This window comes from Eschscholzia californica, unplaced genomic scaffold, assembly GCF_041429995.1.
Source record: "Eschscholzia californica isolate CP2 unplaced genomic scaffold, dmEscCali1.0.p SCAF_3, whole genome shotgun sequence".
NCBI lineage: Eukaryota > Viridiplantae > Streptophyta > Magnoliopsida > Ranunculales > Papaveraceae > Eschscholzia > Eschscholzia californica.
In genome coordinates, this window is record NW_028238420.1 from 34,663,315 (window position 1) to 34,806,645 (window position 143,331).

At 36.4% G+C, this 143,331-nt stretch overlaps 9 protein-coding genes, 3 long non-coding RNA genes and 1 pseudogene across 22 annotated transcripts in view; 7 read left to right on the top strand and 6 right to left on the bottom strand.

Annotated features, from left to right (window-relative positions):
* Positions 1-420, top strand: part of LOC147549775 (uncharacterized) — a 4,316-nt gene extending 3,896 nt beyond the window's left edge. For both annotated transcript variants that reach the window (XM_086670405.1, XM_086670406.1), the window contains one exon: positions 1-420. This exon is cut by the window's left edge and continues 13 nt beyond it. In XM_086670405.1, coding sequence (XP_086526531.1) covers positions 1-178 — 178 coding nt within the window. In that variant the 3' untranslated portion in view covers positions 179-420.
* An 846-nt stretch (positions 421-1,266) lies between these two features.
* On the top strand, positions 1,267-4,871 carry LOC147549776 (peptide chain release factor PrfB3, chloroplastic-like). The gene is made up of 4 exons (XM_086671145.1): positions 1,267-1,572; positions 2,669-2,881; positions 3,531-3,714; positions 4,497-4,871. The coding sequence occupies exons 1-4, from the start codon at positions 1,489-1,491 to the stop codon at positions 4,784-4,786; spliced, it is 771 nt and encodes a 256-aa protein (XP_086527271.1). The 5' UTR covers positions 1,267-1,488; the 3' UTR covers positions 4,787-4,871.
* A 1,997-nt stretch (positions 4,872-6,868) lies between these two features.
* On the top strand, positions 6,869-11,842 carry LOC147549777 (glycosyltransferase-like KOBITO 1; annotated as a pseudogene). The gene is made up of 11 exons (XR_015237422.1): positions 6,869-6,889; positions 6,943-7,092; positions 7,240-7,292; positions 7,846-7,954; positions 8,055-8,189; positions 8,315-8,359; positions 9,208-9,395; positions 9,569-9,710; positions 10,178-10,224; positions 10,668-10,755; positions 11,160-11,842. The product of XR_015237422.1 is annotated as a glycosyltransferase-like KOBITO 1 (transcript).
* A 1,485-nt stretch (positions 11,843-13,327) lies between these two features.
* LOC147549778 (uncharacterized) lies at positions 13,328-22,745 on the top strand. 8 transcript variants are annotated; one of them, XM_086669026.1, is made up of 12 exons: positions 13,328-13,596; positions 13,805-13,844; positions 13,996-14,073; positions 18,943-18,975; positions 19,445-19,549; positions 19,620-19,689; positions 19,778-19,868; positions 19,969-20,030; positions 21,165-21,424; positions 21,518-21,551; positions 21,640-21,759; positions 22,332-22,745. In XM_086669026.1, the coding sequence occupies exons 5-12, from the start codon at positions 19,502-19,504 to the stop codon at positions 22,520-22,522; spliced, it is 876 nt and encodes a 291-aa protein (XP_086525152.1). In that variant the 5' UTR covers positions 13,328-13,596; positions 13,805-13,844; positions 13,996-14,073; positions 18,943-18,975; positions 19,445-19,501; the 3' UTR covers positions 22,523-22,745. The 8 variants fall into 8 exon arrangements, with proteins under 8 accessions (XP_086525152.1, XP_086525149.1, XP_086525155.1 ...); XM_086669023.1 differs by having other exon boundaries at positions 13,417-13,596; positions 19,457-19,549; XM_086669029.1 differs by lacking the exons at positions 13,328-13,596; positions 13,805-13,844; positions 13,996-14,073 and adding an exon at positions 16,745-17,664 and having other exon boundaries at positions 18,738-18,975.
* Positions 22,746-29,514: 6,769 nt separating this feature from the next.
* LOC147549779 (uncharacterized) lies at positions 29,515-76,752 on the top strand. The gene is made up of 5 exons (XR_015238876.1): positions 29,515-30,100; positions 70,269-75,426; positions 75,578-75,647; positions 75,817-75,911; positions 76,001-76,752. It is a non-coding gene; the product is annotated as an uncharacterized LOC147549779 (long non-coding RNA).
* On the bottom strand, positions 42,738-43,209 carry LOC147549780 (uncharacterized). Its single transcript, XR_015238859.1, has 3 exons — positions 43,101-43,209; positions 42,907-42,946; positions 42,738-42,790 (listed from the first exon to the last, which is right to left on the bottom strand). It is a non-coding gene; the product is annotated as an uncharacterized LOC147549780 (long non-coding RNA).
* Positions 76,753-85,073: 8,321 nt separating the features above from the next.
* LOC147549781 (uncharacterized) lies at positions 85,074-88,331 on the bottom strand. The gene is made up of 2 exons (XR_015238877.1): positions 87,967-88,331; positions 85,074-85,436 (listed from the first exon to the last, which is right to left on the bottom strand). It is a non-coding gene; the product is annotated as an uncharacterized LOC147549781 (long non-coding RNA).
* A 5,905-nt stretch (positions 88,332-94,236) lies between these two features.
* LOC147549782 (uncharacterized) lies at positions 94,237-95,818 on the bottom strand. Its single transcript, XM_086672472.1, has 4 exons — positions 95,685-95,818; positions 95,356-95,527; positions 94,909-95,276; positions 94,237-94,671 (listed from the first exon to the last, which is right to left on the bottom strand). The coding sequence occupies exons 2-4, from the start codon at positions 95,470-95,472 to the stop codon at positions 94,488-94,490; spliced, it is 669 nt and encodes a 222-aa protein (XP_086528598.1). The 5' UTR covers positions 95,473-95,527; positions 95,685-95,818; the 3' UTR covers positions 94,237-94,487.
* A 340-nt stretch (positions 95,819-96,158) lies between these two features.
* Positions 96,159-98,265, bottom strand: LOC147549783 (uncharacterized). The gene is made up of 5 exons (XM_086672471.1): positions 97,966-98,265; positions 97,776-97,815; positions 97,622-97,663; positions 97,228-97,277; positions 96,159-97,132 (listed from the first exon to the last, which is right to left on the bottom strand). Exons 1-5 carry the CDS (start codon positions 98,020-98,022, stop codon positions 96,731-96,733), a joined length of 591 nt encoding a protein of 196 aa, XP_086528597.1. The 5' UTR covers positions 98,023-98,265; the 3' UTR covers positions 96,159-96,730.
* Positions 98,266-110,520: 12,255 nt separating this feature from the next.
* LOC147549784 (uncharacterized) lies at positions 110,521-115,223 on the bottom strand. The gene is made up of 7 exons (XM_086668731.1): positions 115,095-115,223; positions 113,483-113,565; positions 113,259-113,399; positions 112,108-113,027; positions 111,862-112,030; positions 110,924-111,039; positions 110,521-110,838 (listed from the first exon to the last, which is right to left on the bottom strand). The coding sequence occupies exons 2-7, from the start codon at positions 113,543-113,545 to the stop codon at positions 110,694-110,696; spliced, it is 1,554 nt and encodes a 517-aa protein (XP_086524857.1). The 5' UTR covers positions 113,546-113,565; positions 115,095-115,223; the 3' UTR covers positions 110,521-110,693.
* A 1,932-nt stretch (positions 115,224-117,155) lies between these two features.
* Positions 117,156-119,746, top strand: LOC147549785 (uncharacterized). Its single transcript, XM_086668732.1, has 3 exons — positions 117,156-117,610; positions 118,597-118,704; positions 119,222-119,746. The coding sequence occupies exons 1-3, from the start codon at positions 117,299-117,301 to the stop codon at positions 119,531-119,533; spliced, it is 732 nt and encodes a 243-aa protein (XP_086524858.1). The 5' UTR covers positions 117,156-117,298; the 3' UTR covers positions 119,534-119,746.
* Positions 119,747-122,345: 2,599 nt separating this feature from the next.
* Positions 122,346-126,950, top strand: LOC147549786 (GTPase LSG1-1-like). Its single transcript, XM_086666650.1, has 7 exons — positions 122,346-122,921; positions 123,014-123,115; positions 123,236-123,322; positions 123,575-123,668; positions 124,434-124,490; positions 125,392-125,471; positions 125,571-126,950. Exons 1-7 carry the CDS (start codon positions 122,701-122,703, stop codon positions 126,697-126,699), a joined length of 1,770 nt encoding a protein of 589 aa, XP_086522776.1. The 5' UTR covers positions 122,346-122,700; the 3' UTR covers positions 126,700-126,950.
* Positions 126,951-127,922: 972 nt separating this feature from the next.
* Positions 127,923-132,431, bottom strand: LOC147549787 (TatD related DNase). 2 transcript variants are annotated; one of them, XM_086666651.1, is made up of 12 exons: positions 132,289-132,385; positions 132,130-132,150; positions 131,925-132,025; positions 131,791-131,848; positions 131,667-131,710; positions 131,511-131,591; positions 131,057-131,127; positions 130,862-130,972; positions 130,477-130,559; positions 129,673-129,889; positions 128,779-128,862; positions 127,923-128,240 (listed from the first exon to the last, which is right to left on the bottom strand). In XM_086666651.1, the coding sequence occupies exons 1-12, from the start codon at positions 132,308-132,310 to the stop codon at positions 128,177-128,179; spliced, it is 957 nt and encodes a 318-aa protein (XP_086522777.1). In that variant the 5' UTR covers positions 132,311-132,385; the 3' UTR covers positions 127,923-128,176. The 2 variants fall into 2 exon arrangements, with proteins under 2 accessions (XP_086522777.1, XP_086522778.1); XM_086666652.1 differs by lacking the exon at positions 132,130-132,150 and having other exon boundaries at positions 132,272-132,431.
* Positions 132,432-143,331: the final 10,900 nt, after the last annotated feature.

Below are 143,331 nucleotides of genomic sequence, written 5' to 3' on the forward strand. Positions count from 1 at the left end.
TCTAACATGGCTTAGTAAAGCAGACAAGGAACCAACAGAGCTACTTTACCATGTACTAACCCTAGGGACTTTTGAAAGAATTGCTCCAAATTGGATGAGGGAAGATCTGGTTTTCAGCACTAGTATGTGCCCTATCTTCTTCAAGAGGTTATCGCTAGTTATCGGATTGCATTTCTAATGCTTTTATGTCTATGTGTATTGGTTTCCTTCTATTATTTTTTTATGTAGCTAGAAGATTCGGAAAAAAGAAAAACATAGTGTTTTGTGTGTTGATTAGTTCTACCTAAGAACTCGAATGCTGAATTCTTCATTTGGGTGTTGGAATGTAATACTCGTTAGCGTCTGAAACATGTGTTCGTTGGGAACGTAATAATGTAACCACCTAAGTTACCCTTCGTAAGATTTAAATCATTTCATGTATTTACACTTTCAGTTTTGATCAATTGGCCCTCAAAACTAACTGTCCCCCAGCGGCCCAGTGTGTTTGACGCTAAGGTAATGGATATCTCTCTCACGAAAGTATGGAGATATAACGTTTTAATGACCGCCATTCAGAGAAGGGATGAGTGAAGATAAAGTACACGAAGAGAGGGGGTCGACTTCCATGTCTGCACATGAATTCCAACAAGGGGTCGATCAATCTCTGCCGATGATCACATCACATCACATCTCGGTGGTGCTTCAAAATTGAGGAATGAGTGACGGAAAGGGTAAAATAGAGGAAAAACTAACATGAAGTCACTGACGGGATTATTAGTTGGGTTTTCTGACTTCACCGATTACCGCTCTTCATAATTAATGATTGAGCCATAATGAGTTTACCACTTTCATTACTATATTTGGCAAATTTGTAAGGTCACGCCTGCGGTAAAAAAAAATTAAAATCACAAATTGTTAATATGCGGAAAAAATAAGTTTGTACGAGTTATATTTTCTTACTAAACCCAACACTAAGTAAGGTATTACAACTACTAAAATCACATTTTTCGATATTTATTCTTGGTAGTCATTTTTTTTTTCTACACATCAAACATTGTTTTAGTGTTCTTAACCAATTTAGTACGCCCAACTTTCCAAGGGAATAAAATCAATCAACAATTAGAACTGAGGGGGTAAACTAAAAAAACCTTTGTTAGTTTTGAGGGTGTAATTCTCTATTGGACAAATCTGGGGGTAAAAAGAGTCAACTTGGTCAGTTGTTGGGTGTAAAAAACCTTTGTTAGTTTTGAGGGTGTAATTCCCAGTGAGGAGGTTTAAGATATTTACAAGCCTGTGATAATCTTAGTTTTGCCGATTCCAACTCTTATTGTTTCTTTTTGAGATAAATTTTAGGATGAGATATCATAATAATCTCCTTGAATATATCTGCAGGCTGAAGAAGCTAAACTGATTACCCAATTAGCAGAGGTAGATGCTATAAACTACAGGCTTTTCAAGCAGGCATATAGAGCGTCTGTAGATGTAAGCAAGTTCTTGGATCGATATGAGATGACTAAGCTTCTTAACGGGCCATACGATATGGAGGGTGCTTGTGTGATTATAGGAGCTCGATCTGAAGGTGTTCATTCTGAGGTTTGAAAATCTTAGCTGCCTTTCAACTTTAATTTTTCACAGAGAAGATTGAATTGAACAAATCTTGCAAGAAATCACATGGGCATCTGTTGTTACTCCAATCTGACATCCTCTCTTAGTTCAACTGTTCACTATAGTTCATATCACCCATCTCTTTCCTGTCACCAGTGAAGGAACCAAAACCAGTGTAGCCCGAGCTATAGCACGAACTAGATTCTTTAAATATGTTTATATCAGATCTTTGTTAGTAAGTTTACCTGATCTGGAAGTTTTCAAAGAATTTCCTTAGGTCTATGTCAGTGTGTGGCGTGAACCTATCCTCCTGTCCCTTGAATTGATCCATGTAACAACAGACAGAAAGTAAGTGTTTCATTCTCTTTAGGTTTGATCTTACAACCAATATCAAATACAGCTAAATGCACTACACACAACCATTAGAGCTTGGGAGGAAGTGTCAATGTTCAAATAACAGATAAATAATTTGTATTATATCTCCCGCTATTTGAAAAAATCGACAATGTTAGTTTCTTCTGTTTCATCTTTCTGTGCAATGCGTAAATATGTATACCTTTTGTTTCATTTTGAAGTTTATGGATTTTTTAGGATATTATTTTTGTGTGAGCAAGGTCTTGAAAACGTAAATATGTATACCTTTTTCAGGCTAAATTTCTTTTTGGCCTCCTTTTTGGTCAAGTGCGAATATTTCTTGATTTAATACAAAGCCTTCAAATTAAGCTCCGACAACTAAAGTTTCAAACAAACTACTAAGTTGGGGTTTTGGCCTAGGGTGTACTCGGGCTACTTGCGATCCTGATCAGATCAGATGGATCGACAGATTACTTAGAGTCAGGAACTAGGTAGTCGTTGTAAGTTAAGCGGACATTGTTTGTGACCAATACTGTATATTTATGTTGGGGTTTGTTACGGTCAATTTCGTTGAGTGACACACGCTAAGAGTAAAAGAAAATTTATTTACGTAAGACCTATATTTAGTATTTACTTTTGATCAATGTGTTTCTCTATCTCCGTTCATCCAACTACCCATTTGTTTTTTTCTCTGTTGATATTATTCTTTCTAATGTACTTTCTATTACAGGTATGGGTAGAACAGATTTTGAACATGTATCTGAAATGGGGTGCAAAGCAAGGTTATAAAGGGCGGATAGTCGACAAATATCGTTCTGAGAATGGTGTGTTCAAGTCGGTAACTCTTGAGTTTGAATCTAAATATGCGTTTGGTTATCTTTCTGGAGAAAGAGGTGTACATAGCATGATTAGAAGTTCACATGATGAATCGATTCTCCGTGAGGTTTGTAGTAGTTCCTCATTCTTTAACCATTGATTTTCCGAATATTTGTTTTCTCTAGCTGCAAACCCAAGAGCCCAATTATAGTCTCTCTATTAATCGTGAAAAAGCATTCTCATTTTCAAATTGCTTGTACCCGTTTTGACTGATCGACTATCAATTTCAAAATGAAAAAAATTCCTTTCAAAGATGTTAAGTTTATAGGGACTCCATATTTTATATAAACGAAGAACTCACGCTATTCAGTAAGTACTAAGAATTTAGGATTGTAATCTTCAATTATATTAGCTTTGCTTGTAAAGAAAATTATATTTCACATTCTGTGGTTTATATTTGCTACATATTATATAAACACAGAATTTAGGATTGTAATCTTCAATTGTCCAGCCTCCGAGATTAAAGCCTTAAACATGTTAGCCCTAGTTTCTGCTTTTCTCGTTTCTTTCGGTTTTAAGTTTGTTTAACGGACCTTCAGTTGTCTCCTTATAATAGGTTTAATTTTTGTGTCAGGTTGTTTCATAATAATTGATTGGGCGGGTCATTTGGCTTATTGTGAATCATTCAATAACTTTTAAGAATCGAAATATTTGAAGTCGAGAATTTAAGAAATCTCTAGTGTATTCCTGTTCTTGCTAACACTACAATCTTGCAGATTAGCTTGGCAACCGTGGACGTTATTCCTCTATTCCTTGAAACAACTACAGATGTACAGATAGACGAAAAAGATATTGTGTGTTCATCATTATCACCAGAGGGAGAAGATCAACCACTTAGCCGAACTAAACCTGCAGTTAGCGTCCGACATATTCCTACTGGCATCAGAGTCTTGTCATCAGGTATTCTTTGTACCCAATTTTTTTTTGATTTATAAACAAGCGAACAATTACTTTAGACTACAGCACATCCAATACTTAAAATACCTATCAAAACCTTTTGGTAGAAGATGCTTCTAAGGCTGATAAATTTTGAAAAAGTACTATTTAGTGGATTGGAGGTTTGTAAGAGATGAAAGAACAAATTCAAGTGCTCTGTCTAATAGGGTCTCCATGAGCAAAAAGTGGCCACTGTGACCCAGTCAGATCAAGCTCGCAGAGAATAATTTCCGCACACGTTAAGAAATAGAATTTTGGGGGATTTCTTCGAGTCTTTCACGCAACACCAACTTGGGGTAGTTCCCAAACTCGCAACCATGTCAAGACTTGACCCTCTTTACTCTGTGTGGCTTCGGTTTGGACCAAGACGTTCATATATGATATATGCACATATATTATATGTATCTACACAGACACCAAACACTCAAACTCACACTCAGACATATATCTTTGAAATTTCGGTAACGAAGAATAGGAAAAGAGCCAAGTGGAGAGACAACAAAAATAAGATAGAACGACTAGAATAGGCTGTCGATAGACTCCGAATTGGGAGTCTTGATGCTCTCACCCTTCTCGACACCGTCTCTCAAAAGTAGAAGAATTTAATTCGACCACATACGTTTTTTCTTTTCCCTTTTTTCGTTTCCTTTTAAATTATTCCTTTATGTAATTCATACTTTTCGTCCATTCCATGCTCTTAATATACCAAACTATAAAATGTAAATAACAAATATTCTTATGTGCAGATGAAAGAAGTCATTTTGCGAATAAGATCAAAGCACTTAATCGTTTGAAAGCGAAGCTTCTCGTCATTGTAGCAGAGCGAGGTCTTGACAACGTCAAGGATATCAAGAAAAGCGATACGAGTAATATATGGAAGCAAGAAACAAGAAGGTATTTTTTTCACCCATACAAACTAATTCAAGATCTAAAAACTGGAATTCAATTGCCTGATTTAATTTCTATTTTAGATGGTAATATTGAACCTCTTATTGGTGCCAATATTAGTCTTAGACAGACAAATGATACTATCTAATTCACATTCCTTGCTTTTTATGTACTTGTAATTGAATGAAATATTTCTTTAACTTATATATATTAAAACCGAAATCATTCTTTCACTTATATATCAAAATCGAAAACATTCTGGTTTGATGCTTACATTATTCGCGTGGGGGCATTTTTATGGGCTCCAAACAATTTCAAAACTCAAAGAATTTCCCATACCATCTCTATACATGTCTCAGTTTTGCTACCTCTAATTGTGTGAATCCTGTGCGCTCAATCGACCTTCTGAAAATAAAATTGTAGATCTCAAACCGTTAGACTAAATGGCAAGAAATCAAGCAGTATATTGGTTCCAAATTATATGGCTAACCTGCACCCAGTGATCCACAGGCTCGTTCCGGATACTATGTCTTTGTGATGTATGTGAAAGGAAAAGAAAAGAACTGTCTGATTGCAAGCCACATATTATTTCAGCCTATTTCGTACATGAAGCTCGGCGTAATTGTTGCTGCATGTGTAAATGAGAAAGAAAATAAATATATGTTCTCGTTGTAAAGGGTGAGAGGGGTGTGATGCCTAAAACGTCCTTACCCTAGTTACCTAGTATCACATTTTAAGCCACCAGACTCTCAAATGCTAATACATACAATATTATTAGCAGTCAAGAAGGCCGACCCTCGGTAAAGAGTGGTCTTAAAAGGATGTGTTGTGAATCAAATATTACATCGAGTTGGAGAGTAGATACAAATGAATAAACACCCTTTCCTCATGATCTTCGAAGCATGAAATTTTGAACAACTTCTAGGTTGTCTATGCCAAGAAATATTGGTCGGAGTGGTAAGAAGTTTGGTTTTCCATTTAAGTGATCAAGGATGACAATTCAAAAAAAGTAAAAAAACTAGGTTGAGTTTCTATGGTGAAATCACCAGCCTTGCAACCCTAGCGTGAAAGGCACGTGACTTTATCGTTCTGCCCCAGACTTTGCAGTCTAGGCAGCACATAATTTGGCCTCTTCAAGTTTGATCGGTTAAAAATAGCTTTTGCTATTTTGATCCCTTTACGGCTACTTTTGTTACGATTTAGTCCTCGGTTTTTAACTTCGTTATACCTGTCATGAGGTATGAACAATGTAACTCTTATTGTTAATGTTAGGCTGTTTCCCTAAAAAAAAAACAAGAGGGGAGAGATAGATTTGAGGGCGTGACACTACGGTAGTTTCATATTTTTGTATGTTCTTTTGTTTATTACGTACGATCAAGTAGGAAATCAAGTAGACAAAAAATCTAGTATTTTGAATCCATAAATTCCTAAACAAGAATCCTTGGTTACTTGCCTCCTACTTCCTTAACCCCCTCTGTGTTAATAGGACAAAATATAACAGATGAATTTAGGGTCGAGTAGTGACATTCTATTTTTTAGTTTCGAATTCTGAAATACCAAAACAATCATATATTTTCATTTCGAGTCGTGAAATGTCGAAATAGACAATCTATCTTTTAATTTTGAATTGTGAAATGCCAAAACAAACCATTTATCTTTTAGTTTTGAATCCTAAAATGCCAAAACTACAATCTATCTTTTAGATTCGAAATCTTAAGTGCCAAAATAGTCAATTATTTTTTACTTTTGAATCCTCAAATGCCAACACAGACAATATCCCAATCCTATGGGCTTATATCTTGGAGTACATTGATGTCTCTCTTACCCAATCAACCCAAAATGAGTTAATAGCTTAATTCAACACAGTAATGGCACCTTATATAACTGAAAAGTGAAAACCTCTCTCTCTCTCTCTCTCTAGACCTTCTTAACATTCATTCTTCACTTTTTAAGTTTCCTTTTTGATTTTTCAACAACATCCGTTTTTCAAATCCAATAGATTTTGGTCTTACCCTTATTAACTTCTCTACCCATTTTTCTTCATAGAACCACCATTAATAATAGAATCAGTGAAGTTCTTTAAGCAGATTTTGCTTGGGATTGGCGATATGATTAGAATCAGTATAGTGCTTTTGTCTTTGGTCTGTTTAGATTTAATCCAGCTGCTTTCTTTCAACCTTATGATGTGGTTTTGATTTTGCCCATTTGAGCTGCAACTGAATTTGGAATAATGTGTATAGATCAATCAATAGTATGTATGGACTTGTCCATTGACCATATTAATCGGGTTTTTATATATGCCAGATTTGTATTACCACAAGCACTTCAGCTGGCCTAGAACAGATTTTGCCATGGATTTTTTATCATAAACATCTTGGAGTTACAACCTTCTTCCTTTTTGTGGAAGGGAAAGCTGCATCTCCGACAGTCTCTACCATCCTAGAATCCATTTCGGTGAGTACGTAAATTATAACGCTCCTGTTCTCGTGCTGAGATTACATGCGAGTTTCTGTTAACTTACGTATTCTTTCATTTCAGTTAGTTTTCTAAATTTCTAAATCCTAGTTGTTGGTCTTATGGGTGTGAAATACTCTATGCGAGGGAGTCAAAGTCATATACAGAACAAGGGAGCTAGAGGAGCAACAGGCTAGAAGGTTGGTTAACTTTATTACTTAAAATGATATCTTAATGTTATAAGTTAAGTTGAAAGCATTTCTTTCATTACAAGCTTACTCAACTAGCATGAATTGTAATATTGAATAGAGGATCTAGTAGAATATCTTTTTGAAGGTTAACACGTAGTCTTTTTCCTCATTTTGTTAGAGACATTTCGTAGTAGGACGAAAAAATCGGATGGCCTCTTAATAACATAAAAGATTCTTATTATGTTCATGCTTTTTTAAAGAAGGATAACACCATTAACGAGGGATCTTCTTCGGTTCTTAAGGGGAGCATAGCCATCTAACATGTTTTCGATTAGTAATTAGAGTTTATACCGATGCATTCATCATCTTCACTTTCGGTTGAGAAGTTGACCGCTCGCCTGTTCTTGGTTGACCATCATGGATTTACTGGTTGGTGACTGATAAAAAGTAAAAACTAGGTGTATGTCATGTGACTCTTTTGAACTCGTTTTTTATATCCTGAACGCGCATGGAAATTCCAAAGATGCATGGCTTTTAACTATATTCCTTTTTGGACATTTAGCCGGATCTGGAATGAGACTTGGTTGGCGAGCTTCTTTTACAAACCATGCAATTATGAGCTGTTCGTAAAGCAATCTCTTAACATGGAGATGGCCATTGTCATGGCAAGGGTAAGAAATTCCTCTCTCATTTTACTATATATAAAATTGATGCAATTATGAGCTGTTCGTAATGGTTTTACCCTTTTTTTGCTATTTGTTTTAATCTTAGGAAGGTGGAATGGAATGGATCATCCATCTCGATACCGATGAGTTAATACATCCAGCAGGTGCCCAGGAGTACTCTTTGAGGCAATTGCTGTTAGATGTGCCTGGGAATGTAGATACAGTTGTTTTTCCAAATTATGTGAGTGAAACAACTCGACTTTTGTCGTTACTTCGATGAATTTCATTTATGATTGACCCTTTATATTTTTTCTCTTTTTAGCTCATGCGAGAGTATATATTCTAATGATCTCTTTGTCTTTTCAGGAAAGTAGTGTTGAACGAGGTGATATCAGGGAACCTTTCAGTGAAGTAAATTTTCTCACTTGGTTTTCTCTTTAACATGCTTTTTTCTGAAGTTGTTAATCAGCTGTTTTAGAGCTCAGTATATATAAATATATATATTCTATATATATATATATATATATTATATAATGAACAGTTGAACACAGACTTTTTTGGGTTAAGAAACAACTTTTGTAAGACTTCCTCTTCCTTCAGGCTTCAACATGTAATGACATATTGAAATCAAGTTAATTATACTTTATATCACCACTTATTAACGAACCGAAGAAACTGTTTGAAAATTCCCTTGTAACATGGAGTTGATCTAGTAAACCTAGAGCAACAGTAGTCTTGAGCCTTCCAAGTTCCAAGTATTTGATGAATTGATGCAGATTAATATGAGAAGCGTCCAAGTCTTTAAGATTGCCTGTTCCTTTTGTTCTTGAGGCTTATGACCCACTACAATAAAAGTTAAAATAAAAAGAAAGCTTTTGTTGTAGTAAGGTCTAAGGCGGTATCCTGGTCGGCTGAAGTCGTACCTCAAAAGTCTTAGCTCCTCCAGTCTGTAACAGTTAATACTGTAAATTGAATTATATTTCAAAAAATGCCAATGGTAATTACTCCTTTCCTGAGAAACTAAAATATCACCTAGGTGAAGAAGTCCTGGAAAATAAAAGAAATCTGGTAGGGATTTCGAGTTCAACTGCTTTAAAAACTAACCCACGTCTTAGTAAACATAGCTGGGTCTTCCACTACTTGCTTGATGAGAATGGTAATATATCGTTATGTGGCTTGTCCTCTTTTCAGTAATAGAGAACTGCTATAGAACTATTTTTTGCTTGACTCGCGGTTATACATTTCTGTTTGGTAAACAGGTTTCTATGTTCAAGAAAAATTATGACCATCTTCCAAAAGACACATACTTTGGCATGTATAGAGAAGCAACACGTGGTAATCCAAACTACTTTCTTACTTATGGAAATGGAAAGTCAGCTGCTCGAGTTCAAGATCATCTCCGCCCTAATGGCGCACACAGATGGCACAACTATATGAAGTCCCCAAAGTAAGATCATTTGGTCTCTTAGACTGTTATGCTTATATGTTGGAATACATATCACTTGTGTATTTTTAGCATATCCTTTTCACCATTTTTATGTGTATATACATATTACTGTATTAGTACATCTGCTGCCTGTTCATGATCTGGATATTCCTAAATTACAAAAATCTTGGCAGTGAGATCAAATTCGACGAGGCTGCGGTTCTGCACTATACATATACGAAATTCTCGGACTTGACTTCTAGACGTGATCGGTGTGGCTGCAAGCCTACAAAGGAGGATGTCAAAAGATGTTTTATGCTGGAATTTGACAGAGCTGTAAGATTTATTTGTTTTATTCATGAGCAGAATCACATCAGTTATTTTTGTTAGAAGAAAGTGCTTATGGTATTTAGTGATTCATATAATCATGGTGCTAGGGTCATGGCCTTCATTGATAGCCAAGCCACAAGTTAGGTCGCCTCGTGAACATTCCCTCTTGACGAATCCGTATCGGATTAGGATTTAATAGCTAGTTTCTATTGTTATTAGGATTTCTAATACTGAGATGCAGTCGGACTAGGAGGTCCGCCCATCCCGGCTTTCCTTGATATCTGTCTTTCTTTCTTCATTTGCCTGTACGTTTTGTATAGCACGTCCGGGTCCGTTCTAAAATTCTTTGAGTATATATATATATATATATATATATATATATATATGATTTAATAACACTTCTTTAGGGGTAAGGGTGTCTAGGTTGCTATACTGAATATTTTATTTTCTAAACAATAATATTTCTTTTGCAGGCTTTCATTATAGCTTCGACTGCGACAGAGGAGGAAATGCGACACTGGTATGATTTTGGGCTACATATTTATATTGGCGGCTTTCATTGCTCTAAACAATTGTATCATCTAGCATTCTAGCTTACATATTGTCTTCATAATTTATCATCTTACTTGATTTAAGCCTTCCAAACTTTCTTTCCTTTTTGCATTACTTACCATTATAAACTTGGAAGTTACAGTTATGCTGAACTTTACTACAAGTCGATAAATCTCTAAAAGTACACATAGTAGTTACAAAGCTCTTAATGTAAACATAGCATCCTAAACCCATTTGGGAAAATTGGCCAAAAGTTTCGGCTTAAGTTTAGACACAAACTGCTACCATTGCTTTGGAAAAGATTCTAATAAATGTTACTAAAGTTTTATTTCAATCGTAAAATGTTGATTTGTATTAAAAGTGTAAAACAGAAGTTGTATATTCGCTTACAGATTGTATTCATTTTTTAAGGTACCGTGAGCACATTGTATGGTCTGATAAGGCATTGAACTTGAAGCTTCTCAGAAAGGGCATTTTGACCCGCATATATGCTCCCATGGTAAGCTTATCCTTGATGATTCCTTCACAAAAGATTTTAATTTTTCTCTATTGAATTCTCCCGCAACGAATCTATATCTGTATATTATTGATGATATTTATGTACTAAAATTACTGGAGTTACATAGCATCCTAAACCCATTTGGGAAAATTGGCCAAAAGTTTGTAGGACCATTTTGTCAAAACCATCAATTTCTTAGGCATCGGCTCTCAAAGTAAGGTTTGCACGGAGTAGTTTGCACATATTGTATAGGATTTGCACATAATTTGCACGGGGAGCTGCAAGCCTAAAAAATATTGGCACGTCTTATAAACCAAGACCAATAGGAAAATGGGTCTTTGGCACAATTTCCCGAATCGATATCCATTTTCCATTTCATAAACTTATTTTCTTCCTTCGGACAGAATATAATTCAAGGATTGAGGGAGTCCGGTGTGTTCAATTCCGTGATAGCTTCTGCGTAGAAATCTCTCACAAAGGATAAGTTGTTATCTTCGAACAGTAGCACCAACTCTTCTAGAGATCACCTTGGATCATCTGAAACTACATTTGGAACAAGGAAGATGGGCAAAATCAAAGTATCTACCGGAACACAAAGAAGAGTTTTAGAAGTTGCAGATGATACTGCTGCTGCTTCATCTTATGCGGAAGCAATACCACCGTTATCTCCTCCTACCATGGACGACAATGTTGATTTGGAGAGAGAAAAAGCTTGATGATATAGGTCTTCTAACATTTTTTTTAGATTGACAGTCTGGGTCTGAAAAATCGGTATAAGCTTCGCCGATTATGATGGTAAGCCTCATTTGTGATCATTATCCAAATTCTGGTGGGTCTGTTGGTGTACATTTTCAGGATTGCTAGGTACAAAACATAGAGAGAGAGGCGTCACTGCGGCAACACATACAATAGGAAGGTTTGGTGCATTTATTGATTGAGATTGAGTCGATAGCTTGTAGGACTCACATTCTATGTATAGAAACCCTATATATTGTTACTTGTATTTGTTGATGATTCATTTCTCAAGACATCGATGTGTTTTTAACTCATCATTCTAATATAACTCTAAACTCAACCATTCCTTTTAGACGTGTTTAATCTTTTTCCCTTTTCACCATTGGTTTCTTTCTTAATCAATAAGGGCAAGTTGTCATAACCTTCCATTATTTTTGAAAGGTTTAGTTGGACTCTAGTTTTTTTATCAATAAAGCCCAAGGTACGAGTATTCAGCAGGATACCACTCTATAAGTGTTTTTGTTTTACATGGACTGCAAGAGTCATTACAACATTACTAAAAAAAAGTATAATACACGGAGATAAATCATAACAGATATAAAGATCCTTAAGGTCATTCTATAGGACTTAAATTCTATTTCAGTTGTATCCTATCCTAATCTATAAAATAAGGGAAGAAGGTGTTTTTTAGAATATACCCTCCCCTTAAATTTATCTCAAAGGATTGACATTACATCTCACAAACTTATCTCGTTAAAATTTTACTTCCCAAACATATCTTTAATGATTAAGATCACATCTCTCAAATTTATTTCGAAGGTTGAGTTTATACTTTCCAAACTCATTCTCATTAACTAACATTACACTTCTCAAATTTAACTCTAGCGGTTGAGATTACAGAACTGATATCTGTGCCTACCACATAGATGGTTTGAAATTTGAAAACGTCTACATAGTCTATAGGGCATTCAATATTCAAATCTAAGTGAGAAATCTTGGAGAGAGAGGAGAAGAAGAAGATTTGAAAAAACAAAATTTGAGGCATCTAAACATTTCCACCCTAAACATGTTTTGTAGCTATTACACTAAGTAAATCTATTCAGGTTCTAACTTCCTGTCATGATTTGGAGGCCGACTTTAGTCTTAAGGTTATCTCTCAAAATAATAACGACACATTTGGAATAAAATTTTCATCAAAACTTTTCTTTTTTGTTCAAAGTTTTTCATCATTACTAGTCCCAGTACATATATGTATGTGACTAGGGTGCATCTATGGTGACTTCCAAAAATTATTATAGGGGCCTGCGTCTATAAGTACACCGAGGTTGAGTGAACTTTTTCCCTTACGTGCCCCAACGCCCCCTTGAATCTTCTATGTTTCTCCTCCTCCTCCTCCTTTCTACAACAAAAGAGTCAAAGACTTTGTTGAGAGAACTTGAAGATCCGAGTTTGAAGATCTATAATCTAGGGTGTCAAACGAAGAAGAGAAGATTAGAAGATTCGATCGGCAACTCTAGATTTTGAGTTAGAAGAATTCGACACCTCAAGGGAGGTCACACATTGGTCCAGTCAAAGACCTTAAGGAAGGTCTTGGATTGACCAAAAATTGATCCAACTGGACAGTCCAACTTCTCTCGCACTGGTCCAGTCTACGACAATGCTTTGGGCCTTCGACTGGTCAGCCGAACGAGAGGGCCCTACAAGTAGGGGTGAACATTCTGTATCCGAACCGACCAATCCAAACCGATCCAAACGGTTTTGGCCGGTTCGGGCACCGATCCAAAAGCATTATGGATTGGCTCGGCTACTTAAAGCCCAAAACCGAAGGCTTCGGATCGGTGTATGGATGAGGCCCCAGGATAACCGAGAGACCGAACCGACCCGTTACCAAACAAATAAACAACCCAAAACCTAACTTCCCAAATTCTTCCCAAACAGGCAAACACTCGAAGTTCCACCATCATCTCTCGAAACAGACTACCATCTCTCGAAATCCACCGCCGGACGTCCGATCAAGCACTCGAAATCCACCACCGAACTCAAGCTACCATATCTCTTCCATTTGAAACAACCATCTTTAGTATTCTCTCTCTCTCTCTAGCTAAGGTAATGACTAATGAACCAAAATTTTTTCTTAGGGTTTGTTTTTTCTTAGGGTTTGTTTAATCTCAGGGTTTGTTTTTTCTTAGGGTTTGTTTAATCTTAGGGTTTGTTTTTTCTTTTTTGAAGTTCTTAGGTGATGATTGGTTGTAGTTGATTACTAAATCTAGGGTTCATTTAAGTGTTTATTAGGGTTTTTTTTCTTCTATTTCAGGTGATTAAACTCTCTCTCTCTCTCTCTACAAAATCAGAAGGTAACACAACTCTCTCTCTCTAGATGATGATTAGTTGATTACTAAATCTAGGGTTCATTTAAATTCAGTTCAAGTTCAAGCTTATTCTCAAAATTGAGTAAAGAATATATTGAAAAGTTTATTCACTTAAATTGATTACCAAAATTTTCAGGATCACCAAACTTAAATTCAGTTCAAGGTTATTCTCACATGGGTTTCATCTAAAAACATCAACTAAAGCTATAACAAGGTTTGCTTTCTTCTCCTATTGTTTTTTTTTTGTTTGAATTGATGATTTGGTATGAAGTATGATTCTCTGGGGTTTGATTCTTTTGTACATAGTGGGGTTTATAAGTAAATGATATAACAGTGAACAAGTTTCGGTACAACTTTAGTAAATGATATAGTGGGGTTTGTTTTATTTTACACTAAAATTTCAATATCTTCATAACCCTTGGTAAAGAACACAGTCCAAGAGAGAAGAGAAAGTGAGTTTATAGAGAAAGATGAGAGGAAGTAATACTTTGATTGGTGTGATAAACTTTGTGACTTTCTTATTATCAATCCCAATATTATTATTAGGAGGTGGAATAGGTCAAGTAGCCAAGCAAATAACATAGATTGTATGAAATTTTTACAGTGGCCATTAATCATATTTGCTTTTGCTGTCACTGCTAAAGGTTCATTTAGAACTGTCTTGAACAAAGCTTATCTTGTTAAATTAAATTGATTTGGAGTGTTTATGTCGGAAAATGAAAATTTGGTGTATTAAAATTGCAGCAGGTGTATGCCAGAAAATGGAAATTAGGGGTTTTTAAATTACAACAGGTGGTTCGGTTATCCAACCGAACCAACCCGCTCATATAGTGTTCGGTTGGATAACCGAACCGAACCGAACCGCTACTTCCGGTTCGGTCTTTGGATGGCCTGAAAATTTCGGTTATCCAACCGATGAACAGCCCTACCTACAAGTGTCTCTCTCGGAAGGCCCCTACCATTGAACCACCCCCCAAAAGGGATAAAGTTTATTGTTTGCGTTGCCTAGAGCCCTAGACGAACAAAACCAACAAACGGGGCAACGACCGACCTTAATTACCCCCACCATTCTCATTCCCCCTCTCTTTTTTCTAGAGAGAGAGAGAGAAAATTGAAAATCGAAGGAATCAGATAGAGAAAGGCTTTCATTGGTTTAGAGAGAGAAAGAGAATAACGAAGAAAAGGAACGAGACCTAATTAATAGATCTGATTTTTTCAGGTTAGTTCTTCTTTCTTGTTTTTGATGAAAATTAGTTTTCAGGTTAGTTTATTTCTCTCTTTCTTCTTTCTTTGTTGTGTTTTTCATCAATCCATCTTCTTCTTCTTCTTCTTCCTATATATTTTGGAAACCCCCAATTTCTTCAATTTTATGTGTTCCATGTAAATAGGGAAAAAAGGTTTCTTTTTGTTGTTGTAATTGTGTTAATTTTTCTTTTAATTATCAGGGTTTTGATCAGATTATTTTGTTATGATATGATCTAATTGCTTCGTTTTTGGGGTTACTTTGCAATTGATGTTAGGTTAAAAATTTGATTTTGATCCTCTTTGGTTAAGCCTAATAGCTCAATCAATAATTTGCCTTCAAAATTAGTATCATTTTTCCTGTGTTATTAGTCTGTCATCGGGTTGTTTAGTGGCAGACTAGCAGTTATGATCATGAGTTCTTACCAGTAGGAGATGAGGGGGTTCACTGTTGTAGTTATGTTAATTTTATACAGTTCGTTTTAATTGTCTGGGTTTTGATTATGGATGCGTCTATAGGCGCCTCCCAAAACTACTGTAGGGGCCTCCCCTCTGTAGGCGCCTCCCTAACCGACTATAGGGGCCTCCCGAGCACCTCCCTCTTCTCCTCCTCTTCTTTGTTTTTCTCGTCATCTCTCTCTACTTTCAATCTGAAAATTAATCCCAAATTTGAAAATCAACCAACTAAAACTCATTCATCTTCAAAAAGATTTAACACAAAAGATTAAACACAAAACGATAATCCATTTTCTATCTCCTTTGGTTTCTTTCTCTCTCTACTTCCTCTCTCTATCTAAAACCATCTTAAACACAAAACTGAACCCTAGATTGACCATCCAATTTCGAAAATTTGGTGAAAAAAACCCTAGATATGTTGTCCAATTTCAAAAATGTGAAGATTTAAAACAAAATTTAAAAATAAATCCATTAATCTATAAAAAAGATCAAACCAACAATAAGAAATAACCAAATCTCTATATTTGAAAGTGTAAAAAAAAATGTGGATTTTGATTGATCTTAACCTAAACTGATTGGTGATGAATCAAAATGCTTTTTGATATTAGAAACAAGTTTTTGAAAGTTGACGACTGTCGGACTCTCCAGTCCGATTTGTTTCGGGCTGGGCCAGTCCGAGACAAAGTTGTGGGCCTCGGACTGGTCTGCCCGAATGGGGGGCGCCTATAGGTGTCGGGTGTTGACTGCTGGTCAAACAGCTACCGGAGGCCCCTATAGCAATTCGGGGAGGCGCCTATAGAGGCGCCCTTACAAAATTTAAAATCTGTCTACTACCAAGTGTACTGGTTCTTGTAACAAAAAAAAAAGTGTATTGGTTGGATGCTCCAAACTATTGAAAAATTCCAAGTTCCATTCTCATTTGTAACAAAAAAAAAAAAATCGTTCTCCTAAGAAATTTAGTAGGATCAGGGTCATCTCCTAAGGAATTGTTCTGAAAAAAAATTATAGTATGATAACAGAGAAGTTGATTTTGACTGTGTGTTTGCGTCTCTCTCTTGTAACTGAATTTTTTCTTATCTTTGCCTCTTTACTTAACAAAATCTCTTTCTTTTTCTCATTCTCATTGTTCCGACGAACGAGCGAATCCCTTTAAACATAGTTCTCTTCGTCTTCAATGAAGGGGATAGGACTGCATGTGTGCGTGATCGAGTTCAACGAAATTGAGCATGGCTTACTTCGTAGAAATTGACCACTAGTTGTTTCATGGCCACTTCATAAACTAGCCTGTGATCAATCGATCACAAAGTATCTCGTGGTTAGCCAAGCAAACCTTCCTCAACAATTCTGATCAAAGAAGAATGGGCTTTCCCGTTGCGGACAGTAAGACTAAGAGGAGATGGTGAGGAGATATAAAGAGAGAGAGAAAAAATGGTGGTAGTGAAGATGAATTGCAGTTAATTTTTTTAGGTGAAAAAAGTGTAGCCTTCGCCATCTGAATTGGCTAACTTCAGTTGATAAAGTCTTTACGCCCCGATGGAAAATGGATTCCCAAATCACCCACCATTTGTTAAAGGAGTCAAATCCATTACACATCATTTTGAGGGGGTAAACTAAAAACATAAATTAGACACAGGGGGTAAAGTAAAGTCTTTATGCCCCGATCAAAATTGGATTCCCTAAATCATCTACCATTAGTTAAAGGGGTGAACTTTATTACACATCATTTTGAGGGGGTAAAGTAAAAATAGAAATTAGACACAATGGGTATAAGTAAAATCCCCCCTCACTCTCATTCTCCCTCTGTTTTTTTTGAACACTCCCTCTCACTCTCTTGAATAGCTCGCAGGTTCGTTCTCTTTCCTCTCTTTTTCTGCTTTTCTCTTCTCCATTAGGGGTAGGGCTTCAAATTCGTTTTAGGGTTTCGATTTGGACAACTGAGTTTTATTTATCATTTCCGGTTCTCATTGGCATCCATGGGAAATGTACAAGTTCCCCAATCTGAACTGAGTTCTCAATTTAGGGTTTAACACCCATGGACCCCAATGAAACTTAGAAGTTTTTTTTTTTTTTGAAGTTTCTCACTTTTAGTTTTATCACTCCAACAAGGGCGGAGGCACATGGAGACTGCCCCTGGCTGCAGCCAGGGGCAGTTTCGTCAATATCTCATATAGATAGGGTTAATTTGTAAAAGCAGCCCGGGGTCTCTATTTTTTTTTTCATCTTTTTCACTTTTCTTGTTTGAACGAAGAACTAGTGAGAGAAAGTCCCAAACACAACTGCTGAATCTGATATAGAGAGAGAGAAGAACTACGAATCCGGATGTTTATCAAATTTTCCTTTCCAGTTCTCACTTTCTCTAACATCATCATCATCATCTCTCTCTAATGCTTCTATGAATTTAAGAGTTAAAGTAAAATCTAGGGTTCTTTTTTTATTCTGGAAGTAAAATCTAGGGTTCTTGAGTTCTTCATCTTCTATTTTTTTTTTAACAACTAATCAAGGGATCGAAGGCTCTGTTATCTAATCTATGTAAGTAATGTTTATACCCGATTATTTTTTGTTCTTATTAAAGCTTCTAATACTTCAATTTTACTCTAGAAATTGCTTGATGAAAGAACTCATTTTATTTCTATATTTTTCGTTTTTTTTTTTAATTTGGGTTTTTTTTTGCTACACTCAAGAAATATAAATTAGGGTTTTTATGGGCTGCTCCGGATCTCTCACGGTCATTGATGGAAATTTATTTTAATTGGAAATAAAAGCAAAACAATATGCTCATAATGTTTTGAAGGAACTGCATTTGTATATGGGCAGACTAGTAGTGGAAAACCTACTCCATGAATGGTTTAATATTCAGAATGTATTTTTTTCCTTTCATGAAACTTCAATTTCAAATGATGTTAAAATTTTCAAAAGTTAGTCTTTAATTTCATGGTATTTTGATTTCTTAGATGACAAATCGGAAGTTTTTGATTCGTGTTTCTTACATGGATTTTTTTTAAGAGGTAAATGAAAATTTATAATGAGTTGATGCAAAATTTCAGTTTGACACCAACAATGATCTTTACTCGTTTGTTTAGCGATCATATATCTAGCATACGAAGAAATTTGGTTTATGGAAATTTTAGGCTAGTCCGGTAGAGATTCAAATCCTGGCTCCGCCCTTGCACTCCAACCAAGGGTTGTTGGCAAATTTAAAAGTTTCTCACTTTTAGGTTTATCATTTCTGATTTTGTGATTAATTTTGAGTATTTGGTGATGAATCTGTTAAGATTCTATATTATTAAGTTAAATCAGATATCCCGCTAAGGGTTTCGACACATCTTTCATAAACCATTAAACCCCTCTGATATCGACTGAAAGGAAAGTTTTCAAAATTTTGCAGGGTTCATGCCATTGGCTCACCACATTCTTTTAGGTAAGACCTCTTATTTGTGAAGTCTCTTATGTTTTCTGCATTTAGCAAACAATTTTCTCTATAGACTGCAGTTTGCATAAAGAATAAAGGAACGCCATCGTATAAATATTGAAGTTTCTCCATAATTTTGTTAGTGAAGGCAAAAATGAATTAAGTAATTGAGACAGTCGAGCGTATAGTTTGTGGTGGTTTTGCGCAAGAAGAAATGAAAAATTTCGAGAAAACCAAGTTTAAAGCAATTATGAATTCTTTTTCGTAATGAAAACTTTATTTTTTCCTATTTCTAATCTTGGATTTAGAATGTTATTAATAGTTTATGGTGTTTTCAGTTATTACCTGCAACAAAACATTATTTTTTGATTAGTTAAGCTTAGGGCTCAAACACTTTCACAAATCACAGATACAAGACCATCTTTTAGCCCTAGGGTTAACATCTCTCTCACTCTTGAAACCCTAATCAGTTATTCAGTTTCATTTTTAGGGTTCCCGTGTCGGATACGCTCATTCTGAAAAATTCTGATATAAAATGGAAGTACTCTACTCCAAACTATACGAGAAGTACACTAAATTGAAGGTATTTTACAAATTTACTCTATTACTACTTTTTCGCTTAATTTCTGACTAATTTTTGTTTTTGAGTTTAGACGAGAAAGAATACAGAGTCAGATGGATTCAATCATGATCAAGAAGAGAAATTTATTAATTACGTCTCAAGTACGTTCTTTTGATATTCTTTTCTATTAGGGTTATGAATTTTTTAATTACACTAGCACTAAATGTCGTACTGGATGCATCATTGCAGCTGCGGAAGAGTTGATTGAACATTTGAAAAGTGAAAATGATGAGCTTCATGGGAAGATACATGATTTAACAGACGAAGTGGCTTCAATTAGGCATGTTGTTACTTCATCTTCATTTTCCATTAATTAGGGTTCTTAAGATTTTAAAGTACTAATTATTAACTAATTTTTATCATATTTTATCTGGTTGTAGATCTGAGAAGGAGGGAATATTGATTCAGTACGAAAAACTTTTGAATGAAGAGACTGAAAAGAGTAAGAAATTATTGCATTTTCTGTAAGACTGTGAATATGGTAGGCGTAGTATCGAAATTTCTTTTACCCAATTGTCAATTACGACATTAGATTACACTTCATGTAATATTATGTAGTTTATGATGGCATATAGCTGTTACTATGCCTAGGAGGAACGAAATTGTATTGTCGTTTATGATTTATGAATGTAAGAATTGAAACTCGAGCCATTGCAACTCGCCGTCACCATAAGAAAATATATACAATGCACACATTCAATATGAAGAGCACTAGAGAAGACTTTTTTTTGAGGGGTCAAAGCCTTCGGGACTGAATTCCATTTCCACACGTTTTCTTACATCTGTTGAGGCGTAAATCTCCAACTTTACTAAATCTTGGCAATTAAATATGTTGGATCTCTAGTATGTTAGTGATGTATTTATGCAAACAAGGTGCTTTTAATAAACCTATTTGCCTTTCTGAATTCTGATTTTATGAATGAGTTGGTTCTCTTTTGTTGTATTAATATATAAGAGTATTACTACTTATGGGAGTATTCTTCTAGTTTACACTAGCATCTGCAATGACGTCTGTTTGTGCCTTAAATTTAACATATCATGTGAGCTTACTTAGTTGAGGAATGTGGGAAAACTTTAAGAGTTAGATGTCTGAGAAAATATTGCCTTCTATATTACACATGGAGGTAACATAGATACTCGTTCTAAGAGAGATGTATTAGTTGTGGAGAAGAAAGGAGAAATAGATAGGATGAGGGTATATTGTAGTTACGGGGTCTTACATTTTGCCACGCCACATGTTGATGGGACTTGAGAGAATAGAAAATGGTTACACCTTGTGCTTTGATATAGATACGATAGTATCAAGTTGATAAAGTTGGTGAATATTGATACCATAGACTATTCGATTGCCTGCTTTCAAGCTTGTAATTCTGGGTCCACCCGGAGTAATTTATAATTAGGAGAAGGAGCGAGGTTAGGCGGTGGAGTGGAGCGGGCCATTGAGTAATTGTCATTTCTTTTGAAGCTAATGCTTCATGCAGCACATGCTGGATTCTAGAAGGCTAAAATCTACTATTTTTTTTTTCATTTAACTAATTTCTTCTTCTATGTCTAATGTGGCTCAAATATTTTGCAGCAAAAGAGCTTACCGAAGAAGTTGAGAGGCTTCGTAAACTTCAAGAAGAAAAGATTTCTTACAACAGCGCAGATGGAAGTAATGAGAATGCACAACTAAACTCCAGAAGAAAACGGCGGATTAGTCAAGCTGAAGCTCAAATAGATGAAGAAAGACCTACTTCATCTGCAAGTGTTCCGGTGGAGCATTCTAAAGTACCAGAAACCGAAAGAGATTTGTGCAGATCTCCATTGACTAACATTGATCAAAACAATCAGAAGGTACATTCAATAAGATCTAATCTGGTTATCGGTTCTAGCACAGTTTCATTTGTTATTACTATCTATTTAAACCTTAGAGATGTAATTTTTCAGGGAAACTGTTGTGCCAGAAACATCCCCAGTTCAGGTAATATATTTGATTTAGGAATATCAAATTGCTATCATCCTAAACAACACCAACTCTTTTAACATGTTTGTCTGATCGCATTTTCTAGGAAACTCGACGAATCCAAACTGTGTGTTTCAAACTCTAGTGGAGTTTCTAGTTGGCATGAAATTCGGCGTAGTTACTAAAACTGAAGGATTATGTCTTTCAGTGTTTCATCAATCAAGTGGTAATTGCAGAACCCTACTTTAGTCTTATTTTGAATTATGACATTTTTTCTTAAGAGGACCAATATCTTGGTCCTCACAAATGGTGAGAACTACAGGTATTACCTTAATGTAACCAATCAACAACAGGTTCTGTAGTTTGTACAACAAGCACCAACCGAGTACACATTTTTTATTCGGTTTGTACAACAAGCACCAACCAGTTTAAATGTTGCAGCTATTGTATCCCGAAAACCATGGAAACTTTGGCTAAAATATTTGTCAAGTTCCCAAGCTGTGAGAGGGATTGGTTAATATTCCCTGCTTCTTTCAAACGTTCTCCTGCAGCACCTGAAAACTTCTGTCTTTCCGATCCCGCAAGATCAACGAGATTCGTTCTGCTGGTCTTGAAACTGCTTAAACTCTCTGCCGTACTCTTACACCGCGACTCTCTTTGAATTTTTGCCATAATCTCAATTTTACTTACGCAATTCGACCTTATATAAATCCAATTTTTACAACTTTGGTGTACTTCTCTTGAAACTTCTGTGTTCTAAAGAACTAAGATCTAAATCTACCATATGGGTAAATGCAGGTTATTCATTCAGTCTAACATGGCTTAGTAAAGCAGACAAGGAACCAACAGAGCTACTTTACCATGTACTAACCCTAGGGACTTTTGAAAGAATTGCTCCAAATTGGATGAGGGAAGATCTGGTTTTCAGCACTAGTATGTGCCCTATCTTCTTCAAGAGGTTATCGCTAGTTATCGGATTGCATTTCTAATGCTTTTATGTCTATGTGTATTGGTTTCCTTCTATTATTTTTTTATGTAGCTAGAAGATTCGGAAAAAAGAAAAACATAGTGTTTTGTGTGTTGATTAGTTCTACCTAAGAACTCGAATGCTGAATTCTTCATTTGGGTGTTGGAATGTAATACTCGTTAGCGTCTGAAACATGTGTTCGTTGGGAACGTAATAATGTAACCACCTAAGTTACCCGTCGTAAGTCCCCCAGCGGCCCAGTGTGTTTGACGCTAAGGTAATGGATATCTCTCTCACGAAAGTATGGAGATATAACGTTTTAATGACCGCCATTCAGAGAAGGGATGAGTAAAGATAAAGTACACGAAGAGAGGGGGTCGACTTCCATGTCTGCACATGAATTCCAACAAAGGGTCGATCAATCTCTGCCGATGATCACATCACATCACATCTCGGTGGTGCTTCAAAATTGAGGAATGAGTGACGGAAAGGGTAAAATAGAGGAAAAACTAACATGAAGTCACTGACGGGATTATTAGTTGGGTTTTCTGACTTCACCGATTACCGCTCTTCATAATTAATGATTGAGCCATAATGAGTTTACCACTTTCATTACTATATTTGGCAAATTTGTAAGGTCACGCCTGCGGTAAAAAAAAATTAAAATCACAAATTGTTAATATGCGGAAAAAATAAGTTTGTACGAGTTATATTTTCTTACTAATCCCAACACTAAGTAAGGTATTACAACTACTAAAATCACATTTTTCGATATTTATTCTTGGTAGTCATTTTTTTTTTCTAAAGTTGCCGGAAAAATCCGATCAAAGAAACTAGGGTTCCGGCCAAAAATCATAAAATCCGGCCAAAGTTGCTCAAATCCGTCCAAAGGGAGCTTCAATCCAACCCACGGCTGCTGTCCCGCGTACCGTCCGAGCAGGTTGCGACCATCCAAGGCTGCTGTCCTGTGAAGAACAGCAGCAGCTCCAGTGAAGAAGCTACCGTTCGGAACTATAATGGTTGCGGCTGGAGCAGCTGTGCGCGTGAGGAAGCGACCATCCGAGATGCTACCTCGTGCTGGCCGTGCTGCTCACCCGAGCTAGTGTCCCGTGCAGCTTGCTGCCGTTCTTCCTTCGTGTTCCGACCGAGCACTTGTGGTGCCGGCCACCATGGCCGGCACCCTCCTCTCTCTTTCCTCTAACTCAAACCCCCTTGCCTTTGGTGGTGAAGAAGATGATAAACCCTAGGAAACCCAAGCTTTCTCTCTCCTCCTCCCAAGTTCGTGTATTCTCTCTAATATGTTGTATGATGAAGATGGAAGAAGATGAATAGTGTATTTGACTCAAACCCTAGACTTAGTCAACCTTGACTTTGACTCAAACTTGAGTCCATTGGGTGCCTCCAAAATCTCTTCCTTCTTTCATCTTCTTTGGGCTTGGGTTTTAGACTTGGGTTTTAATCTTCACTTGAAAGTCAAGAGGGTGCCTTCTGGAATTATAACCAAAGGAGGGTGCCTTCATAGAATCCTTGCTTTAAGACCGAACCTCGACTTCTTTCTTTCACAACTTCCCCGTCCGAACTCGGAATTGACTTCCGTTTTCACCGTTGGGCTCGTCTTTGACTCCTCTTCTCATATGGTTTGCTTGAAGTCTTTTTCTCTCATTTTGGACACATGAAATGATAGTGATAATTCGCCCCCTTTATTCCGAATTCCATGTTTAGCTCCAAATATGGTACCTAAACAAGAAAAACACATAAAATATTATTCATAACACTCGAAAAGGACTAATTAGTCTAAGTTAGGCGCCTCAAATGTGACATTTTCGTGTCACATCAAATTGTATATTGTGTTAGAAAAATGAATAATAGTTTATCATTATAATGCTGAACTTTGTCGTACAGTATGCATAATGTTTTTGAGCGCATGTGATGTTTATGTAGAAATATGAAGATGAAAAATAAAGTATGTAACAAATGCAACAATTACATGTAATTTTGATATGACTAATAGAATTTCAGGAATTTCAGGGTTTACCATTGCTTTCATTTTTAGCAACAGCAGCGAGAATGCAACCGTTAAAACGAGATATCCAAAAAGTCCCATCCACATATATAATAGGTCGAGAATATTGAAATCCAACTATACAAGCATGTGGTGCAATGAAAATTCTTTGGAATCTCTGAGTTACCTCGTCAACTTCTAGTTGAACAATGCTATTTGGATTTGTACGAGAGAAGGCATCCGCATACCATTTAAATTTTGCATATGAATCTCCTTCTTGGCCAAATGCTTCGTCCGTTGCAACTTTCTTACCCTCATAAGTATAGTAATACGGAAGTTGGACACTGTAGTGTAACATCCCATGTTTTTCGGTCAAATACGTAGAAAATTAAGGGTAGACGAAGAACTATATAGTTTCTTTATGATTGGTTGCAGGAGCAATAGAAAAGAAAAAGGTTAAAGTGGGAGTTATATTGGTAATTAATGGAGGTTGAATTATTAAGTTATATTTTTGTTTGGACTTGTTGTAAAGTATATATAAATTATGGACTAAGAATTAATTTAAAAGAAAAATAAAGAAATAAAAAATGGTGTTGCGGTGGCTTTGCATCCAAACGTGGAGAATGGGGATTAATTTGGTTTCTTTTATTATTTTGAGTGGACCCCAGTGAAGTAGACCCCAGTGAGCATGCAAGACTTAAAAAAAAAACCATTTCCCTTTGTTTTCAAACACACATTCCATACAACAGAACCGTGAGAAGCTAGTTGAGTTTTTTGACCGTGAAGTGGTGGAGAGTTTCTTTCGTCGATTTCTCAGCGTCTCGTGGTCGGAATTCAATGAAACTTGTTCCAGATAAATCTATTCGATTCGTTCTACATATTTAGTGGTTCCGAATTTTCAATTTCGTCCGAATTTGGTGGTTTTATGATAACTATTTCGTATACTGTATAGTTGTACTAATTTCGTTTGGGATCAAAATTTGGAGCTATTGAGACGATTATTATTCTATTTCTTCGAATGGTTTGTGTTCAGAAACATGTTTAGGAGATTGTAGACTATTTCGGGGTGTCCAAATATAGACGGGGTGTTGCCGAATTATTTTAGTGCTCGAAATTCATATTTGGACCAGTTTTAGAATGAATTGGAATATAAAGAATTCCCCGAATTTTGTCGTATTTCATATGAATGAACAACTTCAGTTACAGATTTATATTATGAGGTTCATTATATGATTCGTCAGCTTATGAAGACTCTAACATGTAAAATAGAGTTTATGAGAAGTTGGTTGATTGGTTAGTAGGCATTTCCGATATTCAGGAGACATAGTTACGAAGTTAGAGATCGATTTGATAGATACTTGAAGTCTTCTGAAGTTAGCGAATTTGCTTTTAAGTTTTCATGATTTTGTTTTAATGTTTCTTTTTATTTACGAAGGTTCTTAGTATAAGAACTTAATGTTTTTATTCGATGTTTTTGGTTATTCTTCTTTATCCCAGAGTATGCGAATGAGGTGGAATTAGGTCGTCTGGTAGGCGGGAGGTCTTTGGTGATGCAGGGACTGAGGTAGGGGTTCTGAATCCTTTATCCAGCATGGTTTTATAGATAATGAATATGCTAGATTATACAATTATATATGCGCCATTATAACTAGAGTTTAGGTAGCATGAAACTCGATTTATGTGATGAACTGAAATATGCTTGAAATGTTTTGATGCGATATGAGAAATGTTTTCGAACTGATTTTACGATAATTGTGAACTACTGCGATTTTCTTGTATGTACCCGACTGCGGATTATGTCAACCTATGGGCACGTAGCCATTGAGGGTAGGATGACATGTGGACACGGTTGTGATCCGTGTGAGACCGGTGAGGTGGGTGACACTAGTCATGAGACCTGTGGGAGTAGAGTGCTTCACTTGCTGGCCATTGGTGCTCGTGCCTCCAGTTCGAGGCTCAGGGACGTACTCCTGACCGCTCGTCTGGGAGGTGACATTGATTGGGAATCCCTCTGCTTTGTGGCGATATGACTCTTGGTTGTTCCACTTCCGTGTTTGATAAGATAATGAATTGAATATGAATATTGGTTTTCATAAATGGATGAAACTGATTTTGAAAGATTGCATTAGATGCATGACAGGGTACCGAAGAGAATGAGGTTCAGGTCCTTCCATAAGTATTGGGGGACGGCTCTCTTATTCGAACTCGGTGATCTAAAACGTATTTAGATACTTAAGGTATATATGTATAATGAGGTAAACTCTTCAATAATTGCGGAGTCCCTTAGTGGGAGAGGGACTTACCGGCTAGTGCCATAAATGGGCTGGTACTATCTAACGCACTCTAGGTTCTCCTGAGGAACTCTCCTCTTATTGGGAGCGCACCATGGGTGGGCAGCTAATCACTGCTATTGCTTGTTAGATTAAGGAAAATGGTTTTGTATATAGTATATATGGGAACTGGTTTGATAACTCGTTTTGTCATGATGTTTACGACTTATTAAATGAACTTTTGAAAACGTGATGGGTTTTGGATTGGTCTTCTACCAGAATAACTCGTGTCGGTGAGTATTCTGACCCCCTACCAGTTGTTAGTGTGCAGGTTCTTGGTTGTAGCCTCGAGGCGGAGTGTGTATTCTAGCCGGTGATCTTGTCTGACGAGGCTAGCAGGGTTATGTCGTTGTCTTTGGTTTTGTTTATTGGTTTTTCGTTATTTTAAAGTTATGTATTTATTACAGAAACGAAACTCTAATATGTATATACGTAACACTTAGAGGTGTTTATAAGTTGTATCGGCGTTTTATGAGGCGTTTGTATTTTTTTGTGGTTTGGGTTTCGACCCGAAACTGAGTTGAGTTTGTTTAGCTTCCGCTTTATAGTTTATTCTTGTATATGCGAATGTATGGTTTGCATGACAGGTTTACAGGTGCGACCGGTTCGATTTACAGAGGAGACTCTGTCGGATTTTTGTCTCGTTTGTGAGTTGCCGGGGCGTGGTCGTGTCTATTTTGGGACACGGGGCGTCACAGTTGGTATTCGAGCACTTGTTCTGGTGGCCGATAAGTCGTGTATAGTGTAAAGCATTGACTGCTCTAGACTTTAGGAAAAGATAAATGACAAGACTAGGTGTCTAAAAGCTTCAAGATTAAAAGCGACCAAGAATAAAAGATGCTATTTATGTATTTTTTTTCTTTTAATTTTTGTTACTTGTTTCGTTTTACTCGCGAAAGGAAGACTTGGTGGATAGTTTAAGATGATTGTATATGTCCTTCATTATTGTACAAGGTGGTATTAGAGGATAACCAATAGTTAAGAGGTTTTGGTGGTAAATTTTGGGTAGGTCGACATATTGAAGATGTTGAGTATCGAAGACAGAAGAGTATGAGAAGGTTAAATGTGGTGGGTAATTGCCAGTACAGAAGTTTACAACGATTGACGACAACGAACTATTCAGAAACTTTACAAGATACTTATATATATGAGCTCATGTGGGAAGGATGTTATATGTGGTCAACTTGTTTGAGATATGTATGGACTAGTGGTAAAATTTGTGAGCCTAAGTCACTCGAGCAGGTGATTCTCATATGAAGGCATTGCCAGGAGTAGCTACCCTAGGTGAACCGAAATGTGAGAAATGCCATCGTGTAACGAAGAAGCTACTCATTGAACCACTTAAGAAGTATTGTGACCACAACGGAGTGACCGTAACATTAGGAAGGAACCGAAGATGAGGATTTGTAAAGAGGTTTAAAGATTCAGATGCATGAAGAATGTAGGAATGGTGAACAATATGATTCTATCTGAGCAAGGTCATAAGTTACTAGAACAAGAGGAACTTTTAAAGAATCGATCAATGATGTCAGAAGTTCACCATTACAGTGTGAGATGATAAAGTACAGTTGTGCTATAATTTGGTTTAAAAGTCGTTTAAGGAAAACGAGTAGATGCAAGTGATTCATTTGGAGAAAGAAATGAGTTGATCCAAATTTCGGGGACGAAATTTATTTAAGGGGGGAGGATTGTAACATCCCATGTTTTTCGGTCAAATACGTAGAAAATTAAGCGTAGACGAGGAACTATATAGTTTCTTTATGATTGGTTGCGGGAGCAATAGAAAAGAAAAAGGTTAAAGTGGGGGTTATATTGGTAATTAATGGAGGTTGAATTATTAAGTTATATTTTTGTTTGGACTTGTTGTAAAGTATATATAAATTATGGACTAAGAATTAATTTAAAAGAAAAATAAAGAAATAAAAACTGGTGTTGTGGTGGCTTTGCATCCAAACGTGGAGAATGGGGATTAATTTGGTTTCTTTTATTATTTTGAGTGGACCCCAGTGAGCATGCAAGACTTAAAAAAAAACCATTTCCCTTTGTTTTCAAACACATATTCCATACAACAGAACCGTGAGAAGCTAGTTGGGTTTTTTGACCGTGAAGTGGTGGAGAGTTTATTGTCGATTTCTCAGCGTCCCGTGGTCGGAATTCAATGAAACTTGTTCCAGATAAATCTATTCGATTCGTTCTACATATTTAGTGGTTCCGAATTTTCAATTTCGTCCGAATTTGGTAGTTTTATGATAACTATTTCGTATACTGTATAGTTGTACTAATTTCGTTTGGGATCAAAATTTGGAGCTATTGAGACGATTATTATTCTATTTCTTCGAATGGTTTGTGTTCAGAAACATGTTTAGGAGATTGTAGACTATTTCGGGGTGTCCAAATATAGACGGGGTGTTGCCGAATTATTTTAGTGCTCGAATTTCATATTTGGACCAGTTTTAGAATGAATTGGAATATAAAGAATTCCCCGAATTTTGTCGTATTTCATATGAATGAACAACTTCAGTTACAGATTTATATTATGAGGTTCATTATATGATTCATCAGCTTATGAAGACTCTAACATGTAAAATAGAGTTTATGAGAAGTTGGTTGATTGGTTCGTAGGCATTTCCGATATTCAGGAGACATAGTTACGAAATTAGAGATCGATTTGATAGATACTTGAAGTCTTCTGAAGTTAGCGAATTTGCTTTTAAGTTTTCATGATTTTGTTTTAATGGTTCTTTTTATTTACGAAGGTTCTTAGTATAAGAACTTAATGTTTTTATTCGATGTTTTTGGTTATTCTTCTTTATCCCAGAGTATGCGAATGAGGAGGAATTAGGTCGTCTGGTAGGCGGGAGGTCTTTGGTGATGCAGGGACTGAGGTAGGGGTTCTGAATCCTTTATCCAGCATGGTTTTATAGATAATGAATATGCTAGATTATACAATTATATATGCGCCATTATAACTAGAGTTTAGGTAGCATGAAACTCGATTTATGTGATGAACTGAAATATGCTTGAAATGTTTTGATGCGATATTAGAAATGTTTTCGAACTGATTTTACGATAATTGTGAACTACTGGGATTTTCTTGTATGTACCCGACTGCGGATTATGTCAACCTATGGGCACGTAGCCATTGAGGGTAGGATGACATGTGGACACGGTTGTGATCCGTGTGAGACCGGTGAGGTGGGCGACACTAGTCATGAGACCTGTGGGAGTAGAGTGCTTCACTTGCTGGCCATTGGTGCTCGTGCCTCCAGTTCGAGGCTCAGGGACGTACTCCTGACCGCTCGTCTGGGAGGTGACATTGATTGGGAATCCCTCTGCTTTGTGGCGATATGGCTCTTGGTTGTTCCTCTTCCGTGTTTGATAAGATAATGAATTGAATATGAATATTGGTTTTCATAAATGGATGAAACTGATTTTGAAAGATTGCATTAGATGCATGGCAGGGTACCGAAGAGAATGAGGTTCAGGTCCTTCCATGGGTATTGGGGGACGGCTCTCTTATTCTAACTCGGTGATCTAAAACTTATTTAGATACTTAAGATATATATGTATAATGAGGTAAACTCTTCAATGATTGCGGAGTCCCTTAGTGGGAGAGGGACTTACCGGCTAGGGGTAAGTCTCTTTCTCGAGGAGACGTAGTGCATTAGCTAGTGCCATAAATGGGCTGGTACTATCTAACGCACTCTAGGTTCTCCTGAGGAACTCTCCTCTTATTGGGAGCGCACCATGGGTGGGCAGCTAATCACTGCTATTGCTTACTAGATTAAGGAAAATGGTTTTGTATATAGTATATATGGAAACTGGTTTGATAACTCGTTTTGTCATGATGTTTACGACTTATTAAATGAACTTTTGAAAACGTGATGGGTTTTGGATTGGTCTTCTACCAGAATAACTCGTGTCGGTGAGTATTCTGACCCCCTACCAGTTGTTAGTGTGCAGGTTCTTGGTTGTAGCCTCGAGGCGGAGTGTGTATTCTAGCCGGTGATCTTGTCTAACGAGGCTAGCAGGGTTATGTCGTTGTCTTTGGTTTTGTTTATTGGCTTTTCGTTATTTTAAAGTTATGTATTTATTACAGAAACCAAACTCTAATATGTATATACGTAACACTTAGAGTTGTTTATAATTTGTATCGGCGTTTTATGAGGCGTTTATATTTTTTTGTGGTTCGGGTTTCGACCCGAAACTGAGTTGAGTTTGTTTAGCTTCCGCTTTATAGTTTATTCTTGTATATGCGAATGTATGGTTTGCATGACAGGTTTACAGGTGCGACCGGTTCGATTTACAGAGGAGACTCTGTCGGATTTTTATCTCGTCTGTGAGTTGCCGGGGCGTGGTCGTGTCTATTTTGGGACACTGGGCGTCAGTCTTTCAAGAAATCCTTTTTCAAACTTGTTGTGGAACGATCGGGATTTCTGGTAACATCACCGAGAATAAGCTTACCAACAAAAGAATTGTTAATTTTTGGTTTCTTGCTCTTTTTAATGAAATCAGCACAGTCATGTTTCATTTCCATTTCTTTCAAGATGAACATTGATTCGCATTTTAATGGTGCCTATCCATGTACTCTCCATTTGCAGTCTTGAACATGACAAACAACAGTTACACATTTTGAATCATTTTTGATGAATTTGAAATAATGCCCTATGTTTATACTATATTGTCGAAGAGCATATCGAAATGCTTTTGCCCCACCAGGAAACAACTGACTAGTTTCAGTAAATATTTTATCTCAACCATTAGATTTTAGTTTTCGTAGTCTTACTTAGATTTGATGATTTTATAGGAAATTCCATATGTAAAATCAAATCTACACACAAAAATACATATACAGTGGTCAACAAAACTTATAATATACTATAAATGACATGTACAATATCGTATATTATGTATAATGTTTGTCAAAATTCATTGGGTTTTGGACACTAACAGATCTTTAGTTTGAATAACAAGGGCCCTGTTTGTGAAAAAATATGCGTAATGTTCCATAAATTATATATAATGTTCGAACAATTACATGATGTTTATATTGTGTTACAGAAAAACTAATGAAATCTTCACAGATTTATGATGTTAATGTTAAAGTACATATAATTGTTCACAAAATACACATTGTTTACATTCTGTTACAAAAACATTGCACGGAAGATAATACGGTTCAAATGAGTCATGTACGAGAAAGTATGCAAAATTTATTATAAATTACAAATAATGTACACTGTTATGAAAAAACGTACGGAATCTTATGTGGTTCATAAATGGTATGGATACAGAGATCTGATATGAACAAATATCAGAAAATCAACATCGTTAACCTAAATCTAATGAAAAATCAAATGATAATTAAATACAAACATAACACAATCGAATATGATGAATTAGTAAACAATGATTAAACATTAAGATTATAAACCGGTAATGAAGATCTTAGAGAGAGATAATGATGAATGAGGATGAATTTTTGAAAAGATGATACAGAGATGAAAAACATTTATAATGAAAATCAGAAATATCTTTAAAGATAATGATGAAAAACAGTAAATAGAATGATTTAGGTTATTTCTTAACCTCGGATGCAACTTTTGATCGTAAATAAGAGTACGAACTGAAGAAATAGAAATGGAAATGGAGATTGCAGCTGGTGTATTGGATTGGAATGAGATCTCAAGCTTCTTCAAAACGAGATTGAATATAGGTTTCGGTTTTAGGAAGATCAATAAACTGGTTTTCGTTTTGAAGAAGAATGAAGATAATAGTTTCTGTTATTAGGATCGTGATTGGAGAGAGAAAGTTGGAGATAAAAATAGAAACCGGATATGGGAATTTGATGCAAAAGGAGTGTTTAATTATATATAAGGTTAGTTTAGGTATTATGATTTAATAAAAATTCTAGGGATTTGTGTTTTCTCTCGAGATGGATACAAATGGATTAGATATCCATTTTTGTTAATATTTTGGTTTATAAAACCATTTTAAGTTTAGAGTGGACTAAGAGTCCATGGTATATAGAGCAAAATAATGTTGAATAAAGGTATATGATCCAATCATCCCAAAATATGAACATTTAGTCCTTTTACATTATGGACAGAAATAACGCATACTTTATGAATTAATACCTTCCATGTCCCTCCTAAAAAATATCGGGTTTTTTTAAAATTCCGAGTGAATCCGGAAAGTTTCCAAGTCGAGGGAGCGTGATTTGGGGATTTATAGCTGGTAAATAGACGCATCCTAAACATTGAATTTTCTCTTTCTTCTAAACCGTTTGGAAAGCAATTATTTTCCCAAATCGATTGAAATCAAACCCTAACCAAATCGTAACAACTGAGAAGGTAGCATCCTTTCTTCTTCTCAACTTTTCTTTTTCATTGTTATCAGGTGAAAAGATAAGCTTGTTCATTAACACCATTTCGTTTTCAAATCTGTTAAAAAACGAACCGTCATTATCACCATGTGAAATCTTTATAAATCTGTTGTTGCATGTTGATTTCACTCTGTAATGAAGAGTATTTCATCATTTTGGTAAAAATTTCTGTAGAATTATTAAGGTTTTTCTTCAGCTTGTTTTCAGTTTAGAGGGTTTAAGGTTTATTTGTTACATCATTTTTGTGATATTATACATAAAGTATGAGTTTTGATTGATGAATAATAGTTTTATGGTTTTGTAGATCGATAATCTCATCTTATTCATTCTTTTTTTAGCTAAAACTCCTAAATTTTATTTTGAAACTCTTACTTATGTCTGACGTTTAGACCAATTTACACTAAAAGTGTCTAATGAAATAACAACAGTTAGAAGGAGTCCATTGAAAAGAAAAGTTGTTGTTGAAGAATTAGTTGGAAAGAAGAAGACTAAAAGTAAAGAAACATCAATATCTGAGGTAATGTGTTTGAAAATTGTTATAATTTATAAATACTGTACACAAAGAGTGATAAATTATGTTTCATTTACATATCAGTGTACAATATTTTTTATAGATTTGCATTTCTGATATATAGTAAATAATTTATATATGTTATATTCTGCATTTTGCTTATTACTAATTAAATAATGTATTATAAATTATGCATACTTTACATAGTTTATGGTTGCATGTACAATTCTGATTCATATTTTATTGTACAGGTTGGTTTGAGTTCTAAAACTTCAAAATTGAAGGATAAAGGAAGTGAGAGTAAAATGGTTAATATTGTAGGGGAACAAAGGCTAATTCCTGATCAAAAGTCATCTGCTTTATTCAGATACATTCTTAGTAAACCAATAGAGTTGATAAATAGCACCCGTAGCTATATGACTGAAGAAATGAAGGAAGAGATAAGCAAAACTCCTTTTAGCAAACTCTTTGATGCTATGGCAGATGGTACGATATTGAGGGAGAATTATACTACTCGTCCAACTAGTGCCATATTGGATGTTCTTTGTCGATATAAAAAATTGACAAAGAAATTTGTTATTGGGAGAATTGAGATCGAATTCAAACCTAAAGATGTTTCTCTGTTGTTGGGAATGCCAATGGAGGGTTTCGAATATGAGGTTTTCCATAAAAAAAAGCGACATAGATCCTTTGAAGTGTGCTTTCTCAACCAAGTATTTCAAGGAAACACTTGATGCATCCAGGAACAAGAATATGGGTCTTTCTAGTGCTGTTGTCGGAGATGCACTTCAGAAATGTGTGAGGAATGGTGAACCAGCAATATAATTTGTTGGTCTTCCAATCATGTTTTTATCAGCAAGCTTCCTGTTTGCAACTTTGGCGGGTTTCACTATATTGCCAAGCATTTATAAGAACATCCAGTCGAGAAGGGCTATCAACAGGGTATAATGGCCAAGAGCCATACACTCATATATGATGGACATGATCGACAAGCATTCAGAAGATCCAACCAAAACATATGGATACTTGTTACTTTTGCCAGTGAGTTACAACCTAAAACTCATCTTTTTTACTAAATTACAAAATATTTCCAATAAATAATGAGTTATTTACAAATTTGTTTTTTGTAGTTCTGGGTGTGCATGCACACAAATCTGTACCCGAAAAATGCACTGAATGCAACAAGATACCCAAGGTTCTTGAGATGGTCTGTGGATGAATTTAGTAATGGGATGGAGAAAGATCTAGCTAGAATGGTACCTGAGAAGGTAGAAATGTTTGTGGATGTGTTTTTCATGAGTGAACATTATTCTTGTTTATAATTAATATTGATAAATTAGTTATTCTTTAATGTAAACGATGTGTAATTTATATGAAATTATGAGACTGTGAGACTTGGTTGTATTCAATTACAGATATTGATACAAATTTTGTAACTTGGGATGCAGATTTTTGAGAATGTTGTGGAAGATATTAGTGAAGAAGAGAAGGAAATGTTAAAGTTTACAGAAAAGGTAGTATTGGAAATACCTTTTGATGATCAGTTGAATAACATGGAGATGATAGAATATCTGAATAGAGAAGTGAATAGACAAAGAGAAGAGTTGAAGAAAAAAGACAATGAAATTGAAAGTTTGAGGAATGAAGTAATAGAACTGAGAAAACTTCTAAATTTGGAAGAGAGAGATGATGAAGTTATCAATTAGGAAGACAAAGAAGGAAATGGTGGAGATAATGGAGATCAAAATGAAGAAGAAAATAATTCTGGGGAGAGGGAGAATGACAATGATGAGAAGATTGATGGTGGTGAACAAGAAGATAAGGTTGAGGATCAATATATTGTTGATGAACGGCAACAGGAAGGTTAGTACATTATGTTCTGTTTTTTTTTTGAAATCTAGTATCCTTCACTATAAAATATTCATACTTTATAGTAAACATTTTACTATTCATGAAAATAATATATACTTTGACAGTGTTTATGAAAATATTATATTTAATGACAGTGTTTTTTTGTATTATGTGAATATTATTAAACTAAACATACATGAAATCATGATTGCAGACCATGATGGAAATGTACCATGCACAGCCATTCTGTTAGTGCATAATGAGGAAGAGAAGAAGTATAGTTCCACTCCAAATTTTTCTTTGGGAATTGATTATACAAGTCCACATGACTTCTCCGACGTTCTTCAAGTTGCAAAATCCTATACTGATAATGCAGAAACAGAAGCAAAAGATGATGACTTTGTGGAGACTACTCCAAGAACAGTGAAGAAGAAAAGAACAAAATCAAAAGCTGTGAAAGGTAAATCGGAGAAACCCGATGATCCTGTTTAAACACCAAAACAAAATTCTCTAATTAAGAGGATCAAGCAAGTTCCAAGAACCAGGAAACTCACTGAAAAAGCCGAGCCAAAAGAAATGGCTGACAAAGACAAAAAGAAAAAGGATGAAAATGCGAAAAAAGATGTCGCAAATGTTGAAGATGTGGATAAAAAGGGAAATGAAGCAGTAATTGAGGATGATGAGAAACTTAGCAACTGGAAGAAAAGCAAAGTGTGGAAAAAAGTTAAAGATAATGAGAAAGGGCTGCTTGAGGAATTTAACCAAGGAGTGAAGATGAAGTAATGAAATATAAGTTTCTTTTGTTGTTTACTATTTTATGAAATGTTTGTTGTTTGTGAAAGATTATGATGTTTGTAACAGACTTTATGTGTTATTTCTAATATAATATAACTATTAATCTATAAATTCACTTCTACGAACTAACAAAGATTGATATGCAGAACAATTGTACGGGAATCCAATCTGACAAGTGATATTAAAGAGAGAGGTGGATTGGCTTATGATGAACTGCGAAATAGATGCTCAAATTATCAATTGGTGGGCAAGACATCTATCTTCCCAAGTTATGTTTGGAGCTGGACAAGTCTTTGTTCTCGCATCTGAGTTATGGGTTAGTAATTGTTAAAGTATGATATAATTTTATGATGAACTGTTTTATTTGTCATACAATACGATTTGAACTTGAATAAATTATGGGGTGCTGACAATAAAGTATGTGTCATTTATACTTATATGTATATATTTTATGTACTCGTAGAATAATTTTATTGTAAAGTATGCATACTTATATGTACAATATATATATATATATATATATTTTCTCTCGCAGACATTGATAAAATGCAAAGCTACTCAAGCAAACATAGACCACCACCTAACAGATCGGATTAGGAATGAGGCTGAAAGAGGCTAATATCTTATATAGTAGCTCTAATGTGTCATGCGATGTTTACAGATGTTAGTAGGGGTATTCATTGGACTTTGTTAGTATTTAATTACTATGATCAATCTTGGACACATTACGATTCATTATTCTTCGACATAAAGCTACGTAAAAATTGCAAAGAAAATGCTGTCAAGTATGGGCAAAACATACTAGATGTGCTTCACAAGTACAAATATGTGAGTCCTGAATTTAGAAAAAAAAATGTAAGGTTTCGAAGACGCCGTATGATCATCAACAAGAAGAAAAGTAAGTAACAAACATTTAATATTATTTCATTATTATAAGATATCAACATGGTTTAATGTTAATTATTTCGTGGTTTCATGATTATTATTTCATCAATGATGGACAGTGCAGATTGTGGTCCATTTGTTATGCTACATATGAAGTTACTAGTCATTAAAAATTTACAAATGGGGGTACCAAAAGAATTTCTTTCCGACGATTGGAAAGAATTAACACAGCGAAAAAGGGCGGAGGTGACATACGAGCTACTGTATGAAACAAGAGATCAGTGGAAAAAGAATTTAATATAGTTTTCTTTTAATATGTTTAAGTGGTAGATTTGAAATTGTTTGTAATGACTCGTTATTTGAATGTTTGAAATTTAAGCTACTGGTGAATATGTGTTTTTCATTACTAAATGTCATATTTGTCGAAAAACTTATGGTAATTTCTAAAGATTTTGATATATATAATAAGTGAAAAATATATTCTACACTGACAGACAATAAGTATTTTTTTGAGATAATTATTATAATGTACAAAAAAAGTATGTGAAATGTAAGACATCGTATGCATTTGATGGGTTATAGAGTTATTCTGTACAAACGACATTATGTGAAATGTATGATAAATTATGAAAATTTTACCAAACATAACAAGAAATTTATTACACAAAATGTAAATTTTAAACATTTGTAATCTGTTATTTATTTCAATCGAATGTACATATTACATAACGATAACCATGAGAAAACCTCAAATATTAACCCTACATGTGGTGCGGTTGTGGTTAGAAGGTTGCTTACACCTACCACAAATCCTCAATTTCCTTGGTTTGTTCCCCGAGCTCTCGATCCATACTGTTCTTGGCCTACCAGGTCTACGCCGAATCAACAGTGGGAGTATTTTGGACTCTTCATTAAATTTACGTGGTTCATCATAATTAGGGACAGACATTATATGTTCCTGGTAAGTCTTCACATAAGATTCAGTTGTCCAAATAGGATCATAGAAACAATCTTGTTGATCGTCAGACAAGCTTTTAATGTACAACATTGCATGCTCACAAGGAACACCATCAACCTGCCACCTTCTACATGTACAAGAAATAAGAAGAAGATCAACACAATGAGATGAATCAGAATAAACCTCAAATATGAATGCGGCAGCCTGTGCAAAATTTCAAGTTGCGGCACTATCATATTTTGCTTTCAACAGATCAGTGATGGTTGGGCACAAGAACGTCGTCCATTTTTTAGACAATTCGCGTGCTACATTCATCGTGCATCCAACATTGCTGTAATTGGGAGTCCACGAGCATGTCGAATCTGGTTGTTAAAGGACTCTGATAGTTGAGAAGATATAGTTGTGTACCTATATAAACAACAACACTATATGGTTATTTCATCATTAAAAAAACCTAAAACATGTGTATAAAATATAAATGAAGTTTCATAAACTATGATCATGCATGCAAAAATACACTTAGGTTATGTTTGATAGCAATTTGGGGAAAGGAAAAAAAGTAGAGAAAATTTTATTCAAGGAAACTTTTTCTCAGAGAATCATTTTCTCTATCGATATTTCCCACCGTTTGGTTCAGTATGGAAAAAAATAATTGATCATTTGTTTAGAGAGAGAAGACATGTGTAGAGAAGGTCTTCTTTGATGCCATTGATGATTTTGGAACTTTAAATGGTATAGAAAACAGGAATATCTAATTAACCCAGTGAGATTTTGAGAAAGAAGAGGCACATCCATTTAAGGGTATAAAAAATTGTGACTTCTCATCAGTGGTTCACTTTCTAACAGTTCTCTTCATGTAACGGAGAAAGCAAAAAATCTTACTTCAGTTGTTCTTCTCCATGTTCACTACTTGGTGTTATTATTCATCTTCAACAATTTGAGCTAAAAACTAGAATTATTAGAAGGTTATTGAACCCTTGTTCCTTTTCATCATCTTCTCTATCGACAAAAGCTCATGAAGACTTTCCCACTCTATTAAACTGTGATGATCGTAGTTTTGAGGGGAGCCATGAAGATCTAATATGGTATATTATCTATTACAAGTTCACTGTAAATGGGTTGGATAGTAACAAGTCAGTGAGTGAGATAGGGAAAGATAGAAAGAGAACCTCATAAACTTGTAGAGAGAGAGAGAGGACATCCCAAACTTCTTTTGTGCAACAGAGGGGACTGTATTTGTGGGTATACATGGGAACCATCGTGTATTACCCGCGGATACACTTTTAAGAGAAAAAAAATCTCCACTAATAGTTGGGTAAAAAATTCCCTCTGTTTCGGGAAATAATTGGAAAAAAACATCACGTGAGCACTAATTTTCCTTTCTCAAAATTGTCAACCAAACATTTGGAAAATGTATATTTAAGAGAAACTTTTTCTCTTTTCCCTGAGAAAATTGGTTATCAAACATAACCTTAATGTATAGTTAATAATGGATTATTCCATGTAAATTACGTATACTTCATGAGATAAATATAAATGTTTATCGATAGGATTTCATAGTTTATGATAAATAACGCAAAACAGATAATGAAAAGTAAAAAATATTGTGTGTTCATACCTTATATCGGGAAAGAAAGAATCTGCCCATGATGCAGGGTCTAAGGATTGAAAGAATGCAACAACTTTAGAACCACCCATCTGTATCATCCGGTTAATAGTAGCATGATACTCAGATTCGGGGAGAGCTCTAGCAACCTTGAAAATCAAGGTTTTGAAGAACTTCGATTTTCGAGCTCCATTAGCCAATCTTAAATTCAGATTGTTCCATAGATGCCAAACACAAAAGGAATGGTGTGTTATTGGGAAAATATTTTTAACACCGTTGATTATACCATTGTGACGGTCTGAAATAAAGATATGTCTTTTCTATATTCACAGCATTGCGCAAATGCCTTAGAAACCAGTCCCAATTAAGGTCATTCTCCACATCAACAACTGCATAAGCAAATGGAAATAGACCTGAAATTGTATGTGGTGTTAGTGAAAGGATCCATATTTTATGCTTTAATACGTGAACTTTGTCATACTGTATGTCTAATTTTCCAGTAAGTTTTGTAATTTTATGATAAAGTATGAATCTGGACTAGAGAAGTACGTAATAACATAATAACAGTTGCTATACTGTTGATACGAGTAATGGAATTTCAGGTAGTTCAGGCTTTACCATTGTTTCAGTCTTTAGCAACAGCAGCGAGTATGCACCCGTTAAAACGAATTTTGCAAAATGTCCCATCCACATATATAACTGGTCGACAATATTGAAATCCAACTATACAAGCATGTAGTGCAATGAAAATTCTTTGAAATCTCCGAGTTACATCGTCAACTTCCAGTTGTACTATGCTGTTTGGATTTGTACGTGAAAATGCATCAGCATACCATTTAAGCTTTGCATAGGATTCTCCTTCCTGGCCAAATGCTTCATTCATTGCAACTTTCTTCCCCTCATAAGTGTAGTAATATGGAAGTTGGACAGCATAATCTTGCAAGAAATCTTTCTTCAAACTTGTTGTGGAACGATCTGGACTTCTAGTAACCTCATCGAGAATAGGTTTACCAACAAAAGAACTGTTCATTTTGGGTTTTCTTGCTGTTTTTAATGAAATCAACACAGTCATGTTTCATTTCCATATCTTTCAAAATGAGCATAGATTCGCATTTCAATGGTGCCCATCTATGTACTCTCCATTTGCAATCATGCCCTTTGAGTCATTTTTTATGAATTTGAAATCATGCCCAGTGTTTATACTATATTGTCGAAGAGCATATCAAAAGGCTTTTGCACCACCAGGAAATAATTGACCAGGTTCGGTAAATAACTTATCCCAACCATCTGATTTTAGTTCCGTCTTCTTACTCTGATTTGATGATTCTGTATGAAACTCCATCTGTAATATCAAATGTACATACATTAATAAAGAAACATTTAATGGAAAAAAATATTGTATTATAAATGACATGTACAGTTCAGTAAATTAGATATAATGTATGGCAAAGTACAATTGTTTATTAGGTCAAGAGAAGTTTTATATGGTTGTCATGGCAACTGTTCTGGGAAAAAAATGACGAGAAATGTTGGATAAATTTTTCATACTGTATGAACTTTTGGCAAAATGTTTTTGATATCATTGATAAAGTACGTATAATTTGTATGATAAATACACATATATATCATTCAGTAATAATAACAATTTATTGGAGATTTTGCGTAATGTACTGTAAAGTATGGGAATGTATCGTACATTACCTATATTGAATATTCTGTTATGAGAAACTGTACGGATAATCACCAGGTTCCAAAGTTGTACGGATGGATAAATCTGATCTGAAGAAATATCATAAACCACAGAAGATTAATAAATTAGTAAACAGATCTTATAGAATTAGATCATAAATCTGATATGATTAACATGAGAAACAATATTAGATCTTAACAATGGTGATTATAATGAATTTCACAGTGTCAAACGTGATAAATGATGAATGTTTGCACAACAATCTAATGAAGATGAAACAAGATTTCTAAGTTTAATGGAGATTTATTAAGTGAATCGGTTTTAGTGAGAGAAAATAAATTGTTTCCGTTACTGACGATATCCATTTACAATATTATTTTGGTTTTCAAACCCTTAATAGGATTAGAGTGGACTAAATGTCATATTAGGCCTCGTTTTTTGGGCTATAAGTTCAAAAATTAATGGATTAAATGTGTGTTTAAGAGTAGATTTTTTTACATGAAGCCCAAAAATTATAAAATATAAGTCAAGAGACTGATAAATAAACTGTTATTTATAAATCAAAATGAAAATCATGGAACAAAATGTGTTTTGGTATATACAAAACACGACATGTTAACATTCAAAAATGGTTAGTAACTCTGACATCCAAAAATATGTTAACAGAACGTAATGTGTTTTGATCTACACAAAACAAGTCATGTATAATACATATGTTAATATTCGAAATTTGTTAGTACGTAATACATCCCAAAAATTATCTTAACAGAGATGAGAATTTGGAGTAAGATGATGGAGAGGTTAAGAAGATAAACTGATAATAAAGATGGCAACGAACATGGAGATTAATGAGAGATTTTATTCAGAAAAAGTTAAGCTTTATGTGAGAAGATGATGAAAATAAGATTAATAAGAGTAATAATGAAAAAGAATTCTGAAAATTTACCTGATTGGTTTAGAAGATGATAAAAATGGTGATGTTATACAAACTGTTACATGATAATAGAGAGAGAAAGTATTCGAATTCCTGATAAACTTGTTTTTAAAGACCGGTATTTCATCAGGATGATGAAGGAAGAAGTATATTTGATGAAGATGATGAAGATGCTGAAGGAAGAAGATGACGATGATGCTGAGTGTTCTTTACTCGACTGGGTTCGGTCTGGAGAGAGGGTGAATAATGGAGCAAGTTTCTAATTAATATAAAAAGAAAAAATGAACATTACCACTTACTTGTGTTTTATTTTGAGAGGGCAAGTCATCATGATTGGTTATTCCTATAAAAGAAAATAAACACAACAACACTAAATCAAAACCTCATATAACAAGAACTCAGAGAAACTTAAAAAAAATGCAGGAAAGAAAATATGTAGTATTAGAAAGAATATCATACTTAGTGATGAGCAACACACAGGAACATCTCCATGCCAATCCTATTAGAAGAGAGACAATTAATTAGAAGAATTATTATTAATAGATCAAAAAAGAAAGGAAGTTGTTGAAGTAAAACTCAGAATTATTATGAAAAAAAATCTAATTTACTTCCAAAAAATAAAAGAAAAAGAAGAAAAGCTAGTTCATGACTACCTGATCTTTTATGTTATTGATGATCTTGAAAGTTGGGGAAAATTTAAGGTATAACATTTGAGGTTTAGGTGGAAGGAAAATGTTTTAGATTTAGGTTTAGGGAAGGAGTTTATTGGAGAAAATTAGGGTTTCAATGGAGCAGCTGGTGCCGAGTTTGAGAAACGGTTTGTAGGGGGACATTTAGGTTAAATGGTCAAGTAGAGAGAGAAATGGAGAGGAGTGAATTTTCTAGAGGCGCCCCTTCCACTCCCTCCTTCCTTTTACCAATCAAGGCAATGAATAAGCGTGGTAAAGAAGTCTCTCAAATGGTCAAGAAGTCTCTTTTTCATAAATCCAAGGCCCACTCCTAAAGACCAATAAGTATTTAATCTAGAGGTGAGCAACGGTCGGCCAAACTGACCTGAACGAACTCGGTTGAACCGAACAATGTTCGGTTCGGCTGAAAAAACAATCAACAGGTTATTGTTTGGTTCAGCTTCCGTTTGGATTTTTGAAAACCGACATAACTGGACCGACCGAGCTATACATATATATATATATATATATATATATATATAATTTATGTATATCTAATAATATATACATTATATAACACTATAAGTGACTTACCATTACTCAATATGGATCGTAAACTAACAAATAGAATTTTAGGTATTCGAATCGATAATAGTTTAAAGAGTGAAATTAAATTTTAACTTTTATTTTTCTTACTTAAGTTCACTTTGTTTCCTCATGTTTTATTTGGTTATGTGAGTTCGGTCCGACCGACCAACCGAACTTAGTCGCGTCGAACCGAACCGGGTCGAAGTCGGTTGACGATTTGATCGGCTGGGCTTCTGCCGATGATTTAACCAAACCGCTATTGATTGGTTCAGTTCCGGCCTGATCCTAAATGGTCGGCAACCGACCGCTGCTCACCCCTAATTTAATTCTTTGTGTAAAGTGCCCAAAATAGCCTCACTTCAAAGAATTTATGTCAAATACATACCCCTCCTATTTTCTATCCAAAGGTCTTGTCAAAACTCTCTATCTTCATCCCAGAATTTGTTATATTTCCAAGAAAAATAAAATATCTTTCTATTATACTTATTTCATTATCTCTCTCTACTGAACACCGTTGCTCATTTCTCTATCAACCAAAGTTGTATGCTCCTTTGTCTATCGTTCTCTTTCTCTCTTTCAGTAAATAAAAGCTTTGAATCGGTGTCTTTCAGCGACTCTCTTCACGTGTAAAGGTAAAAGTAAGGGTGGTTAGAGGGTTGGCAAACATATCTGACTGTTTGCTTAGAGTTTCATCGGTCAGAAAGGTATAATGTAACATCCCGTGTTTTAAAAGGTTGGTTTAGGGACTATTTGACATTTAGGTCAAATCAAAAGAGGGACTAAATCAGCAAAGAGTTCAATTTAGGGGTTATTTTGCAATCCAGCCAAATTCAGGGACCAAACAAGAATTTCGTGAAATTGGATAAGAATTTCGTGACTGGGAGTCCGAGACGGAAGCTGATGATGCATAAAAAGTCCAGACGTTGACTAACGTCTGAAGAGTCAAGATCAGACCTGAAGTCCATCGGGTCAACCAGGCTTAAGGCAACAGGTCAGCTGAACCCTTTATGATCCATCACATACTCCCCTAACTGGGAGGTCGCCTAGAGGAAACCAGCCTTGTAACGCCCTTGGCATGGATAGATCAGCCCTGGGGTTTCTAAAGGAATGAGGGGGGTCCACGTAGATTCGGTCGATGTCTTACGCCCAGAACTGAGAAGGCAAAAGTGCACTAGAAATCTACCGACTTAATCCCAGAATATCTACAGAGATCTCAGTCGGTTACAGATCTCTAAGTGTTTAAGCAAGTTTAGACTTCACGCGTCTAAGTGAGGAAACTTTTCCCAAAAGATCTATCACATCGGCAGGATATCTATGAAAGATCCTTGACCTTAGGAACTTTCATCTATCTTGGATACAAGATAAACACAAAGGAAACGCTTCCCTCCACGGCAATCACCGCCGCCTCTTAAGCCTATAAAAGGCCCCCAAATCGTCCTTCAAAGGACACGATCTCTAAATCCTAAAAGGATAGAAGAAACTCTGAGTTCTCACAACTCGCCCCCAAAAGGATCGATCAATATTCATTCTTTTATTGCAAAGAGCACCCTGACAGGCTTGAGCGTCGGAACGATTTTCGAACCCTTTGTAGGTTTTCCCCTTTTGGGGAACAGAAGAACATGAGCTGGAACTGAAGCAAGGAGCAGGAGCCAGGAGCAAGGAGCAGGAACAAGGAGCAGGAGTAAAGAAGCAAAGAATCAGAGTTGGAAGCGGGAACACTCTGCGGAATCTAACTTAACTTACCATAATATTCGACCATAAGGGAGACTATCATGCATCAACTCCCTATTTCGTGCTGATATAACGGAAGACCATTTTTTGACATCAGCATTTGGCGCTAGAAGGAGGGGGTCTCTCCAGCAAAATCATCAGTTCGGTAACCCGAACTCTTTTCATTACCTTTTCGAAACTAACCGCTTCTTCAAAATCCACCAGGCAGACATGTCGTTAGGAGATTACACACCTAGCGGGGCCCTGTGTATGTTTCTTAACCAGACTGTATTCGTAGTAGCTCTTGAGCGACTTAAAGTCGAACGCGGGTAATAAGAAAGGGAGATTGCGCGGCTACGAGAAGACCTCCGCATAGCTGAGGAAACAAAAAGGAAGGTGGCACTAGAAACCCATCAGTCTCCTCTTGGGCCAGAGGTACCGGAATCTGGAAGCTCTGAAGGTTCCCTGTCTAGAAGAGTACCATGGACATGAGGACCCAGAAAGATTCCTCAGAAACTACGTTGCGGTAATGAGCCTCTACACGACTAATCAAGACATTTGGCGCGTAGCCTTCACGACCACCTTGAGAGGACCAGCACAGACGTGGTATCAGTCGCTGGCACCCGGGTCTGTGGAATCCTTCGAAGACCTTACCCAAGCCTTTCCCGAGGCTTTCATGGATATACATATCGAAGGACGAATAAACACCCCTAACAGGGGACTAGAGCTGGAAGCAGAAACACTATGCAGAGTCCAACTTAACCTAACAGAATATTCGACCGTAACGGAGGCTGTCATGCATCAACTCCCTGTTTCATGTTTGTGACATCCCGTGTCCCAAAATAGACACGACCACTCCTCGGCAACTCACAGACGAGACAAAAATCCGGCATAGTCTCCTCTGTAAATCGAACCGGTCGCACTTGTAAAACCTGTCATGCAAACCATACATTCGCATACACAAAGAGATAAACTATTGAGCGGAAGCTAAACAAACTCAACTCATTTTCGGGTCGAAACCTGAACCACAAAAATACAAACGCCTCATAAAACGTCGATATAACTTATAAACAACTCTAAGTGTTTTACGTATATACATATTAGAGTTTGGTTTCTGCAATAAATACATAACTTGGAAATAACGAAAACCCATATAAAACGACAAAACTCCACTAGCCTCGTCAGACAAGATCACCGGCTGGAATACACACTCTGCCTCTAGGCTACAATCAAGAACCTGCACACTGACAACTGGTAGGGGGTCAGAATACTCACCAACACGAGTTATTCTGGTAGAAGACCAATCCAAAACCCATACGTTTTCAAAAGTTCTTTTAATAAGTTATAAACATCATGACAAAACGAGTTATCAAACCAGTTACTGTATATACTATATACAAAACGTTTTCCTTAATCTAGCAAGCAATAGTAGTGATTAGCTGCCCACCCATGGTGCGCTCCCAATAAGAGGAGAGTTCATCAGGAGAGCCTAGAGTGCGTTAGATAGTACCAGCCCATTTAGGCACTAGCTAATGCACTACGTCTCCTCGAGAAAGAGACTTACCCCTAGCCGGTAAGCCCCCCTCTCACTAAGGGACTCCGCAATCATTGAAGAGTTTACCTCATGATACATATATACCTTAAGTATCTAAATACGTTTTTGATCACCGAGTTCGAATAAGAGAGCCGTCCCCCAATTACCATGGAAGGACCTGAACCTCATTCTCTTCGGTACCTATCATGCATCTAATGCGATCTTTCAAAATCAATTTCATTCGTATATCAAAACCACATTCTCATATTCGATTTAAATCAGTTTCATTCGTATATCAAAACCAATATTCTCATTCGATTCATTATCTTATCAAACAGGAAGTGGAACAACCAAGAGTCATATCGCCACAAAGCAGAGGGATCCCAATCAATGTCACCTCCCAGGCGAGCGATCAGGGTGTACGGCCCTGAGCCACGAGCTAGAGGCACGAGCACTAATGGCCAGCAAGTGAAGCACTCTACTCCCACAGGTCTCATGACTAGTGTCGCCCACCTCACCGGTCTCACACGGATCACAACCGTGTCCACATGTCATCCTACCCTCAATGGCTACATGCCCGTAGGTTGACATAATCCACAGTTGGGTACATACAAGAAAATCCCAGTAGTTCACAATAATCGTAAAATCAGTTCGAAAACATTTCTTATATCACATCAACACATTTCAAGCATATTTCAATTCATCACATAAATCGAGTTGCATGCTACCTAAACTCTAGTTATAATGGCGCATATATAACTATAGAATCTAGCATATTCGTTATCTATAAAACCATGCTGGATAAAGGATTCAGAACCCCTACCTCAGTCCTTGCATAACAAAAGACCTCCCGCCTACCAGACGACCCAATTCCTCCTCATTCGCAAACTTTGGGATAAGGAAGAATAACCAAAACCGAATAAAAACATTAGGTTCTTATACTAAGAACCTTCGCACAACAAAGCAATAACGTAAAGAAAACTTAAAACATAAAAACAATCCGTAACGCTGAAGACTTCGAATACCGAATTTGGATCGATCCTAACTTTCATAGCCAGGTCCACTGAATAACCGAGCATACAAACTAACTAACCAACTTCTCATAAACTCTATTTTACATTTCAGAGTCTTCATAAGTTGACAAGTCATATAATGAACCTCATAATATAAATCTATAACTGGAATTGTCCATTCATATGAAATACGACAAAATTCTGGTAACCATCTTTATCCCAATTCATTTCCAAACTATTCCAAATATGAAATTCGAGCACTAAAACAATTCGGCAGCACCCCGTCTATATTTGGACACCCCGAAATAGTCAAAAATCTCCTAAACATGTTTCTGAACATAAACCATTCGAAGAATTTGAATAACAATCGTCTAAATAGCTCCAAATTTTGATCCCAAATGAAATTAGTATAACTATACAGTTATCGAAATAACCATCAAATAACCACCAAATTTGGACGAAATTGAAAATTCTGAACGGATAGATATGTAGAATAAGTCGAGTGGGATTACCTGGAAGAAGTTTCATTAAATTCCGACGGCCGAACGCGAAGAAATCGACGAAACAAATCCAACCATTAAAACAACCCAATACTCACAACTCAGTTATTTTGTTTCTAACCTCCACTGTTAAAGAATGAGCTTAAGAGAATGGAAGTAGGGTTATGTATATATAAGGTGGCAAAGGGTGGGTAACGTGTAAAGCTCCTGGCAGTAAGAATTGGGTTTGGTTTCCTTTTAAACCAAACAAAATTGCTTTTGGGTGCCACGTGTCACTCCATAAGATGCCCATGTGAATTAATTAGTTTTAAGTCCATAACTTCAAAATACATAATAAACAAGTCTCACATATTTATAATCTACTCATTCAACCTCCATTAATTATCATTTAACCCCTAACTTCACTTGTTCTAAATGCCAAATAATCCCTCTTCCAACCGTAGTCGTCTTTCGTTTCTTTAACCGAAAACATGGGATGTTACAATGTTGATATAACGAAAGTCATTTTTTGACATCAGCAGAGACAAGGCTTCTAGGTCTGCTTCCGTCATTGCAAACTACAACTACTCCCTAAGTCAGCCATTCGCTAACTCATGGAGTTGGGGACAAACTGTATTGGGAAAAAATAGCATGTGGGCCTAGCACAAGCGAAAATAGCATTGGGCCTTCCTTAGGAACCCACCTTCGCACAACATGAGAGGTGTGCCTTCAGTAGCCTTGCAGGTCTAGCAAGGAAGTCTAGCGGAAGCCCTTCACCTAGCAATCCCAACACGCCTCGTAAAGCCCAGAAAGCCTTGCGTGCTTGCTCAAGCCTATACTTATGGCATGCCAAGACATGGTCTGCCATGATAGCCCACTCACAGTCCAGCTAGTTATGTGCCTACATGGCTAGATTGTTAGAGATTGAGTCAGTCCAATCCTAGCATTTCGCTACGCGGCTAACTTCAACCTGATCCTACATCGAGTGACACAAAAGAATGTCTATTTGATCGGATGATATGCTTAGTGGAATGAGACATATAATCATGGGAGAGCCCCATAAACATGTCTTGTAGGCCTAAACGAAGTTTAGGCAAAGTTAGCACGAAAGGCCCGAAAGCAGGGATATTGGGTCGGGGCTTAAAAGTGAAGTTTTAGGGGCCGGATTGAGGCCGGTCTTGGCTGGGCGGTTCCCCTAATGGGGCCGGTCAGATTTGCCCACTTAGGCTTTATTTGAACGGCGCCAACTAAAGGGACTTCTAGGAAATCTTATTAGAGTTGGACTCTAACTTAGGACTCTATATAAGGTCTTTTAGGAATTTGAATATGGTGTGGAATTTCTCAAGAAGCTCTCTTATTTTACAACATCAAGTAGAGAAAGAAAGAGAGCTAATTCCTAAGCTATCTAACTAGTCATAAAGAAGAAGGAATTCTTCTAATCAAACCACCATTAGAGTTCTAGATAGCTACAAGGTGGGAGATCAAATTGATCTTTTGGGTGTCTTGAGTAGAGGAGCAACACTTGGAGATGTTGGTCTTCACATTCGATTGGAAAGGTTCGAGGAAAAATTTAGGGATTAAGGTAATCCTAAAACTCTTAGTTAATTATTAGCTTATGCATGATGATCTTAGGACCTACTAGTGTTAGACATGAGATGTTTGAGATTCTGCTTAGAATACTAGAAGACACCACAACCCTATAGTGGTATCAGAGCCTCTTGCAAATAGCTAATTTTTGCTAAGTTTCGGACTAATCCATGATTGATTAGATAGATAGTTATGTTTAAAAGTGTTTGAGGCATCAATTTGATGATTTTGAATGTGATTTAAAAGTTTTCAAATTGGTTTTCGAAGTTGATGATTGGAAAGAGTTTCAAAAGATTCGTTTTGATTGATTTCGGTATTGAAAAGTGGTTTCAAAAGAATTGGTTCTCATTGATTTTTAAAATCGTTTGAAATCAAATTTTAGGTTTTTAGAAGTTACTAAAAAGTTGGGACAGCAACTTTGGAAGCAAAAGAACAAAAAAATAGGAAATCGCGTGCAAGTCTCGGTCGTGTTGGCCGAGACCGTTCCAGACTCCTAGTCTGGAACGTGCAAACGCGGTTCCTAGTCGCGTCTGGGACGTGACCGGGTACCCCGAGACGGCGGGCACGCGTCCAGAAGCAACCAACAGACGCGTCTAGGATGCGTCTGGGTGCTTCTGGTAGCCCGGGTGTGTCTCGGACTCGGTCCGAGACACCTAAACACTTCCACCAAACGCATAAGGATGCGTCTGGGACGTTGTAGGCATCTCGGTCTAGGACCACGATGGCCTAGCAGCTTCGGCCAAGGGCCAGACGCATCTAGGATGCATCTGGGGTGGCCTAGGGAGTCTCGGACTTGGTCTGAGACATCCCAAAGGCTCGGCCTGTAGCCAGACGCGTCTAGGAGGCGTCTGAGCCATAGGCTAACATCCTGGTCTTGGGCCAGAACGCGTCCAATGCCCAGGCAAAGATCGAGATGCGTCTAGACGCGTCTGGTCTCGGCCAGAACGTGCTAGACACGACCCAAAGCTCTCGGCCTTGAGCTGAACCGTGCATAAGCCGGACATATGCACCTAAGCCTTCTTTAGACCGGACCACCTTGTTAGGCCTTGACCTTAGGCTCGTAAGCCTTGACCTATTGTTGTCCCGGGCTATACTGAGTTTAACTTAGGTCCATGGGCCTAAGTTTTACGGGTCTTGACCCGAGTGGGAGTTTTTCTGACGAAAGTCTAACTTTTCTCCCGGTCCCACCCAAATAGTACCGAAAAGGTTTTGGGCCACCCGAAGGCCTGAAACGGAGTTTTCTTAAAATTGACTTTGGAAATCATTAAGAGTCAACCTATAATTGACCTGGTCTCTTCAAAAGCCCAAACAGAGTTTTTCTTGAACTTGATTTTAGAAATCATAAAATATAAAACCAGAACGCACCATTAGTCGAATTCTTCGAATATAGACTTAAGGTCCGTAATGTGACATAGAGATGCGGACAAAAGTATCTCCTGGGTTATCATGCATATATAATTGTTAGCCTTGAATATTATATGAATGCATGATGTGAATGCGGAAACTAGTATGGCCATAGAAAGTTATTTCTTTCATACGTCTTTTAAGCACAGATGGGTGCAATTTGTAGTAATTTTAATTTCAAGTTTATTCGATCTGCATATCGTTTTAGTCTTGTAATTAGAGTTTAGGGTCTATGAGTCCATTGAACAAGCTCAAGGATGGAGATCCTAATTTGAGTGGGAGAAATCAATGGAGGTTCAAAGATGGCGATCTTGGCGAAACAAGAAGAAATCCTAAGAAGATTAGACCTTTTAGGATTAGGGGCCATACTAGGATTCATATGTGCTTGATTTACTTTCTCGCGCGCATTTACTTATTTATTTACATTTTATGTCGTGGATGTTAGTTTGACTAAATAGTTCACTGTAACGCATACCAGACTAAACGTAATAGTCCCTAAAAGTAATTTTGAGAAAAATGCCTACCCAGACTGAGACACCCTTTGAGCCCTCGATCGAGGAAGGTGGGTCGGCCTTCGCAGAGTGTCTCCTCTATCTTGGGACAATGCGGGTAGACTCATGGCAGGGGTCTACACGTCTAAATGGTTTTTCTCAACGAGATCAGCGAAAGAGTTTTGGAAACTCGAGGTAAAAGGATAGATTTGACATTCATTAATGCAATCTATCAACCAAGAGTCATAAGGGTATGATCAGTGAAGTAGTTCACTCACCTCGAACGACGGAGTTGAGGGCAGGGCCCTAGTCCGCTTAACTTCGGAGAACTGGGATCTTGGAATCACGTTATTCAATAAGGGACGTTTTTATTGAATAATGTGAGAAAGTTAAATTTTTCTGAAAAACGATAACGAGTTTAAAACTTTGCAATTCTTTCATGTAGTTTTAAGATGACAAAACAGAACTTCAACGTTCGCTTACATCTCGACAAGGAGAAACGGAAGGAGGACAACTTCCTCGAATGGAAGAGGAATCTGGGAATAGTTCTTAGGATGGAAGGCAAGTTGAATGTGCTAGAAAGTCCAATTCTAATATTGGATGCTAGTTCAACCCCTGAAGAAAAGGAACATGAAAAGAGTATTCAGAGAAGGGCAGAACCTGTAACGTGTCTGATGTTGGCAATCATGGAACCCACTCTTCAAGAGCAGTTCATAGACATGGATGCCTACTTCATGATTCGACAGCTTAGGGAAATGTTCCAGAAGCAGTCGAGATTGGAGAGGTATGAAACCTCCTGGACATTACTAAACATGCGCCTTAAGAAAGGAAACCAGTTGAGCCTCATGTTCGTTAGATGATCAGGCTCATTGGTAAGCTAACTAAGCTGGGTTTTCCTTATAGCCAAGAAGCGGCTACTGATACTATCCTTCACTCCCTCCATAGTGGGTTCAATCAATTCAAGATGAATTACAACATGAATGGATGGGACAAGACACTGGAGGAACTTCATGCGATGCTTCAGACGGTCGAACAGGATGTAGCCATAGTGGATCATAAGGAGGATTTTCGTATGATTCAAAAGGACAAATAAGAAGAGTGGAAAACAGAAAAAGAAAACTGTGTCCAAAGGAAAAGGCAAACGAAATGCCAAAACCAAGGACAAAAGTCCACCTTCTGATACAAAGTGTTTCTACTATGACGGCAAGGGTCATTGAAACAGTAGCTTCCACTTCAGGTATTGGTGGTTAATTTATCAAATACTAAAAATTTCCCAAATTGGTATGAGATACTTAATGCCCTATCATTGTGAATGTACAAGAGTAACAGGGAACTAAGTATTTGGGAGAAGAGATCCAAGAGGGGGCAGAAGCCAAAACTGCTAAGGATGCTGAAAGGGATCAGAATCTTGTTTAGGCACTAGTCTAGATTAATTTTTTTTTCTAGTTAGACAACATCTCCGTACTAAGTATTACGGAGAATCAAGATCAGGAACTTGATAATTTAGTTAATGTAGCGAAACCATTGGACGGAAATTAGGGTGTGTTTGATTGGGAATTTTCCCGGGGAAAAGAGAAACAGTTACCCTAAAAATATATTTTTCATATGTTTGTTGAGTATTATAGGGAAAATAAAATTTTCACTCACGTGATCAAATTTTCTAATTTTTCTCTAAAATTAAGGAAAGTTGTTACCCACCTCTCCCTAAAGAATCTCTTTCTCAACAACTATTTTTCTCACATTACCATATTTTTCTCTCTACAACTTTCTCTCTCTCTAAACTACTAGTTCTATCTCTCGGCTTCTTCACCCTATATTTGAGCAACAATTTTTCAACAACTCAACCGAGGCTTTAAAAATCTTAACACCTCTCTCTCTCTCTTATGTGAACTATCTGTTTTGAAAAAATATCAATTCTAAGTATGTCCTTATAAAGTTTTAATTTATATTGTTATTTCAAAAATATGATAGTACTCTTCCTTCATTTCATGTAAAACGATCATAGAGATACTACCACTTTTTTTTATATGGAAAAGCAAAACCAAAAGAAAATTTGAATATAATAATGATAGTAGTAACTAGTAACTTGATTCTTGTAATTGATATCATCATTATAAGAAGAAGAAAAAATATAATTTGTTTAAAGAGAAAAGAAATATATACCTTTTGTATGTAATTAAAATCAAGAAAAGAAGTAAAACCCGTGCAGAAAGTTATACTATTTGGATTAACATATGAAGTCCTATAAAAAGCATATGTTTCCTTCTTCTTCTTCAGTCAACAAAGAGTAAAAATCAAAAGTTTGAAAATAAAAAGTAAAAAAATTAATTAGTAGGAGAAAAGTTATTTTCTCTGGTGAACCAAACAGTAGAAAATTCAGAAAATGTTTTAAAGAATCATATTCTAGATGAAAGTGTTTCTTCGAGAAACACTTTCTCTTATTTTTATCTTTCCCCCAACTTGGAATCAAACACACCCTTAGTTTTCGAGGAAGAAAATTGAGAAGGATGGAAACATTGGAGTTTCCCAAAACTAGACCAAGAAGATTGAGATCGTGTATTCATACCAAGAGATTATGAACGAGATCTCAGATCAGTCTAAGTTTGAGTCCATAACTAACAAAAGGAAGACAAAACCGTAATGGTCACCGACTTTAGTGGTTAGTAAACAAGCATGCTTCGGAGATCCGTCATCAGAGTGAAGCAAGCAAGAGTCGGAACTTCGATTCAAAGAGGAAATAAAAAACGTTTGATTCCTGGAAGAATGAAGAGAATCTTGAATTTCAGGATGTCAAGAAGGTTAGTGGGAGTAACGCTTTTCAGGTCCGGTGTGCAGTGTACACACCAGAATTGAGAACAACATAGAGATGTTGGAACCTGTTAATGAAGGACCACAAAGGATGAAATGCTTTGGGCATAAAAGGTCTATGAATCTAGATCAAAAGATGATAGGACTAAGATAAGAAAACTTGGGATTCTTAAAAGTCCAAATACGAAAGACTCTAAAAGAGACTTCGACCCAAACCTCATGGCGCATAGCTCGGCAAGACTCAGAGTCGGGGGACCCTGATGAGCAAGCCCGCATGAGGAAGATGGTTATGCTATAGGCATAAGATCGGTCATGTGGGACATGATTTAGCATTTGCTCAAGACATCTCGAATACTGGAGTATTTAGAGGTGTTAACATCTGAACTCAGATAAAACAATCTGAAACCACACTAACATCCCAAACGGTTTGTAAAATTGATAGGATGAGTTAGAGTGGAGAAAGTTGAACATGTTAATGCAAACTTCCAGACATAGAAGGAAAGTAGGCTTAAAGTGTTTCTAGCCGGGAACTGTTGCAGACTCTTCAAAACGAAAGAATGAAAGCCTTAATTGTAGTAAAGGATTATTAGAAACTATCAATGGAAAATCAAAAGAATCAACCTTCGAGTAATGGATAATAAACAAGGTGTAATCGGACTACATCAGTAGTCAACTAAACTGTCACCCAAGACGAAAGTATGAGAGCCATACAATATGTCAAAGGCATAAGGTAATTTCGGAAATAACCTTGACTAGTAGATTAAGTATGTAAAAGGGGTTTTACGGAAGAAGCTCAAATTTACAAACTCTCGTTATCAGAAATATTCGCAGTCGTCTAAATTTGGTTTAATGTTTAAACGACAGTCTACGGATAATAAAATATTCCAAATAGGTTTGTTAGATACGTGATCTGATAAATGAAACCCTATTAAGTGAACTTGTAATATTTAATTATCATCTCCCTAGTCCAGGTCATTGCATGGACAACAATGACTCGGGAAAACTAGCACGTGAGGTCGACGAGATAGCGTTGTTTCATGGGCTATAGGAATATGAGTATTCGAATCGACTACGTGGGTGTACTATTAGGAATATACATTGGATAACCCTCAAATGAGAAGTTTATGATGAACGTCAAAACGCTTCTATTTGACAAGATTGCAGAGATTCCTTTAAACATGAGTGTTTCACTCATCTTATGTAAGGAATGCCCGACTTTGATTCCGCCAAAAGCCGCGCCGTAAAAGGAGGTTATAAAAGCGGATACTAGGAAAAGACATGATAGACATGAAGTGAGTGGGAGCACAAGAATGGATTGTGTCATCCTAATTACATTAGTAAAAAGTGTCTCAAGGTCGCTTGATGAGTAGCAACTAAAAGTGCGTGGCCGCGCTCAAATGGATTAAAAGTTAATCATTTGTCTGTGACAGTTGTACTCGGTATCAAGAAAGTCTGAAAGATGTGACATATCAGATGAGATACAAATTGACATGGGAATCGAGCATTGCACTTGTTCTAAGTACAAGTGAGACTCTGAAGGAGATGTCCTTCGACCAAAGATGCAATGCGAGCAATTTGTCAGATAGGGCAATTGATGAAGAATATCATCAAGTCCAGATGATTTAGGGGTCGTAGTTTTAGCTAGAAACCAACTACGATTGTCGAATTACAAAGTAATTCGCGGCTAACTTCGACCGGATCCTACATCGGATTACACAAAAGAATGTCTATTTAATCGGATGATATGACTAGTGGGATGAGACATATAATCATAGGAGAGCCCCATAAACATGTCTCATAGGTCTAAAAGAAGTTTAGGCAGAGATAGCATGAAAGGCCCGAAAGAAGGGATTTTGGGCTAGGGCTTAAAAGTGAAGTTTTAGGGCCTGGATTTTGGTTACTCTCCTCTAAACTCTATAAATAGAGGAAGCCTCACTCTTGGAAATGACATCAGACTCTCACTCAAAATCACTTACTCACTCTCTACTTAGCATTCCAAAAGCTAGTTACTCCGATCACTTCACTCACTTTCTACTAAGTTCCGGCTAAAAGTCACCTACTCTGACAACCTCTGATCTAAGCTAGTTTAAGGTAGAGGTTCCGGATAGAAGTGTCTACTATACCTCATCAGATCTGGCTAGAGGTTTATGTTCATCTTATATCTTGCTAGTCTACCCTGCCGTGACCAGGAGTCTACTCTTCTATAACCAGAAGTCTACTCATCCGTAACCAGAAGTCTACTCTTCCATAACCAGAAGTCTACTCTTCCAAAACCAGGAGTCTACTCTGCCATAACAAAAAGTCTACTATGTCGATCAAGTAGTTCAGAAGCTACCCCAACTCATCACTCAGTAGAATCGACCTCCGGCCACTCTACGAGTCGTGCCACCCCCGGCGCTACAGCCACGCTGATATCATTAGTAACTCTATCTTCGTTATATTCATCTTATTACATTAAATTAAGTTACTGACTTGACCGTCGGAGGGTCCTTGGCCGACACCATCACCGTTGCCCTTGGACTTCACGGTTCTGTTTCTCTTGTGCAGGTGTACAGGTACCCGTTCCTACCCAGACGTTAGCCTACCAGTACCCGTCTCCTACCCAGGCGTTAGCCTACAAGTAGTTGTGTCCTATGATGAGACATGAAAATGTCCCATTTGAGTCTTTTAACTTAGACTAGTTAGTCCAATTCGAGCCGTTACTCTGATGAATTGTTTGTTTTCTTTCTCAGGACTCATTTACGGAGTTCGGTGTGAAAAACGATTAAAATCGGGAGAAAGGCATGCTAAGGGCATTTTGGTCATTTGTTGGTTATGGTGATCCTGGTCGACTTTGATGCTCGGATGAAAGTAGAGTTCAAGACGAGTCCAACGGCGAAGACGGAAGTCAAATCGGAGTCCAGACGACAAAACTAGAGCAAGTCAAAGTTGGGAGTAAATCCGATTTGACCAAGTCAGCTTGTTGACACGTGGCGCCAACCTAACAGGTAATCTGGATTTTCGGGCTAACGTTCGGTCATCAGTGGTGGTACGTAGGGGTTTCCCGCGTATCACTAACCTAGTACAACAGAGCGCATGACCCCATGTACCCGTGTGCAAGTTTATAACTTGCACCCCAACTCGTCCACCGTCCAGATCTATCCTCTTGGAATCCGACGGCCACCTCATCTTCCCAGCCAACACAAGCAGCTCGCGAGTTTAAACCGAGCAACAGGTACAAACCGACGACCACCCAATCTCTCCACCCAACACAGCAACACAGGAATGGCAACTTCCCACCTTCTCATATTATTTTGGAAAGAGAGAAAGAGTGATAGGAAGTTTTTTTTTATAAACAGAAAGAAGAGAGAAGAAGGAAAGAAATCGAGGGAGAGAAGAAGGAAAGAAATCAAAAGAGGTTTTGGTACAACTATCTCGGCTATAAGAAACAAAAAAAAGCTTCATGAACCAGGACATCTCATCTCGACAAAAAAAAAACAGAGTAGACAAGGAAGTTTAGAGAGAGAAACCGAGAACTAGAGCTAGAGAGAGAAAGAGAGTTTGTGGGAGTTGAAGTTTTATTTCTTTTTCCTCTTCTTCTTCTGATTATTATCTTTGGGAGAGAGATAAGATTAGAAAGAGAGAGTCAGGAGAGATACTGTAAAGAGAGAGAGAGAGATTTCTTATTAATAAAAAAATCAATTTTTACATCTCTTTATCTTCTTCTCCCTTTGCTGGTTCGATTAAAGAGAGAAAGAGATAGTTTATTATTGTTAAAGAAAGATAAAGAGAAAGTCTAGGGGAAGAAAGAAGGAGAAAACAGTAGAGAGAGAGAAAAACCAGAGGAGGAAAATTATTTTCTCACCAGGAAACCGATTCCGGGAAGACGAGAAAATAATTTTCCCTAAGGTTCTGTTTGGCAGAATTCAGCAAATTCAGAAGGAAAATCCCTTTCCTAAGGGTCTGTTTGGCTGCGCAGAGGGAAAATTGCGAGAAAAAGGTTGTTTCTTTGCCGATTCCTTATCTCTCCTTTATTTTATTAATTTTTTATCTCCTCCATCATGATTATGATAAGTAGCTAAACATCTAGTTTAGGGTTTTGATGACATTTTTGTGTTATGCATGATTATTATGATTATTTCGACAACTTAGGTGCTTAGATATATTTCAACTTCTTTTTAAGTCTTTCATTATTTATACTTCGTTAGTCTTGATCCATTATATTTAGATTAAATTCTTTAATATTGGATACTTGATAGTTGATAAATAATAGTTAGAATCCTTAAGAATTGATTATTAGTTTAGTCACCAAAAGGTAATAGAATTAAATCGATGTTTATGCATGATTAAAATAGATTCAAAACCCTAGACTTTTCCTCCATTCATCCGTTCTCCGTTATTACTTATTTACGTTATTTTAATAATTTGCTATTTAATCGTTAAAAAATCAAAAATCGAATTTTTAAATCTTTATAGTTTTAAGGTTAGAATTTAGTTTAACTTAGTCTCTGAGGAACGAACCGGTCTTACCGGAAATATTACAACTTGACACCCGTGCACTTGCGGGTGTAGACCTATTTAGGGTAACCTTTCTAGGCCCATCATCCTACCCTGACATTTGCCTATCAATAGTCATTTCCTGCCCTGACGTTCGCCTACCCAAATACCCAACTACCAGAACCAACCTTCTGCCCATTTACTCGTCTATTTGAAGGCTCGAAGCCTGGTTGTTCATGCCCGCCTAACAATCCCTCTAACCGTGTCACTTTCTACCCGTCCACAGTTGTGACTTTCGGAATCATCTGTTCATTTTTTATATATGAAACATTATTGTTCTTAAATTTTTTATACAGATTGAAAGAGTATTATGTGGGTGTTATTCTGAGTTCATCTCTGTCTGTTTTGTTCTAAATCTAATGTTTTGATTGTAACATTTTGGTTTTGTTTTAAACATTTATGGGTTTGTTTCTAAATCTAGTGTTTTGATGGTCAATTTTTGGGGGAAACTCAATTATTACAGTCATGTTCTTTAATAAGCATTTTCGAGGTTTCTTTTAAACATTTAGGGTTTTGCTGAAGACAGATTTTTGGGGGTTCATCTTTATTAATACGGTCATTATCTTCTTCAAACATTTAAGGTTTTGCTTAAAGCATTTCATTTTAGAGCTAAACATTTGTTTATCTGCAGATGATTTAAGAAAAAAATGGTTAAAGCAGCGGCAGGAAAGAAAGGATCTTCATCCAACAACACAGGTGAAGCGGTGCCAAGATCTAGCCCCAGAAAGAGGGCTAGTGAAGAAACAACAGAAATGGCTTCCAAAAGAGGCAAAACAAAAATGGTGGTGACAACAACAACCACACAAGTAAGAATATTTGTTTGCATTTGTACCAGTTTATGCGGAACAGTTTTAGTTACATAAGCATTTTGTGAAATATTTATTTAAAAATGTCAGGTTTTTGTGTAAATGGATTTTTTAGGCATTTTGAGAAATACTATTTGTTTGCACTCGTAAAATTGTTCCAAGCATTTTTAGTTTCAACATAAACATTTTGTATAATGTTTTGGTAAAGAGATTAGGTGTCTTGATTTCGTAATTCTATGAACTTTTCATAACACTGGTAAACATCTATTTTACGAATGGGAACAAAGTAACAAATTTTCATCTCATCAGAAAAATTACGTAAGCATTTTCTGAAATGGTTGTGTAAAAAAGTAAGGTGTTTTGTATCTGTAACGAACGTATGTATTTCTGGTAACATAAATTGTTTGCACTAGTACAAGTGTGTAGAGCATTTTCTTTTCCTACGTAAACATTTTGTTCAATGTTTTAGTAAAGTGGGTAGGTGTGTTGATTGGATTGTTTAGGTATTTTGAAGAAAAAATTTGTTTGCAGTAGTACAAGTGTTCAGAGCATTTTTTTTGTTACATAAACATTTTGTATAATTTTTTGGTGAAGAGTTTATAACTGGGTGTGTTGCAAAAGTAGAAGTGACAAAAGCATTTTGTATAATGTTTTGGCATAAATGACAGAAATGACATAAATAAATTCCTAAGCAGTTTGCATAATGTTCTGAGCATTCTTCATTACTCCCTAGTAAGTTTTAGTAATGTTTACATGAAGAGATGTAATATTTCAGAAAGTTTACAAAATGTCATAACTAATGTCTATGATGGTTGCAGAGGTAATAGTGACATTAGCATTTTGTATAGTGTTTGGGCATAAATGTTGTGTAAAGTTAAAACATCTGCAACTGTTACTAGCAGCAGAAATGGTTTGCTAAACATTTTGTAAAATATTCGTAACATTCTTTATAAGTTTCTATGCATTTCACCGGGTGTTTACATAACCTTTGAAATGTTTGCAACACTTTTGAAGATACATTAACATATGTATTACTGTCTTAATGAAGCATTTCATAGTCTCGTCCAAATAAAAAAGACCAGTACAGGAGGCGGTCGACATGCCAGTCGAGGGAGAGAAGAAAAAGGTTAATGTACAGTACAAATGTACCTTACGACTGGCTTATATTCTAGCAAAGGATCTGATCATGAAAATGACCGACGATCAGAAAATCATGCTCTTAGCCTCCCCTTTTGGCTGCTTATTCAAGGCCATCACAAGTAGCAAGGTGAGAAAGGAAAATGTGAAGAAGCCAAACAAGGCCATCCTAGACATCCTCAAGAGGTACAACAAAGAATCCCGAGCTTTCAACATCGGAGGGAAGTTGGTTTCATTCACTCCCAGAGATGTTGCTCTTTTATTGGGAAGGCCAAGAATACGAGGCATTTCCATCAAATGTTTCCATTGACATTACCAAGGACGAGTTTCTGATGAGGTATTTCAGAAACGGTCAGGGAGAGGGCAAAGGCAAGGGACTTTCTCTTTTTAGCTCAACCATAGAGAAATCACTGCAGAGGGTTGTGAGGACCAAAGCTCCTGCCCTTGAATTTCTGAAGTTGTGAATCATGTACATGGCCTCCACCTTCCTATTTGCTTCTTCATCCGGCTACTCAGTGGTCGGCCCTTTTTATCACAATCTCTAAATGGAGAGAATGATTAAAAGGGTGTCATGGCCCAGAGTTATGCACTCATATATGATGGAGAGGATACACAAACACTGGGAGGAGTCGAGCAAAGCTTCGGGCTGCCTGATTCTGCTTCCTGTAAGTATTTATAAACGCAGACATTTGGTAAAATGCAATGAACACTTTTTTATTTGTATTAAACATTATCTTAAATGTTTATGCAGTTCTGGTACTACATGCACACCATGACCAATGAGGACCTGGTGGAGGAGGTCGAGATTAGTCCTCGAATAACAAGGCGGTTGATTGAACCATTTTATTCAGGACTGGAAGCAGATATTGGCAGCCTGGAAGAGCAACAGATAATTACTTCAACATTTCTTAAAATGCTCTCACTGTTTTACAAGTTATCAGAGCACTTGCACATATGTTATGAACAGTTTGATAAATGTTTGGAATATTTATAGGAATATGAGTACGTTTGGGAAAATGTTAAAGAAATAACATGAAGTGTCCTCTGTGTGTAGGTTAAGGTGGAGCTGGAACCGGAATGTCCATAGGAGCTGGAGTTTTTAAAATTCTGTGAGAATATTGTGGCTGAGGTAAGTACGGTTGATAAAATTCAGCTACTTGAGGAGATTGAAAGGTTGACAAAAGAGAGAGAGAGAAGGTGAATGAAGAAATGAAGATGTTAAGAGAGGAGAATGACAAAGTTAAGAGAGAGAGAGGGGAAGTAAGAGAGGAAAATGAGAGGCTAAAGAGAGAGAAAGAAGAAAGAAGAGAGAGTGTTGTAGTAGAGAGAGCAAAAGGTGAAATTGATTTTAGTTTGGGTGAAGAAAGGAAGGTGGGGGATAGAGAGGGCGAAGAGGGAGTAGAAGGAGTAAAGGATGGGTTAAATGAGATAGAGAATGAGGAAGGGAGGATGGTGGTCAGTGAAGAAGAAAATATTGATGGGAATGAAAAGGTTTAGTTGTTCAAGGGTGAATCTTCTTCCGCAATGCAAAAAAGAAGGAGAAGCAGAACCCAAAAATGCCAGTGCAAGTGAGTAAATGCTCACGGCAAATTTTTTCCTTCTGTTAGAATAAGTGTGTTTGCTTGCTTCAGAACTGGAAATGTTGTGCGCAAATGTTAATTTCCTCATTACATAAAACAAAATGTTCGTGTAGGATATCGAGTTTGATAAACAAATTGAATAATGGTTATTAAGTATTAAGTTAATTTTATTTCAAATTTTCTAAAGAACAATTTAACGTTTGCCTTTTGCGATTCTCTCTTCAATTCTTACTTGTCAGATGATTGATTTGAACATAAATTGTTCGGCAATCGCGACAAGTTTTTTGACAGATGGTAAGTAAAAGAGTTTTACCGTTATCCCACGATCTCTTATCCCACTGCAATGGAAGAATGTCCGAACACAGTAGAGTGGTATGCTAAGTAATAAATAACACACAAGCAAGTAAGTATTTTTCTAAACAAAGCGTAAAATGAACATTCATAGAAATGTTTATATATATTGATTATTTCTGCCAGCATATTTGTTGTTTATGTTGCATTTTGTAACTTGTTGACATTTAACCTTTTGTGGTGCCAACAAGTGAAAAGCAATTTCCAAGTTTTTTGGATGTAGTTCTTTCAACGACGAAATGGATTTTGACATGACTTGGAACCAAACATTTTTTGCAGAAGTATGCGAGGTGGCAAAGGCATACGCTTCCAACGTTGAGGGTGAAAGTTCCGACGACGATTTCGTTCAAAGGCCGAACATAGGAATGGATGAGGAAGTAAAAGGGGAGATAGGTAAAAACAAACCAAACTCTCTAGTCAAAAGAGTGAAAACTCAGCCCCGAACAAGAAAAATGACAGAAAAGGCACAAGAAACTTCAAAAGAAACCAATTGATGTTGATAAAATTGTGGAGATAGGAAAGACTATGGAGAAACCACAAACTTCCTCATTGGAGAAACTAGGGAAGTGGAACAGACTCCTTGTATGGAGATATGTCAAGGAAGACGAGAAGCCTTCGTTGTAAGAGTTCAACTCGCACAACCATAAAAGGTATGTAATTACATCTTACACCTGAAAATAAAGGTTTCTGTTGGAAACATTTTTGAAAGTTCTTCCAACTTCTTTTTATTTTGTCAACATATATGGTAATGTTCATTGTACTCATTAGAATGTCTTTGTAATTACTAGTTGTGTCACGAACATAACCAAAAAATGACATTACATCTTACACCTGGGAATAAGTCTCTGTGTAGGAAACATATCTGAAAGTGCTTCACACTTTTTTGTCTTGCTAAAATATTGGATTAAGTTCTTCGCACGGAGTAATATGTCTTAGTAATTACTGATTTTACCACGGAGATAACTGAATTTTCAGTACACATGTATGGTTGAACGAAGGAATAAATGATATTTGCGGCAAGCAATTGGACATGCTCATGATGAACCTAGAATGTGACGCACAAATCATTAATTGGGCCAGCAACTTCATGAGTCGTTTCCCAAAGATAAAAGAAAAATCAGTTTTAATCCTTGCGGCAGAACTATTTGTATGTTTCAGTAATTAATATGTTTTCATTTTCTTATAAATTTGGTAAACATGTTGATAAGTGCCTGAAACATTCGAATGTCTTTATTGAACAAACCATGATAAAGAGCAAAAGTCAATAGTGCCTCAATCGATAAAATGATACATCAAACGTTGAAATGGAATGTGGGAAACAATGAGATAATTTTCGTATGTGCACCCTTGTGTCACCCTACTGTTGGGGACCAATCAAGAGGGTCACATTGGACATTAATGATATGATGTCTATCTCAACTGTTGGACACATTACGATTCAATATTTTTTTATCGGAAAATGGCGAAGAACTGTTTGGCAAATGCCACAGAATATGCCGAATTAATTGAGACCACAATGAAAGAAACATGATTCACTAATCATGGGATGCAAAAAGAAAAAGGCAAAAATTCTTGGTGAACCAACTTTCCAAAGGCAGGGAGACAAGTAAGTGTTTTAACATTTACACTTTAGGAAATATAAACGAATAAGTTCAAGTGTTCTAAATCTAAATTACACTCTCTGCATTTTTTATAATGTCGGTAACATTTCTTAAAATGTCGGTAACATGTCTTAAAATGTATGTAGCATGTTTTGATATGCTTGTAAAATTTCGTTTATGTCTTCAACAACCCAGATTGTGGTCTCTTTGTCATTCTTAAAATGGAAGAATTACTTCAACATTGTCAAAGAATAGGACCCAAAGAACATATAGATGAACTTGACTGGAAAATACTCGCCCAAAGAAGAGGGCCTAAATGACTCATTCCATGCAGGAAGAAAGTGCGGGATTTTGGAGGTTGTAGAAGGATTCGTAGTGTTTGTGAAAATTTAATGTTTTTTTGGAACTAAACTTAAGATGTTTAGGTTGTTATTTAAAAGTATACTAGTTCAAAGATAAATGTGGATAGAGTGGGAATGATGTTCTAAGCAAAAATGAAATTGTTTTTGAAATACCGGGTTATGTTGCTCTTCGGAATTAAAAAACCGGAACAACTTCAATTTCTCTTAGAGCACGAACAAAAAAGTTTATAAATCATTTATTATGTATGGAGTTTGATCGATTTGCTCTTGTAAGTTGATGTTGAAAACATTTTGACGAAATTTCTTTAATATATTCTCTGATGTTGTACCTAAATTGAAGCATGTTGATAACATTTAATGATTCAGATACAAAAAATTGTTCTTAACAATATATAAGATGCATAGACAATAAGAAGTTTGTCTGAGGAACTAAACAAAATATGAGGACACAACTAGTAATGTTAGAGACATCTGAAGAATGTCAGCTATAGTGTTTTCGAAATGTTGACACTCTTTTGGATGAATAAGAAACTGACTTTGATAAAATTTAAGCATGTTTATAACATGCAATGATTCATACACAAAACGTTCAGTTATGTTCGTAACAATATATAAGATTCATAGACAAAAAGAAGATTGTCCCAGACAAATAAAAAACATATGCAAACATTCTAATTAATGTTGGAGATATACAGAAGAATGTCAACTACCATTGGGCTCGGCATGTGGCACTATTGTGGTAAGAGGGTTGTTTGCACCGACGACATATTCTTTTTCTCCTCGTAACGTAGGGGTGGGAAAAAGATCCGGAAGACTGCTATCCGACCCGTTCGACCGAGATAAAAAGTGTCCATGAACACCCGATGGTCATAACGGTCAGTGTCCGACCGGCCCGAAAGAATTGGCGGACGGTCACTGTCAAAATACTATGTCGAAGGACCGACGCTAACCGACCGACCAATATAGACCGTCTAAATAACCAACCGGTACGAATGACCGAATAGGTTGACCGACTAAATTGTCCTCATTTTTAGAGGTTTACCGTTGAATTTTTATAAACATATGAATATATGATGGTCGTTGGCTATAGTCATATAGTCTTCTGGAAGACCAAACATTAGTACACGTCTTAATTATATCTTGTCAAATGATGATTAACTGTGTTTTTTTCTTTTTTATATTTACTTTTTATTTCTTGGTTAAACATCATCATTTGTAAGTAATTTTGTTTGTGGTAATAAAAATAAAGTTCTGAATTTAAGTAAATTTTATTGGAAAGTCCGGACCGAGACCGTCCGGTGTCCGACTGGCCCGGTAAAATAAACGGTCTTGGACGGTCAATGGACAAAAAATTCTTCAGAGTGACCGTCCGAGTCCGCCCGAGTAAATAGGTGGTCACCAACAGTTTATGTCCGAGTCGACCGGTTCGATGAAGTTAGAGTCTGGTACCGACCGGTCCGATTCCCACCCCTATCGTAACGTCTCCGAAACTCTACAACCGTGTACGTGGTCTTCGGGGTACCCTTTTAATTAGTAGAGGAAGAGTCTTGGTTGATTCATTAAAAGTTTCCGGCTCGTCGAAATTTAGAACGAGGTACCCACAGTATTGGTATGTGTTCCTGTAAGCCTCCATCGTCCAGACGGGATCATAAAAACAAGTACTATCACCCGGCGTCTTATTGATGCATAACATTGTATGTTGGCACGGGAGGGAATCTACTAGCCAACGGTGACAAGATCAAGTGAGAGAACCGAGATCGACGGAATGACGTGGAGTGGAATACACTTCAAAAATAAGTGGGTCTACCTCAACGTATCTCCACGTCTCTGCAACTTTTTATTTTGCATCCTGTTCGTCATTAATGGAGGGGCAAAGAAATGTGTTTCTTTCCAAAACGAAGGAAGATGATGAAACGGGTCTCGGTTTCTTTCCAAAATGAGAAAGAGATATAAAGAGGATTAGGAAATGTAGAGAGAGATAAAATTGGAAAAGATTTTGGAGAGAGAAAGAGATGGAATTCCGGTTTTATAGAGAGAGTGGAAATCTGTTAAGGTTTATATGTAGGAGGGTAAATTAGGGGATATGAAATTAGAGGAAGTCTTAGAGATGCGTTTTTGGGATGGATGTTGCCTAGAGATCTGTAGTTGGTTTTGATTTGGAGACATTTTTTAGTTTTGGGTTTTTAGTGGGTTATAAATCGGGGTTGGGTTTTATTTAGTATTTGGGCCCAAAGTTTGAGTTTTTTTATCAAAAATTTCAAAATAAAAATACGACAAATATTGTTCAAAATATAATTATCATAAACCACCTTCAATAACCAATCAAAAAAATATTCACAAAAACATTAATTCATTCATCAAAATATTTATATCCAAGAGACAAATTTAAACGTCTTTTTCTCTTTCTAACCAACATTATTTCTCATCTGAAATTATATGGACAACTATCTTTTCTCTATGTTTTGTCATCTCAATTGGTTGAAATTATATCGACAACTATCTTTTCTCTAAGTTTTGTCATCTCAATTGGTTGAACTTGCTTTGCTTCAATATCACCACCCTTTGTAATATTTGAAATAAACTGGCACCGTTTGTAATATCTGAAATTATATCAGCAACTATCTTTCCCCTAAGTTTTGTCATCTCAATTGGTTGAACTTGTTTTGCTTCAATATCACCCCTTTGTAATTTTTGAAATAAATTGGCACATGTATAAAGCACAATCGACTCTGTAAAGAAAAGACAAATCATTGAGTTGATAAATAACCAAAAACATTACTTGCTAGAATAAAAAATGATGAATTTATACTTACAGAATTTCTAATTGTTGTGGACAGTTGACTTGCATTCTCGTTATTCGTGAAGGAGGTTTTGGACGCGAATTATTGGTATTATAAGCAAAAATAAGACCGGCACCTACAACATTTATCTATAATATAAAACAAATACTTAGTTTTCATGGAGCTTACAGGGCACCGCAAGCACTTCTGTAAGGCTCTCCAAGGACTTTGGAAGGCCCCGCAAAGACTTTGCAAGGCTCCGTAAGGAGCTTGACTTACAATAAGTGTGCAATCTATTCAAAACCTAAAGTAAATACAAACATAAACAAAAAGAAGAAAAACATTACACTATTCATTTGATTTCTGCAAATCAAGGGTTGAAAGTTACTCTTCTCTTTGCATACGAGAAGAATTTGTCGGTCTTTCTTTTACAATTCTCATTGTATGATATTATGGAGTTTTAAATAATGCCATTTTTAAGCAAGAAACATCAAATTTGGATAGTTTTGATTTGAGTCTTTCGATTAACTTCGAAAACTATTGAAAAAGATTAAAAGAAACATTTACGTATTCTATCAATATCTTTTCAATCTATCAAATCAATTAAAAAAACATGTTGCAAATGAATTGTTTATAATGCAAGTTGTTTGTTATGCACTACAACTTAGATGCAAGGCTCTGGAAGGTGTTTTGAAGGGTCTCGAAGAACTTTGTAAGGTTCTGCAAGAGCACTGCAACTGAGTTGAAAGCTAATGCATATATAACTTTTGGTATAAATAAAAACAAATTATAAATCAAGTGTATTCAAGATAACAAAAAAATGTAAATTTACTCACGTAATTGAAGGGGTGGACGTATGTGAATTTCTTATCCATCCCTTCTTTGTTCAGTTTGTAAACAAAAAGTCTATTATAGATCCATTTACAAAAGAATTTGAGAGAAATTCTTCTAGTTGATCAATAGTTATGTTGATCCATTCCTCTTGAAAACACCACACAAGATCACTATAGAAATATACACAAAAAGTTAAGTTATTTGAGAAAAGTTATACGTTTGTTAAAATAAAGTAATTGATCATTACCTTCACCTTCTCCGATAAGCAGACCAATCTTTCATAATCATATTTTTCTCTTACGCTGTTAGCATTTTGAAGGTTCTGCAATTGGTTAGGTTTAGCATTTTTCCATCTTCAGTCGCGGGTGTAAATGGTGTGTGTAGAGAGAGAAAGAAGGGAAGTTTTTTTTGAAAAAAAAAAATAGATTTAATTTCTTTGACCAATGCTAATTTGGTTTTTTTCATCAAAATAAAATATTACACAATTGTCATAGAAAGGTGAAGCCTAAAAAAGTTTGAAGAATCTTTTTTAACCAAACCCAATTTTTTTTTTTTTTTTTTGACAATTTTGGCCAATATTTCCTAAAGAGAAAATGAACACTAAATTTCTAACTAATATATAAAAAACAAATGAACATTACCAGTAACTTCTGTCTTATTTTGAGAGGGCAAGTCATCATGATCAGTTATTCCTATATGTAATATTTAGTAATTGTTAGTTTAGAGGAAGAAGAAGAATAAGAACACAACTCATTTCATTAATGAATCAGGAGGAGTTAGTTCATATTTATACATGAGTGTTGTTAGAGAGAGAGTTAGTTATAACATGAAATAACAGAAATGACACTCCTCTCTTTAGCTAACGACACCCACCTCTTATTCTTAGACAATCTCATCTTTTTATATCCTTACGCTCCCCCTCAAGCTGATGAACAAAGAGAAACCAGATTGAAGCAGAGACAAACAACATCATCTCATGGAGAAGAGAGGTGAACAGAGGATTTGAAAGCCCTTTAATAAACACATCAGCCAGCTGCTGAGAAGAAGGAACAAATTCCAACTTAAGAACACCTGAGGCAACAAGTTCTCTCACACAGTGATAGTCAATTTCAACATGTTTTGTCCTAGCATGAAACACTGGATTCATGGCAAGATGTTTAGCACCCATGTTGTCACAAAACAACTCAAAGGGCTTAGAGAGAGAAACACCAAGCTCCTCAAGCAAATAAGAGATCCAGAGCAATTCAGAAGATCCAGAGCATAGGCTTTAAGATTAGTAACATCTCCTGGGTAAATAGGAATACTAGAACCCAAAGTACCCTTGACATATCTGAGTATCCTTTTAACAAACTAAAGATGAACATCAGTAGGAGACTGCATGAATTGAGCTACATAATTCACTCCAAAGGAGATATCTGGTCTAGTCATAGTTAGATATTGCAAACCCCCAACTAGACTTATATACAAAGTAGGATCAGGCAAAGCATCACAATCATGAATAGACAACCTCCTTCCAAAAGGAATAGGTGTAGCTATAGGTTTGGAGTCCAAGAGATCAACTTTCTGAAGAAGCTCCAGAGCATATTTCCTCTGAGTTAGTAACAAGCCAGAGGTAGGGAGGGAATTCACTTCAATACCCAAAAAATAATGTAATGAACCACGGTCCTTCATTGCAAAATCAACACTTAAGGTAGAAATAAGAGACTGAATAAGTGAAGAAGAAGACCCAGTCAATATAATATCATCCACATAGAGTAAAAGAACAAGTGTATCACCTCCTTGAGTGAAGACAAACATGGAGTGATATGTAGAACTCCTCTGAAAACCATATTGTTGGACAAAATCAGAAAATCTAGTGTATCAGGCTCTTGGAGCTTGCTTCAATGCATATAGAGATTTGTGAAGATGACACACTAGAGAAGAGTTATCTGAATCAACAAATCTAGGGGGTTGAACCATATACACATTTTCATCAAGAACCCCATGAAGAAAGGCATTTGACACATCCAACTGTTTGATGTGACAGCCATTTGTAACTGTCAAAGTAAGAACTACCTTGATAAAGGAAGACTTCACCACAGGACTGAAAGTCTCAGTATAATCTACACCATCAAGTTGATTAAACCCCTTTGCCACATGCCTAGCCTTGTGTCTTTCAATGCTCCCATCCTTTCTGAGTTTGGTCTTAAAGACCCATTTACAGCCTAAGATATTCATATCAAGGGTATAAGGGACTAAGGTCCAAGTATTGTTCTTTTGTAAAGCATCAAATTCCTCTTGCATTGCTTTACACCAAGCTGGATCTCTAGAAGCCTGCTTATAAGTTGTAGGATCAGGAGGAACCTCTAATAAGCTCAGATAAGCTTGTGGAAGTGGATGGCAGACAGAGAAATGAGAAACATAGTCTAGTAAGTACTTAGGCCTATGAACACCCAATTTTGATCTTGTAGTCATGGGGTGAACTGGCAAAGCCTCTGAGACGGTGATAGGAGCCTCATGAATAGGACTTATCCTAGATGAACTACTTGACTCGCCCTGAGAAGGAATAAAATTATGAAAAGAAGAAGAAGATAATGATACCTCAGGTATAGATATTTCTCCAGTTGTAGTGATGATGGGTAGAATCACTTTGTCAGGGGATTGAATAATATCAAGAGATGATGAGGAAGGAGTCTCAGCAAAAGGAAAACACCCTTCATCAAACACCACATGTCTTCAGAAATATACTCTACCAGTACTTTTGTCCAGACATATATATCCTTTGTAAATTGTACTGTAGCCCAAGAAGACACATTTCAGTGACTTAGGACTCAATTTATCTTCCCTTATAGCTGCTAAGTGTGCATAGCAAGCTGAGCCAAACACTTTCAGCATGGAATAATCAGGAACTTGACCAAACAAAATTTCATAAGGGGATTTACCATCAAGCACTTTAGTGGGGCAATCTGTTAATAATATAAGAAGCAGTATCAAATCTTCAAACCAATATTCCTTAGGAAGAAAACATTGAAAAGCTAAAGTATTTCCCATCTCTATGATTTGTCTATTCTTTCTCTCAGCTCTTCCATTCTGCTGAGGAGTATATGGACAAGAGCATCTTAAGGAAATACCATTACTATCCAAAAACTGTTTAAACTCACCCTTGGACAATTCAGGAGCTCCATCTGTTTGAAATTTTTTAATAAAAGTAGAGAAAAGTTTCTCAAAAGTGAGCTTGAATTGCTTGAAACATGTGAGACTCTCTGATCTCAACTTCATAGGATATATCCAAAAGTGTCTACTGAAATCATCAACAAACAATATGTAATATCTAGCTCCTGAAATAGATGTAGTTGGAGATGGTCCCCAAATATCACAGTGAATCATGTGAAGAGGACTAGGAATAATACTTGAAGAATGTTCAAAAGGCTGAGACTTACTTTTACCTAGTTGACATGGCTCACATATGCCCACTGAGTCAGATGAATCAAGTGAAATATAAGAAGACCTATGAAGAGTCTCTAAAACTGATTTAGCAGTATGACCAAGTCTTTGATGCCACAAGGCTGCTGAACCAGTTGTAGTTGACACATATGCTTATTCTTGAGTTGTAAGTGTGTCAAATTCAATTGGATATAAGTCATTTATCATAGGTCCTGCTGTTAATATTACTTGAGTAGCTAAGTCTTTAACATCATAGCCCCATGGAAAGAACTCTACTGAGCAATTGTTATCTCTAGTGAATTTTGACACAGATAGTAAGTTCTTTCTCAAATCAGGTACAAGAAGAATGTTTTTCAGATAAAAATCATGAGAATTTGATTGAATTTGAGCATCTCCTGAACTAGTTATAGGTATTGAATTACCACTTCCTACTAGAACAGATCGAGAACCAATATAAGGCTTAGGAGTAGTGATTACCTTAGCATTATTTGTCATATGACTGGAAGCTCCAGTATCTGCAAGCCAAGAACCACCTGATGTACACACAGAAGTTTTTGAGGCAATATTACATTCTTCTAGTATAGCATCGTTGCATTCTTCATGGCCTGATTCATCTTTTCCATTTTGATCGTCTGACTTAAACTCATCTGAGATATGCATCCCAGCAAATGCTTGTGTATTGGAATACTTATCATATGAATATCGAAATCTGCATCTATGTGCTTGATGTTCACACTTTCTACAGATTCCACAAGGTATGCTTGAGAAATCAAAGTTCATTGCCTTCTGATTATGCTGATATTGTGAATTTTGATTTGATTCTGAATTGAATGTGAATTTGTGTTTGAATTTGAAGTTGCGTTTGAATTTTGTTGTGTTTTAATCTGAGATTCACCTGATTTCTGAAAATTTGTGTTTGAATTTGGTCTCGAGGACTGAATATAGTTGAATTTAGAACCAGAATGGTTTGATTTGTATGAATTTGAAAACTGATTCGATCTGTATGAATTTGGTCTCATATTCTTTTGTGGAAGATTTTTAACATAATAGGCTAATTGATCTTCTTGTTCTTGAGTCAATAGCCATTGTTCATGATGAAGAAAGCTTGATCTAAGCTCAGGTAATGTAATATTGTCTGTTCGATTATTCATAGTGATAATAAAATGATTAAACTATTTTCCTAAACCAGATAGTATAATTCGAATCATTTCTCTATCTGAAACCTTACCTCTAACAGCGGTAAATGAATCAGAAATAGATTTGCGTTTTGGAAGGTATTCACTTACAGATGCTGATCCTTTCTTTGTGTTTTGAAGTTGTCGACGAAGAAAATCTTGTTTTGCCTCAAATTCCTCAGCATATACTGTTTCTAAATAAGTCCAGATCTCTTGCGAGGTTTGAAGACCTAATACATCTGCTGAAATTGATTTAGAAAAAGTAGCTTTTAGACACGATCTTACAAAATTATTTTGTTTTCTCCAGCTGATGAACTCAGGATTAGGTATAGATCTTCCTTCTGAATTATTGACCGATTCTTCTAGTTTGATCATAGTTCCATCAACATAACAATAAAGATCATTACTAATCAGAATTGAATCGAATTGATCTTTCCAGATCAAATAATTTGATTCGTCAAGTTTGTCTGAAACATAATTTGTGATGTTTATTGCTGCAGAATGAGATCTGAGATTTGAGGAAGATGAAGGTGAAGAATTAACTGAGTTTACCGACTCCATTAATGTCGTTTGATCGTGATCAATCAAAACCTTAGAAGCTCTGATACCATGTAATATTTAGTAATTCTTAGTTTAGAGGAAGAATAAGAACACAACTCATTTCATTAATAAATTAGGAGGAGTTAGTTCTTATTTATACATGAGTGTTGTTAGAGAGAGGGTTAGTTATAACAGGAAATAACAGAAATGACACTCCTCTCTTTAGCTAACGGCACCCACCTCTTATTCTTAGACAATCTCATCTTTCTATATCCTTACACTCCCCCTCAAGCTGATGAACAAAGAGAAATCAGATTGAAGCAGAGACAAACAACATCATCTCATGGAGAAGAGAGGTGAACAGAGGATTTGAAAGCTCTTTAGTAAACACATCAGCCAGCTGCTGAGAAGAAGGAACAAATTCTAACTTAAGAACACCTGAGGCAACAAGTTCTCTCACACAGTGATAGTCAATTTCAACATGTTTTGTCCTAGCATGAAACACTGGATTCATGGCAAGATGTTTAGCACCCATGTTGTCACAAAACAACTCAAAGGGCTTAGAGAGAGAAACACCAAGCTCCTCAAGCAAATAAGAGATCCAGAGCAATTCAGAAGAGACACGAGCAAGAGACTTATATTCAGCCTTAGTGTTGGATCCAGCCACTGTAGGTTGCTTCTTAGAGGACCAAGAACCAATTTAGACCCCAAAAAAACACAGTACCCTGAGGTAGATCTTCTAGTATCAAGGCATCCAGCTCAATCACAGTCAGCATGGGCTTTAAGATTAGTAACATCTTTCTCTCTTTACAACCAAAACAGAGATTAATGGCGCCATTTTTTCTCAAATTTTTCGCCTGAATTTTTTTGGGGTTGTAAAATTCCTTCCTGCCCTTCTGCTTTCAACTACTTACTCTATCTATAGATGAAAAGATCGTCATCTTTTTAATCAAGTTTTCTTTTTTTATTCAGGTCAGTGATTTTAATGTTTATAAAACTCATCTTGTTGCCTTGAATGCTATTTAATGTTTCTTTTGCCATGAATGATCCTTAAAGACAAACAGTTACACTCAAGAACTCATGTTTTTTCCTTTAATGCTATCATTTAATGTTTCTTCTGCCATGAATGATCCTTAATTCAACAAAAATAGTTTCACTTAAATTCATCTTCTTGCCTTGAATGAAATCATTTATAGATGATGAATATACTTCCAACAAAACTCAGTAAAATGATGAATATTTAACTGTCATTTTGACAACTCCTTGGAAACAAATTATATACGGATCACTGGTTCATTCCTTCTGTTCTGCAGAATGAATATAGAAGGAATGGTGTCCCAGTCAAATGAAGAGTCGATTACTGAAGCAGAAATCTATGAGAGAAGTTCCCGAAGCACTCCACTATGGTTAAATACACTATTATAGTGTGATATGATTATTTTTTTTGTCTAGCAAAACATTTGAGGTTTCTGGTTTGCAGGTTAGAACGTGAGTTCTTCAGTCCCCACTCTTTAAGTACTTCAAGATCATCACCCTCAATGAATCCACCAGAAATTAATCAGTATATTTTTAGTCAGTACACAATTCCCGTTTTGTTTTTAAATGTATCGTACATTTTCCCGTTCCCCGTTAGTTAGTACGTTTTTTTGTCATTTGTGTATTTTATGTACTTTTTACAGTTTCGTTCACCTTATATTTCTCTCTTTTTCCTTAATTTGTGCAGTTTGGAACGTGAATTGTTCAGCACCCACTATTCAGATACTTCAAGATCATTATCCTCCATGAATCCACCAGTAATTAATCGATATATTTATTAGTCAGTAGACAGTTCCCGTTTAGTTTTCAAGTGCATCATACATTGCCCAGTTCCCAATTAGTTAGTACGTTTTGTTGTAACTTGTCAGTTTTCTGTAAATGCTACAGCTTCCTTCACCTTATATTTGTATTCCTTCAATTGTGCAGGTTTGAACTTGAATTCTTCCCTCCGAATTCTTCCCTCCGAATTCTTCAAATTTTGCAAGATCATCATCCTCAATCATTCCACAAGGAATGAATCGGTACATTATCATTCCTTATATCGTTCGTTTTTCGTGTTCATGTACTGTACATTTTTCTGTTCCTAATCTGTTAGTTCGTTCCCCTATAGGAATGAATCGGTACAGTATCATTTCTTGTGGAATCATTGCGGTTGATGAGCCGCTTTGAACATCAACCCATGTCGGTCAAGAATTTCTTGGCGATGTTATTGCATTTCGTTATGATCTAAGTAGATACTCGATCAAACATGGGTACAATTTGTGTTTGCGAAGAATGACCGAGATCGTGTAACATGTGTTTGCAAAAGTACTAAATGTGATTGGAGAATTCACGTGGTCGCTCCTCTTAAGTCGAGATCGATGTTTATCTTGAGAGCCTATAATCTAGTTTACACTTGTGAAGACTTCATCACCGGTATACGCAAACCTCGACTATCGACTGAAGCTGTTAGTTTTTTTATTGTAGAGGACATTAGAGAGAACCCTACCAAGAACACGAAGGACATTGTTAGTTCCTTCAAGAAGGATTATGGTATTAAACTGAGTTACTACTACTTATATCATGCTAGATATGCGACAATTTGTATAGCATTTGGTGAGGAAGTCAATTCCTATGCAAAACTATCCTGGAATGTGGATGCTCCGTCAAGATCTAATCCTAACATTCATATCGATCTAGAAGTTGATAAAGAGTCACATCGTTTTGTAAAAAAAAATTATTTCTCTTGGAGCATGCATTGAAGGTTACAAGCATTGTCGGCCTTTGATTTTTGTTGATGGTACGTTTGCTAAAACAAAGTATAATGGATGTATTCTTGCTGCAGTTGCGAAGAATGGAAACGATTGTATTATTTTTCTTCAACCTGTTCCTCGTGCATTTTATTATTTATAGGGAACAGAACGGTTGTTTAGCCGTGTGTTCGTTCCTACAACATTTTACTATTGACAGGGAACACTAGTGTTTAGGATTATTTTTTCCTGACGTCATGTGTATGATTTTGGTATTTATACTCAATCATTTTGCACTACGCAAACTTTTTCATTCTGGCCTATGTTGTAGTTGATGTAGAGAACGACAGCAACTGGCTCTAGTTCTTTGGAAATTTGAAGGATTGTATAGATAGTGGTGATGCTCTTACTTTCATGTCTGATAAGCATAATGGTATATTAAATTATGTTCGGAATGTATTCCCATTGGCCAACCACTCATACTGTGTGTGGCACTTGCGAAACAACTTGAATTTACGCGTTAGAAATGGTGCCAATAAGTCAAATTATTTCCAGTCGTTGATGTTCAAATTGGCTCGTACACTTACTACCTCAGACTTTACCAAATACATTGGGGAGCTTTGTGTAATGGGTGGCGCGGGTGTTGAATCTTTTTTGAAGTCTGTTAACCCTGTTCACTGGGCAGATGCCTTCTCCCCAGGCAAAAGGTATGGTTTAATTTGCTCCTCCTTGTCTGAGTCCTTCAATTCATGGATCCGAGACGAGAGAGTTCTGCCGATAACAGTCATGCTGGATCTTTTGCGCATGAAGATCATGAATATGATGAACGAGAGGCGAGTCGAGTCATCTAGTTCGGGTTCCTTCTTATGCCCGAAGGTAGACAAAGAAATGCAGGTGCGCTACAATGTGGTTTGTAGTTGGACGTGTGTGCAGTCCGGAGAAGCTCAGTACGAGGTATTGTCTATGACGAGTCGTTCGATTGACTTGGCTCAACGCACATGCTCATGTCGTAAGTGTTAAGTAGAAGGCATACCGTGTGAGCATGCAATTTTATGTATAAAAATGAACGGAGGTGATGCCTCGTCATTTTTTGATGCCAATGTCACTACCGAAGCCTATTGTAAGACGTACAGTCAGTCCGTTAAACCTATACCAACGTTTAATGAGCCTAAATCATATGACAAAGACACGATGATTCTTCCTCCTCTCACAAAGAAACGTCCTGGTAGACCTCGCACTACTCGAATTGAAAGTGCATGGAATTTTCCCAAAAGACAGAGGATTTGTTGCAGATGTAATCAACTGACGACCAACAATCGTGCATCCTGTAATGAACCAATATAGGGATGGGTACTGACAGAGGGTATGTGGCAGATGTATGTTTCTGGTGCAGTAAGTTCTATAGTGGGCACTCTACAATTTATGAAATGTATTTCCACGAATTGGTTGCCTTTCAGATTCTTTAGAGAGTCTTTCGTCATGTTTAGTTTTTGTTTCTACTAAACTTGTGGATCTGTTTTTCTGTCTATGTGCTTCAAGTGATTTAATGTTTGTATTCAGTTGAAAATGTAAGCTTCTTTTGTTGTCCACAGTTGAAAATGCAAGCTTTTAATGTATATACTTAATGTATCCTTTTTTTGGTGTCTACAATTGAAAATGTAAACTTTTAATGTATGTAACTATTGTGTTCAACATAATTAATTCCAGCTTCGTAAGTGTGTGCAGAGTTTATTTACAGTACATATTCTTACCAACCTTCCATTAAAAAATGTACTATACATTATACAATTTAGATTACATACTTGGATGCCCTCTTTGTTTTGAAATGTATGCTAGGCCATAAAATTTTCACAGGTGGTTCCCCCCTTCGCATATAGTCCTCAACTCGACCAATGTTACCTTTATTCGAAGTTGTACAACTTTGTAATCCTGAAGGTCTATAGAACATATTGGTATATAATGTACATTATATATTTTACAGTATATGTGGTTACTTGCGGTAAATATTGTTATTTACTGTACACTGTAAAATGTACTGTAAATTGCAAAATTTACAGTGCAACTGTGTACCCTTCACATATAGTCTTCAAATCGACCAATGTTTCTTTGGGTTGAAGTTGTACATAGTGATTTAGTTGAAGTTGTACAACTTTGTACCCTTAACAAAGTTATCCTGGATGCCTATAGAACATTTTTTTATATGTTGTACATTATATAACTTACAGTACGTATGGTTATTTATAGTAAATATAGTTATTTACTGTACACTATTAAATGTATTGTTCATTATATAATTTACAGTACATGTTGTTATTCATATTGCAGTGTGCATTTTAAGATTTACAGTACAACTTTATATTTATTCTAAATTTGGAGAAGAACGCTACGCATTCAATTGTTATACCGAAAGTGAAACCCTTCACATAGTCTTCAATTCGACCATAATTCAAAACAGAAGTATTTACTGCATATTGCAGTATGAATACAACATGAACCATAGTTAACAACAATTCAACAATTATCAGCCTTCCTCTTCAATTCTCTTCCTCCAAGCCTTTTGGGCTCGCTTAAATTTTGTAAGTCAGCTCCGTCCTTTTTCTTCTAGCTTTGTCCCTAAATTGTTCAAGTTGCGAGCAACTAATTGGCATGTTCATATCTTGAATGTCCATGAATATTCTTGCAAGATGCAGCATGACGTAAATCCCGCAGTCCGGTCTGCCAGATAAAATCAATTTTCGATTATACGATGTTGTAGACATTACAAGTAGTAAAGAAGCAAATGGAACTTACTATTTGCCTTGTTGTGGACATTCTTCTTCCCTTAAAACTGACACCTTTTTCTTCAGTCTTTTACGTCTGTATCGCATCTCATTTAAAACACCTGCAAGGTGCTCTGCAAACTTCCTTGCATTTCTGTTACACCTATCAGCCAGGTCCCGGTCATTGATGAGAGAATTATAGTGGCTCCATTCATTTTCCTGAAATCTATAGACTAGAAGCATCCAGTGATACCCATAGTATGAATCATCTGTGTAGGGTGTGTTGAGTGGAGCACAAAACGCTGAGGAATGGTTTCTCATAAACTGCTCCTTCATTTTGTCATTTAAATTTGCAGTTATTGTTCGGGACTCGAGTTCTTGTTGATCATGGTCTGCAAATTACCAATTGTACATATCAACAAATATTTGATAAATCTGTTCAAACAATAAAAAAGTGTGAAGCAATTTTACGAAGAGGATGGATGACATGAATATTATCTCCCTGCTTTTGTTTATTGTGCTGCTGTGAAGGTGGTCTGAAAACCAATCAATGATTTGAGAGTCGCATTCTCCATTTTACTTTAGGGTTTCACCAAATGCTTGGTGAAACCCTAAAGTAAAATGAACTGAAATTGAAGCCTGCAAATTTTGTACTTCAAAATAAATCATTTGTTTGAAATAACTGCATTATACCTTCTTTTTCCTAGGGCTACTTGTAGCAACCTGTTCCTTCATTTTTGTTTCTTTAACCATTTTAGATCTTGTTCTTGCTGGTTCTTCAATTTTTTTTTGAGGAAGTGGCCTTTTGAGTGTTTTTCTTCACCATCCGCACAGACGAAATTAAATTTGTAAGAGATATATTTGCAGATTTAGGGCTTTTTGTGTAATAGGGGTGTGAGAGTATGAAAACTTAGTATTTTTTAACTGATTTCTAAAGAGAGATAGGTCTAGGGCTTTATGTTCAGGCAAAATGAAGAAGAATCAGGTGCTTTTGAACTGATTTCTAAAGAGAGACAGAGAGAAATGTTGTAATGAAGAATCAGGCAAAATGGAGAAGTTGGAACGAAGAATGAGTCGAAATGAAGAGAGAGAAGATGGTTTTTCCGGTTTCTCAAAATTGACAGGCGTGAGAATGAATTAACGGAGAAGTGACGGTTGCGTGTACTTTTCATTTCAAATCTGAGCGTACGTCAGATTTTGCAAAAAAAAAATTCAAAATTTCACGAGCATCGGTGCGTGGCATTTCTGTAATTCCGCGAAAAAGCAAGGTTGTTTTGTTGTCAGTTTTTGAAGCCTGACGCCTTTGGACCTGGTTCTTCTATCCTATCTAACGCGGGCCTAGGGCTTATTGTTGACCCAATTTTGGCGTTTTTCCCAAAACCTCTTTAAGTAATAATGATAAAAGCGTTAAAATCTTCTTTCTTTATTTTGTGTTTCTAGTTTAACCCCTTCTTTGGGTTTTGTTTTGAACATAAGACCCTTTAAAAAGAGAATTTTTAATGAAAGGCCCAAATTTTGGGCCCAAATACAAAAAAAAAACCCAACCGGGATTATTAACCCACCCAAAACCCAATAATCAACTAATATCTCAAATCAAACCCAAATACACATCCCTATGCTCAATCCCTTGCCAACTCGTACCTCTAAGACCTAATTTTTTTTTTTAATTCCTCTTTTGCCCTCCTATATATATTCAACAACTCCCTCCCTATATAAACCGGAAATTTTTCTCTCTCCAAAATATCTCTCTTCCAGAATCTGTTCTTACTTTCTCTCTCTACCTAAACCGAAACACAAACCCAAACCCTCTTTTCTCTCTCGAACCTCACCGACCATATTCAATCTATTCCACCTTTATCTCTCTACAGTCATCATCTTCTTCAATAATCATCTTCATTCATCTCCATATTCAATCTTTTGCACCTTTTTCTCTCTAAAATAATCGAGACCGAGACACAAACCCTTTTCACGTTTTCGTGGTTCAGTCATCACCTTCTTCGCCTAAACTTTAGTCATCATCTTCTCTGTAGACTGTGCTTCATAAACTTCAGTCATCATCTTCTTCGCCTATAAAACTTGAATCATCATCTTCTTCGCCTATAAAACCAGGTAACTGTTTATGATTTGTATTTTATGAGATTTTATGCTTTTGTTCATCCTTCTTTTGTGATGATTAGTTTCTGGTTTGTACTTACAGTTTTTGATTTGTCCGTATAGTTTAGGATTTTTTCTCTCAACTTCTGTTTTTATAATTTCATTGTTGAGATTTTGAGAACATTTTGTTAAATGTTAACATAACTTTATTATGTGTTAACACATTTGTTGCAATGCTATAGAATGATCACTGTGACCAACATTTTATAAAATGATCAGACATTGCTTCGTGAACCATATGATTTTACCACATATTTCTAGTTTGTATGTACAGTTTATTTGTTTTTTCTCTCAAGTTCTTCTATTTTTATAACAAAACTTTACAATTTGTGTTAACATTGTTTAGATTTTGAGAACATTTTGTTTAATATTAACAGTACTTTATTATGTGTAAACACATTTGTTGCAATGCTATAGAATGATCACTGTGACCAACATTTTATAAAATGATCAGACATTGCTTCGTAGACCATATGATTTTAGCACATATTCGAAACCTTAAGTAAAATGTTTTCTATCATTTTCACAGAAACTCAAAAAAATTTAAAAAGGTAAAACATTCTCCCAGTTAATTTGACATTTCACAAAATATGAGAACATTCCGCTAAATGATACGACATTCCCCCAGTTGTATGATACGACATTCCCCCAGTTGATATTAACATTTGTCAACCTGTTAAGACATTTTACGATATTTTCATAACATTTTCTTCAATTTTGCAGTATGGAAAGTGATAGGTCACTTTCTACATCTCAAAACAATGATAAGAAGTTAGTATGTGAATCATGGGGCGACATATTTACTGAGATTGGGCAAATATTTCCCGGTGGTGTCAAAGCTTTTCGACACGCTCTTGATCAATATACCATTGCGACATAGAATAACTACAAATATATCAAAAAAGAACCAGGTCGTGTGACTGCAGTTTGCTCTAAACCTGGATGCAATTGGAGAGTCCATGCGGTTGCACCATTGGGATGTAAATCTGTGTTTCAGTTGAAAGAGTACGAACCGAAACATGATTTTTCTGATGTTGTTCTCAAACCTGCGGATCCCAAGTTGTCTAGTAAACTTGTTGGCAGCCTCATTGATCAAGACATCAGAAAACTCCCAGATTGGAGTACGGCTGAAGTTAAAGAGAAGTTCCGCGACGATTACGGTGTTGAGTTGAGCTAATACTTTTCTTACGGCGGTAAGAAGGTTGCGTTGGACAAAGTATTTGGGCAGGAGGGTGATTCCTATGCAAAGTTGAAGTGGTACGTAGATGCTTTGGCGACTACTAATCCTAATAGCAGAATTGATTTGCAAATCGAATCCACTACCAATAGATTTGTTCGAGTTTTTATTGCCCTACACGCATCTATCCTTGGATTTCAACACTGTCGCCCTGTGATCTATATTGATGGAACATTCGCAAAAACTCGTTTTAATGGCTGCATCTTAGCTGCTGTTACCAAAGATGGAAACGACGGTATGTTTTCATTTGCATATCTTACGTTAACATTCTAATTTTCCTTCTAACACTTTACAACATTTTAGGAACATTTACCACAATGTTGCGGCACTCGGTGCAATGCTGCAGCATTTATATATTTCAACCTGCATTCGCCATTTCTGTGTAGACAATTCTGCACATGCTTATGCAATATTGCTTTATGCATCAACATAACTAATTTTGTATTTCTTTTTTTGTTAGGTCTTTTCCCCATTGCTTACGCAGTTGTGGACATTGAGAATGATCATAATTGGGATTGGTTTCTGCAAAATTTGAAATTAGTGGTGGATCCGATAAAACGTTACACCTTTATTTCGGATAGACATGGTGGAATTCTAAAAGGCGTGAAGAATGTTTTTCCCACCACTCATCACTCATTCTGTGATTGGCACTTATGTTGTATCTGAACTTGAGAATACGTAACGGGGCGCGCCAGTCACGTTATTTTCAGAGTCTTATGTTTACGGCGGCACGACCATTATCCGAGAGTGAGTATCATGCAACCATTGAACAAATGGTTGAGATGGGTGGAACCAATGTCGAGAGGGTTTTTTCAATCCCTTAATCCGGAATCATGGAACGATTTTTTTTTTCCCAGGGGATAGGTATTTTGTTTACTCAATTATTTTCACTTCAAATGTTGAAACACCATTAACCCTGTTATCGACACACTTTATGTTTACACAACATTCCACGCATTGTCCAACATTTAGGAAACTATTGTACCACCATATGCTCTGTTGTCTACATTCCACTAATTTTTGTTTACAATCATGTAAATGTTTCCATGCATTAGGTCATCTAAATTTTCCTTTCACATTTTAATCATATCTTCTGTTATCCACATTCTTTCTAGTGTTTTGCCATTTTGTTACATGTTACACAATCTCATGGAATGTTATAACACAGTACGTTCTATTAAAAGCATTCCATTAAATGTTGTAACATTCATTTTAATGCTTTTCTCTTTTATTACAGGTATGGCGCCATCACTTCTCAACTGTCTGAGAGCTTCAACAACATGATAAAGAAAGCCCGCGTCCTCCCTATTACAGCATTGTTGGATGCCATAAGACGGAAGATTATGAACAAGTTGGGAAAGCATAGAGACGCCGCTAGTGGATGGAATACATTTTTTTACCCATCCATTAACTTGGAACAGGAAGCGAAATACCAAGTTGCGGAGACGTGGAGATACGTTGAGGCAGCCCCACTTATTTATGAAGTATATTTGACTGCACTCCATTCCGTAAATCTTGGTACACTCACATGCTCTTGTCGGCGTTGGCAAGTAGATTCGCTTCCGTGTCAACATGCAATGCTATGCATCAACAAGACTCCTAGTGATAGTACTTGTTTTTATGATCCCGTCTGGACGGTGGAGGCTTACAGAAACACATACCAACATTGTGTTTACCCCGTTCCAAATTTTGACGAACCCTATACTTTTGATCCATTAACCAAGACTCTTCCTCCACTACTTAAAAGGGCACCCGGCAGACCACGTACAACACGGTTGCAGAGTTCCGGAGATGTTACGAGGAGAAAAAGAATCTGTCGTAGGTGCAACCATCCCGCTTATCACAACAGTGCGACATGTCGATCCCAACTATAGTTCACATTTTACTAAATGCTTTAACATTCAACGATATGTCTCAACATATAAGAGACTGTCGCTACATTATGTTAAATGTCTTAGTAAAAAAAATTTGTTTTAGTAAATATTTTTTTGTCTAGTAAATATATTTACCGTTCAAAACATTCTACTAAATGTTTAGTGAATGAATCCTTACATGGCTAGCTCTTATTTACTATTTGTCAACATTATGCAATATGTTGCAAACATTCCTAATAATGAATGAACATTATTGCGTATTTCACTAACATTTCCACCAATGCGGACAATAGTCCAGAGAATGTGTCAACATTTGCTACTATGTGGCAACATTCTGCAGAATGTTCTAACATTATTTTGTATGTTCCTTCCTGAAACAAACTCTTTGTCGTCTATGCATGTCACATATTGTTTCCACATAAATATCTCATTCCAATCATTGTCAGTACTTAATATCACAAAATAATTTATAAACCGTTTTTGTTTGTAATCTAATCAAGAATAAAGTCGTTGCGGGTTTAGTGATATGAACATAATCCGTTACCTGAAAAACAACTTCATTTTTAATTAAAACATCCTTTCCGAAAAAAACATTTGTGGGGGCAACCACACTTTCAATCACGGGCCATCCTCCAATACATCGTATTCTGCTTCAATATCTTGTGGGTGAGCTTTGCCCTCTTCCTTTGTGCCAATGAAACCCAATCTGGCTTTTGTGTTTGTTCTTTGTGTCCGATTCTAATGCAGTCCTCCACAAGTTTTTCAATTTTCAAAATAACGAAGAGACCACAATCTGGGTTGTTCACGCCACAAAGGAAATGTTAAAGCATAACAAATAATGTTTTTACAGTCAGAGACAATACTGAAACATAATGTGAAATGAGACCACATTACTAATAATGACGTGACTTTTTGTCAAAAGAGTGAAAACATGAGAGGGTACTGATACAACATGATGGGCCTAAAAAGGTTAACCTAAATAGGTCTACACCCGCAAGTGCACGGGTGTCAAGTAATAATTCCGGTAAGACCGGTTCGTTCCTCAGAGACTAAGTGAAACCTATTCTAAGACTTGGAAGTAAGACGGTTTTTGTTTTTGAAAATTTGTTTTGGTGATAAAAATATTTTAATAAAATAACGGAAATAAAAAATGAACTCAAATGGGGGGAAGAAACCTAGGAGTTTAGAATCCACCACGAAAAATCACCTTTAGAAACAAATACTTAAAACATGATATATCAACAAATAAGCATAGACCATCAAGGAATTTAATTCAAGCATGATATATCAAATCACGAAGCATGAGTAATGAAGAATTCGTTTAAAAGTAATTATCAAGTGTGAATAATCACATGAAGAACAATGAAATATTTGATTTGTTTATGAGTATATCTCCAAAAACCTCCTCATGGGTTTCATCATCCTCTCTAGATGGAGATTAGAAAGTCATGTTTAAAGTGATTAACATAAAGACAGTGAATACAAAAGAAGATAAAAGAAAGAAATCACCAAAGAGTAATGCCTCTAAAAGATGCTCCAAAACCAAAGATAATGGTGGTGGATGATGAAGGTTTGATGATGTCTGGTTCCTCTCACAAGAACCTCTTTCAACACTCTCACTCCCAACAAACCAAGAAAATTCTTAATGTTTCTCTGCTCTTTGCTTCATATAATAAGAAAATTACAAAGATTATGGTTAAAGTCTCTCACAAACCCTCTCCATCTCTATACAATTCCCTCACTATTTTTTCTTTGGAAAATAGCTATATGTTTCTCTCTCTTAATCTCTCTCTCTCTCTAAACATGAACTAACCACTGTTTTACCACTTCTCTCTGTCTTCCTTCTCTCTCTATAATTTTTATTGAAGCTCAGGAAAGAAGAAGAACAGAGAAGAAGATGAAGATCAACACTAAGTTTACTCCCTTCCAAGATGTGATCCCCTTCAATGCTCTGTTTTCTGATATTTATATAAGTAGAAGAAAGTAGTTGCAGCTCTAATTTCTCATTCTTCAATCTTTCCCAGAAATCTCCTTATCCATCTCCCGGTGTCTCTTGTCATATCTCTCAGAAATAGAAGTAAATCCAATCAAAGGAGATAAATCTCTTTCTCTCTCTACTGTCAAATTGATAATGAAAGAAAAAGAGTGATTCACATAATCTCCACATACCTTCTCTGTAAAATACCCAATCTCCATCAAATCCCTCTAGTCAGTAACAAGATGAAGGAAGAAATTTCCTTCTCTCTCTTTCTAGAAAATAACTAGTTCATCTCTGAAATATATCTCTGTTTCTTTAAAAGAGCTGAAATCTCTTTCATAAAATATCATTCTCAATCAAATCTCTATCTCAGCATAGTAATAGAGGGATATCCAGCTTCAATGTCTCTCATAACCGAATCAGAGAAGAAATCTTCTGTTAAATCTCTATATCAAATCAAAACCCTTTTCAGCCAACGCCTCTTTAGGTTAAAGAAAATCTCTTCAATATCTTTCCTTTCTCTCTCTACTGTATGATCTCTTTCTTTGCTATGTTTTATTTCTTCCCAAGAGAAAGATATTCTCTTTCTACTTTATATTTCCATAAGTTAGAAATGAGAGATAAAAGAGGGAAAGATCAGCCATAAGTTTTCTTTTTGGAAATAATGAATGGATGGATGGTGGAAGAGAAAATAAAGGGAAGGTTTTGAATTGGTTGGTTTGTTTCCTTTTGTTTAGTAAAGAGATAAGAGATAAAAAAGGATTTCCCAACAACTTTGGGAACATTCACGTGAAACTTACTGGCCAAAAAGAAAGAAAAGGAAGTAGTTATGGTGTGTCGCAGCCATGCAAATATGGAACATCTCTCAACTAAAATCACGCCACGTAATCCTTCCCTGTCTCAAAATTACCCCGATGGTTAATAATACTTGACCCAAATTTTGACTTAAGCTAATCTTCTCATTCCGATTCCGACTCCGACTCGACTCCCGTTTTCGTCTTTGGATCCGTATTGGACTCTACTTTCACATGAGCACTAATATTGAACAGAATATCCTTTTCATTAAAATGACCAAAATGACCAAAATGCCCATCTTTTATCCATTTTCGCGCTAAACTCCTTAGAAACACCTGAGTAAGGAAACAAAAGCAATACATCAGAGTAACAGCTCGAAATAGACTAACTAGTCCAAATTAAGATATTCAGATGAGGCATTTTCATGACTCACCACAACATTTCGTGGAATGTTGGAACAATTTCAAACTAGTAAAAACATTCATCATAATGTCAAGACATTATGATGAATGTTCACAATGACCAACAAATAAAGAGTCAAAACACTTACTTTTCTCCCTGTGTAGGGAATGTTGGCTCCCCAAGAACATTTGCGTACTTTTGTTGGGTTCCAAACATGGTGAATCCTACCTCTTCCATGGCATCCTCCACGTATGCTGCATACTCTTTGGCATTTTCCAAGCACTCCTTTGCCATCTTCATATCAAAGGACATTGAATCGTAATGGGTCCAACGATGCAGAAATATATCATAGATCAACAGTGTCCAGTGTCCCCCCTATGAGTTGTCTCCCGTTGTTGAGTGACAAATGGGTGCACACACATATAGTATTTCTGGTTTCCCCATATTATTCCTCAATGTTCGATTGAGCATTTGTTCGATGGAGGCACTGTTTACGTCATCCTTTATCATTGTCTGTTCCATAAACACAAAGTTATCAAAATGTTCACTCATATAAAAGATGATATGAAAACATCCTAATCACTTAACTTACGTATATTTCTGATGGCAAGCATAGTACACATTTTTCTTTCAATTTCGGGATTCTTGTGAGGAATGAGCTTGCCCAGTTAATGATTTGTGAATCGCAATCCAGATTCATCATTAACATATCCAGTTGTTTCCCACAAATGTCGTTTATTCCGTCGCTGAACCACACTTTTGTACTGCAAATATTGAAAAAACACATTGTCACTACTACTAATGTTATGACATTTCAAGGAATGCTGGAACATTACAGTAACCTAATCATAATGCTAGAACATAGACACTAATGTTCCAATATTGTCCACAGTGCATCAACATTACAGTAACCTACTCGTACCTTTTGTTTCTTTCCCTGAAGAATTCTTCCAACAAACCCTGTTCGTGTTCTTTTACATATTTCCAAACAGGGCATTTTTTTCCAGTTTCCAAGTTTCTGCAACTTTGAAGTCTGTTCTTCTGACCTTTGTGCTGCCAACTCCACAATCTCTTCTACATTAATTGTTTTCTTTTGGAGTTACTTTGCCTTTTCGGTCATCGTTCGGGTTTTTGGCTGAGTTTTTACCCTTTTAACCAAAGAGTTTGGTTTGTTTTTATCTTTCTGTTCACCAACTACAGCCATTTGAACCTTTGGCTTCTCAACAAAATCGTCTTCGGAAGAACTTTCATCCTCGACGATCTCATAATTTTCATATAATTTTGCCACATCGCAAACTTCTGAAAAGAAAGTTGGAGGCCAAGTCAGATCAAAGTCAAGTTCTTCCATCTCTTTTTTACCTACATTCAAAACACTCAGAAATTACTTTTCACCTGTTCCCATCACCACACGTTTAACTAGTCAACATTCGATACAAAAGCAAAACTAACATAAATAATTCTCCAACTCTTGATCAATATATATAAACATTATTATGAATTTTCTAACATTTTACGTATTTCGGTGGAGAAGAACACTTACTTGTTTGTTTCTTATTTATTACTTAGCCGACCACTCTACTATCGTTCGTGGTAAAAGACATTCTTCAATTGTCATGGTAAAAGAAATCGTGGGAGTACAATAGAACTCTTTTACTTACCGTTTATCAAAGAACTTGTAACGATGGAGGAACAATTTATGTTCATACCAATCATCTGACAAGTAAGTAAGAATTTCAGAGAAGATAGAATGATTCCACACAAGTTAATACGTTCTTTAAAAAAAACTAAAAATAAAACCAATCATCACAACCCAAAATGTTACAGCAAACCCATAATTTCATCAGCAAACCTAAGCTAAAAACTTGATGAAGAACCATAAACCCCAAAATTACCTTCTGTGAAGATGCATGCTTCCGAAATCAAAAACAAAATCCAGATCAAAGTACTAAATGTTTTATCACAAACCAAAATCCAGATCAAAGTACTAAATGTTTTATCACAAACCAAAATCCAAATCAAAGTAATAAACCCCAAAATGTTTTATCACAAACCAAAATGTCGACAACAATCACGAAGAACAACAATTTAAGAGCAAGTTAAACCCCAAAAATTAAGATCAAAGTACTAAATGTGTGAAACGAAACCCTAAATTTTTGAAAATAACTCAAAATCTTAAAACAAACTCATCATTTCACCACCAAAAACCCTAAAACTTGACCAAGAACAGAGATAGGAAGAAGATTTTGACGGAGAACAGAGTCTTACCTGTGTGTTAAACGCTGACGAACAGAAATTAGGTTTAGGGTTTGATGATTCTCGAACTAGTGAGAGAACAACCGTATAAGCAGAGAGAGAAGAACTGTAGGTTTTGAAGTTGCTTTTGAAGGTTTAATATAGAGAGAGAGTAGCCGGAAACGCTTCGGTTGAGAGGGTAAACGTCGGAAATCGTTTCGTTTGAGCGAAAAGAGAGAGAGAGACGCCCAAAATCGATTGGTTTCAAGAGAGAGAGCGTTTTTTAGGGTTTTAGTGTCTAATCAATTTAGAGAGAGAGAGCGTTTTAAGTTGAGAGGAATGTCTAATCAAATAAGAATAAAGAGAAATAGAGAGAGATAGAGAGGGTAAGGCATGTGGGTGCTGACGCATTGGCAGGCTCTTGGATTAGATTGGGCGGGAAATGGGTGACGGACATGAGTGGTATGTATTTATTTTTAGAATTTTTTGATGAAAGGCTCAAATTTTGGGCCCAAATACAAAAAAAAACCAATAGGGATTATTAACCCACCCAAAACCCAAAAATCAACTAATATCTCAAATCAAACCCAAATACACATCCCTATGTTCAATTCGGGCCCAACTCGTATCTCTAAGACCTAATATTTTCTTCTAAACCCTCTTTTGCCCTCCTATATATATCCAACAGCTCCTAAGAAATCATATCTTTCTCTCTCAAAAATCTGATTCACTTTCTCTCTCTAAAATCTGTTTCACTTTATCTTTCTACCTAAACCGAAACACAAACCCTATTCAAACTTTTCCACCTTCATCTCTCTACAGTCATCATCTCTTCAATCATCATCTTTGTTTTCACCTTTCTCTCTCTAATATTTTCATCATCTTCGTTCAGTCATCACCTACAGACACAAACCCTCTTCTTCATTCATCATATCGAGTCATCTTCTCCAGCCATCAACTTGTTCGTTTCTAGACTCTGCTTCAGCCATCAACTTGTTCGAATCACCATCTTCTTCTCCTATAAATCTAGGTAACTGCTGATGATGAAACTCTTTTTTATGAGATTTTATGCTTTTGTTCATCCTTCTTGTCTAATGCTTAGTTTCTGAAGTGTCCGTATAGTTCTTTCGTTGTCCGTACATTATTTTGGTTTTTGGTACAACTTTAAAGATTGTGTTAACACTTACTGAAATTTATGAACATTTTGTTACATGTTAACAGTACTTTATCATGTGTTAACACATTTGTTTCATAGCTATGGAATTATCACTTTGACCAACATTAGATAGAATGATCAGACATTGCTTCTTGGACCACCTGATTATACCACATATTCGAAACATTCAGTAAAATGTTATCCATCATTTTCACATAAACTCACACATTTCATATAATTGTAAAACATTCTCCCTGTTAATTTAACATTCCCACGCATGTCGGTACATTCTGTTTAGTGGCCCGACATTACACTAGATGTTCATACATTAAAGAACCTGTTAAGATATTTAACGATATTTTCATAACATTTTATTCAATTTTACAGTATGGAAACTGATAGGTCACTTTCTACAACTCAAAACAATGATAAGAAGTTAGTATGTGAATCATGGGGCGACATATTTACTGAGATTGGGTAAATATTTCCCGGTGGTGTCAAAGCTTTTCGACACGCTCTTGGTCGATATACCATTGCAACAAACAACAACTACAAATATATCAAGAATGAACCAGGTCGTGTGACTACCGTTTGCTCTAAACCCGGATGTAATTGGAGAGTCCACGTGGTTGCACTATTGGGATGTAAATTTGTGTTTCTGTTGAAAGAGTACGAACCGAAACACGATTGTTTCGATGTTGTTCTCAAACCTGCGGATCCCAAGTTGTCTAGTAAACTTGTTGGCAGCCTAATTGATCAAGACATCAGAAAACACCCAGATTGGAGTACGGCTGAAGTTAAAGAAAAGTTTTAAGACGATTATGGTGTTGAGTTGAGCTATTACTTTTCTTACGGTGGTAAGAAGGTTGCGATGGACAAAGTATTTGGGAATGAGGGTGATTCCTATGCAAAGTTGAAGTGGTACGTAGATGCTTTGGCGACTACTAATCCCAATAGCAGAATTGATTTGCAAATCGAACCCACTACCAACAGATTTGTTCGAGTTTTATTGCCCTTCACGCATCTATCCTTGGGTTTCAACACTGTCGCCCTGTGATCTATATTGATGGAACATTTGCAAAAACTCGTTTTAATGACTACATTTTAGCTGCGGTTACCAAGGACGGAAACGACGGTATGTTTTCATTTTCACATCTTACGTTAACATTCTAATGTTCCTGCTAACACTTCACAAGATTTTATGAACATTATCTAAAATGTCGCGGCAGACGGTGCGATGCTGCATCATTTATATATGTCAATTGTCATTCGTCATTTATGTGTAGACATTTCTGAAAATTCTTATGCAATATTGCTTTATGCATCAACATAACTAATTTTGTATTTCTTTCTTTTTTTGTTAGGTCTTTTCCCCATTGCTTACGCAGTTGTGGACATTGAGAATAATCATAATTGGGATTGGTTTCTGCAAAATTTGAAATTAGTGGTGGATCCGATAAAACGTTACACCTTTATTTCGGATAGAAATGCTGGAATTCTAAAAGGCGTGAAGAATGTTTTTCCCACCGCTCATCACTCATTCTGTGTTTGGCACTTACGATGTAATCTGAACTTTAGAATACGGAACGGGGCGCGCCAGTCACGTTATTTTCAGAGTCTTATGTTTACGGCGGCACGGGCATTACCCGAGAGTGAGTATCACGCAACCATTGAACAAATGGTTGAGATGGGTGGAACCAATGTGGAGAGGTTTTTCCAATCCCTTAATCCGGAATCATGGGCCGATTCTTTTTTCCCAGGGGATAGGTATTTTGTTTACTCTTTTTCAGTTCAAATGTTGAAACACCATTAACCCTGTTATCGACACACTTTAAGTTTACTCAGTTATTTTTTCACATTTAATCATATCTTCTGTTATGGAAGGGCATTCTTTGTAGTGTTCCGTCATTCTGTTACATGTTACCACATCTAGTGAACTGTTCTAACACGACATGATTTATTATAAGCATTCCAGTAAATGTTGTGGCATTCGTTATAATGTTCTCTTACAGGTATGGCGCCATCACTTCTCAACTGTCTGAGAGCTTTAACAACATGGTAAAGAAAGCCCGCGTCCTCCCTATTACAGCATTGTTGGATGCCATAAGACAGAAGATTATGAACAAGATGAGAAAGCATAGAGACGCCGCTATTGGATGAAATACATTTCTTTGCCCATCCATTAACTTGGAACAGCAAGCGAAATACAAAGTTGTGGAGACGTGGAGATACGTTGAGGCAGCCCCACTTATATATGAAGTATATTCTACTCCACGCCATTCCGTAAATCTTGGTACTCTCATATGCTCTTGTCGGCGTTGGCAAGTAGATTCGCTTCCGTGTCAACATGCAATGCTATGCATCAACAAGACTCGTGGTGATAGTACATGTTTTTATGATCCCGTCTGGACGGTGGAGGCTTACAGAAACACATACCAACGTTGTGTTTACCCCGTTCCAAATTTTGACGAACCCTATAATTTTGATCCATTAACCAAGACTCTTCCTCCATCACTTAAAAGGGCACTTGGCAGACCACGTACAACACGGTTGCAGAGTTCCGGAGATGTTACGAGGAGAAAAAGAATATGTCGCAGGTGCAACCAACCCGCTTATCACAACAGTGCGACATGTCGAGCCCAACTGTAGTTCACATTTTACTAAATGCTTTAACATTCAACGATATGTCTCAACATGTAAGAGACTGTCTCTACATTGTGTTGAATGTATTAGTAAAATCTTTTGTTCTTAGTAAATCGACTTAAATGTCTTAGTACATATTTTTTTGTCTAGTGAATGAATCCTTACATTCTACTAAATGTTAAGTGAATGAATCCTTACATGGCTAGCTATTATTTACAATGTGTCAACATTATGAAGTTTTTTTAGGACATTCTGATTAATGAATGAACATTATTACATATTTCACATACATTTGTCACTATGTTTCAACATTTGGAGTAATGTTCTAACATTTATGTGTATCTTCTTTCCTGAAACAAAGTCTTTGTCGTCAATGCATGTCACATATGTTCCAGAAGAAAAATAATAATATATTCAAATTTACTTCATATTGTTTCCACATAAAATATCCCATTCCAAATCATTGTAAGTACTTAACATCCCAAAACAATTTACAAACCATATTTGTTTGTAATCTAATCAAGAATGAAGTCGTTTCGTGTTTAGTGATATGAACATAACCCGTTACCTGAAAAACTACTTCATTTTTTATTAAAAGATCCTTTACAAAAAAAACATCTATGGGGGCAACCACACTTTCAAGCTCGGGCCATCCTCCAATATATCGTATTCTCCTTCAATATGTTGTGGGTGAGCTTAGCCCTCTTCCTTTGTGCCAGGGAAACCCAATCTGGGTTTTGTGTACACTCTTTGGGTTCTGTTGTCATGCAGTCTTCCACCAGCTCTTCAATTTTCAAAATTACAAAGACACCGCAATCCGGGCTGTTCACGCCACAAAGGAAATGTTAAAGCATAACAAATAATGTTTCCACAGTCACAGACAATACTGAAACATAATGTAAAATAAAACTACATTACTAATAATTACGTGACTTTTTATCAAAAGTCTGAAAACATGAAAGGTTTTTGAAATAACATTTCGCGGAATGTTGGAACAATTTCAAACCAATTAAAGCATTCATCATAATGTTGGAACAAATAAAGAGTGAAAACACTTACTTTTCTCCCTGTGTAGGGAATTTTGGCTCCCCAAGAACATCTGCATATTTTTGTTGGGTTCCAAACATTGTGAATCCCACCTCTTCCATTACATCCTCCACATAAGCCGCGTACTCCCTGGCATTTTCGAAACACTCCTTAGTCATCTTCTTATCAAATGATATCGAATCATAATGGGTCCACCGATGGAGAAATACATTATATATCAAGAGTGTCCAGTGCCCCCCCCCCCTTGAGGTGTCTCCCGTTGTTGGTTGACAGATGGGTGCACACACAAATAATATTTCCGGTTTCCCAGCATTATTACTCAATTTACGATTGAGCATTTGTTCGATGGAAGCTTGGTTTACCTCAGCCTTTATCATTGTCTGTACCATAAACACAAAGTTATCAAAATGTTCACTCACATAAAAGATTATAGGAAAACATCCTAATCACTTAACTTACATAGATTTCGGATGGGAGGCATAGCACACTTTTTTCTTTCAATTTCTGGTGATTAGTGAGGAAGAAACTCGCCCAGTTAATTATTTGTGAATCGCATTCGAGATTCATCATTAACATATCGAGTTGTTTCCCACAGATGTCGTTAATCCCGTCACTAAACCAGACCTTCGTACTGCAAAATTTGAAATAAACAGTGTCACCTTTTCTAATGTTAGGACATTTCAAGGAATGCTGGGACATTACAGTAAGCGAATAAAAATGCTGCAACACAAACACTAATGTTCAAACATTAGTGTCAGTGCATCAACATTACAGTAACCTACTCGTACCTTTTGTCACTATCCCTGAGGAATTCTTCCAACAGACCCTTTTCTTGTTCCTTCACATTTTTCCAGACTGGGCTTTTTCTCCAGTTTCCAAGCTTCTGACCTTTCTTCTCTTCTGACCTTTGGCCTCCCAACTCTACAATTCTTCTACATTAATTGTTTTTTTTTTTCGTGTTGCATTGCTTTTTCGGTCATAGTTCGGGTTCGTGGCTGAGTTTTAACCCTCTTAACCAAAGAGTTTGGTTTGTTTTTCTCTTTCTTTTCAACAACTACAGCCATTTCAACCTTTGGCTCATCTACAAAATCGTCTTCAGAAGAACTTTCATTTTCCACGATCTCATAATTTTCATATTCTTTTGCCACCTTACAAACCTTTGAAAAGAAAGCTGAAGGCCAAGTCAGCTGAAAGTCAACTTCTTCCATCTCATTTTGACCTACATCCAAAAAACTTGGAAATTGCTTTTCACCTGTTCCCACCACCACACGTTTAACTAGTCAACATTCGATAGAAAAGCAAATTTTAACATAAATAATTGTCCAATTCTTGATCAATATATATAAACGTTATCACGGATGTTCTAACATTTTACGTATTTATGTGGAGAAGAACACTTACTTGTTTGTTTCTTATTTATTACTTAGCCGACCACTCTACTGTCGTTCGTGGTAAAAGACAGTCTTCAATTGTCGTGGTAAAAGACATCGTGGGAGTGCGATAGAACTCTTTTACTTACCGTTTATCAAAAAACTTGTAACGATGGCGGAACAATTTGGGTTGGATTTCCTATTTGAGCTCCTTTTTTGGGCCTTAGATTTATCCTCTCTTATTTTTAGGGGATAGATAGGTAAAATCATTTTTTTAGTTTTTTTTATATTATTCCTTATTGGGTTAGATTTGGTATTTGGGCTCCTTTTTTGGGCCGTAGATTTTTGCTCTCTTAAAAAGAACACTAGATTGATTGATCTTTCTAAAAATAAATAAATATATTATGGAACTTTAACCAAATTTCTAATTAATACTATTATAAAGAAAAAGCCAGCAATCCCACTTATTTTTGTGTGTGAGAGGGCAAGTCATCATGATTTAGCCTGGCACCATGAATATTAGGCTCGTAGGGTACGCTCGACTCGATCATGGCTCGCCTAACCAAGGACCTGATCTGGGGCCATTCCATGTTCTCATGATAACCTCGAAATACATTGGCCGAAATGGTCTTACCACTTCTAGAAAAGAAAGTTGTTCCGGTCACACAACGATAAATCGGTTTCGAACCGTGAGTGACCTCAGCGTACCAAACCGTGGGAGCATTGTTTTCGTATCCAGCAACCACAACAGTAGAAACTGCTGCTTTTTCACCGTCTGAAGGTTTTTTTGGAGCCTTACGTTTCCATTCATCACACATAGCCACTACAAACTCCCCCACAGAGAGCCGAGTACTCCGGTTAGCATTCTTAAGAGAAAAAAAAAACTATAAATCAATTATTCCATGTATATTAATTTATTTTAAATCAACAAAGTAAATATATGATGAAATGAAAATCTTACCTTCTTCTTAGCTGCATTCTTAGCTGCATCCACTGCTCGCTCACAAGCAACTTTACCACCAGACATCATACAAGCTACATAATCAGGTTCTTGTGACGATGGCGGAACAATTTGGGTTGGATTTCCTATTTGAGCTCCTTTTTTGGGCCTTAAATTTATCCTCTCTTATTTTTAGGGGATAGATAGGTAAAATCATTTTTTGAGTATTTTTTATATTATTCCTTATTGGGTTAGATTTGGTATTTGGGCTCCTTTTTTGGGCCGTAGATTTTTGCTCTCTTAAAAAGAACACTAGATTGATTGATCTTTCTAAAAATAAATAAATATATTATGGAACTTTAACCAAATTTCTAATTAATACTATTATAAAGAAAAAGCTAGCAATCCCACTTACTTTTGTGTGTGAGAGGGCAAGTCATCATGATTAATCTTTTTCCTATAAGAAAAGTAAGCACGGCAACATTAAAACCTCAACTAGCAACTGCTTAGGAAACTTAAAAAATGCTTAAGAGAGTATAGCATTAGAAAGAAATCAAAGGACAGCATACTAAGTGATGAGCAACAGATCAGAACGTCTCCATGCCAACCCTGTTAGAAGAGAATCCATTATTAATTAGAAGTGTTATTACTAATAGATCAGAAAAGAAGGGAAGTTGTTGCAGTAGATCTGATACTGCATATATCTCTTGATTATAACTCAGAATTATTATGAATGAAATGAGGTAAGTTCAGGACTACCTGATGTTTTATGTTCATGATCTTGTTGAGATTTTGGAGAAGTTTTGGGGAAAACATTTGAGCTTTAGGTGGGAGATGGAAAGTGTTGCAGATTTGGATATAGGAAAGTAAAAAAAAATGAACGGAAGAAGTGGGATATTTATTGAAGAAACCAACAGTAAAAGGGAGATGAATTGAATAGAGGTTGTTGAGCTTCTTTATGTCACATGTTGGAGTTCCAATGTAGCAGCTGGCGCCCGGTTTAGAAATTATTCGTTGAGTTAATTCCTATATGGCCCCCTACTTTGTGACCAGTTTCTTTTATGGCCCTCTTTTTTTCGTAAATTCAAATATGACCCCCTATTTTTATGTAAATGGCGTAAATACCCTTCCTAATTTCTAAATAAAATATTAAAAACATATTTATTTCCACCTCACCTCTCTCTCTCTCAACCTCATCTCTCTCTCTCCACCTCACCTCTCTCTTTATCTCTCTCCACTTCACCCCTATCTCCACCTAACCTCCCTCTCTCTCTCCACCTCACTTTGTCTTCTCCGATAAAGTTCGCCGGTCGGAAAATTTTCCGGCCGGCGACCTTAAAAAAAAAAAACAAAAAAAACTCTCATCTCTCTCTATCTACAGATTCCGGCGAAGGGGTTACCCTTCGCCGGAATCTGTTGAACCAGACCTTCAAATCTGTTGAGAGAGAGATGAGAGTTTTTTTTTTTTTTAAGGTCGCCGGCCGGAAAATTTTCCGGCCGGCGACCTAGCCGGGGAAGACAAAGAGGGAGAGGTGGAACGAGAGAGACAGAGAAAGAAAGGTGGAGAGAGAGAGAAAGAAAAGTGGATAGAGAAAGAAAAGTGGAGAGAGAGAAAAAAAAAGTGGAGAGAGAGAGAAAGAAAGGTGGAGAGAGATGTGAGGTGGAGATAGAGGTGAGGTGGAAATGAGGTGGAATGTATTTAATTTTATTTTGAAAAATTATAAATAGGAAGGACAATTATGACATTTACTTGAAAATAGGGGGCCATATTTGAATTTACGAAAAAAAGGGGGCCATAAAGGAAGCTGGTCACAAAGTAGGGGGGCATATAGGAATTATCTTATTCGTTTAATTAAGTTTGTTAACACGGAAAATCCCTCTCTTTTACATTCTCTAATGCTTTATTTTGTAGGGTTATTTCCATATGGCCCCCAACTTTATGACCAGTTTCCTGCCTAGACCGCTAGATTAGCAAAAATACCCATATAATTTCCTTTTTCCGTTATCTTTAACTTTCCGTTACTCTCTCTCCTCCATCTCATTTCCTCTCTCTGTCAAGTCACCTATCACGCCACATCATCATCTTCTCCGGCAGGGGTCACGCCACATTAAAAAAAATTATTTTCTCTCTCCTCTCTCCAAAAAAAAAATATCTCTATCCTTTCTTTCTTCAAGAACCAGATCTGGAGAGAGAAAATGTTTTTTTTATGTTTGAAGGTCGCCGGCCGGCGACCCCTGCCGGAGAAGATGATGATGTGGCGTGATAGGTGACTTGGCAGAGAGAGGAAATGAGATGGAGGAGAGAGAGTAACAAAAAATTAAAGATAACAGAAAAAGGGGGTCATATGGATATTTTTGCTAATCCAGGGGGTCAGACAGGAAGCTGGTCACAAAGTTGGGGGCCATATGGAAAATAACCCTATTTTTTATTTGGTCATTCTGAGTAACTTAGGGGGAACACAAGATTTTGAGCAATTCTAAGTAAAACTCAAAAAAAAAAAAAAAACAAGTTCATTTACTTATCTTTTTTTTTTAGTTAATTCCTATATGACCCCCTACTTTGTGACCAGCTTCTTTTATGGCCCCATTTTTTTCGTAAATTCAAATATGGCCCCCTTTTTTGATGTAATTGTCCTAACTACCCTTCCTTTAAATCTTTTTTCAAACTTAAAAATAAAAATAAAATTATAATTCCACCTCATTTCCTCTCCACCACACATCTCTCTCCATGTCAACTCTCTCTCTCCACATCACCTCTCTCTCTCTCCAACTCACCCCTCTTTCTCTCCAACGAGTTGAATTGGTAGATTACTACTTTTCTTTAGTCGATGTAGTTTCGAACATTTTCTACTAATTCATAATCACATTCGAGTTGAATTGGTAGATTACTACTTTTCTTTAGTCGATGTTTCCCCATATGCGGAACTTTGTAATTGTTGCCTCCAAAGAATTTCATTGCCTCAATTATGCACATTAGAAATGTTACAAAAACATAATTCAGGGTTTCAAATGGTAAATCTTCAAAAGATTTCTCTTCAACATGGACTAATTCATCAATTTTTTTAGATGCTTCTTGATGTTGCAATGATTGAATTGCCCGAAAATAACCAAGATCCAAAACATTAAAATCTGAACTTATTTGGTGGTTTGGATCTATATGTGGTCTTGCATTGTCTTGTTGAATAAATATAGTTTCAGTAATGTTGCTTCGTGGTCATTTACTCCAAATTGCCGGTAAAACTTTGTTAATCAAACATGATCGAATAACAACTTTGGTAACCGATAAAATTGGTTTTGTCTCTAAAGTTCGGGCAATACGATTCTTACTATTCCGTTTTGCTGGCTCTTGATATGTAAATGGAAAATTTTCAATTTTTCCATTGAATTCTTCATTGCTAGAAGAACCGTATCTTGGACGTGCAACCACAGCTAGAAACATGACTTTTGTGATCAAACGTTTACTTTTACAACTACGTAGAGGTTCTTCTTCTTCCAGGAGAAGATAATATTTTTGTGATTATTTTGTTAAAACCCATTTTTATTCAATATACACATAGTTGAACATATTTTTGAAGATTTGCTTGTTAGGAAAATTGTATTCTTCAAGCATTGATAGAGAAAAATTTAATCTTGCCTTCTTATTCCAATCCGTAACATCGGTTTTAAAGCATTTGAATGAGGTCTAATGACACCTTCTTCGATTCTTCTACGAAGTGTTGATTTTGACAGGTTCGAGGCTTTCGCTAGTGAACAAATATTTGTGCGTTGCCGTAAAGGAATTTCAGAAATTTCGGTTAGGTCAATCTCAACTCGCTTGCGTCCAACTCGTTTTGTTAGCTTACGCGACACATTAGCCAACAATCCATTAGAAATATTGAGTAATCCTTGATGCCAAATACGACGAATTGTTTTCACACTTACACAAAACATAGTTGCAACTTTAGTTGTAACACCTCTTTGAGCTTTCCATTGTAACTTTGTCGAGAAGAGACTCAAAACTTATTTGGCGTTGAAGATTTGTTAATTTTTTCTTGATTTTGATTGTGTAAAAGAATTACTTCCCAGTTGGACTTCCATTTTATTTACTCTATTAAACAAGGAAGATGTAAAAGATGAAGTAGTTGGATAAAGGGGTATTTATAAGAAAATAAAAATTACAGTACTAAATGTTTGATGAAATTCAAATTTTTAGATTAGTTTTTTTTTTTGTTGAGATCAATTGGCGCCACAAATTGAAGGTCACTTCTAATTTTGATTTGAGATAGTTTTTGGTATACAAAATTTCAACCAATGGGATCCAATGAATTTAAAGGTCAGATTCAATCTATAAGTGAGTTGAATTTTGACACCAATTGTTTCAATAGATTGGGCCCATTAAGGTATGATTCGATTTGTATTTTGACATCCTAGTTTAAACATTAACAACACAAAATTTTGTATTTTTCAAAATTAACGTGGACGCCTCTTTCAAAATCAACACTGCCCCGGCAGGTATCGGAAACATCATCCATGATGCAAACGGTGATTTCAGGATGGCCAGAGTAGCTAGCATCAGGGGACAGACGGCGGAAGAATGTGAAAGCATCGCTATCCTGAAAGCTATCATATGGGCGGAAGAGCTCCATCTTACCCACATCATAATTGAAAGCGACAACAACAATCTGATAAGGAATATTCAGGACAGAAACATAGCTATCAACTGGCAATCAATACATAACATCGAACAGATCAGAGCTCGCATGAACCATTTCGAGCAAATCCAATTTCAGTACAGTCCGAGGAAAACGAATGGCCTGGCCGACGCTCTTGCGAAGTGGGGAAGGAAAAACAGGATTACCAGAACGTGGCACTCACTCGACAACTTGAAGTGGGATCTTAATATGTAGTGTTTTTGTTTTGTCTTTCATTCAACAAAAAAAAAAAAAAAAAAAAAAAAAAAACACAAAATTTGGTAATTACTTTTTTGAGAATTAAATGAGCAGATTTATTTCATAGTAATCCAAACAAATTTGAATTCTTCAAATTTCTGTTTAATGCATATTTAATGAAGTATTCTAAAATATGTAAGGGTAAAGTGGGAAAATATGTCTAACTATTTCAAACTCTCCTAAATAAGTTGGACTTTTGAAAAGATCAAACAAATTGGGACGAAGGGAGTATCAGAATCCAACCAAGTTTCTAGTTAATATTATAATGAAAAAGCCAACAATATCGCTTAGTTGTGTTTATTTGAGAAGGCAAGTTATCATGATTAATTTTTCTCTACAAAAAAAGTAAGCACGGCGACATTAAATCAAACCTCAACTAACGACTGCTTAGGTAACTTAAAAAAATGGGTAAGAGGGTATATATAGTATTAGAGCATCTCCAATGCAAAACTTAAAAAAAACTCTATTTGACTTATGTGTTGAGTCTCAATTGAGATTCTCTTTCCTATGTGGCTAACTTGAGTGTCTCTAATTCAAGTCCTTCTCCAATGCAACACTCTAAAAAACTCTAACAGATAAACATGTCACACATACATTTAATAGGAAAGAGTGGTTGAGAAAGAAAGATTTTCTATTGGTCCGAAAATTAAATATAATGACTAGGACAATTAAGACTCTCAAAAGAGATCTCAAAAATAGAGTTTCTAGTTGAGACATCTTAAAACTTAATGCTTCCACATCATCTTAAGATCTCAATTGAGTTTTGCATTGGAGAGGTTTTTTTCTCAAAAAAAAACTCTAAAGTCCCAGGTGGCACTTAAGATTTTAAGATTGAGTCTTGCATTGGAGATGCTGTTAGAAAGAATAGCATAATAAGTGATGAGCAGCATGCCACCACACCACGAACATCTCTGTTAAGAAAATGGGTAAGAGAGTATATATAGTATTAGGGTGTTGAAAGGTAATTAGTAATTTTCTAGAAAATAATTATCTATGTTTTAAGTATGCTTCCAATTACATAGAGTTAGGTTAATCAAGAGTTTAGAGTTATGTTAACCAGGAGTTGAGAGTTTAGGAAATCAAGAGTTGGGAGTTTATAAGTCTAAGAGTCTTGAAGTTATTGTAAGAGTTATGTCTATCATCTATGATCTATATAAATAGATGTCTTTGTAATGAGAAGATATCAAGCAAAAAACAAAAAACATTCAACAATAGCATCTATCTCAATACAATATAAGTTTAGCAATTATCTTATTGTTATTCTTCTTGTAAGAACAAAAAAAGCACCCAACAAATTTGGTATCTTGAGCCATCTACCTCATTTTGTTTATTCAAAGCCAATGGCGACAAACAATTCATGTTTCAACCTCTCATCAATTTCAGTTCTTGTTTTTGATGATGAGCACTATGACCATTGGAGCACTCAAATGAAGGCAATTTTCATCTCACAAGATTTGTGGGAGTTCATTGAAAATTGATATGATGAAGAAGCACTAGATGCAACACAACTAAAACAAAAAAAGATGCAAAAGCATTGCAATACATCCACCAAGGGGTAAGTAAAACAATCTTCCCCAAACTTATGGGTGTAGTTAAATCAAAAGAGGCCTGTGAAATTTTGAAAAATGAGTTTCAAGGGTCTGAAAAAATTATTTCAGTAAAACTTCAATCTTTTTGGAAGGATTTTGATAGTTTAACTATGACAGAGAGCGAGAATATTCAGTAGTTCTCCTCTCAAGTTACTACAATTGTTAATCAAATTCGAAGTTGTGGAGATACACTTGAGGACAAGAAAATTGTTCAAAATGTTCTTCGCAGCCTTTTTAAAAAATTTGACTATGTAGTTGCAGTTATTAAAGAATCAAAAGACCTTATGAGTTCTCTTCAAGCACATGAACAAAGAATCAATAGATCAACAAATAAACCTTTGGAGCAAGCTTTCCAATCAAGATTTAATTTCTCAAACAAGAAGTTTTCTAAATCCGAGCAAGGTATAAAAGGAGGTGGCAAAGAAAGAAAAGAAAATTGGCAATCAAAATCCGGCAATTCAAACCCTTCTTGTCGAATTTGCAAAAATCTAATCATGAAATTATAGATTGCAGGTTCAAATGCAGAAAATGCAAAAATGCAAACCATTCCTATATAAGTTGTTAGTTTAGAGATAAAGAAGAAGCAAATTTTATCAAATATGAAGAGAAACATCAACTGTTCTCTTGTATGCACACTCAAAATGAAACTAACAACATTTGGTACTTGGATAGTGGTTGTAGCAATCATATGACGGGAAATCAAGATATCTTTGTGAAGTTTGATCAAAGTCACAAGTCAAAAGTGAAGTTGGGAAATGGCAACCTTCAAAATGTAATTGGTAAGGGAGTCATTGCAGTTGATACAAAAGGATGTACACAAAAATTAATCCATGATGTTTTATATGTTCCTAACTTGACTCAAAACCTCTTAAGTGTTGGACAGTTGCTGCAAAAGGGTTATTCACTATATTTTGAAGATGGAAAATGCAGAATTTTCAGCAAACAAAATAACAAAACCTTGGCTGAAATTGACATGAACCAAAACAAGGTATTTCCCTTCTACATGTCATAAGTTAATACATTTGCCTTAAAAAGTGAAAATGATGATAAAACATTATTATGGCATTTGAGATATGGCCATTTGAATAATAGAGGATTACATTTGCTTAAACAAAAGAATATTGTTGTAAGTGTCTTGAATATGGGTAGATATCAAACCCGATTTACGACCCGCCAACCCACTTACAATTTTGGACCCGTTAGCGGAGCTGGTTACTGAGACAGTGCTGGTTAGCGAAGTAGGGCTCTGAGATAGAGCTGATCTCCAAGACAGAGCTGGAATGCGGAGCTGTGCTTATGTCGGTTATTAGTGTTAGCGTATCCATGTGTATTTCGAATTTAGAAAGAGAGTCGGTGAGTCGGTGAGGCGGTGGGATTAGGATTTTAGTGGTTATATAAACTAAAACCCTAAGAGATATATGTGTTTAATTCTCACGAATCTCTTGTGTAACTTGTTTGCTTATCATAGTGGAAATCATCGCGCCGTTGTCATCGTGGAGTAGGTCTCACCAACCAAACCACGTAAATCTCTTGTATTTTATGTGATTATTCTTTATATCCTATTTCCTATTTCCTTTCTTGGATTACTTGATTTCGATCATATTAAACCCCAATTTTCATAACAAACTGATATCAGAGCTTTGGTTTTGAAGTTTCTGTGATGGCAAAATACGAGATAGAGAAGTTCGATGGAAGTAATGATTTTAATCTTTGGAAGATTAAGATGTGAGCAGTATTAGTTCAACAGGGTTTGCTAAAAACGTTGATTGGGAAGGCTGCACTCGCTGAATCATTATCAGAAGAAGAGGAGGAAGATCTCATGGAAAGAGCTCATGGACAGATTCTGTTGTGTTTGAACAATGAGGTCTTGTAGAAAGTAGCGACGGAAACTACAGCCGATGGGCTATGGAGTAAGCTGGAGGCAAGGTATATGACGAAATCTCTAACTAATCGTTTGTATCTAAAGAAGAAATTATTTAGTTTACAGATGTTAGAAGGGGAACGTTGAAAGACCATATGGATGAAATGAACCAAGTATTCTTAGATTTGGCAAATATAGATGTCAAATTCGAAGATGAAGATAAGGCAGTACTATTGCTTGCATCCTGCCACCATCATATGAAAGCTTCGTTGATTCTTTTATGTCTGGTAAAACAACTACAACATTGGAGGATTTTAAACCAGCATTGAACTCCAAAGAGTTGAGACGAAGATCAATGGAAGAAAGCAGTAGAGGAGATGGTTTGGTTGTAAGAGGAAGGTCGCAGCATCTAGGCGATGGGAAGGGCGATCTAAGTCTAAATCGAAACCTAGGAAGTACAGGTTTGGACACTTCAAGAAGAATTGTCCTGCGCTTAGAAAGAAACCAGGGGAAGCAGCAGTCATCGAAGAAGACAACAGCGATGACACTGTCTTGGAAATCATTGGAGAATGTAATGAAGTTATGGTTCTGGCAATCAGTGCCTGCTTCGCTGAAGATAAGTGGATTTGGATACTGGTTGTACATTTCATGTATGACCTCATAGGGAATGGTTTTCCACTTACACGACCATTAATGGCGGTAAGGTGTTAATGGGAAACGACGCTCCCTGTAAGGTGGTTGGAATTGGTACGATTCAGATGAAGATGTACGATGGTGTTGTGGGGACTATAGCAGACATCAGATATGTTCCAGATTTGAAGAGAAACCTAATCTCTTTGGGAACTCTGGATGATAATGGTTGTAAGTACACTGGTAAAGGTGGTGTTCTTCGAATTTCTAAGGGGAGTCTTACAGTTATGAAGGGGTTGAAGAAGAATGGTCTATATGTGCTACAGGGTAACACTGTTACCGGATCTGTAGCGGTATCATGATCAGACAAGGAAGTTGAAACTACCAAGCTATGGCATATGAGGTTAGGGCATATGAGCGAAAGGGGGATAGCTATACTGAGCAAGCAGAGGTTACTATGTGGACAGAAGGTTGGAAAATTGGAATTCTGTGAAGATTGCGTCTTCGGGAAGCAATGTCGGGTAAAGTTCAATACAACAGTTTATAATACCAAAGGAACTTTGGACTACATCTATTCAGATCTTTGGGGTCCTCCTCGGGTTAGCTCACATGGCGGGGGGAGATACATATTAACCTTGATAGATGATTTTTCTAGGAAAGTATGGGTATACAAACTGAAACGCAAAGATGAAGCATTCATCAAGTTCATGCAGTGGAAGACCTTGATTGATAAACAGACTGGAAAATCGATCAAACGCTTAAGGACTGACAATGGCATCGAATTTCGCGGAAACGAGCTTAATAGGTTCCATGAAGACCAAGGGATTGTGAGACACCATACGGTCAGAAAGACACCACAAAAGAATAGTGTGGCAGTGTATGAACAGAACTCTATTAGAACGAGCTTGTTGTATGCTTTCAAATGTAGGGTTGTCGGAGGTAATCTGGGCTAAAGCAGTGAACACGGCAGTGTATCTATTAAATATTTCTCCATGTACATCTATTGAGTGTAAAACTCCTAATGAGGTGTGGTCTGGTTATCCTACAAAGTATGAGAACTTGAGCATTTTCGGTTTCCCGGCAGATGCACATGTTAAAGAAGGTAAGCTGGATCCGAGGGCTAAGAAATGTTTATTTCTTGGTTATGATCCCGGGGTAAAAGGTTATCGATTGCGGAATCCGGATGGAAAATCTAAAAAATTTCTTATCAGTAGAGTTGTTACTTTTGATGAGTTAGCCATGGTAACTCAGAATGTAACGCCCGTAGATGAGATAGACACTTGGAAAGAGGTTAGACCTCAGGTAGATGAGCAAGCTGAGGAAGATAAACATGAAGTAGTTCATTACAGTGTTGCGAGGAACAGGGGAAGAAGAGACATTCGGGCACCGGAAAGGTATGGAATGGCAGATATGGTTGCATTTGCACTTAATGTGGGCGAAAGCATTGATGGAGGTGAACCATGCACCTACGAAGAAGCTATGAGGAGTGATGAATCGAGGCAATGGTCTTTTGTCATGAATGAAGAGATTGAATCTCTTATTAAGAACCGGGCTTGGGAATTATCCGAGAAGCCTAAGGGTCAGAAGATTGTTGGTAGCAAATGAGTTTTCAAGAAGAAAGAAGGAATCCCATGGGTGGAGGATGCACGGTAGAAAACACGATTAGTAGCCAAGGGGTTTACACAACGAGAAGGAATTGACTTCAATGAGGTATTTTCTCATGTTGTTAAACATAGCTCTATTAGAGTATTACTTGCTATAGTTGCTTTGTATGATATGGAATTAAAGCAACTCGATGTTAAGACTACGTTCTTACATGGGGAGTTGGAGGAACAAATCTATACGCGTCAACCAGATGGGTTTGAGATTCTCGGGAAAGAAGACCAGGTCTGTTTGCTGAAGAATTCCTTGTATGAATTGAAACAATCTCCTAGGCAGTGTATAAGCGTTTTGATACCTTTATGGTCAAAAACAGTTATAATAGAAGCAAATATGATAGTTGTGTGTATCACAGGAAACTATCAGATGGTTGTTATGTGTATTTACTCCTATATGTGAATGACATGCTGATAGCTTGGAAGGATATGTCGAAAACCCACATGTTAAAGGATCAGTTAAAGGGTGAGTTTAAAATGAAAGACTTGGGTGCCTCAAGAAAGATATTGGATATGGAGATAGAAAGAGACAGATCTGCTAGAAAACTGTTCTTCTCTTAGAAAACGTACATCGAGAAGGTGTTGGAACGTTTTGGTACGACTGAGGCAAAATCTGTCAGTACTCCATTAGCAGCACACTTCAAGCTTTCGGGTGAACTGTCACCAACAACTGATGAAGAAACAGAGTACACGTCTCGGGTGCCTTGTGCAAGTGCAGTAGGTAGTATTATGTATGATATAGTGTGCACAAGGCCTGATATTTCACACGGTGTTAGTGTAGTAAGCAGATACATGGGTAGACTTAGGAGAGGTCATTGGCAGGCTGTGAAATGGATACTGCGGTATCTGGGAGGAACTGCGGAAGTTGGTCTGGTTTACGACTGAAGGGCTGACACTTCTGGTTCGGTAGTTGGGTTTGTAGATTCGGATTTTTTAGGGGATCTTGATAGGAAAAGATCGTTGACAGGCTATACGTTCACACTCTGCGGGAGTGCCATAAATTGGAGAGAAGTGCTACAGTCAGTTGTAGCCCTGTCTACAACGGAAGTTGAGTACATTGCAGCAACAGAGGCAGTGAAGGAAGCAATATGGCTGAGTGGTTTAGTTGGTGATTTGGGCCTGAAGCAGGAGGTGACAGAAGTCTACTGCGACAACCAGAGCGCGATTCATTTGACCAAAAATCAAATGTATCACGCGAGAACTAAACACATTGATGTCAGACATCACTTTATCAAGGACGTGATTGAAGAAGGGAAGACCACGATGAAGAAGGTTTCTACGGCAAATAATCCAGCGGATGTGTTGACCAAGGCAGTTACAACTTTCAAATTTAAACATTGCTTAGACTTGATTCAGATTTCCAAATGTTAGGCCCTAGCAGGACTGGAGCGACGACGGTTCAGAGGCGCTAAGCTATGATGGTGGCAGATTTAAGTCAAAAGGAGCATATTCAAGTCAAAGTGGAGATTTGTTGTAAGTGTCTTGAATATGGGTTGATATCGAACGCGATTTACGGCCCGCCAACCCGGTTACAATTTTGGACCCGTTAGCGGAGCTGATTACTGAGACAGAGATGGTAAGCGAAGCAGGGCTCTGAGGCAGAGCTTATTTTCGAGATAAAGCTGGAATGCGGAGTTGTGCTTATGTCGGTTATTAGTGTTAGCGTATCCATGTGTATTTCGAATTTAGAAAGACAGTCGGTGAGCCGGTGGGATTAGGGTTTTAGTGGATATATAAACTAAAACCCTAGGAGATATCTGTGTCTAATTCTCACGGATCTCTTGTTTAACTTGTTTGTTTATCATAGTGGAAATCATCGCGCCGTTGTCGCCGTGAAGTAAGTCTCACCAACCGAACCACGTAAATCTCTTGTGTTTTGTGTGATTGTTCTTTATTTCCTATTGTTTTTCTAGGATTACTTGATTTCGATCATATTAAACCCCAATTGTCATAACAAATATGGTGAATGATGCATATATGGGAAAATACATAGGCTTCCATTTCCTAAAACATCTTATAGAGTCAAAAACCCTCTTTTCAACAAACTAGACCCCAAATAAGTTTTCAAAATGTTCTTGAAGGACAATTTTAAAGACACTCTTTTTTAAGGTCGAAAAACCCTTTGTTTAACTAAAAATATCAGAAAACCCATAGACAATTATGTTTACTTTCTACCAAGAATACTTGCCAACTTAATTCATGAATTAGTTTTCATTATGTTTTCACTTCCTATTGTCTTCTTCTTTTTCTGATGAATTATGTTTATGTAATTGTTTTTTACAGTAGGTGAACTTTAGACCATTGTGGCAGCAGCTGTAACATAATTGCAGTCTTTGCAAGGCTCTGCAGGGTGTTTGTAAGGCTCTGCAGGGTGTTTGCAAGGCTATGCAAGGTGTTTGCAAAAGCCTTCTACGTTATAGCAAATCTTTGGAAATTTTCTCAAGATTGATCAAAATCACTTGTAATAACCATGAACAACATTCACATCATTTTCGTCTTCTTTCTACGAGGTTCGGAGGCGGAGCTCCCTTTTTTTTAAGAAATTTATATGTATCTTTATAATTTAATCGTAAATGTTGTCGAAGTTCTTTTACGGGGGTTCGGGGGCGGAGCCCCTGTTTTTTTGAAGAAAATTTCAAAAAAAATCATACAAAAAATATCTAACTTTAGATTTTGTAACTTTGTAAGACATTGCAAGTACTGTAAGGCTATGCAAAGTGTTTGCAAGGCACTGCAATCACTTTGCAAGACACTGCAAAGAGTTTGCAATCTATTCAAAACATGATATCAACAACTAACTTTGATATCAACAACTAACTTTGCTCTAAGTTTTGTCATCAGAAATGATATCAACAACTAACTTTGCTCTAAGTTTTGTCATCTCAGATGGTTTGATCTGCATTCCTTCAAAATCACCATCCTTCGTAATATTTGCAATAAACTGGCACACGTATAAAGCACAATCCACTCTGTAAAGAAAAGACAAGTCATTGAGTTGATAAATAACCAAAAGCATTACTTGCTATAATTAAAAAATGATGATTTTATACTTACGAAGTTTCTAATTGTTGTAGACAGTTTACTTGCATTCTCGTTATTCGCGAAGGAGGTTTTGGACGCGAATTGTTGCTACCATAAGCATACAAAAGGCAGGCATCTACGACTTGTATCTACAATATAAAACAAATACTTAGTTTACATGGAGTTTTCAATGCTCTGCAATCACTTTGCAAGGCTCTGCAAAGACTCTGCAAGGCTCTGCAAAGACTCTGCAAGGTTCTGCATCGACTTTGCAAGGCTCTGCATGGACTTTGCAAGGCTCTGAGTGTGCAATCTATTTAACACAAACATGAAAATAAAAAGACGACAAACACCAAGGGTTGACCACTCTCTTTGCATACGTGAAAAATTCGGCGGGTTTTCTCTTAAGATCTTCATTTACATAGTGTGGCATCATGGAGTTCAAGTGATACCATTTCCAATGATTCATTGTCAATACCAAAAGCGACCAATGATAACCATTGAGTTCATTCTTTAACTTCGGATGATTGATTGAGAATATCAGCATTTCAGAGGAATCATCAAATGTTGATAATTTTGATTAAAGTCTATCGGTTATCTTGGGAAGTTATTAAAAAATATTAATAGAAGCATGTAAGTATTCTGTCATTATTTTTAGAACTCTATAAAATTAATTCAAAAAACATTTTACAACTGAGTTGTTTCTAGTGAAACTTGTTTGCCACTTAGACGCAAAGGCTCTGCAAAGACTTTGCAAAGTGTTTACAAAGCAGTGCAAGGTGTATGCAAGGCTCTGGAATGTGTTTGCAAGGCTCTGCAAAGTGCTTGCAAGGCTCTGCAAATACTTTGCAAAGCTCTGCAAATACTTTGCAAGCTTATGCATACATAACTTTTTAGTATACACGAGAACAAATATGAATATAAATCAAGTGTACTCAAACATATTAATAAAAAAATTTAAAGATACTCACACAATCGAAGTGGTGGATGTATGAGAACTTCCTCTCCGTCCCTTCTTTCTTCAATTTCCAAGCAAAAAAATCTATTATAGATCCATTTACAAAAGAATTTGCGAGAAGTTCTTCTAGTTGTTCAACAGTTATGTTGATCCATTCCTCTTGAAAACACCACACAAGATCGCTTCAGAAATACACACAACAAGTTAAGTTATTTGAGAAAAATTATAACCTTCTGAAAATAAAGAAATTGATGATTACCTTTTTCGATAAGTATACCAATCTTTCATGATTATATTTTTTTCTTCCGTTGTTAGTATTTTGAAATTTCTGCACCTCTTTAAGTTTAACATTTTTCCAGCTTCAAGAGGTGGATCCTCAAAGTCCTTATCATCCGAGTCGTCATCAATCAAAAACATCTTTTCCTTTTCAGTCACTGTTATTTCCATTGAAGTGTCATTTGGCTTTTTCAGGTTCTTCATCTTTTCAACATAAACAAAAAGTGGGTCTCCTAGTTTCTTTCTCTTCGGGTGTGCCTTAACCCTTCTTTCAATGGACCCCTTAGCAATGTTATTCTTCATTTCAACAAGTGTTTCAACCATTTCAACTGTTTCTTCAGTAACTTTAGCATCGCTTTTTGTTTCTTCGTCATCTTCGCTGTTTACCTCATTTTCTTCCTTTTTATCATCTTTTTTTGCTATATCATCTTTGATTTCCTTAACTACATCTAAAATCTCTTTGCTTACATCGTTGATGCCACTTGATTCTTTTGTCATCTCTGCGCCGATGTTCTTGCAACTGTTTTCTTCTCTTTCTTGCTCTTTGCCCTCATCTTCTTCAATCCTTTCGGATTCAGATTCTTCTGCATCTTTGTTGATGCCCTCTTCATCCTCCTCATAATCTTTTTCTCCGTCCTCTTTCATTTCTCCCCCATGATATTTTCTGGACGTTTTTCTAGTAAACAACATTCTTTCTTTTAGTTCTCTTACTTCTTTTTTAAGCATACTAATTTCATTCTCTTGGCAGTCCAGTCTTTCCATCAAAGTTTCTATTGTTGCTTTAGAAAGAACATTCACTTGTTTCACCGGTGAGCTTTCATTCTTTTCAGTTCCTTCCAAAATGTTCCAAGAAAAGAGTAATTGTCTCTTTTCATCCGAAATTTCTAGAAACTCATCATAAACCTGCATTCATGTTATTGTAATTAATATCCACATTCATCCTAAAGTGCAACATAAAAGACATTTAAAACGAAAGAGATTTGCAAGGCCTTGCAAACACCTTGCAACAGCCTTCCAAACACTTTGCAACAGCCTTGCAAGGCCTTGCAAACACTTTGCAACAGCCTTGCAAGACCTTACATTATAAAAGATGGCCAAAGGAATAACAGTAAAAACATAACAATAAGATCTTACATCTTCGCTCCTTATATTGTTGAGATCAAATTCATTCAATGTTGATTGTAATGTAAACAGATCCCACCTAGCATACCGAGGAATCAATGTTTCATTCCCTTTTATCCTTTGAATGATGTTAACTCTTTCGCAAAAGAAGTACTACAAGAAGATGACGAATCATGAGAAAGCATTTTGTAATAAAATAGGAAACAACATAAAGCTAAATATGATTAGAAACTTACCAAAAGAGATATTGCACATCCAGCTAGATTGGAATTTTTGTCACATTTTGACAATTTGTCCATCAAATCTTTATGTATATCAGCTGCCCAATTGATTGATTTCATAGTATCAAAATAAGTGACAGCATTAAGTACATTCTGTGGTATAACTCCTGGACCACATGCATAAAAAAGTGATGCTAGCATATAGAGTATCAACATTATCTGTATCTTATGACTTTTTTGCGTGTTGTAACAAACAATCATAAATATGTGTTTTGTTTACTTCTCCAAATTGATTGATATATTTACGGACAAAGTCATAATTTTTTTGATTTCCTCTTGCTAGATTTGTACTTCCAAGATTTGGAACTCCAAATAATAATGCAAAATCATCTTCCGTAAACTATATCTTTCTGCCTCCTATGTTGAATTCCAAACGTGTGAAATCAAAAAATTTGAGCACTTTTTCCAAAGAACTAGCAATTCTATCTTTGTTGCTACTAGTAATCAAATTCTTAAAAATCACCTCAAATAACCTCCCAAATGGGGTCTCTTTGAGTAACTCCATAATGTTTAAGTTTATCGAATCCTTCAATTCGGATATGCATTTTGCATACTCCATTTAAGCTTGACCGAATTGATAATTTCCTTTCTACGACCGCTTTATCTTTTGATCGCTTTATGCATTTTCATAAACAACATAAAGGGAAGCAAATTAACAAATAAATACTATACATAAACAACTAATAATGGAAATCAAGAATATTTCAATAAATAAAGATGAAATCAGATAAATACGAGTGTCTTTAGGACAAATTCATGGTAATTATGAGCATATTCCATCCTTACGAAGTATCCAAGCTAATTAAGGTATGATGTATGATTGCCTATTGTACTCGTATTCTCACCTAGATAAATACTCCGTGATTGAAAGAAACGACATCAAATTCACTAATAAAACCCTAATTCGGAAACCAAAACAAACAAAAGAATCAAATTGAAAGAGAAATAGTATCATACCACATGCTTCATCTATATTTCAAACTATAAGAAAACTTAAAAAACACAAAAAGAAAAAGGGAAAAGAAAACAGTTATGTCTTTACAAACTAAGATCAGTAAATTGGCATTACGAATTTACACCATAACCACTAAAGGAATTCAAAGGTGGTGTCTGCTCTAAATCTAAGATTCAATTTTAGGTGTATCTCTTAATCAGATCTGGAACTAAATTTCTCTAATTTGAACATCATTATCATCAAACCTAAAGGGTCATTCAGAATTCGGATCATCAGTTCATCGAATTAGAATACCAAACTGAACAAATATAACAAGAGAGATGAAATCGAAATCCAAACGAAATTCGTCATATGAAAAAGGAAAGTTGATTAGGGATAATATAAACTTGAGGAAACGAGCAAGTGTGAACTCAAGGATCTGAAGTTGTGCGTGAAACTTTCGATATCTCTCTTCTTCCTTGATTGTAGAATTCCAAAATCAAAGTGAAATTAGGGATGATCTAGCAATGTTGTATTAGCTTTTACAAAATGACCATTTATTCAATCGTAACATAGAAACTCTAGTTTCAGTGGAAAATACTTCCAATGGAAAATTGCTGAAGAGAAAAGTACCTTGAGTGAAGATCTGAAGGGATGATTCGTAGAACTGAGATTTTCTAACTGTGAAACGTAAAGAAGTAGCAGAAAGAGGAGGCAATCGGATAACCGAGAGAGAGATATGGAATTTGTATTTCCAATTTTTTAGTTAGAGAGAGAAAGATGGGATTGGGAAAGAGGGAGCTTCTATTTTTTCTAAATAAGGTTAGGTTGGTCTTTTCACTATCATAGAAAATTACCTAATTGCAACCAGGGAGGTGAAACCTAAAAAAGTTTGATGAATCTTTTTTAACCAAAGTCATAATTTTTTAGGGAGTTTTGGCCAAATTTCCGTTTGATTTTTGTAAATCAAGGGTTGATAAATTTGTCGGTTTTTCTCTTACGATTCTCATTGTATGGCATCATGGAGTTTAAGTGATACCATTTTCAATAACAAAAGTGACGAATAATAACCACTGGGATCCTTCTTTGACTTCGGATAATTTATTAGGAATATCAACATTTCAGAAGAAGCATAAAGTTGGATAATTTTGATTTAATTCTTTCGGTTAACTTTGGAAACTATTGAGAAAGTGCAAAAGAAAATGTAAATATTTTGTCATTATTTTGTCAACTCTATAAAATTAATTCAAAAATATTTTAATGCAAGTTGTCTGTTATTAATCTATAAAGAAAAAATGAGAAAAGCTCTGCAAGTTGTCTGTTATTAATATATTTTGCAATGCAAGGCTCTGCAAGCACTTTACAAAGCTCTGCATGCACTTATGCAAGAGCAATTGAGTTGCAAGCTAATGTATACATAATTTTTAGTATACACGAGAAAAAATAAACACTAAATTTCTAATTAATATATAAAGAAAAAATGAGCATTGCCGCTTACTTCTTGTGTTTGAGTTTGAGAGGGCAAGTCATGATGATTAGTTATTCCTATAAAAAAAAAAATAGACACAACAACACTAAATCAAAAACCTCAGATGAGAACTACTCACGAAATTTAAAATAAATTAGTCAGGGAAGAAAGTATATACAGTATTTGAAAGAATATCTCACTAAGTGATGAGCAACACACAGTAACATCTCCATGCCAATCCTATTAGAAGAGAGACCATTAATTAGAAAAATTATTATTAACCGATAATAAAAGAAAGGAAGATGTTCAGGTGAAACTCAGAATTATTATGAATGAAACCTAGTTTACTTCCAAAAAATAAAAGAAAAAGAAGAAAAGCTAGTTCAAGACTACCTGATCTCTTATGTTGTTGATGATCTTCTCGAAAGTTTGGAGAAATTTTAGGTAAAACATGAGAGGTTTAGGTAGGATAAGGAAAATGTTTTAGATCTAGGTTTAGGGTTTCAATGTAGCAGCTAGTGCCGAGTTTGAGAAACAGTTCATAGGTGGGAGGGAGGCTTTATTGACGCCCCTGTCTATTGCTTGCTATAGGCGGCCTTTCCACTCCTTTTTTTGTCCAGCGCTTTCGGGAAAGCTAAAAAGTTTCCGGGGTGTGAAGACTTGGTCAAAAATTGATCAATTTTGTTTGACAATTTTATTTAGGGGGAAAGCAAAATACTTCTCCACCTCACCTCACTCTCTCTCCACCTCACCTCACTCTCTCTCCACCTCACCTCTATCTTCTCCGATTAGGTCGCCGGCCGGAAAATTTTCCGGCCGGCGACCATTAAAAAAAAAAAATTCACTCTCTCTCTCTCTAGAAACTCCGGCGAAGGGGTTTCCTTTCGCCGGAGTTCCGGTCTGTTGAAGAACAAACCAGTTCCGGTCTGTTCTTCAACAGACCGAGACTCCGGCGAAGGGAAACCCCTTCGCCGGAGTTTCTAGAGAGAGAGAGAGAGAGTGAGGTGAGGTGGAGTGCTTTTTTTTATTTCTCCTTAAAATTTATTTCCCTAGAAAATCTCTAAAATTCTACATATTCCCTTTAAAATTTCACACCCCGGGAACTATTTAACTTTCCCCAAAGCGCTGGCCTTTTTTTTTACTAATCAGAGTCAACGGGTAAGCCTGGTCAAGAAGTCTCTCTAATGTGGGTCCCGCCACTATTTTACTTTATTCGCTAACCCCGCCAAAACAGAAAGCTTCTGATCTGTCAACTCTAAAAATAAATCTAGTGAGAGAAAGTGCAAAAGAAGGTTCCTTGTCAATTTTCACATCTCTCTGTGAACAGCCAAGAATCAGAACCAAAATCAAAATTGCTCCGGTGGTAGCGATGATGATGAAGAAGACGATGAAACCCTTAGTAGTGATCTTGTTGATGATGATAATAGTCGTTGTTGTTGAATCAGGAGATTCAAACGATGTTTATCAGCCTTGTAAAGATACAACAATTAAGAGATCTGATGGTTTTACTTTCGGAATTGCATTCGCTTCTCGTAAATCCTTTTTCTTCAATACCACTCAACAACTTTCTCCATGTGATAGTCGACTTTCTCTCTCTTCAGCTACCTCAAAGCTCTCTATCTTCAGACCTAAGGTTGATGAGATCTCTCTTCTTACAATCAATACCACCAATTTCTCTCCGGTATGTAAATTAGCTCTTAGTTTTAGGGTTTTGATTTATTTTTAGGGTTTAATGGCATGTACATATACAATTGTTTGAACTTTGAATTGGGTTTCTATAATTGCCTGATCTGACTTATGAATTTAGGGTTTTGAATTGTTCTGGAATTTATTTCTTGCTTGCTAATTTTTGTGTATTTTTATTTTTCTCTTTAATCATGACATTTTCTTGCAAAAATTGGGTTTTTTACATGATGTGATCTTCTATGCGTGTGGTTTGATAGATCAATGGTAAAAATTGAAATAGAATTGGGGGTATAAACAAATTCCAGCTGTTCAAAATTATTCATTTATTATTTTGTGGTATGAAGTTCATCATGTTAGTATGGAATGATCAAGATTGAAAATTTGGTAACTTGAGATCCAAGGTTTTGTCAAAGCTTGTATACGAGTTCAGTAGGTCCTCATATGGTAATAGGGAGAAGACAAAATTGTCCAGAAGCATCGACAAAACTGGAAGCGCCTCTTGTTTATTGGTACTCTTGGCTGGAAAGGGAAAAGAAAAGGCGAAGAAGGAAGAGTTCAGGTCATTAGAATGCAATGCTTGTATCCTAGTTAGGGATTAACTATAACTGCTCAAAGTATAAATAGGGGCGAAACAAGTCGTGCGTGAAAGCATTATATGACTAAAGATTCAACACTATATTGTTTGAAATGTAAGTGTGGAACTGAGTTTTATGGGTAATTTTCAAATTGACCATTCTAGGAATGTATCGTCTGGGCTAATTTGGAGTACTTTACTGCCTTTTTATCCAGGAAACGGAGTTATTGTAGAGATACCCCTTTGAATTTGAAGAACTTTATGCTCTCCTTAATTTCTTCAGATATATTTTCTTATGATATTGTTTCCATAAATATGTTTATAGTTCCCTTTCTGAATACGGTTGTAACATAACTTACATGAAACATTATTCACCCTCTAATTGAGTAATTCTTTGGATTTTTCAGGATTCTTTTGGTGGGAACATGGTAGCATTTGCTGGTCGGAAATATGCAGCAAGATCTCTCCCTATTTTTGTTGCTAACAGTACCCATGTCGTAACTAGCTTTACTTTGGTATGGAAATAAATATCAGATCAATGTTCTCAGTTTCTCTTTTTACTCCTTTCGTATTGAACTTTTGTAACGTAGATTTGGTGTCGACTGGTATTTGCCATTGGTAAGAGATGGTGCATGCAGTGACAATAAAATGCCAATATGACAAACACACACACACACACACACACAGACATACTTATTTATATATATATACATATATTGTAGTTCGTAGTTATGATGCCTTTAGATCAAGCGTTGGTACATTATGCAAACAAAAGATATTAACCTAGAGTGGTATTTATGGTCCTGACATGATTATGCACAAATCACAAAAATGTATATACAGGATCTTACATTACATCTAGTTACGTAGCTGGAGTTTACGATAAGAGTGTCAGAGTGCTCGACACAAATATCCGAAGTATTAACAGAGCCCTCCCCCCCCCCCCCCCCCCCCCCCCCCAATAAAAACTAAATTAGAGTAGCGATATTTCACTTACGTAGATAAAAACCTACTTGATTGTACAAAATGCAGGTACTTGAATTTCAGAAAGGGACATTGCAGAACTTGTATTGGAGTAAGGATGGATGTTCTTCATGCTCAGGCAAGAGCAATTTTGTGTGCATCGACAAACAATTCTGTGCAATCAAAGCTACAAGTTGTAAAACCCAAGGGGGTACAGTAGATTGCAGCCTTGGCATCCAGCTCGCCTTCTCAGGTACCGATAAGAACTACAAAGTTCTCAATTCATGGTATGAAGTTAAAAGACTCAGGCAGTATTCTCTCTACAAACTATACTCGGGTCTGAAGAACTCTCTTACTGATCAATACAACAAATTCTTTTAATATGTCTAGAAAAAATGATTAGTATTGCTGTACTTTTACTTCCTTCGGCCTTTCAGTTTACTTCAAATTTGTTTCGGCACGACGTATGTATCTCTTATTTTTTGTATTGTTCTTTATTTTGTTTTGTGTTGTTGAGTTCTGTAAATTTATCCTACAGTTGTTGTGATTATTGAAATTATTACCCAGAACCGCTATATATTTGGATGTTTTTCTCTTGCCGTGTTCATTAACTATATTAAGCAAACTTTACATGTAGTTAATCTAGTTTCACTGAACACTTGGTTATGAAAGCTGATTTGAATTCTAACCGACCCGAGCTAGATTTCAGACGGTTTGTCCTCCATTGGTTTTATAAACAGATCTCTTGCTTATGAAATACTTTGCGATATTCTTTTTTCCTTCCTGGCTTTGCTTCTATTCCATCTCTGTTTCCTTTGATCTGTTTGAGAGGAAATAACAGAGGAGTTGGAAACGAGGATTGGAAAAGACAGCCAGGTTGATGATTTAGCAAGAAAAGAGAGCTCATCCAAATCATTTTCAAATTAGTAATTATGCATTTTTGCAGGGTTGTTGTCTTTTGATGCATTTACAATGTTCGTGTTGTTTCTTGTCTGTTTATGAAGCAGAAATAATATGCCTTTGTTTGAATTCCATTTGCTACAACTGTACTGAAAATGTCGCTTGGAGCAACTTGGAAGGTACCCCGGACCACATCAGATAAGTATTGTGGTTAGGGCCCACCACCCTCCAAAGGAAAATTATATGGTGATGGCTTTGCAGTTGGCAGAGAGAAAACATGCTTAGGGCCCATCATCCTCCAAAAGAAAATTATATGGTGATGGCTTATCAGTTGGCAGAGAAAAAAGGTGGAAGAGATCGGAAGACAGAGCAAGGTAGATAGGTATAGCGCTGGAAATTCTGTCCATGGGCCCGAACCCGTCCACAGGAACCCGAAGCCGTAATTGACCATGGGCACCCGAGGCCCGTCTCGAGCACAACCCGCCCAGCCCACTATGGGCGGGATCGGGTTCAAACCCCTACCCGACCCCCCCTCCCACGCCGAGCCCATTGATACTAGGGGAGGAGTGGCCGACAAATTGATACTACCCAAAAACCAATGTCTAAAATTGAAACTTGGTGTGGGTCCAATAGTAAAGCTTCCCCTTCTTGAGATCAATGTGAGAAATGCCCTCCTATATGTAAACTTCATCGTTTGCCAACTTTTCGTGAACTCAAAGTTGTGTGACTAAGCAACTAAGGTAAAACTTTCTCACAAGTTCTTATAGGTAGTCCCCACGCTGCCCCTTCATAGTCGATAAAGGTGAGGAATGCTCTTATAAGAGGTTGTAGGCCATCCATGTGTGCTGAATCAAATCATGTGCACTTCGTGCATGCAACTTAAAACTTTCAGCTACCTTACAAAATGGAGTTTACCCGATGCCTGATTTGCCTGGGTGGGCCTAGCGTACCGGGAAGAAAAGGAAAGGGCCTTCGCCCGAGTGGTCAAGGAGCATAATTACCCAACCCGCCCGTGCCCGAACCCAAGTCACCCGTGGGTGCCATACCCGCTTGATTCCCACCCCTACATAGGTAGATAGGCAGACGGCAAAGAGAGTCTGGGAGATGAAATCTTATATAAAGGACGCTTTAGATGTGTGCGTGTTCTTGTTAAAAGTGCATTCTGTCAAACTGGATTTACTGACAGTATTTCCAATGCAAAACTTAAAAAAATGGTCATGTCTCGATTCAAATTCTTTCTTGATAGTATAATTGAGATCTTCAATTCAAAAGCATCTTAGAATTAAAGCATCTCTAAAGCAACACCCAGTCTCAGAAACTTTGAGCCACGTAAGATTTTTAGAATTTTTTTTTTCTAAAAGTTATCTCAAATGCAAGGCTTAATTTGGATATCAAGTCACCTGTTGGTACCATACCCGCCCGATCCCACCCCTAAGTAGATAGGCAGATCGCAAAGAGAGTGTAGAGAGTAGTGGTGGCCAACGGGCCGTGTCGTGGCGGCACGACCCGTTTAACAGTTGTGGCGTGTTAGACACGTCACAGACACGACTTTGAGTCGTGCCGTGTCGTTCCCAAACCATATAGTCTGGGCACAGAAACGCCCCATGGCAACGGCACAACCGTTGCTGTGCCGTTTCCGTGGGGGTTCTGGCCGTTGTTGTGTTGGGTCGTGGCTAATGGGCCAGTTGTTTCCAAACGTAATAAAATGAACCACTAAATAATTTTCAAGTCAAACGTTGTGATCTTTGTTTAAACTTTAGAATCTATGTTTATTTTATTACTTAATAATATTTTTAACTATTGATTTTATTAATTAATAACTATTTTCAACAAAATAATAATAATATTTTGTAAATTAAGTACCCTTTTCTAATGTGATAGAGTGTCGTGACGGGTTAGGAACACCATGGGCCGTGGCGGGTCGTGTTTTCGTTCTTGACGTGTCGTCGTTGACGGGTCTGGGAGCTTAAAATCCCAGACCTACCCACGGGTCGCTTGACCCGTGACGGGTCGGCACACGACGTTCCTTGCCGTGCCGTTTCCGGACCGACACGACCAGTTGGCCTCCAATCCATTAGTAGAGAGTATAATTCAAATGTTCAATCCAAAAGCATTTTAGAATTAGAGCATCTCTAAAGCAACACCCTGTCTAAGAAACTTTGAGCTACATAAGATTTTTAGAGGTTTTTTCTTAAAAACTATCTCAAATGTCAAATTGGACTTCTAGATTTTTGTTAATTCCAAAAAGGCCCTCACATCCTCTTCTTATTAGCTATCAGCCCCTTGTTTTAACAAAGTTCTAATACAAGGACAAAGTTAAAACGGTTAGAGATTGGGCTTGATAAAAGTGGTGGTGCCCATATCTATCCCCCTCTAAAACCCTCAATATTCACCGTTATAACGGTAACAGAGTCATCTCCTTACGCATTTCGCTGCGTAATCAAAAAATTCTGAAGCTCTCCGCGTCGGCGGCTATTCAGAAGAAGAGGCTTCTTTCTCATATAAAAAACACAACTCCTCCATCGACGAAGCTCAACCTCTCTTCTAGAGAGAGAGAGAAGTTAGAGAGAGAAAAAGTATTAACTGCTCCATTTCAGGAGGTGATTTCTAGGGTTTGTGTTTGGATATTTTTATCTTGAATTAGAACGATGGGGAAGAACGAGAAAACAGGACTAGGGAGAGCCCTAGTTAAGAAACATAATCAAATGATTCAACAAATCAAAGAGAAAGGTCGTTATTACAGAAAACAAGAAAATAAAGTTCTTGAATCTGTAACTGAAGTTACCGATATCGATGCTATCATCGAACGCGCCGACGAAGCTGAACGTAACTATAACGTTGATAATCAAACTGACTTCCCCATTAGCTTGTAAGAATTAATCCATCGCCTCTACGAGAAAAACCCTAAATTTCTAATCTTTTGGGATGATATATTGGTGATGTTGATTGTTTTTGGTGTAGGGATCCGAGTTCTAGTGAAAACAACTTGACACCTGAAGAGTTGAGAGAGCAACAGAAAAATGAGGAAGCTTTATATGCTAGTAGTCTTCAAGTTCCTCGAAGGTAGCTAAATTGGATTTCTCATTTATACTGTAAATATGAATTAGGGTTTATTCTGCTTGTATGAATCTGTAAGTTATGATTTCAAATTGTGAATTAGGGTTTTTTGTTGCTTATTTGTAGGCCACCATGGACTCCAGGGATGTCGGTTGATCAGCTTGATTTTAATGAAAAACAAGCTTTCTTAGTCTGGCGTAGAAGTCTTGCCAGGTACTGTTTAATCATCTTTTTTCCTGTTTTGAGTTTTCGATTTTCTTTTCGAAGCTTTATACCTGATTATTACAGTTTGAATTAGAAAGAATGAAAGTACAAAATTGATTACTTTGTCAATTTTTTTGTTGTTGAAATATACTGGCTTTTCATGATAATGACGAATTACTAAACTTTTACTGTGGCATTTGTCATTGTTACTATCTTATGGAAGTGAATTATGTTTATTATGTGACTTATGTTTCATTTCAGACTAGAGGAAAATGATAAGCTCGTTCTTACTCCATTTGAGAAGAACTTGGATATCTGGAGACAGTTATGGCGAGTTCTTGAACGAAGTGATTTGGTAAGTTACCGTATTATGATTCATTGTGTTTGTTACTCCAATAAGTAGGTGTTTTTTTAATATGTTTTCGCTAGAAGTTCCCTTTTTTGTTTTAACTTGTTCGATCATTTTGGAGTTTTGGAGTTTGATCTGGTACTGTTTTGAGTAGTCTGTTTTGTGGAAGCTCCTACTTCTTACACATATCACTTCCACGAGTTTTGTTTAGATTTGTTCTGTCATATAGTTAATGTTTCTGTGACTTCTATTTTGTTTCAACTTAACTTTGCCCAAATTAACTGCTACGCAAAATGGTTATGAACCTCGTAGTAGTTTAGCATACTGAAACTGCCTCTGGTCTCCTGTTTGTTGTAAGCTTATTACAAGCATTGATTGATTTTGGTTGTGTAGTATAATATTCCTTTAGTTTCTTCATGTGTTCTAGCCTTTCTTATTCTTATGAAACCAGCTTTTAATATCTTTATCCAAATGCCAATAATCAAGTATGATCTTTGTAAATTGAGGATATTATTAAAAACAATATCTCGTATGCCTTCTCTCCTCGTGTGCAGGGCCGTTAGTGATAATATCTATATTGTATCTTGGAAAGGCTTTGATTTTTGTTATAAAACGTATGTTGCAAAGAAGTACGCAAAATTTAGATCGCAAGTGATCTTGTTCTTTTATCTCATTGTAGTATATCACTGTACTTTTTTTTTCTGGTGTTGCCCCGGATATGTTTAATTGAATTCCCCGGTGAAGGTCTAACATCATCTTTTTTCCAACCAGCTTGTGATGGTAGTTGATGCTCGTGATCCACTTTTCTATCGGTGCCCTGATCTTGAGGTAGTTCCTTGGATTCTCTCCTTTACATAACTAATACGACCTAAGCAAATTCAAATGCTATTCGACTACTAACGTCCTTAATATTATCTATGTATTCAAAAGAGTAACTAATAACTTTTTTGTTCTGCACAAACCTCTTAAATTTGTGAAGGATTGAGTACTTCACTTTTCAATAACGAATTAGACGAGGCTGAAATTTAACAAATTAAATGAAGCTGAAAATTGTTGTATGAGACAGGAAAGCTAAAAGAAAATTCTAATTTTCTCTTTCAATTATGGCATGAAATGTTGCTTGTTATTTGGTTACTCGGCCTTTTTTCTTTAAGGTAGACAGATCTTCTACCTAAAAAAAACTTCGAAAATGTCAAAAGATGTAAGCTAATCTAGCTAAATCGACGAATTGGAGAAACTGGAAGGAAAAAATGACAAAATGTGTCACTGTGACAAGTAATGACACTCTTTCTTGTCCAGACATCTGGAAGACTGGAACCCTTGTTCATCTAAATATTCACAAGACAGATCAGCGTCAGCTGATTAGATTCCATATCTCCAATCAGCTTCATCAAACAAAAATTGGATATATGTTACTCCTTCAAAGTTAAATTTATCTAGCATTTTTGTTCATACTCAACTAGCTAAGAGGTGAGGGTAAGAGTATGAATGTAACACCTGTGAATAGAAAAATAAAAGATAACCATGGAACTTGTCTGGTTCTTTATTTTATTCTATTTAGGTTTCCGTGTTGTTATTTAAAAACACTGTATATACGGTGTTAGAAGGCTTTGGAGATCCAGAGATTTAAGAAATGAAAATTATAGGTTTGCAGAGTCATAATTAGATGTTTTCCTCCAGTACTAAATTCAAAGGTACGACTGATACTGACCAAAGTATGGCTATTTAGGCATATGCACGAGAAATTGATGAACACAAGGAAACGTTGCTCCTTGTGAACAAGGCCGATCTTTTACCAGTTGCAGTCAGGTACATATACTCCTGAATCCTGATGTCCAATCTTAACCAATATATTCTACAGGTCTTACTTGAATCTTTTCATGATTATTCTGAACTTTTCTTTTGCAGGGAAAGATGGGCGAAGTATTTCCACGAAAATGGAATTCTTTTCCTATTCTGGTCAGCAAAAGCTGCCACTGCTGCTTTAGAAGGAAAACCGCTAAAAGGATTCGAGGAGCAAATCACATCAAACAAGTCAGATAATCAGATTGACACCAAAATTTATGGCCGAGACGAGCTTTTAGCCCGCTTACAATCTGAAGCAGAGGCTATAGCTTCAATCAGAAGAGACACTAGTTCCTCCAGCTTGCCCAGTACCGGAAATCACGCAAGTAAACATGTAATTGTCGGATTTGTTGGTTACCCTAATGTCGGGAAGAGTTCAACCATTAATGCCTTGGTTGGCGAAAAGCGAACTGGTGTAACCTCAACTCCAGGGAAGACGAAACATTTCCAGACATTGATAATATCTGAAGAACTGATGCTTTGTGATTGTCCTGGTTTAGTTTTCCCATCTTTCACAAGCTCAAGGTATGAGATGATTGCGTCTGGAGTTCTTCCAATCGACAGGATGACCCAACATAGAGAAGCTGTTCAAGTTGTAGCGAATCGTGTTCCAAGGAATCTCATTGAGAATGTCTATAACATCAAGCTACCCAAACCGAAGACTTATGAACTTCAATCTAGACCTCCTCTTGCATCAGAGTTGCTTAGAGCTTACTGTGCTTCTCGTGGTTATGTCGGGTCTAGTGGGCTTCCAGATGAAACTAAAGCGTCTCGTATAATCTTAAAAGACTACCTCGACGGAAAACTGCCTCACTATGAGATGCCTCCTGGGGTTGAGTCTGATGAGGAGATAGAATTTGGATCAAGTTCATTAACTGCAGATGATGACTCAGATTCATCTGATGATGAAGATTCTTCAGCTGTAGAAGAAAGCGGAAGTAATGCTAATTTAGATCAGATGCTGGATGATCTTGGGTCTTTTGATATTTCAAGCGGTTTAGCTCCAACAAAGACTGCTCCAGTCAGGAAGAAGCAGGCAACTGCTACATCATCTTATAAACACCACAAGAAGCCTCAGAAGAAAAAAGATCGATCATGGAGAGTTGGACATGACCAAGGTGGAAACGACTTAGGCGATGGAATGCCAGTGGTAAGAGTCTACCAGAAGGCAGTAAATCTGGGGCCATCTTAAGCTAGTAAGTTTCAGTTAGTCGCTCTTGTGATGCCATCGTCATTTTGGTGATCAGTACCTGGCCCACGATGAAGGCGTAATTTAGTTTTTATTTTTGATAGTTTATTCCATATATATGCATTTTGTTGAATTTTAAATATGGACTGTTGTCAGTTATTTGCAATTTGGGAAGTACTGTACTAGCCTATGTTTGAAAAGATGTCTCAAGGAACTTACACTATAGGATATGTTATTTATTTTTTCTTTGCCCAGTTTTTCCTGTATTTTCTCATTTCTTATGATGTGAGTAGATATAATCTAAAAGATACTGTGATTTCTTCGTTGATGAATCCAAGAGACTAAACATAGGACTTTCCATATCTATAATAGTCTTTTCAAAAGCTCTTATCCAAGGAATGAAATTTCGGTTTCGATGGAAACTTCGGTCGATCCAAAAGTAGACACGTTTCGTGGAAACGTTTCGGTCTGTGTGCAAATTTTACAAATTTGCGGAATGATAAAACAGTTCTAAAACAATTAAGTTTGGTATTAATCTGCAATAAAACAACTAGTTTAGGGGATAAATTGAGTTATTTAACTCTATTAGTATCAAAACAGTTAAGTTAGGTGCTTATCTGCGATTAAACAGTTAGTTTAGGGGGTACATTATCAGATAAAAACCTAAAACAGTTAGTTTACGGGTCCAATCTGCTATAATAGTAATAGTTAGGGGGCTAACCAGAAATAAAACATAACATTCTTGTTTTGTAGTAAAAATTGTTTTCCCCTTAAATACAATTCTTAATCCCTATTTCGACTTCTCAGCCGAAACCGACTGTTCCCTCTTCATCTCTCTCTCTCAAATCGGAATTTGAAGTTAAAGATCACCTAAAGAAGAGAAGAATCTCTTGAAGAACAAAATATTTGAGAAGGAGTAGTCAAGAAAGATGGAACAAATTAACAGAAAGGTAGAAGATAAACGACTAAGGTATCATACGAGTTATGATTTTAGAATATTTCGAAACCCTAAACTTAAATCTCTGTTTCGAAATTTCGTGTCAGATTTCGGTGGAAATTTCGTTTCGGTGATGTGAATTTCGGACATGTTTCGGTCATTTCGACCGAAATATGTCGACATTTTATTCCTTGCTCTTATCGATTTAGGAGTTCCCTAAGTAACATTCTCCGACTTTGAATTTCAAAACTAGCAATCAGTTTCCACATAAATAGTATCCATTACACTTGACCAAAATCATGAACTACATTATTTGAATGGTTTGACTTCCAAGGTTCAAGGTATAAAACTTCTTTACATATTCCAACAAAACTTGATCTCGACATTTGGTAAGTCAGTTGTAACTTCTGTGTGAATCAGTATCTTTTTGGATAGAAATAACTTCAAGCGGACGTATAGGCACATACTTTAGAGAAAGATTTTAAAAAAAAAAGTCCACTGAAGCATGAGATTTCCACTCGAAAGATGGTTGATGGGTGAGTATTATTCGTGGCCTTTGTCTAAAAGAGCATCTGCCTTTGAGTCCAAATCATGAGGAAAGAAGACCCTGCAAGTTCAAGTAATAATGTTTAGAGAAAAACTCAATCTTCAGCTCAGAAATCAGGGCACCTGTATACCTAGAGCATGCATGAGAGTTCATGAATATCATATAGATGCCTGTGTAAGAGAAAATAGATGAGACACGGTCTTTTAGGGTCACTTCCCGAATGACTCCCAACACTTACCAAATCGCCTGATGGGCCCTCCATATATTGACCTATACAGTTTTGCCCCAGTTGTTTGGTAGTCTATATATGGGGGCCAGACAGGCAGTTGGTCAAATTTTGCGACCTCTTTGGCGATTTAACCCTTTCATAATGACAGTGAAGTAAAATATAACCGAAAACTTAGTTTACATTTGATTGTTTACAGTACAAGCATTAATCTAAAATCTCATGTCAGTATTGAGGATGGTAATCTTTTTATAAGATCTGATGCCACTGTACGGGAATTTGCAGGGTATAGTTCGAACATCCGCAGATTCCTTATCTTACTTTTCAGCAAATCACATAAAATACCAAAGAACTAAAAGACCCTTGGATTACCTGCAAGTGTTGTTGTATATAGTCTTACTCAATTGCTCAATGTCACCAGTACCTTTACAGCCAGCAACCACCTCAAGAACTTGCCTAGAAAGATATCATTTCATTCAGATATTAAATGAACCATGAATTTAAAGGGGAAGATATGCAATAAATAAATTCAGTAATTAAAATCCGCAAACCTCTTTCTGCTTCCCCAAATATGTTATTTAACATGTAAATGAGACCAGAAACCAATTTACCAATTTGAATAACCTTAAAAGAAACTTAGCATCTAAGTAATGTTGGGGATGAGAAAATTAACCTACAACTCTAAGCAAATCATTTGATGATATATGTGTGAGAATAGTCCCACATGGGACAAGGGTACTCCAGTAACCACTAATATAATATCTAGGTCATCTCCACTCATTTGCAATTGGTTTTGAGTAGGACGACCACAAATTTAACATGGTATTAGAGCTACGCCAGACGTGATAGGCCATACATGTTCCACGGCACCCAATAAAACATATGTTTAGGCTCATAAAGATCCACACCTGAGGGGGCGTGCGAGAATAGTCGCATGTGGGAACAGGGTTATCAAGTAACCAAGAATATAATATTTAGGTCCCCTCCACAAATAGCTAATTGGTTTTTAGTTGGATGGCCACAAAACTAACAATAAGATCAGAGAGTTAACTGCAGGACAAAAACTTGTGATCAAAATTCTCCAGATGTGTTTGCAGTCATGTGGATATATGGAGGCCCAGCTTGCAAATACCCCGATCGAACTACTATATGAGATATGTACATACATACATACATACATACATATATATATATATATATATATATATATATATATATATATATATATATATAATATTCACATCATTCAGTAAAGGGCCCACTTACTTGACTAAACAGGGTTCATTGCGACCTTTAACAAGGCACTCGGTGTCGTACTTCTCTTTCTTCTTAGAAGGCCATGTAGATTTTACAAGTTTGATTCCTGCATGAGTGTTCTTGATGTCACAGTATGGTGAGTCAGTCTCAATCATCATCCTCTCAATAGGGATACCTTTTACAACATCGAGATTTTCGGCAGTCTTCAAAGAGCAGCCATTTACACCTGCTAGCCCAAAAAGATGAGATTGAATATCAAACTCACCTAGTACTGAAACAAAATCATATTAAAGAGAAGGAAAAAAAAACAGACAAAGTTAGTTCTTCTGGTCGCAAGCTTTTGTTCCCGGCCAAACGATTATGGTTTCATGTACATTATGCACATTAAATCTGAACCACAGTTGACAATTTTTGTTGCATATAACTCTTCATCGACAGGCTCCTGATTAATGACCTTTACACAGCACAAAGAAAACCATATTGACTGGAATTACCCTATGGAATCTCCTATACCGAAATTAATGTAACTAGATAAAATGGTAATTTGCCACTTGGTTCTATACATTTGGATTTAAGGATAAAGACATTAGCTAAGATTCATAAATAGGTCCAGCTGGGATGGATAAGATTTAATGATTAAGTAGGTTATTTATAATGTAGATGATGTAGATGCTGAGCTCAGATGAATACCATCCTGTCCATCCAATACTTTAAATGTCTAAAGATACTATTAAAATTTCTAGAATTTTGTTTCTCAAATAATAGGAAGGTTGAAGTAAATAACGTAAAATCCATTACACACGAGTCAATCACCTATAAATACGTCACTAAATGAAAGGAGCTTATCACAGTCCTCTTTGCTACCAGTGAATGAATGAACAACCCCGCCTGGGAACCTGTCAGAGTAAGAATAAATTTGATCAGTCCATCCATATAATAAGACATGTATGTGTACAAGCGAAAAGTAGCTTAGGAACGCCAATATAACTACAAACGGATCCTAGTCTTAATACAATTACATATACCTGCTTGTAACAACACGACAAAACTAAAAAAGAGAGAATACTTCTTTGCCTAAGAATTTCCTAGTTGCTAAACACCAACAAAGGGGATTATATTAGATTAACGCAATATAAAAAGAACTGCGATCATGGTAAAATATTTCATTAGTAGGGCCAACGACATCAAGCAAACTAACCTCTCCTTATTTCGAGTAAGGATTTCACAAAAATCTTCAGCAGCAGCACGCATGTGCAAGAACATGGGCAGCTTCACAGCATCCGCTAATTCAAATTGCTTCTCAAAATACCTATTTTAAGCAACATGCGCATTGCCAAACTAGTGACGAGGACAAAAAGGAATAAATCAAATAAGAAACTCCAGCTTTACATACTTTTTCTGAACATCAGCTGGGCAGAACTGGAGCCTGTCATAATCCAACCCACATTCACCGATTGCCACTACCTACATCAGAAAAGTCTCAGGATCAACATTTCCAGCGAAGCCCATGGCGGGCATAAAGCCCTCAATATGTAAGGTAAAATCTTGTTGGAAGGCACGGTGAATTTTGTACGATGTGGCGCTAATGCTAAAACCTTTATTGAGCATTACTTCAACGATTTCAAGGGAACTACTAAATGGACTATTTTGGGTGCCCGATATGGTAAGCGAGTTTAGATAGGAAAAATGTACACAGAGAACCAAAAATGTATGTTGAAATTTTACATGTAATAACATATGGTAATTAATTGTTTTCAGCATAATTGATTTGGGTATAAATCTTGAATTCCAACAACAAAGACAACAAGTGATTTGAGTAACTGATGAGAAAGAGAGAAAAGAAGAACCTTCCCCTTCTCAATTCCTTCCTTAGCCAATGACACAAGGGCCTGGAAATGCTTCTCTGAGTCCCCACTATCCTCAAATTCCTGCATAAAACAGACAGAGACATGGATAGAATGCATCGAAGAGAGAGAGAGAGAGAGAGAGAGAGAGAGAGAGACCTTGCATCTGGTAGGATGCACACCAACTGTACAGAAAAGTCTCCCTGCATATCAAAATGAACAAGGAATCTTGACTAAGAAGGATGAGAGAAGAAGAAGAGGCAAAATAGAACTAGAGACAAACCATCAGTTTCAGCAATGGCTAGAGCTTCCTTTGATTCCTCAAGAGATCCACCAGTTACCTAGCCAATATCAGAATTCATTAGTGTTACCAATACAAATATGTAAAAGGAAATGCTGAATAAGTAATTAGCTTACAATAATTCGATCAACACCAGAACTCCAAGCCCTAGCTAGAACAGTAGCAATATCTCCAATATGACATTGTTTTCCATGGTAAAGCCCTTTGAACATTCCATCTACGCCCAAAACTAAACTTATCAGTTCCACGACAACAAAAACAACAAATAAATTCGGAACTGTATTCTTGATTGCAGATAAAGTGTTTGTTAAATTGTCTCACCTGTGAAGTTAACCGCTATATCTGTTCAAAATCGATAGGGGAGGAGAGAGAAAGAGAGTGTTGATCAGATGGGCATATATGGGCGCTGAAAACATGAAGAAATGGAAAAAGAAGTGTAAAATGTGAGGAGCAGTGGGAGTACGGAAATGGGTTACTTGCCTATCATCCGTACAGGCGCCATGGTCAACCAACAGAGAAGCTCCAACTCCCAGTAGAGAGAGAAGAGAAGAGAGAGTCTAGGCTGCGCTGCGCCTAACAGGATTTCACAGTAACAGCAACTATCTCAGCCATGGATGCATACATTATTTTCATTTAGTTAAAATGGTCCCCCTAATTTGTAATCAACTTCATTTTAGGACCCCTATTTTCATTTAGTTAAAAATCATCCCCCTCATCTAAAGACCATCAATCAACTTAACAATTCATTTTTTCATTCGCTTTACTATGCTTAACCTAAACTTAATTCTCATTTATTCTTACTATCTTCTCTGACATCTCATAAGTGGTTTGCGACGATCGACCCCACGTTGTTTGAAAATGGGCATCATTGTGCATGCACACCTTAGGAAGCTCGACCTAACGTGATGTCAATGGCGTGATCATAGATCCAACAGTATACGCGGACTCGAAGAATGTTCGAAAGCACTTACGTCGTAAATTTGGGACGTAATAAACCACAACAGCGTTAGCCAAGAGGGATCTACCGCGCCCTACGGACGCGGTGGGAACCTAGTATATATATATATACAAGAGAATGAGAAATTCCCTAAATCCATAGCAATTAAGTAAATACCAATGAGTAATTAACTGAACTCATAGCAATGCAGTAAACTCATAAAGAATAAAATGAAAGTAGAACTTACCTGAAGAAATCTAGTAGAAATATGAGAAATAGAACTGGAAGAACAAAACCAAATGAGTAATCTTAAACATATAAATACAAATATGCAATTAAGTAAACCCATAGCAATCCAAGACATTGGGAACGGAGGGTATTCGTGGTCCTGCCGAAGGAAGATGAAACTGAAGAGAGAGGAAGGATTTCCTGTTGATTTGGGGAACCAGATGAGAAGAAGTGATTTGCATCCTTGTAACGCTCCAAAGGGAGTAATTGATCGTCAAAGAGGGATGCCCTATTTTGGTCGATGTTAGGGTGGATTGAAAACAAAAAATGAAATCAAGCGTTTCTCTTAAACTTAAAAAAAAAAAAAAAAAATTTCTTAAAAATTAAGCGTTTCTCTAAAAATCAAGCATGTGGGGAGGGGCATGGGGGTATCATTCATTTTGTTTTAATGGCCTGTATTTACTACAGGGAAATCAAGCGTGTGGGCGTTTCTTGATTAAAAATCTGATGGCTACAACTAAATGATAAAATATTGGGTGGTAGATTAGCAATGGGGTATTTTTACTTTGTTTCATTGAGTGAGTGATCCAATTATGATTTTTTAGGGTAGGTAATAGATCTAATGGTCAAAACTTAATGAAAAACACAACGAATGATCGGATTTGTCTTTCGACTTGTCCCAGTCAGCAAAAAATTTTGCGTTTTATATAATAGATATGATAGAATGTGTTTTTTTTTGGTTCATGGTAGAATTTGTTTTATGTTCTATTATATTCAATTAAAGGGTCCCAATACAACTAAGTTTTTATTACATTTAATTTATAAAATGTACGTTCAACATTTGGTTGCTCAAGTGGTTGAAAGTGTTGACGTAAACTCAAAAATCCTGACATTCCCTGAAGAGGTGAAATCCATGGTTTATCATAGTCGTAGTCGATTTCTCAAAAAATAAATAAAAATTAGTTATCCAAGTGGTTGATAGTGTTGACATAAACTCTAAAGTCCTAGAGGTCCCAAATTTAATTGCCTTAAAAGATCGACAAAATATCATAGCATGATCATTTTCTTTTGTTGAAATCTTAGCATGACCATAGGTTCACATGTCACTGTATGATCCTAGATGTTGTAGAAATGAATTTTGCTGTATATACATGTCTAGGTGTATACACATGCCCCGTGAATACATGACGCGCATGACTCCAAACAATTTGAGTATAGACAATGGGGTCCGTGAACATTGTGGCACATGCACACCCGACGTATGTTGTGGAAACGGTCTATAAGTATTACTGATACATCATCAAACCACGTTAAATTCTAGCTCGTCAATTCTCACAACGACGTTAGCCAAAAGGGATCTACCGCGTCCGTAAGACGCGGTGGACACCTAGTTTGTCAAAAAATTATTGAATAAAATAATTGATGTGAAGTTAAAAATTCATAACACTTTGTTTAGAAAGGGAACCATAAAAATGCTCTTACGCCAAATATAAATGTTCACAGTGGAACACAATATTTCCAGTAAATAAAACAATATTTAAATGTACATTGAAAACAAATAAGGGTTATTTCCCAAATGGCCCCCAAGTTTGTGACCAGTTTCCTGCCTGACCCCCTACTTTAGCAATAATTTCCGTATAGCCCCCTTTTTTCGTTATCTTTAACATTTCGTTACTCTCTCTCCTCCATCTCATGTTCTCTCTCTGTCGCATCATCTTAGCACGACACATCCTCATCTTCTCCGGCAGGGGTCGCCGGCCGGCGACCTTCAAAATTTTTTTTTTCCTCTCTCTCTAAAAAATTAAAAAAAAATTTTAAAAAAAATCCTCTCCTCTCTCTCTCTCTAAACTCCGGCGAAGGGGGTTTCCCTTCGCCGGAGGGTCTGTTCGTGATGGCTGTCTGTTCATCACGAACATACCATGATCTGGTCTATTCGTGATGAACAGACCTTCCGGCGAAGGGAAACCCCCTTCGCCGGAGTTTAGAGAGAGAGAGAGAGGAGAGAATTTAAAAAAAAAAAAAAAAATTTAGAGAGAGAAAAAAAAATTGAAGGTCGGCGGCCGGAAATTTGGCTGGCCGGCGACCCCTGCCGGAGAAGATGATGATGTGTCGTGCTAAGATGATGTGGCAGAGAGAGAAAATGAGATGGAGAGGAGAAAGTAACGGAATGTTAAAGATAACGGAAAAAGTGGGCCATACGGGAATTATTGCTAAAGTAGGGGACCAGGCAGGAAGCTGGTCACAAAGTTGGGGGCCATTTGGGAAATAACCCAACAAATAAAATAAATTTATAAAAGAACTTTATTATAAACCACATTTGTTGTAGTATTTGGTTCAGCTTGAGGAAGTAATACATGTAACTTGGTGGTGGAAGTAATACATGTAACTTGGTGGTGGAAGTGCATCTTGATAAAGCCACGTATAACTTGTCAATGACTAAATACAGGAGTACCCAAATCAATCCCGACAAATTTAACAGATTGACACTACGATTAATTATTGTCATCCCATAAGCTAGTTTAACTGAAAATTGGCGTCTGTTGAATTGGAAGTTGAAGTCTGAAGAGGTAGGCGTTAGAGAAATTCTCGGAATAAACACCAAGTTACCAACTTTATCTCCATTTAAGATTTTCGCTTCTATCACACGATGTTCACATCTTACAACCATCAACCGTGTGCCATTACACAATCCATCTTTTGGGAAAAGATTTCGTAAAAACATTATGGGACACCCAACTTTTAAATCTAACTTAAAAGGTGGAAATCCTACAGGATTTTGAGAATTAAGAAACATATTAGGATAGCGAACATCTAAAGCGTAGTTGTTAGCTTCGCTTTCCTCCATTTTATCTGCAGCAAGGTAAGTTACTACTTCTCCTAGAGATATACTCAAAGCTGCGTCGTTGATTACAGATACATCTTCATTGCGTGCAACAAGAATTGCTTTCTCAGTCAAATATTCTGTTGTTACAGTTCCATTAACATGTAACTCAGGATAGATAGCTGAAATAAGTTCATGGAGACTTCGACTTCTATTAATAGATGTTGGTAAGTCTAGGATCTCTTGTGGATTTGTCTCAACCTACAAAAAGTGAAAAGATACCTTGCAAGTTCATATATTATATATGTATGTCGAAAAAAATTCATAAATAATTTGTATTTAAAGACCTCGAGTAAGAAGTTCGCAAAATTTTGGTGTCCAGGTTCATCAGATCTTAATCTCATGTTTTGAGCAAGGGTTAACACATTAATCGCATGCCAAAGAGGTGATCTTCGTAGTGAAGCCCCAACTATCTGTTCACTTACACCTTTTTGGAATATAGGAAGTATTTGACGAAAATCACCACCTAAAACAACTGTTATACCTCCGAAAGGTCTATTGTCATCAGGAACATCTTGAAGAGTGCGACTAACGGCCTCAATACAATACCTATGTTTCATTGGTACTTCATTCCATATAATAAATTTCGTTTCCTTCAATAACTCAGCACGTGGTAATTATTTACTGACGTTACACATTGAATCTTCGTGTACATTCAAAGGAATACGAAATGTTGAGTGAGCAACTCTAGGAGATCCTTGAGTTGATTAATATTGTTGTCGGAAGTCTGACCAAAGAACAATAACTCGTCCGCAAACATAAGATGGCTAATTGATGGCGCATACCTGTTTATCTTCAGACCCGTATATAAACCTCTAGTTTCATAGTTCGTCACTAACCGAGTTAGTGTTTCTGAGCATAAGATAAATAAGTACGGGCTTAGCGGACAACCTTGTCTCAAACCTCTTTCGCTTCTGAAATTCCCTTTGGGTCTACCATTTAAGAGAATAGAGTAAGAAGTTGAGCATACACAACTCACAATCAGGCTATGCGTCTTACCGCTAATTCCAAATCTGGTTAACACTTCACTCGAGAAGTTTCAAATGACCTTGTCATATGCTTTCTCTATGTCGACTTTGAGTGCAAATGCTCCATTTTTCACCGTAGTTATCTTTAAAGAATGAAACATTTCTTGAGCAATAATTAAATTATCAGAAATTCGTCGACCCGGCCAAAAGCATTTTGCACTAATGAAACCATCCCGACAACAATGGTCTGATCCGATTTGTAATGATCTTAGTAATTACTCTATATAAGACATTACATAGTGCAATTAGTCTAAAGTCAATAGGATTCTCAGGAGTCTGAACTTTTGGGATTAAAGCAATATGTGTGTGATTCAGAGTACCTGGAATCTCCCCGGTTTCAAAAATGCCTTGTATCTGGTTAGTTACGTCATCCCCCACTATTCGCCAACACTTCTTGTAGAATAAAGTTGGATATCTGTCTGGTGCTGGAGTTTTATAAGACTTCATGTTCTTGATTACATCCCATATCTCTTCTTTGTTAGGTGGTTTACTTAATAGATTACTTTCTTCATTCTGTAATGGAGTTTCGGACAACACTAATGAATCTGGAATATCTGTTACTCCTTTCTCCCTTGTGAACCTGTAAAAATAATCAGCAAATCTATTAGCAATTTTAACTTGGTTTGAAGTCTAGGTTTGATTCTCCATTCTGATGGCAAAAATATTGTTCTTTTTCCTTCGATTCAAGACAGATAGATGAAGAATTTTGTGTTTCTATCATTGTCTTGAATCCACTGTTTCTTTGCTCTCTGGCTCCAAAATTTCTCCTCCATTTGATACAGTTTTGCAAGTTTTGTCTATACTTTTTCCTCTTCTTCTATTGTTTCTGTTGATGGTATTTTCATTTGAATCTCCAATAAGATTCTCTTGTATTCTTCAATTTGATAAAATAAATTGCCCACATTATTCCTACTCCATTCTTTCAATCGATTTGTAAGTATCGGCAATTTGTCAATAACCCTTCCATTTATCGCCGCCCATTCATTTTCCATCATCCCCTCAAAATCTCTTTGTTGTAACCAATGAGATTCAAATCGAAAAGAAGGTTTTCCATTAGGTTTGTTTCTATTTAATTTCAAGACGATAGGTGCATGGTCACTTTCAATCCTTGGCAGATGTTTCACACGTGCCTCTGGGAATCTAATTCTCCAATCTGACAGAGCTAAAGCTCTATCGAGTCGTTCTCTGACGTGAGTCGTTTCTCTCCTACCATTCACCCATGTGTAAGCGGGGCCAGAATATCCCAAGTCCCCAAGTTCACAAATGTGTGTATGAAATGCTATTGCCTCCCCACTTCTCCCTGCTTGATTGAATGGCATTAAAATCTCCGATTGCACACCACGGTTCAAAAATATGTGTATGAAATGCTCGCACAAAATTCCAGAATTTCTTTCTTTCATGAACCAAAGGTGGTCCGTATACTCCCATTAAGCTCTATGACTGATTATTCCCTGATGCATTGACTCTGGCATGTATGTGATTTTGAGATGAGCTAACAACATCTATCTGTATGTTGTCTTCCCATATGAGCCATAATCCACCACTCAATCCAACTGAAGGCACAAAATAATGATTCTTATATAATAGTTTCTTAATCCATTTTTCCGATGAAGTTTGTGACAACTTTGTTTCAGACAAAAAAACAATGGACGGCTTGGTTGTCTGGAGGAATGAATTCAACGTCTGAATAGTCGGGGTATTTCCCAAACCTCAACTATTCCAACTGAGAACTAACATTGAGATTGCGATCTTATTGGGTTAGCCGCCTTTGCCCTATTTTCTGTAACAGTTGATAACTTTCTAACTTTCTTCTTTAAGTTATCATCTTCTTTTGCACTTACTGATTTCCTATCTCTTTTTCTATTTCCCTTCTTCTCAATCATTGTCTTGTTGGTACTAGAAGTCTTACTTCTAGCTAATCTTTTCCAGTTCAGATTACGGTTATTCATTTCTATTTGTTTTCCTGTTACTCCTAATTCTTTTTCTTTCCCAGTGAAGTATTCTATATCAGTGAAATCTCTAGTTTCTTTCAAGTGCCCTTTATTATTTGTTGCTGCTTCTATTTAGGCTTTACTTGTATCAGGCTCATTCTCTATTTCCAACCAATTTGAACTTTTATTTTTCATCTCTTTAGTAGTTTGAGTATTTGTTACCATTTGGGATTCCACTTCTAAATCCATCATATCTTTTTCTCCAAATTTACTCGATTTGTTAACTAGATTTTCCCCAATTTCCTCATTTGATTTGTTGGAATCTTTATGCCCTTCTTCCATTAATTTTTGGAAAGTAGATTCCTCCTCACTGTTCTTTCCTAAAGCATCTCTATCTATCAATTAAAATTTGGAAATATTCCTTGATCCACTCGATTTGGTTTGATCAGCCCGTATCTCCTTAAGATTTTTCTTCATCGGTGCTTGATTTCTCCGGTATGTTTCACCGCCGGTTGAGCTTTTCTCAAATTTGCTGAATTTCTGTATTCTGCCTTTATCGAGTCATCAAATCTTGGTAGTAACAATTATTTTGCTTTATTTTGTGTTTCTATCGACCAATCTTCAGAGATAGCATCCCTAATATCTGACCTAGTTTTGCAGTTCTTTAGTTGATGCCCTAGCTAGCTTCCCACAATAATGACAAAATTTGTTCAGTTTCTCATATTTGAATTCAACTTGGCATTTCGTTTCATCTGTTAATGTTACTGTAAGATTTGCTAATAAAGCTTCATTGATGTTTATCATGACTTTAACTCTAGCATATCCCCCCATTTGACTATATCTTCTTCCTTGATTGATTTGATAATTCCCAATTTTACCAACTGTCTCCTTAGTCAAGTACTCAATTAGTAATCCATGGATTTGATAATTACCAACTCTAGCATAACTCTAGTAGTTTAGTTAGGCTTTAGGCGAGTAGTTTAGTTGGGCTTTAGACCAGTTTGTTTCAAGGTTTAATTCGGCGGTTATCGTGCTTCTCACATCTTTGATGTATCAAACGTTATTGTAATGACTTTCGTGGTCACTCTAAAAAACGACTAACAATACGCATGGCCGTAAATCCAAAAATGATCTTAAGCCTTGGTGAGTTAGAGAGTGTTTGTAAATCCTAATCTGATTTAACTCATGAGCTAGTTATCTAAATATTTGGATACTAAATATCCTTTCCGCTTTCACATATTATTGGGTTGTGTACTAATATTTGTCTATCAGTATCGTATATCATTCGATAAGCTTCCATTGACATTACTTGACATACCAATAATAGAAGTTAATTTAAACGGCAAGAGCATGTAATCCCCTGTAGGCGTCAACGTATTATTTATATAGCCGCGACTTTGGAGAATAAAGAAAAACTCTGGAAAATAAATTCTTCAGGGAATTCATGTTTCTTTATAAAATATCCAAGGAATATTTTCCTACGGGGAATACAGAAAAAATTAAAATTTACAAGATTAATTAACTTTAAGAAAAAAAAAATTAATCTTTTTTTATTTAAAGTCCTTGCCCCCTCTTTCTTCTTCCCATCATATTTTCTCTCTAGAGAAAAACTCACCCCTCTCATATCCTCCATAACTTTTAGCCAAATTTTTGTTCTTCCTTCTCCATCACTTCTCTTATATTTCTTCCCCAAATCCCTAACCCCTACTACCCTTATTTCTCTAAAATCAGAAACAAAGTTAGAGAGATAAAGAGGGAAAAAAACATTCTAAATCCTAGAAATCATTAAACAAAATCTCTTGAAGCTCTTAATACATCTTCCATGGGACGCGCATAGCAAGTTTCGTCATTCATTAATCCTCCCCAAGAGAGGTTAGCACATTCTAAACCCTAGAAATCAGTTAATTTCGAGCCCTAAAACATACTTTTCATCAATTCTAAACATATTAGGTTTGTTCTCCACATTTTCAGGGTTTAGTGATTAGAATAAAATAAAGTTGTTGAGAACAAGATGAAGAAAAGAAGAAACACTTGGAAAGAGTTTAGGATTTAGATCCATAGAAAGATTTTGTTTAAGTTTAGAAAAGTTCCTTTTAAATTATTTTATGGAATCTTCTAAAATTTACTATTTCTTTAACTCCAAAATTGGAAGGCCTATAGTAACAAATAGAAATAAAAAAGTCAATCTCAGTTGACCAATTTCGTAGAAAATATTTATTTTCTAGAGATTTTTATTTATTCCCCAAAATCGCGACCTTTATATAAATCTGAGAAAATTGCTCATGGAATTTCTAGTCAGTGTTGGGTCTAATCCGCTATTTCATGAAAAATTTGTATACAAGCGAATCAACATTTGACAAGCCAAAAAAAATTATTTAGCTTCGCGAATGGTAAATTATATCTTTTGTCCTTCATAAAAAAAAGTATATCTTTTGTATTCGGATGAATTGTATAAGACAATGCTAATGGAATTTTATACTTGGACAAAAAAAATGTACTATTTGTAATTGGGATGTGATATGACTGGTCAAGAAATTTTTCATAAGTTCTTTTTGTTGAAACAAGTTTCATAGATTTAAGTTTCAACAAAAAAAAAAAGTTTTATAGATTTATATCAATAAGGGTTATTTCTCACTTACTTTGTACCAGTTTCTTGTTTGGTCCCCTATTTCTATAAAAATACACAAATGATACTTTTTTTTTATATTTTCGGTTAAGAAATCGGTTGGGCATCTTATGATCAATATTTTCTTTCTAGATTTACCCTTAACATTTATGAACATGATATGGCTGCCAAAAGTCAAAGAAAAATTAGGAGAGAAATCGAGACCAGAGACCCAGATTTGTGGGTAAACTCTCTCTCTCTCTTTTATATGTTCTATTTCACTCTAAAAAATTCGTAAAATCTCAGTCCTTGATTTGGATATTGGTCGAAAATCTACCAATATTTCGTTGGTTGTATCACCGTCGTAACTTTTATCCTCTTTTATGGTTCCCCATTTTCTCATTTATTATTCCCCTTTTTCTATATTATTACCATTTCCTCTTCATTATTACTCTTACTATTCTCCTGTCCATCAGAGCTAGCAATGTCTTCTTCTTCGACAACTCTAATGAAGCTCCATTCATGAAGGTTCCGTTTTTCAGAAGACTTTTTGTTTTAATTTTTTTTATATTCTCTCGGCAATGCATGCTTTCTCTTTCTCTTGTGGAATCCGATTGACGCAATTTTTTCATTCAACCGTCTATATATTTTTTTTTTTGACGGAAAAGCTAATTTCATAGATAATATCCAAAGGATACAATGAGTACAAGCTTATAAGTCCCAAAAAGGGTCAAACAGAACATACAGACAAAGTTATGGATTCATAAGAGATTTCGCCAGTTCATGTGGGGCTAAGTTGGCTTCTCTCGGACAGTGCCTGATTACCACATCTCTACCCGTTAGATAGCCACGTAGACGGTCCAGATCGTTTATCAATCTCCACGGGGATGCATCTCGTCCATCCGTTATTAGGTTTACCAGGACTAAAGAGTCCGTCTCCATCTCGAAACTATTAAGCCCTAATCTCTCAGCTACTTGGAAACCTAGCTCCATTCCCCTTAGTTCACTGTGGAGAGATGAAATTGGTGGGAAATTATGCACTTCTGAATCTATCGTCTCCCCTCTCCAATCTTTTGCAATTGCTGCTGCTGCTGCTTTATCCCTCCTGAATGCTCCATCGGCATTGATCTTGATTCGTCCTTGTGGTGGTGGATTCCATGCTTTGTCCTGTAAAATGTTCGAAAAAGAAGGGAAAACAGATAAAGAAGGAAATCTTTTGAGATCAAGAGAGATATTATGCCAAGTTCGGTTCAAATCAAAATCTTGGTTTTGAAAGTGCTTCTCGTTCCTGGCTTTCCACCAATGCCACAACAGATAAGTATATTTGTACCAAAACTCATTCAAATCCTTCCCTTTGTTAAGAATGTCTTTTAGATTTTGTATCGGATCCTCTGTTAGATTCTGGAAATCGACATCCTGCAAGGAAATAATAAAAGTTTTGAATGTCTTGCATGTCCCAAATAGGTGGGTATGTGATTCAATCGCATCCTCGGAACACATCTTGCAATTTTGGTTTGTCTGTTGGGGTCTATGATTCATATTTGATATTGTTGCAATCCCATTATGGATTAACCTCCATATAAACAGTTGGACTTTCGGATCCATCTCTTTCTTTTTCCAAAATTTCGACCAGGGGAAATCACCTATTTCCATTGGTAATGTTGGGTTAATTTTGATGGTTGAATAATATGATTTAGTTGTGAATCGCCCTTGCTCTGTATTCTTCCAAATTAGTGTGTCCCTTTCACCTGTTATTGAGATTGTTATGTTGGTTATTGCAATGATTGATTCTGTGGTGAAAAATTGTTGGAGTAGATGAATTTTCCATGTTTTTGAGTTTGAATCTATCAAGTCTGCAACCCATGTTATGTTCTGTGGTAATTGCTGAATTAATGTTGGAATATGATCTCTCA

Coding starts and splice junctions, on each gene's coding strand:
- LOC147549776 (XM_086671145.1), top strand. CDS start 1,489: ATGACTAAGCTTCTTAACGGGCCATACGATATGGAGGGTGCTTGTGTG. Junction 1,573..2,668: donor CTGAAGGTGTTCATTCTGAG/GTTTGAAAATCT, acceptor TTTCTATTACAG/GTATGGGTAGAACAGATTTT. Junction 3,715..4,496: donor CATCAGAGTCTTGTCATCAG/GTATTCTTTGTA, acceptor TCTTATGTGCAG/ATGAAAGAAGTCATTTTGCG.
- LOC147549778 (XM_086669026.1), top strand. CDS start 19,502: ATGGAAGTACTCTACTCCAAACTATACGAGAAGTACACTAAATTGAAG. Junction 19,869..19,968: donor GACGAAGTGGCTTCAATTAG/GCATGTTGTTAC, acceptor ATCTGGTTGTAG/ATCTGAGAAGGAGGGAATAT. Junction 21,552..21,639: donor CAGAAACATCCCCAGTTCAG/GTAATATATTTG, acceptor CGCATTTTCTAG/GAAACTCGACGAATCCAAAC.
- LOC147549782 (XM_086672472.1), bottom strand. CDS start 95,472: ATGTTAATGATGAATCTCGAATGCGATTCACAAATAATTAACTGGGCG. Junction 95,277..95,355: donor GCCTCCCATCCGAAATCTAT/GTAAGTTAAGTG, acceptor TTTATGGTACAG/ACAATGATAAAGGCTGAGGT. Junction 94,672..94,908: donor TTCCCTACACAGGGAGAAAA/GTAAGTGTTTTC, acceptor TGGCGTGAACAG/CCCGGATTGCGGTGTCTTTG.
- LOC147549783 (XM_086672471.1), bottom strand. CDS start 98,022: ATGTTTTCCCCAAAACTTCTCCAAAATCTCAACAAGATCATGAACATA. Junction 97,816..97,965: donor TCATGAACATAAAACATCAG/GTAGTCCTGAAC, acceptor CTCTTCTAACAG/GGTTGGCATGGAGACGTTCT. Junction 97,278..97,621: donor TTGCCCTCTCACACACAAAA/GTAAGTGGGATT, acceptor CTGGTGGTAAAG/TTGCTTGTGAGCGAGCAGTG.
- LOC147549784 (XM_086668731.1), bottom strand. CDS start 113,545: ATGGACAAATTGTCAAAATGTGACAAAAATTCCAATCTAGCTGGATGT. Junction 113,400..113,482: donor GATGTGCAATATCTCTTTTG/GTAAGTTTCTAA, acceptor ATCTTCTTGTAG/TACTTCTTTTGCGAAAGAGT. Junction 113,028..113,258: donor ACAATATAAGGAGCGAAGAT/GTAAGATCTTAT, acceptor ACATGAATGCAG/GTTTATGATGAGTTTCTAGA.
- LOC147549785 (XM_086668732.1), top strand. CDS start 117,299: ATGATGATGAAGAAGACGATGAAACCCTTAGTAGTGATCTTGTTGATG. Junction 117,611..118,596: donor ATACCACCAATTTCTCTCCG/GTATGTAAATTA, acceptor TGGATTTTTCAG/GATTCTTTTGGTGGGAACAT. Junction 118,705..119,221: donor TCGTAACTAGCTTTACTTTG/GTATGGAAATAA, acceptor TACAAAATGCAG/GTACTTGAATTTCAGAAAGG.
- LOC147549786 (XM_086666650.1), top strand. CDS start 122,701: ATGGGGAAGAACGAGAAAACAGGACTAGGGAGAGCCCTAGTTAAGAAA. Junction 123,323..123,574: donor TGGCGTAGAAGTCTTGCCAG/GTACTGTTTAAT, acceptor GTTTCATTTCAG/ACTAGAGGAAAATGATAAGC. Junction 125,472..125,570: donor CTTTTACCAGTTGCAGTCAG/GTACATATACTC, acceptor TTTCTTTTGCAG/GGAAAGATGGGCGAAGTATT.
- LOC147549787 (XM_086666651.1), bottom strand. CDS start 132,310: ATGGCGCCTGTACGGATGATAG. Junction 131,711..131,790: donor AGCCATTGCTGAAACTGATG/GTTTGTCTCTAG, acceptor TTTGATATGCAG/GGAGACTTTTCTGTACAGTT. Junction 131,128..131,510: donor AAGGAATTGAGAAGGGGAAG/GTTCTTCTTTTC, acceptor TTTCTGATGTAG/GTAGTGGCAATCGGTGAATG.